General features: G+C 37.3%; 1 protein-coding gene, 1 non-coding gene and 1 pseudogene across 10 annotated transcripts; 1 reads left to right on the forward strand and 2 right to left on the reverse strand.

Annotated features, from left to right (window-relative positions):
* Nucleotides 1-5,658: 5,658 nt before the first annotated feature.
* On the reverse strand, nt 5,659-14,822 carry LOC101025453 (annotated as a pseudogene).
* Nucleotides 14,823-28,935: 14,113 nt separating this feature from the next.
* Nucleotides 28,936-99,203, forward strand: AASS (aminoadipate-semialdehyde synthase). 9 transcript variants are annotated; one of them, XM_003896513.5, is made up of 24 exons: nt 28,955-29,158; nt 39,441-39,665; nt 43,680-43,856; nt 46,824-46,908; nt 53,986-54,053; nt 54,162-54,308; nt 55,639-55,717; nt 55,833-55,960; nt 57,700-57,848; nt 59,229-59,351; nt 59,729-59,840; nt 71,029-71,088; nt 71,270-71,337; nt 73,839-73,957; nt 74,126-74,252; nt 79,561-79,671; nt 79,768-79,876; nt 80,842-80,982; nt 86,500-86,667; nt 91,123-91,218; nt 93,000-93,115; nt 94,101-94,189; nt 95,039-95,215; nt 96,436-99,203. In XM_003896513.5, exons 2-24 carry the CDS (start codon nt 39,456-39,458, stop codon nt 96,552-96,554), a joined length of 2,778 nt encoding a protein of 925 aa, XP_003896562.1. In that variant the 5' UTR covers nt 28,955-29,158; nt 39,441-39,455; the 3' UTR covers nt 96,555-99,203. The 9 variants fall into 9 exon arrangements, 8 of the variants coding, with proteins under 8 accessions (XP_009202039.1, XP_009202038.1, XP_003896562.1 ...); XM_009203774.4 differs by lacking the exon at nt 91,123-91,218 and having other exon boundaries at nt 28,948-29,158; XM_009203777.4 differs by lacking the exons at nt 28,955-29,158; nt 39,441-39,665 and adding an exon at nt 44,670-44,794 and having other exon boundaries at nt 43,743-43,856.
* On the reverse strand, nt 90,934-90,995 carry LOC116274755. Its single transcript, XR_004183532.1, has one exon. It is a non-coding gene; the product is annotated as a U7 small nuclear RNA (small nuclear RNA).
* Nucleotides 99,204-101,017: the final 1,814 nt, after the last annotated feature.

The following is a 101,017-nucleotide window of genomic DNA, read 5'->3' on the forward strand; positions in this document are numbered from 1 at the left end:
ACAGGGATTTGTGTGCACAGAAGAAAGGCCATCTGTAGACACGGTGAGACAGCAGCCTCTGCAAGCCAAGGAAAAAGGCCTCAGATAAAACTAAACTTGCCACCACCTTGATCTTAGGCTTCTAGCTTCCAGAAGTGTGAGAAAACAAATTTCTTTGTTTCACTCAGTCCGTGGTATTTCGTTATGGTAACCCTAGAAAACTAACTCACCATCAATAAAAATGCAATTATGGCACAAACTGTCAACCTGTGTAAATGCTGACAATAAAGTTTAAGTGAAAGAGCAGACCTTGAACAAATTTTGTAACCACAATGAAGTGGGAAAAGCAAGAAAATTCTATTTCTCCAATTTTATCTCTTTTCCCCATTTATTGACCTAATAATACACATAATACTTAGGTCATGCTAATGTCCTTTAAAACATACATACATTGAAATAAAGCTAAGTTTGTATCTTTGTAGCAGCAGCAGCCTCTGAACACAAGCCCCCCCTTTCCTTTTCCCTCTCCTTCATCTAAAATGGACAGTTACAGGGAACAGTAGCAGATGTTGCTGGTGAGATGCTAGGAGAAAGACATGTAGGAGATAAAGCTTAGGCCAGGCGCGGTGGCTCACACCTGTAATCCCAGCACTTTGGGAGGCTGAGGTGGGCGGATCACAAGGTCAGGAGTTCAACACCAGCCTGACCAACATGGTGAAACCCTGTCTTTACTAAAAATACAAAAATTATCCAGGCATGGTGGCGTGTGCCTGTAATCACAGCTACTTGGGAGGCTGAGGCAGGAGAATCGCTTGAACCCGGGAGGCAGAGGTTGCAGTGAGCCGAGATTGTGCCACTGCACTCCTGCCTGGGCCCCAGAGGGAGACTCCACCTCAAAACAAACAAACAAACAAACAGCTTTGTGTTTACTCTTCCTCAAATTTCTCTTTGGCTCTGTGAAGTGGATATAAATGGATAAGAGTAAAGGCATTCCTGGCTGGATAGTGGGAATCCTCTGCAATGTGTCAACATAGTTATTAAACCCTTAAATTCAGCTGCATGAGAAGCTGACAGCCAAGAGCTAAAATGTACCCAGACATTGCTTATTCTATCCTTTATTTCTGAACTATCACAATCAGTCTCTGATTTTTAATCTAGTGATAGTTTCTTAGTTTTTAAAAGTCAAGAACAGCAAATACTCCTGCTGGGGATGGCAGTTTCAGTGAGGGTGAAGGAATAGGGAAGTGGAATATGTTGACAACTTACTTCTATAGCAAAGAGACTATTTCTTATGTTATCTGCTTCCCCTGGCTCCTGGAATCTGGCAAAGATTTTTTTCCTTAAATAGTTTATGAAACTGACTTTCCAAGTGGTGTGGGATTTAGAAATTAGATACTTGAACAAGTTGTATAAAGGAAGTGTATACGAACATTGTTTAAAATGCCAAGTCATGTGAGCATTCAGCTTGGGATCAATTACAATCTTAAAGCAGGTCTGCCATATTGCCAAGTTGCTCCTCATTCTTTAAGTCAGTAACACTGGACAGTTCATAGAGGTAGAAAGTAATGGACATCATATTTGGGGAGATAATTTGAATAGCTTTTTTTAAATAAAATGCCGTATTTGTAGACTCATATATTCTGTTACTTCAGACACCCTGATTCAAAAACAGACACACAATCTTTTAATCATTTGAGAAATGAGAATTTAAGAAAAATTCTTCTTTCTGATTATGAGAGAGTGACTTCTTCCAACTCTATGGAAATCCACTCAAATGATAAGGATATTCCATCCTATAAAAAATGTTGGTCTGGGTGTCAATTATTAATTCATTATTTCAAGAAATATTTATTGAGTACTTCCTCTAGGCACTGGCTGCACACCAAGATAGACAAAGTTTCTACCATATGGAGCTTATGTTCTAGTAGAGAAACACAGGTAGTAAACAAGCAAATAAGTTCAGATACTGTTAAGTGCTAAGAAGAAAATGCAACAGGATGAGAATGGGTCCTCACCGAAGACCTCAGTGAGAAGGTAACATTGAAGCTGAGAGCTCGATGACAAAAGGAAGCCAATCTTGCTCAAATCTTCTAAGGGAAGAGATTTTCTGGAGGAGGGAATGACAAGTGTGAAGGCCCTAACATGAGAAGAACTAGTCTGGCATGTTCCGGACAAAAAGAAGGCAGTGTATCTGGAATAATGTAACAGGAGAGATGTGATCAGAGAAGGTGGTCAGGGACCAGGTCTGGTAGGACTACTAGGTCAAGGTAAGGTCACTGAGTTTTACTCTAAGTAGGAAAGGAAGCCCATGGTTTCAGGCAGAAAAGCAACAGGATCTGATTTATGTTCTTAACACATGATTCTGACCACTATGAGGAAAATCAATGTTACAGAAAAGGAGAGGTCAACCGGGAGGCTGTTGCCATATCCAGATGGGAAATGATGGTGCTTCAGATAGGGTGGGCATAGGGGAGATGAAGAGAACCACACTAATTCTGTGTGTTTTGAAGTTGAGACTTAATAGGACGTGCAGAAAGATTGGATGTCAGAAATTAATTAAAAAGGGAAATCAAAGATGATTCCTGGATTAGGGGGTTTAACTATCGATTGACAATGCTTCCATTTTCAGTGAAATGTGAAGGGTAAACATTAGATAGATGATAGGGTCAGAAAAGGGAAAGAAGACTTATGGGAGGTTTGAGGAGAGAGGAAAGGTGTAAAAGAGTTATGAAGTATAAGAGAGAATATGATAGTAAATAAAAAAGAATTGTTGCAAAGAGTTTCATCTCCCATTTGGGATTAGCTATTAGACAATACAAGATTTCCTAACAGGATCTTTGTCATTGTGACTGTCTTATCTAAGAGAAGGGATGGTGAGAAGACAGAAACACAGATAGAAAATGTCATTTTACACCACTGTGCATCTGACGTGTAGGATGCTCAGTCTGGAAGCCAGATGGCCTTCTGATAGACACAAGAGGAACATTATTTTAGAAAAAAAAATCTGCCTGTAACATAGAAACATGAGTCTTACTAAACCTGAAAGAATTTACAGCAGAGATAAGCCAAACAAGTTTACTAATAGTAGTAAGAACCTTCAGCTTAAATGTACCATTTCCCACATTCCATAATCTTGTTGAATCTCAGAAGTGAACCTAATCCTATTTACCCATCTCTCCATCCATTTTTCTATTGATTCATTGATTTATTTAATGAAATTTACTGAGTGTCTACTATGTGCTGCTATGTGCTAGTAACAAGGTAGATGCAGTCTCTACCTTCATAGAGCTAATATTCCAACAGAAGAAAGAGACAAGAAACAAGTAAAGGAAATGAAATGATGAATGGTTAGCGAAAGTCTCTTTGAGGAGATGAAACTTAAGTTGAGGCATGAAAGATGAGTGTCGGTAAGTTATACAAGAACCTGGGCGGGAGCATTCCAGACAAGTGTTAACAGGAAAGAATCTGGCATGAACAGAGGGATGTAAAACAGAGAAGAGTGACAGGGGATGTGACACCAGTGCCAGGCAGGTGCCAGCTCACTCAGGAGAAATCAGAAAGATCTTGTAAATTTTACTGTTGCTCCTCAATCAAATTTATCCAAAAGTTGCCAGAATAAGTTTCTTCAAAATGTCGATGCCAGCAACCATTTATCTGCTTAAAAACCTTCAGTGGTTTCTGATTGCATTTGAAATTGAATCTAAATTATCCAGCTTAGCCTACAGGACACAGAATGAATCAAGGATACGGCTTAGATTTTTGACCTTCTACAACTGTATCGTGTGCCAATGATAAACTGGAGATGACTAGCAGAAGAAAAGTTTTTTGGGGGAATTGGAGAAATCTCATTATATAATACTTTCAATTCATGTGTAAAAAAATTCCATGAGTACAATTAATTAAGAAAAACTCTGGTGCGCTTCTATTCTGTTGTCTACATTAAAGAATTCAGGGCCAGGCGCAGTGGCTCACACCTGTAAACTCACCACTTTGAGAGGCCGAGGCAGGAGGACCGCTTGAGGTCAGGAGTTTGAAGCTAGCCAACATGGCGAAACCCCATCTCTACTAAAAATACAAAAATTATCTGGGCATGGTGGAGGGCACCTGTAATCCCAGTTACCCAGAAGGATGAGGCAGGAGAATCGCTTGAACCTGGGAGGCGGCGGTTGCAGTGAGCTGAGATCGCGCCACTGCACTCCAGCCTGGGCAACAGAATGAGACTCTGTCTTAAGAAAGAAAAAAAAATCATATTTTTGAGAAGTCCTATAATCAAAAAGTATCTCTATTCATGACTTCTCTTATGCATACTTATTATCCATTGGCTATGTTCGTTTAGCCTATTGGGAAGTATTGTTCCGTTTTTGTTTTTGTTTTTGTTTTTTTACCCAGCTCCTCCAAGTGCTTTGCAGTCCCCAGTCTTCTTTCCAATCATTCCACCTCTCCATAAATTTCATATTTGATATGCCCTAAGTATGACCAAAGCTATTACCACATCTGGGATTTCTCTGTACCCCTTCCCACCTTTTTTTCGTCTCTTAGAACTTTGATTTCACTTTGCTTTGTGCATTTTTTGTGATCTTCAAACTCTTCTACTCTTTCCCCGTATGTTTCTCCAAAGGTCCTTGTTGCTAGCTCGGAATTTCTGTACCTTTTTGTTTATCTATAAAATAAATCCTTCAGAGTATTCTAAGCACATTCTTTTTTCCATCCCTGATCCAGGGCTGCCACTTTCTTTTAGTTTAGAGTATAATGTCTACAACTAAGCCTTGGGAATGAACAGACTATCTTTACACTGAGGGACTGTATTTTCCATTGATTCTGAAAGTGAGAGACACAAGACCCACAATCAAAAGGGTTGCCACCTATATAGGATAAAGTCTTTCCTGTTGCAGGACCATTTGTAGTAGGCAGGTTCTATGAAGGATAAAAATTTTGTAGAAAAACATTTGCCTTACTAAAACAACAACAACAAACAAAAAACAACAAGAAGAAAACCCAATCTATGCTCTATTCCACTAATTATTTTTCCATGAAAGGAATCATAGCATAGTGGTTAAGAGCACGAGCTTTGGAGTCCACCAGAGTTGACCCCAGCTTAGGCTTTAAGCATGGGTGTGAATGCCATCACTAAACCTTTTTAAGCCTCAGTTTCCTTATGTCGGTGGAGACTATTTGTATCTACTTCATGGATTGTTGTATGGACTACATAAAATATTATTGATTTATCACTCAAAACCTAGCATATAGACATTTAAGTGTGGTAAGTTTTCTTATTTTATGCTATGTAATTACCTTATTGTTTATGTGTTTGTCATTTCATCACTGTACTCACATATAATTTTAAACCTCTTCCTTAGAGCTTTCCAGAATATGCACAATATTTTTAGATTCTGACCTATACTTTCTAGCCTTTTATTTCATCACTCTGTTGCTCATACTCTCTTCCCCCTAAGAAACAATTAGGACTATGGTTTTAAAATATTTTCTGATCATTTGAAGCATATTTTTCACAGATGCTCTATGAAAAACTTTTAGGAACTCATTGATTTCCAATAAATTTTTTTGTGCTTATATACATACACACAAATTATATAGATAACTGTATATTTAAACACACATATAATTTATATATTAAAAATAAATATATACCTTCATTTCTATATTTTTTGTGCTTATATACACATATACACACAAATTATACAAATAACTGACATATTTATACATAAATTATATATGTGTTATTATATATATTACATTCCTGCTTTTAGGACCTCAGTACAAAAATCAATCTTCCCCATGGAATGAAAGAAACATAAAACAATCATCAAAATATTGTTAGGAATACTATACCAAGAACTAAAGTAAAATAATTCAAATCCCTAGTTACATTGAGGTATTTCTACATGTCTATGTACTTTCCATCATGTTTGAATTTCCAGAAGCAGACATAAAGTTATCAGTGTCATCTTGTGATGATCTAGATAAACCCTTTCAAATGGGAGTGTTGGCTTTTAGGCCAGGAGGTTGAGCCCCAACGAAATCCTCTCTTGGTGCTCACACTGCTCCTCCAATCACAGTATCCCTTTTTTACCCAAACCCTTCATTCCTTCACTACTTCACTCCATGTTTATGCTTAATATAATCAGTGTTTTAAGCTTAGTTTTCATTCACCAATAGCAAAGCTCTATGAATTATCCAAATGAAACACATTAGCATCCATAAATACTCTTTCGTGTTTATATTACATTGTATTTTTTTTACAAGTCTCTGTGTTATTTACATGAATAGTCCATACTTTTGGTTTGTGGTTTTGCATGCCATCATGACAGATCCCAAAAATTCAACAAAAAGAAGAGTATCAGTTCCAAGGTCTGCTACCAGTTTAAGGATAAGACTTGAGTATCCATCAATGTCAGGAAAGTTTTAAAGTCCACATATGCTCTGGTAATTATGTCTGCTCCAAATGACACTAGCAAACATGTACAATATTATTGAAGAATATTTGTAGTTATAATTATATTAACTATAATTTGTAATAATTTATATTCTAAATCTAATAAATTCCATTTTAACAAAATAACATCTGCAAATTATTCAAACTCATTAAACCCCCAAATGAAAATATAATCAAAGTGAAACAATGATAAGGCATGTTGGCTTTTGCCAAGTAATGTTTCCATTTAGACAGTGAAGTCCCAGTCCTCTGCAACACAGAGTATCACATACTCATGTTCGTAATATATTTTTTTTGAGACAGCGTCTCACTTTGCTACCCAAGCTGGAGAGCGGTGATGCAATCATGGCTCTCTGTAACCTTGACCTGCCAGGGTCCAGTGATCTTCCCCCCTCAGCTTCCTCAGAAGCTGGGACTACAGACACATGCCACCATATTTGTCTAATGTTTTAAGACAATTTTTGTAGAGATGGGGTCTTGCTGTGTTGCCCAAGCTGGTCTCGAACTCCTGGCTTCAGGTGATTCTCTCACCTCAGCCTCCCAAAGTGTTGTGATTATAAGTGTGTGCCACTGCCCTTGCCATATAGTCTATTAAAAAAAAAGAAACTATGCAAAAATATTTAATATTTGAACTAATTATACATATAAAATGGTATTAAAAACATTAACACATATAATCACTTTCAAAGGTTTAGGGTTTTAAATTTAACAGAAAAGGGAACGAAACAATGTTTGATGAAAACGATGCAAGTGTTCATGCAAAGATTTAATTTTCCCTCAAACAGCAGGATACATTGGACCCAGTATAATGGACTCTCATACACCATCATACAATGAAGAAACAATACTTTCAGAGAATTATCTGTAGGTGAATAAATTTAAAATGTCAGAGTAAGAAACATACTGTACATAAACATACACATGAAAAGCCTAAAAATCCAGCTGTGACAAGAGACTTACAACTGAATCAAATGCAATTTGAGAAAAGCTACAAAACATTTGCTTTGTGTAATCTCTGCATATAACTTTAGAAACAGAGATTTTTGCCCTGGACTGGTATAACTAAAACATCCAAAACTTTTACTAACATTTAGCATAAAGGTGCTGATTTCCTTGGCATACAAATTTTTTGTCTTATTTTCTTTTTCTTTCCCAAATCCACCTATCTGATTAAATATACTGAGTAAATTTTATTTTATTTTTTAACGCTGCTTTCTGAGTGTTCTTTGCTATAAGTCCATCTTCTGGAACCTGAGTTTTGATATCCTGCCCATAATTGTTTTCTATTTCATATTTTCCTTGATTTGTATTTGATCAGTATCTTAGCTCACGTCTACCGAAATCACATGATCTAGAATGTTTTTTGTATCTCTCAACTGACTTCCAGTAGTGGTCTGAGTTTGCTGGTGAAATGAAATACCTCATAGAACCTGGCTTTTACCTTCTCTAGAACTCTTTTCTTCCCTCCTACAACCACATCTCCTACAACCGTATCCTGTTCAAATCTACAATCATAAATTTTTATCTTGTTTCTTGAATTCCTATGGAAGGAATCTGAGGAATTTCTTCTACTGGAAAAATATCTTTCCAATTTATATGGCTTTTCTGCTTTGCTACTACTTGTCTCGGTTTTATCGGTATTACAAAAATCTCTTGGCTCTTCAGTCCTGTCTCCAAAATAATACACTATTTCACCTGAAGATGGAGAGAGTATCTATCTTTCTCTTTCACTCGTGTTTTCTGATATTGTAACCTATCCTGCTTTTCCAGTAGTTTTTCCACTTCTTGTTTTTGGTTAAGAAAAGATGCTAAAGTATTAGTTGAAACTGGGTTTCACCTTTCCTCCTCTATCTATCTGGTTTGAGGATACTCTAAGCAAATACCTCTTCGAATTTCAAGCAGACTTCGAACAGTTCCTCTTATGTTTCTTATGCTTTTTGTGACCAGAAGAGAATGAGGATGATGCAGAAACAGATTCATCAGCAGAAGAAACAGGAAGAGGAAGTAGTTGATTTTCTTTTGTTCTTTAGCCTTTCTCTCTCTCTCTTTTTTTCTTTTCTTTTCCTTTTCTTTTTTTTTTTTTTTTTTTTTTTTTTTTTTTTTTTTTTTTTTTTTTTTGAGATTGAGCCTCACTCTTTGCCCAGGCTGGAGTGCAGTAGTGCAATCTTGGCTCACTACAACCTCTGCCTCCCAGGTTCAAGTAATTCTCCTGTCTCAGACGCTCGAGTAGCTGGGATTACAGGTGCACACCACCATGCCCAGCCACTTTTTTGTATTTTCAGTAGAGACAGGCTTTTCACCACTTTGGCCAGGCTGGTCTCAAACTCCTGACCTCAAGTGATCTGCCCGCCTTGGCTTCCCCAAATTCTGGAATTTGGGGAGCCACTGCGCTTTGTCTCTTGTTCTCTTTTAAGAGCTTATGTAACTTTCTTCACATGTTTCTATTTTCTTTGTTTTCTGCTTTTCTTCCTTTTCAGCTTGTTTTTCTCTGTACTTACTTATGAAGTTTCTGCGAGGCAGTTTTTACATCTTTCAAAGTCTCATCCAAAGCTCAAGCTTTCTTCTAGTGACTTTCAGCATTTAAAAACTTTTCTTCTTCTAACTACCTTCTTCTTTCTACAAGTGTCTGTGAGTTGGAGAGTTTTGTAATGCAAGCTCAAAATCTTCTGTTGCTTTGGTCAGACTTCCCTTTGTCACATTTAACCCTCCAAGAAATGCCAGTGTTTTGTTTGTTTCTAGAGTTTTCTTGTATTCATTCACAGCATCCACATGGCATCCAATCTTAAACTGTAATCTTCACCTATTTTAAAGCCCAAGATACATATTGATTCTTTCTTAATGCAGAAAAAAAAATTGTCTTAAGAGAAATTATTGCTCTGCAGGTCTTTCATTAAATGTGGTGGATGGTTGTAGCGACACGAATGGAACTGGAGTACATTATCCTAAGTGAAATAACTCAGAAACAGAAAGTCAAATACCACATGTTCTTACTTCTAAGTGGGAGCTAAATAATGTGTACACATGGACATATGGAGTAGAATAACAGACATTAGGGACTCAGAAGGGTGGGATGGTGGAAGGAGGGTGAGGAATAAAAAAATTACCTATTGGGTACAATGTTCATTATTTTTGAGATGGGTACACTAAAAGCCCAGACTTCACCAGTGTGAAATACATCTATGTAACAAAACTGCACTTGTATCCCCTCAATATGTTTTTTGGTGGTGTTTTTTGTTTTTTTGTTTTTTTTGTTTTTTTGAGATGGAGTCTCGCTCTGTCACCCAGGCTGGAGTGCAGTGGTACACTCTTGGCTCACTGCAAACTCCGTCTCCCAGATTCAAGTGATTCTCCTCCCTCACCCTCCTGAGTAGCTGGGATTATAGGCAGGCACCACCACGCCCAGCTAATTTTTGTATTTTTAGTAGAGACATGGTTTCACCATGTTGGTCAGGCTAGTCTTGAACTGCTGACATTGTGATTCGCCTGCCTCAGCCTCCCAAAGTGCTGGGATTACAGGCATGAGCCACTGTACCTGGCCCTAAATATGTTTTTTTAAGGTGCTGGGTTAGATTAGTCTATTCCTACTTTTTCTAGAAAAAAATTACTCCTGGATTAACAAATCCCACTGAACTCTGCGTGATGTTTTTGTAGGCTCCAAAGAATTGTTATTCAGTTCAACACGCCTCCTGTAGCACAAAGGAAGTTCTTCAGGGCTAATTACGCCTAATTTAATACCAGATAGGTGTGGTGGAAGAGATGCAGTATCGAGAGATAGTGCAAGCTTTGCATGGCATCTATCAATATCCTTGATTCCAGCTTGAATGATGTCCAGTTTGATAGGATGATAAATAACCCCTATGGTTATTATGAGAAGACACATTTTTTTTAAAAAATTATACTTTAAGTTCTAGGGTACATGTGCACAACGTGCAGGTTTGTTACATATGTATACATGTGCCATATTGGTGTGCTGCACCCATTAACTCATCATTTACATTAGGTATATCTCCTAATGCTATCCCTCCCCACTACCTCCACCCCACAACAGGCCCTGGTGTGTGATGTTCCCCTTCCTGTGTCCAAGTGTTCTCATTGTTCAATTCCCACCTATGAGTGAGAACATGCAGTGTTTGGTTTTCTGTCCTTGTGATAGTTTGCTGAGAATGATGGTTTCCAGCTGCATCCATGTGCCAACAAAGGACATGAACTCATCCTTTTTTATGGCTGCATAGTATTCCATGGTGTATATGTGCCACATTTTCTTAATTCAGTCTGTCATGATGGACATTTGGATTGGTTCCAAGTCTTTGCTATTGTGAATAGTGCCACAATAAACATACGTGTGTATGTGTCTTTATAGCTGCATGATTTATAATCCTTTGGGCATATACCCAGTAATGGGATGGCTGGGTCAAATGGTATTTCTAGTTCTAGATCCTTGAGGAATCGCCACACTGTCTTCCACAATGGTTGAACTAGTTTACAGTCCCACCAACAGTGTAAAAGTGTTTCTATTTCTCCACATCCTCTCCAGCACCTGTTGTTTCCTGACTTTTTAATGATTGCCATTCTAACTGGTGTGAGATGGTATCTCATTGTGGGTTTGATTTGCATTTCTCTGATGGCGAGTGATGATGAGCATTTTTTCATGTGTCTGGAGAAGACACATTTCTTAATGGAGAAAGACCTGTGATTTCTAAGCAGAATGTATCTCCTATGATGCCGCTTCATCAACAAATCAACACCATGAAAAATTAAAATTCCTGTATAAAACTAGTTTTTCTAATCACTAAGTCACCATGCTCAATAGTTTGGAAAAACAGCTCTCTCCAATCTACACTAGGTATCTCCATGAATAGTTTTAAAGGTGGCATGGCTGCATAATAATCTTCATTGTCTTCATTAATTTCAGAAGTTGCAGTTGTCTCTGCTTTCCAGGGGTGCAAAAAGCAGATCTGCCTCTTTGAAGAAGAATTTTTGCATTTTATTGTTATCAACTCTCTTATCTTTTCTGCTGTATAGCTGCTGCAGGGGCAGAGGGCTCAGGCAGGCTTGGCAGCTGATCCCAGGACACTACACCAGTGCAGATTGTCCTGCTGTTCACTCTGGAGCAATGATAGCAATAATGGCCCTGTGGCAAATCAGTGACTGCCACAGAAGGTTTCAGCAGATGGCTAGAGATTGCTGGGCCTGACAGCCAGTGGGAAGCTGAGGAGGAAGCCTGGAGACCACTGGAGGCACACAGCACAGTCACTTAGATGATCTTTCACATTGATTTAGAGGGATAAGTATGGCTATTTCTACTCGGTTATAAAGATGTGTCTTCTCAATCTTAAAATTTCTAATTCAGGAGTTACAAGAATTTCTAATTCAGGAGTTATAAGTTAAAAAAAACAAGCATTTAAAAAAATGTCAATGTGGCCAAGTATGCTGATTATTATCTGAGTGCTCTATCACATCCATTCTCCAGGCTGCTCTGCCTTGTTCCCTGCCCTGGAGGCTAACCTCTATTAACGGCATCTGCAGAATTTGCCTTAGAATTTCTTGTTTGAAGTTGAGCTAATGAGATGCTCTGGCCAATGTTTGCAGCTATGGTAACAATGTGGTGGATTGTGGGGGTGGACTGGGCTCTTCTGGCTACTCTAGGGAGTGTACATAAAGAAAAATGATAACCTTAAAGTCTGGAATGCCCAGCTCAAAGCACATCAATGGAAAACGAATAGCTTGAAAATGTCAGAAGCACCTAGGAAACATATTTTGCAGGAAGGAAGGCTTGATGAACTCTACCAGGTGAAGAATTCTGTGCAATCTGCTGGTGAAGGATAGGAGAATGGATGTTGAAAGTGGGAAGCTGTTGTTGTCAGTTTAGGTCTTGTAACCAGCTAGTTTTAAGTTAGTTGTTTTTCCCCTTTTCCATCATACATTTTATAAAGAGAACTAATGGTAGTTAACATTACGATTTAGTTCCATAGGAAGCGTGACAGAACTGACATCACTCAGCAATTACACCGTGGCTGATAAGACTTTATGCTTCTCCTGTGTTGAGGTCAAAAATTTTTATTCAGGCAAAGGTCAAGACTGGATGCTGAGTGGCAGAAGAGGTGAACTGTGCTGGTGATTCTGTTTGCTTCCCCCTACTCATGCCTTGATTCATAGCATGCCCTTTACCCTGGGTATCCCAGGACACTGATCTCTATAAATTCCATGACCAGGGTTCTCTTGCCCTTTTGCTTCCAGCTGGGTTTGACCAAAGGGATGACACAGCAGGTTATTGGATGGCAGGAGGAGAAAGAGGCTGGAGTATTTTCCTATCTCTTCTACCTTTGCTTGCCCACAGTTTTGGCAGCGGCTGCGTTGTATAGTTACAGCTTCTTTCGAGCAATTTCTCTTCTATGGCTCCAAACTTTTTCCAGGCTCTGCAAACACTATTTCCCATTCTTTTCCCTTTAGTTCTGGAATGACAATAATTTCCCACTATTGATTGTCCCTAAGTGTTACATCACACTGTTTCTGTTTCCTTAACCTTGTCCATAACTCTTTAGATAATATTTTTATTAAGCTCACTTGGTTACAGTCTTTGTGTTTGCCTTTTATTTCCTGCTATTCCATTGACTGATATATTATGGAAAGGAGGAGAAATTGGGAGGGACCAGATGAAGGCAACCATTGGCACTGAGATGCAGTTGCAAGTGGTGGAGCAGATGCAGCTAAGAAGGCAAAAACCAGAATTCAGAAAATATGGGCACAGGCTGGGTGCCGTGGCTGATGCCTGTAATCCCAACACTTTGGGAGACTGGGCAGGAGAATCACTTGCGGCCAGGAGTTCGAGACCAGCCTGAGCAACATACCAAGACCTCGACTCTACAAAAATTAAAAAATTAGCCAGGTGTGGTGGTACGTGCCTGGAGTCTCAACTACCTGGGAGGCTGAAGCAAGATTCTGAGCCCAGGAGATCGAGATTATAGTGGGCTATGATCACACTACTGCACTCCAATCTGGGTGACAGAGAGAGTCCCTGTCTCAAAAAATTAAATTAAATTAAATTAAATTAAAATCTTCTTGAGAAGACAATAGGGTCTCCTGATAGAGACCTGGGAAATTTCTTAGTACCTTCAGTGATTCATTTAAAAACAAATTGTAAAGTTGGCCATTCTTCCCTCCATTTTGTTACTCTCCATCTGTTTCATTTGAGCGTGATATCTTTTGACTTTTCCTTACATTTTGGAGGTTTTAGGGCCCAGTGTACCCTGCATAATAATGACAATAATGCTTCAAGATATGTTTTCAAGATAGTGCATACCAACTTTTGGATAAGCTTTTTGTCAGCCTACCTAATGAAGAACCATGATTTGCAGACTTGTCAGGAATCAGGTAATCAAAACCAAGCTTATTCCCAGTACTTTGTTTTCACATATTTATCGTGAGATACTTTTGCTAACTGCGTCTGTAGAAATTTCCAGCTTTGTGTCCCTTTCTGTCTTTAATCAGACATGTTCAGTAGATTTAGAGCCCACCCAAATCCAGTATAATCTCACTTAAAAAACAAACAACAACAACAAAGAAAAACAAAACAGAACAAAACAAAAAAGGTCTTGCTATGTTACTGAGGCTGGAGTGTAGTGGCATGATTATAGCTCACCACAAACCTTGAACTCCTGGGCTTCAGTGATCGTCTTGCCTCAGCCTCCTGAGTAGCTTGAACTATAGGGATTCATCTAGCTAATTTTTTATTTTTTTGTAGAGACAAGTTCTTGTTATGTTTCTCAGGCTGGTGTTGAGCTCCTGGCCTCAAGCAATCCTCCTGCCTTGGCCTCCTAAAGGGCTAGGATTACAAGCATGAACAACTATGCCCGGTTCTATAATCTCATCTTGATTCTTATATCTGCAAAAATCTTATTTCTAAATAAGGTCACATTCTAAGGTTTTGGGTGGGCATGAATTTTGCGGGCATGGGAGGGTGGGGTTCTCTATGAACCATTACAAGGCCATTGAACTTCATGAGGTGCTAGGGACAGGGTTGCCTTCCTGTCGGGGGAGCTGGTGTGGGCTCAGCAGGTAGCACAGACAGGCTTCCACAAGCTACAGAGATGCCAAAGCAGCCACGATGCTGGGGACTTAAGGAGGCAAGGGCAGCCTGTGCGCAAGAGAAGCAGAAGCAGCAGAAGTTGCTTCTAGCTGTGAAGGATTTCCTGAACTGAAAATTAAACAGAGGTATTCTAAGATTTTGGTGGGGTTTTTTGTTGTTGTTGTTGTTCGTTTGTTTTGATTTTTTTTTTTTTCAAAACCTTTGACTTCTTTCCCCTTTTTGAAACACTTTGTTTTCTGTTGTCTATTGAAGCTCATTCTCCTTGCTTCTCTCACATTGGATCTCAGACTTCTTTCCTGGCATGTTTGCCTACACCAGACCCTAATGGCCACTGTCCTGAACCCATCTTCCTCTTCTCATGATTATAAATTGTAGCAGATGATACATTATATGAATATATCATAATTTACTTAGCCAATATCCTATTGAGGGTCATTTATATGTTTTGAATTTGGGGCTATTACATATCATATTCTGGCGGACAAACGTGTATATATACACACACACGGTATAGATGATATATATTGAAAATAAATATATTATTACACATGTAATTATTTTCTTACAGTGAATTCCTAGGAATGTCTACAGACATTCCTATTTGTCACACCTGAGTTGTGATCTAGTAGGTAGAACCTAGGGATGCTTCTTAACATTCTGCAATGCACAGAACATCCCCTCCCCACTACACCCACAATCCAAACGAAGACTATTCAGGCCCAAATGGCAATAGTGATGAGGCTGAGAAATCCTGTCTACATCCCTGCTCTTGACAGTCACCAGGGGAAGCCTAGGAATTTCAGGTCTTTGTTTCTATACTCCAACACACATATGATTTTGTGAATAACATTTTTTGCTGCATCTCCTGTCTCTGCCTATGTCCTAAAACCCTTGCCCTTTGTCCTCTGGAATCCATCAATTATCAGTAAAATACTCCTTTCTTCATGATCTTTTCTGAATGGTGTCTTCAACTTCTTGCTCTCATTAAACCTGGCTTCTGGTAACACTCTTACCCCTGCAACCCTCTTAAGCAGTGGCTGTTTTCTCAGCTACATCCATTATACCACCGGGAATGGAGTAGTGGCATGTTACTTGCTGTTCTCCGAAGCTTCCAAACCTGTATCACTCTATCCCTAAAAACACATAGCTTTTCATCACACATCATTACATCTTAATATTTACTATTTCTTTTTGGGGCTCAGCTGTACCTCAACCCAAGTCATTGCCCTTAGTCTATTAAAGATTCTAGTTCCTGGTTCACCATAATTCCATGCAATAATATTCTTATAACAATTATTGGTTATTTCAGCATCTATGCAGATAATGCTTTGCACAACCTGGCCTCTCATTTCCTTGACCTTTTCTCCTCTCTATCTCAGTTACTCACTCTCTGAACTTTGTCACTGCCGATAACAGCAGCTCCTCCATTATCTTCCTTATAAAGATCCTACTTTCCAACCCAATAGTGTCTTTTCAGCTTTTGTTTTCTGCAGTACTTCAGCTCCAACAATCCTTTGGTCCCACTCCACCAGAAAAAAAGGCCATTCATTCTACCAGTTGTCTCCATCTCTTATCTCTTTCAGGTCCATATTTCCTTCTGTGTCTAGCTTAAATTTCATAGTCAGTCATCAATATATTTCTTTTGCATGTACTCTACACACCCTTGTTCTGCTTAATATTTATCTTCATCTACTCTGTGCCAACATCTGAGAAGCTGAACATGGCTGAAGAAAATCACACTGTTATGACTGGTCTCACCTTAATTTTTTTTTCTTTTACCAATACCTTCAATGGGCCCCATAAAGCTTTCTAGGAATTTCATTATACTTTGCTAATTCATTCATTCCCCTATACTCTTAGGTCAGTGGTTCTTGGCTATGATCGGCCCCATGACTTGTAGCATCGGCTTTATTTGGGAAGAATGTTAGAAATGCAAACTTTTCTCCCACCCCAGACCTATTAAATCAGGGACTCTGGGTGTGAGGCCCACACATATTTGCTGTAACAAGCTGTATTAGTCCCTTTTCACATTGCTATAAAGAACTACCTGAGACTGCACAATTTATGAAGAAAAGAGATTTAATTGACTCATAGTTCTGCAGGCTGTACAGGAGGCATGGCTTGGAAGGCCTCAGGAAACTTACAATCATGGCAGAAGGTAAAGGGGAAGCCAGCATATCTTACATGGTGGGAGCAGTAGGAAGAAAGAGTGAAAGTGCAGGTGCTACACACTTTTAAACAACCAGATCTCATGAGAATTCAATCACGAGACGGCACTAGGGGAATGGTGCTAAACCATTAGAAACCACCCCCATGATCCAATCACGTCCCTTGAACATTGAGAATTACAATTCAACGTGAGATTTGGATGGGGACACAGAGCCAAACCATATCACAAGCCCTCCTGGTCATTCTGAAGCACACTCAGGCTGGAAAACCCAAGTACTAGCTCCTACCAGAGAGTCAAATCTGGCTTATCACCGGTTTTGCTTGTTTTAATTTTTTAAGTAGTTGAATTGAGACATAACTCATATGCCATAGAATTTACCTATTTAAAGTGTACAATTCAATGGCTTCTAGTATATTCAGAGACTTGTGTAAATATCACCACAACCAAGTTTAGAACATTTTCATAACCGAAAAAAAAATTAAAAAAAGAGAAATCCCATGCTCTTGAGCTGTTATCTCTCAATCCCCTCATCTTTCCCATCTTCAGGCAACCACTTATCTCTTTCTCTCTATGTAGATTTGACTATTCTGGACATTTAATATAAATGAAATCATAAGATATATTGCTTTTTTGTGTGTTTGGCTGTTCCATTTAGCACAGTGTTTTCAGGTCCATTCATATTGTAGCATGGGTCAGTACTTCATTCCTTTATATTGCTGAAAAATATTCTATTGTATGAATATACCATATTTTGTTGATCCATTCATTGGTTGATAGACATTTGAGTTGATTTTATTTTTGGACATTGGAAATAATTCTGCCATGAACATTTGTGTACAAGTTTTTGTATAGACATATATTATCATTTCTCTTGGGTATATATGTAAAGATTGAATTGTTGAATCTTACGATAACTCTATGTTTAAGTATTAGCCTGTCTATTTTCCAAAGTGACTGTACCATTTAACATTCCCACCTGCAATATATGAGGTTTTCGAATTCTCCATGTCTACACCAACACATGTTATTATCTGTCTTTCTGATTTTAGCCATTCTAATGGGTGTGAAATGATATCTCATCATGGTGTAGTTTTGATTTGCATTTTTCCTGATAGCTAATTATGTTGTGCTTTTTGGGCATTTGTATTTCTTCCTTGGAGAATAATCAGTTCAGATCTTTTGTTCACTTTATTTTTAAAATTATTGATTTATAAGAGTTCTTTGTATATTATAGATACAAGCCCTTCCCTTATCAGATATATGTTTTGAAAAAACTTTTCTCCCATTCCGTGAGCTGTTTTTTAAATTTCTTAGTGGTGCCCTTTGGAGCATAAGTTCTTAATTTTAATAATACCCAATCTATCTATTTTTAATTTTTTTGGTGTTATATGTAAGAAATCATTATCAAATCCAAACTCATAAGGATTTGTCTCTATGTTTTCTTCTAAAAGCCATAGCTTTAGGTTGAATATTTAGGTCTAAAGTTGATTTTGAATTAATTTTTATATACGGTGCAGGTTGTGGGGTAGGGGTCCAAGTTCATTCTTTTGCTTGTGTTATTCAATTGTTGCTGCCTGTTTTCATAAACAATGTTTTATAGAAACTTAGCCACACCCATTCATTTACACATTATCTATAGATGCTTTAATACTACAACTGCAGAGTGTGTAGTTGAGACAGAGACTGTATGGCTTAGAAAGCCTAAAATGTTTGTTAGCTAGTCTTCTGCAGAAAAAGCTTGCTGACACCTGTCCTAAAGGGTGACTTTGTATTTTCTTGTTTCCTCAAACCTCCAATACTTGCTTTGCACCTGACTCTCAGCTGAAGGCTCTGCTGATGACTTTGTGAAATTTAAAATGATTGTTAAATAGAAGAGCATTTCCAAAAGTTCCCGTCACTAGATGTATCAACTCTGTTACATCTGAGCTCATATTCTTTACCTTCTTCCTTGCTTCTAGTTAAGGCCAACCCTCCACTTGTGTATGAGGTTGCATACCATTGATATTTCACCCTCTTGAATCATCCTCATCAGCATACAGACATGCTATAATATTAATCATCATTAAGAATAACTTTTCCTGATCTCACTTTTCTTCCTCCAGTAACCACTATGTTTATCCCTCTTTACTGTAATACTCAGTGGAAGGGATGTATCTATTTACTATGTAGTTCTCTCTTTATATTTGTTTTTAAAAGTTCTTTAAGTTTGGCTTCCATGCCTGTTGATTGAAACTACTCAAATCCACACCTCAAAGCAATAAGAGTAATTTATGACAAACCCAAAGTCAATCATACTGAATGGGCAAAAGCTGGAAGCATTCTCCTTGAAAACCAGCACAAGACTGATGCCCTCTCTCACTACTCCTATTCAATATAGTATTGAGAGTCCTGGCCAGAGCAATCTGGCAAGAGAGAGAGATAAAGGGCATCCAAATAGGAAGAAAGAAAGTCAAAACATCCCTGTTTGCAGATAACATGATTCTACAGCTAGAAAACCCAACAGTCTTGGCCCAAAAGCTCCTTAAGTTGATAAACAACTTCAGTGAAGTTTCAGGGTACAAAATAACCCTACAAAAATTGCTAGCATTCCTACACTCCAACAACAGTCAAGCTGAGAGCCAAATCAGGAAAGCAATCCCATTTACAATTGCCACACACGAAAACTAAAATACCTAGGAATACAGCTAACTATGAAGGTGAAAGAGCTCTACAATTGGAATTATAAAATGCTGCTCAAAGAAGTCAGAGATGACAGCAACAAATAGGAAAATATTTCATGCTCTTGGATAGGAAGAATCAATATTGTTAAAATGGCCATACTGCTTGATATGGTTTGGCTTTCTGTCCCCACCCAAATCCCATCTCCTACTGTAATCCCCATAATCCTCACATGTCAAGAGAGGAAACCAGTGGGAGGCAATTAGACCATGGGGGCAGTTTCCCCCATGCTGTTCTCATGAGAACGAGTGAATTCTCCTGAGATCTGATGGTTGTGTAAGTGGTAGTTTCCCCTTCTCTCTCTCACCTGCTGCCATGTAAGACATGCCCGCTTCCCCTTGCACCATGATTGTAAGAGTTCCTATCATTTCCCCAGCCATGCAGAACTGTGAGTCAATTAAATCTCTTTCCTTTATAAATCACCCAGTCTCAGGCAGTTATTTATAGCAATGTGAGAATGGGCTAATACACTCCCCAAAGCAATTTATAGATTAAATGCTATTCCTATCCAACTGCCAATGACATTTTTGACAGAATTAGAAAAAACTATTTTAAAATTCATACGTAACCAAAAAAGAGCCCGAATAGCCAAGGCAATCCTAAGAAAAAGAACAAAACTGGAGGCTTCACACTACCTGACTTCCAACTATACTACAGGGCTACAGTAACCAATACAACATAGTACTGGTACAAAAACAGACCCACAGACCAATAAAACAGAATAGAGAGCCCAGAAATAAGGCCACACACCTACAACCATCTGATCTTTGACAAAGCTGACAGAAAGCAATGGGGAAAGGATTTCCTGGTTAATAAATGGTGCTGGGATAATAATTGGTTAGCCCAAGGTAGAAGACAGAAACTGGACCCCTTCTTTATATCATATACAAAAATCAACTCAAGATGGATTAAAGACTTAAATGTAAAACCAAAAACTATAAAATCCCTGGAAGAAAACTTAGGCAATACCATTCTAGACATAGGAACTGGCAAAGATTTTATGATGGAGACATCAAAAGCAATTGCAACAAAAGCAAAAATTAACAAATGGGATTTAATTAAACTAAAGAGATTCTGCACAGCAAAAGAAACTATCAACAATGTAAACAGACAACTACAGAATGGGAGAAAATTTTTGCAAATGATGCATCTGACAAAGTTCTAATATCTAGTGTGTGTAAGGAACTTAAACAAATTTACAAGAAAAAAAACCATTTAAAACCAGGCAAGGCATCAATAATAGACTGGATAAAGAACATGTGGTACATATACACCATGGTATACTATGCAGCCATAAAATCAATGAGATCATGTCCTTTGCAGAGACAAGGATGGAGCTGGAGGTCATTATCCTTAGCAAACTAACACAGGATCAGAATATCAAATACCGCATGTTCTCACTTATAAGTGGAAACTAAATGATGAGAACACATGAACACATAGGGGGAACAAGACACACTGTGGTCTTTTGGAGGGCTGAGGGTGGGAGGAAAAAGAGGATCATGAAAAATAACTAATGGGTACTAGAGTAATACCTACGTGATGAAATAATATTACAACAAACCTCCATTACACAATTTACCTACGTAACAAACCTGCACTTGTACCCCTGAACTTAAGTTAAAAAAAAAAAAATGGACAAAGGTCACGGGCAGCCACTTTTCAGAAGACATACATGCAGCCAACAAGCATGTGAAAAAAGCTCAACATTACTGATCACTTGAGAAATGCAAATCAAATTTTATTTCTTCATTAGACTTCCAGGAAACTACATTTTCCTGGAAAAGTGGTTCTAAATCCTCTTAAAATAAACTTCCACTCTTGTTCTGAAACTTGCCTCAGTCTCTTTTTCTTCCTTACGCCCCTCAGTTGAATTATTTCTTCTGAGGAGGCAAGAATTGAGGTTGCTGCAGACCCGTAAGGATTAGTCACTGGTAACTTGGATATTATTTACTGGTAACATAATGAGAATCTCAAACCTGAGTTGTTCAAAACCAAACTCCTGATCTTTCTCCTACCCTGCCCTTCAAGTGTCTTCCCCATTTTAGTTAAAGGCAACTTATTGTTTCTACATTGTTGATGCCTAAAATCTTAGTGTTACTCTTGACTCATCTTTCTTTCAAATTCCACATCTGAAAGTTGGCTGGGAAAGTTTTACAGAGAAATTGTTCTTTTTTTTTTTTTTTTTAATTTTCTGTCTGGAGGGCAAAGGCCTAGCTGCAGGCATTCTGGAAGGAGGAAGGGGTTTAAGGTTCCCCATGAAGTAAGTAAACTTTGGCTTATTCCTCCTACTGTCAGCCCCTCATCCTCTACTCACTTTATTTTTACCTACCCTCCCTCATTTTGTTCCTTTTTCATTTCTCAGTTTTATCCAAATTGTCCAAATCTACTTCTTCACATAACTGCCCAGATTCCTCAGCCCCCTACTCTGTGTGGGGCAGCTAGTTGATCCTGGTGGATTTCAAAGACACAGAACTCAAGTCTCTGATTTTAGAAGTAAAAACATTAGGGCCTAATGTTTTTAGGGCCTAATGAGCGGTGGCTCAGGCCTGTAATCCCAGCACTTTGGGAGGCTGAGGCAGGTGGATCACCTGAGGTCAGGAGTTTGAGACTAACCTGGCCAACATGATGAAACCCCTGTCTCTACTAAAAATACAAAAACCTAGCCAGACGTGGTGGCGGGCACCTGTAATCCCAGCTACTTGGGAGGCTGAGGAAGGCAAATTGTTTGAAGCCGGGAGGCAGGTTGCGGTGATTAGTGTGGTGTTGGTCTTGACACATCATTTTTGGCATACTAGGCATTCAGTTTCTTAGGATAGAAGGAGTATTTATCTTAACTATGTTTACAGAACAACTCACAAACATTTTGGAATTAACCTGTGTATATAGGTGCAGACAACACCCTGTTTATTAAATTCTTGCCTTGTGTGTGTGTGTGTGTGTGTGTGTGTGTGTGTGTGTGTCTTACTGTTGTTTTGTTTTAGAATCTTGGGTTGTTCAATAACAGTAAATAAGAAGACAAAAATGTCTGTTTCTATCATGGGCAGTGTCAACAGTTTATCATCCAATGAAAGCATCCTCCTCTGCTTTTCTTTTTCTGTCCCTTTTAAATTCTATTATGTTTGTTTCTGAGGAGCTACACAGATGGCAATTAGCATGAGAGTCAGTTGAATGTCAGGGATACTTTCTCCATTTTACTTCACATTTTTTTGCTGTGGCCTTGCCTATACTTTGATTATTTTTCGTAGCTGCTACTTCTTACACGGCTATACACACACACACACACACACACACACACATACACACAGACACACATATGTATACATATATATATATTCTTTTTATTTCCTTCTCATCTCAATAGTGAAATGACTACTTTAAAAGATTGCTTTCATTCAGTTGATCCAGATTGAGACTAGAAGGAAAAATCTTGACTCCTCTTTTATTTCCTGAGAAAAGGAAAATAGTTCAGAGTAGTCTGAGGAATGTGAGTTGTGCAAAATTTATCAGACCCAGAGAGACATGAGTATAGGACTTGCCCATAGTGGTGGTGGTGGAGGAGGACAATTATTTAAAGCAATTTTGTTCCTAACTAGCTGCCTTATCCATTATCTCCATGTTCCTGGGATTTGTGATACAAAGAACAATGTATGGCCAGTCGATAGCAATAATGTAAATTATTGGTAAATAATTTAGGAACTGCCTTTTCCTTTCCTTTAAAAATTTACTTGTACCCGCTGATAATGGGAGTGTATATTCAGGGCAAGTTGAATATATCCTCTCTAGTTCTGGTCCTCAAATCTCAACCAAATAGACTCTTCACTTATATTAAGTTTGCCTCAGTTTTTTCCTTTAGGTCGACACTCCTAAACCTGGTCTGTTAGCTGGCTCTAGCTCAACCCCCAGAAAGATTACCTGTGTGTTTTATTTGTGCTTTAACTTTTTCCCGTCTTCTTCCTCAATCTTTTCTTAGTTCTTTAAAACATCTTTTCTTTTGAGACTTTTGCTCAAAAGAGGATGGGGAAGGGAACACTGGATTTTCTTCCTTGCGTTGAATACATTAGATCCATTATGTCAGCAAGATGCATCCTGAAATTTGCATTCCCCAAATTTGCTTACATTATTACAAAATATAACTTTCATGCATTCATTACAGTGATGTGTAACTGAAAATTCAAAAGTCCTGATAGACTTGTGGTAACAGTTACTATGCGGGCAGCAATGAGCAGCAAATCTGCCCAGTGAGGTGTACCACTCGTGTAACTCTCAAAAGAAGCCACAGACCATTGGGAATTTTTTTTAAAAACATTAGAAACCAATACAAGTTGACCCTAAAAATGCCAAGAGGCTTGGAATTTTCTTGAATTTTTTTTCAAGAAGGATTCCCTAAATATGACTAATGGCAGAGGAGGTAAACTAGGAATTAGCTTTCTTTCCTTCTTTCATCTAAGGGTGGTGGTTGTAGGGGAGAACAGTCTTGGTTGCACGAAGTGAGATTTAGATTTACCTGTGGGTGGTTCCTGCTCTTGTTTTACTTGAATTGATTTTTAAATTCTTTGCAGGTAAAAAAGGTGTGTGTTATTTCCAAGATAATATGGGAGTTAGGCAACAATAGTAATTTTCATTTAAAAACTTTTCTTTTCGAAATTACTTCTTATTTTGAATTTGCAATTTCTGCCTATAAGAACGTTCTGTTTACAATAAGTAGAATATTTTATTAGGGTGAGTGTATCATAGATGATATTGTAAAAATTGCTGTTCATTTAAGAAATACAATTAGTCTTGACTATGTCATCCATAGGTTCTTGGAAACTATTACTTTAAGCAAAATGGCATACATATGCTTGTAACAAAGTCATTTTTCTTATCAATGTTATAACAAAACTATGTTGAATAAAATTATGTTATTCAAAGAACTGCTGCATGTTGTTTTGCTTAAAGTCACTGTTTCCAAGAACCTGTTGATGATGTTAAGTGAGGACTTACTGTATAAAATTTTGAGAAATAAATGGAACACATTTAGGAGCTTGCTGGATTTCTTCCTCCTTCTCCTCTCAAATACCTACTTGTTTTCTCTTTATAGAAAAACTTATTTAAAAGTGAGACTGGGTTCCAAATGCGATGAAAGGTGAGGGGGTGATAAAACAGGGCAAACTAGTAAGCTTTAACATTAGCTCACATATATTAAGAACATGGCTCATTTAATCTTGACAACCCTATGATGTTCTCCACTGTCCTGATGGGAGAAAGCGAGATTTAAAGAGACAAAGTGACTTGCTAGTGAGTGGCAAAGAAGGGATTAAATCTAGGTCCCATTCACTCCAGTTCTCAAGTGCCAAACCACTACCTTTCAGGACCTCACAGGAAGAACCAGACTAAAGTAGAGAATGACCATGGAAGAGAGAAAGCCAACGTAGGTGAGAGAAAGAGGCAGCCTGAGTGGCCTAGACTCAACTTTCCAATTTCAGGAGCATGGACTCGGCACCCAATGTGGATGGAAGGGGTCTCCCTTATTAAAAATGTTTGAGGGGTTGATTGCAGGAGCTGACTTGAGGGGTATCCAAGGTTTGTTTTTGTCTCTCATCTGTTATCCCTTTCATTATAAAGAAATTTCTGAGATCTGTCGCACTCATTACAACAAATGTCACCACACCAAAAAACATTCAAAATTCCTCATTTCAAGAACCAGTATTTCTCATGTGTATATTTTGCAAAATTTCTAAAGTAAAGCAAGAGAGAAGCACACTGAGCCTCAGGTCCTCATTGGATTCATGATGGTCCAGGGCCCTCTCCCAGCTTTTCCTATTTAGGAATTAAATTTCAGCAGTTTTTCCATGAGTGTTCAGCCATTTGCAGTGGGACTCACAGTGACCAGTCATACAATTCATTCATTTCAACAAGCAGTTGCTGAAAACATTTTGTGTTGAATATTCTCCTTTGAACCCTCTAGAATTTCTGTCCCTTTCTGCACCTGCTCTGCCCCCACAATGGGAGGGGACCTTTTTGGGCTGCACTAACAATCTGGCTCTATTTATGTTCAATTAGTAGAAGCCACCAGCAGGAGATAAAGGGGCAGGAGCAGAGTGAAGTAAGATTATTCCTTCCCTATGGAAGAACAGGGGTCTGCAAACTATAGCCCAGATGCCCTATCTGACCTGCAGCCTACTTTTGTAAATTAAGTTTTATCGAAACACAGCCACACATATCCATTTAAATATGGCCTATAGCTGCCTTTTACACTCCAGCCAGCAGAGTTGAGTAGTCATGACATGACAGAGATGGTATGATCTGTGAAGCCTAAAATATTTATTTCCTGGCCCTTCACAGAAAAAAAGGTTGTTGACCCCTGCCTTAGTAGGTTCCTCTTCAGGTAGGATAAATCTTTTTTTGTTTGTTTTTGAGATGGAGTCTCACTCTTGTCACCCAGGCTGGAGTGCAGTGGTGCAGTCTCGGCTCACTGCAACCTCCGCCTCACAGGTTCAAGCGATTCTCCTGCCTCAGCCTCCCAGATAGCTGGGATTACAGGCGCATGCCAATGCGCCTGGCTAATTGTTGTATTTTTAGTAGAGACAGGGTTTCAGCATGTTGGCCAGGCTGGTCTCGAACTCCTGAACTCAGGTAATCTGCCCACCTTGGCTTCCCAAAGTGCTGGGATTACAGGCATGAGCCACTGTGCCCAGCAGGCAGGATTAATCTTTAGGCAGCTTTTTTCCCGCCAGAAACACTACTGTTGGTTGAATGACACTCCCTAAAGTTACAGCTACAGCTACCGTTACACTACAGATAGAACTATTCCTGAGTTCTGGTAACTATTTCTTTCCCTGGCCCTGTTTAGGCCTACGAGTGATTGTCAATGTTGCTAGCCCCAGGAACTACATGACACATATACTGCCACTTTCCTTTATCCCTGCACACACTCAGTCCTTTTGTGTCTCCTAATTTACCCAGTTGGATTGTGCCACCTATTTCCTGCTGAGACCCCGACTGACTTATTATATGCATAGCATCGTACTAGAAGCAATGAAAAAAAAAAAAAAGAAAGAAAATAAAAGAAAAGAGGAAGTGCAGCACTTTGGGAGGCCGAGACGGGCGGATCACAAGGTTAGGAGATGGAGACCAGCCTGGCTAACATGGTGAAATCCCGTCTCTACTAAAAAAATACAAAAAACTAGCCGGGCGAGGTGGCGGGCGCCTATAGTCCCAGCTACTCGGAGGCTGAGGCAGGAGAATGGCGTAAACCCGGGAGGCGGAGCTTGCAGTGAGCTGAGATCCGGCCACTGCACTCCAGCCTGGGCGACACAGCGAGACTCCGTTTCAAAAAAAAAAAAAAAAAAAAAGAGGAAGTCCATGTACATAATCTTATTTTATGGTGGTAATGACAGGTGAGCTGAGCAATGTGGATAAGATAAGTATGAATAACTATGATAAAAGGAAGACTGTGGTAAGTACAATAAGAGAGGCCAATACACAAGGGAGAAGGGGAACAATCACATCTGGCTGAAATATTCAGGAAAGTTTTCGTTATTTAAGTGGCATTGAGCTGAACCCCAAAGGGCTGGTTAGTTTTAGAAAGGTGCATATTTTTGTAAATTAGAATTACAGATAAAGGTATAACATGAGGTATTTGGAGGAAAATAAATAATGATTTCCAGTTTCTTTAGCGAGACACTTGACAGAGCACTTTGGCCATTATCTCATTTTGTTCTCATGACTCCAGGAAGTAGTTGCTATTATTAACCCATTAACAGATAGTGGAGCACAGGTTTTTTTTTTTTTTTAATTGAGTAACTTGCCCATGATTTACAACTCGAAGGAGAAAAGTAACGATTCTTACATTCTTACCCACATGCTTAATCCTTAGGAAGATAGCAAGGCATACATTGTGTTTCAGTGGTGGTTTCAGGCTGGTTCTGCTGCAGAAATAAAGCTAAGGTCATTGATTTTGGCCACATCTGAAGCAACTAACATTATGCAAAGAACTTTGGGCTAATGTTCCACAAGTACTGGGTAGTCTCTGAGACTTTTTGCTTAGGCCAATGAGACAATTAGAGTTGTATGCTTAAAAAAATATGGACTATGTTGTATATAAAAAGGGGTTTGAAGTAGGGTGATAGTAGTGGGGTTTTTAAAGGACACTGTCAACACCACGGGTAAGCCCGAGAGACCAGAGGAAGAACTGAAGTGACCGTGGCTTTTTAAGTCTGGACAGGTGGTGAGTAGGAATGCAGTGATATTAATAACAGAGCAGGTGAACACAAAAGGGAAGGCTTTATTTTATTTATTTTATTTTATTTTATTTTATTTTATTTTATTTTTTGAGACACGGTCTTACTCTATCACCCAGACTAGAGTGCAGTGGCATGATCATGGCTCACTGCAGCCACAACATCCCCGGGTTCAAATGATCTTTCCACCTCAGCCTCCTGAGTAGTTGGGACCACAGGTATGTGCCATTACACCTGGCTTTTTAAAATTTTATTTATTTTTTATTATTTTTATTTTTAGTCGACACAGGTCTTGCTATGTTGCCAAGGTTAGTCTTAAACTCCTGGGCTCACTTGAGCCCAGGTCTCCAGCCTCAGTCTCCCAGAGTGCTGAGATTACAGGTGTGAACCACTACACAGCCTTTGGAAGACTTTCCAAGAATGATAAGGGATCGGATTTTGTAAATGTGAAGCTAAAGATACGAAGAAAATTCTAACTCTACTTACAGATAGAATTCTAATTTGGGGCTGGGCACAGTGGCTAACACCTGTAATCCCAGTGCTTTGGGAGGACGAGGTAGGAGGATAGCTTGAGGCTAGGAGTTCCATACCAGTGGCCTGGTCAACACAGTGAGACCCTATCTCTACCATAAATAAATAAATAAATAATTTTATCTGCAATTCGAGATATGAGTGGAGTCTCAAGAATGTTCTGGCTATTGTTGACTTAAGAGTTCAGTAGCTAAATACATCTATGGCAGGTATAAGAAGAGTAAGTGGTGGAGAAAGTTGTAAAAACAGGAGGGAAGATTAACTTCTGACCATTGACTCCTTGGGGGAATCACAGCGGGGCTTCAGACGATTTTTCAGTTCCTAGTGCTGGGGATAGTTTTCCTCCTCCCTCCAGGCCTCCTACGTAGTTAGGACCTTTCAAGAACACTGGACATTGCCATATGCACATGAACACACTCAGATTTAATTTCTCAGATTCTCTGCTTGCTGGCTTCTAAAACTGTTGTAAGAACTGTTATCTGGCTTCATATGCTTGTGACAAGGCGGTGAAATGCTTTGAAAAGTGCCTATAGCTAAACAAACGTGAGGTACCGGCACTCGCAACTTTTCCCCAGGAGATGTGCACCTATATTTAGCGCGTAATGCCCCGACTATTTTCGTTGTTTTCTGTCCTCGCCGGCCTTCTGCCACGGACAGTTACAAACCTGGTCGATAATTATCCTGGGAGAACTCGAAGTCCCAGCTGAGAACGCAGGTCGGAGATCAGAGAGGCAGAAGGACCTTGGGGAGGAGCAGGGGCCGGGCATGACGTAGCACCTGCCAGGCCGCCGATTGGTGGAGGAGAAGGTTGTTCCCGCAGGACGGCTGCTGATTGGCTACGGGAGGCAGAGGCGTGACGTCCTTAGAAGTTGAGCAAACACCTCCTACTTCCCGGGCTTCCATCCCAATTTCTGCTAGGAATTCGGAGCCTCCCCTGCAGCGACTCAGAAGATCCGAGGCGGCGGGGGACAAGTCGGCGCCCCAGAGCGGACGAGGTGAGGAGAGGTCCCGGAGGAGAGCTGAGCAGACGGGCGGGTGGGCTTAGCCTATGAGATGCGCTGGAGATCGCGGGCCAGACTCGGGCTGTCGCTGGGAGGGGCCCGGGAGCCTGGCCTTCGGGTCCTGGTGCGGCGAGGCGACCCGGGCCGGGCCGAGAGAAGGGAGAGGGCTGCGACCATTCGGGCCTCCCTGCGAGGAATGGAGGGAGAGCGCAAACGCAGAGCGTTTCACTGCGAGGAAGGGAGGGAGAGCGGTCAGTGCAGCTCCAGCATTTCTAAGTAGAAAGGCGAGAGATTGCAATTCGGATTTCTTTTCTTTCTTTTTTGGCGGATAGTGGTGGTGCTGTGGCTGGGGAATAAATAACTGCTTAAGCTGTGGAAACAACGCCTTGTTACTTTTTGGACCGCGTGCTTAGAGGGGACTTCTGGCTGAGGGGCGGTGGATGGAAATTTCGGGGAGGTTCCTTTCCCCTTCCCTCCCCACGCCCGGCGTAGCCAAACTCTGATCACAAACTTCTCTCCTTGTCCATCTCGGGCTGCCCACTCTCCGAGACAGAGACCCATTCTCCAGCAAGGATCGGAGAGACGGGTGGAAGTGGGCGCCTTGCAGGTCTGGGTTTCCTGAACTCCTAAGCGCCTGCGGGGCTGTGCGGACCGTTGTGAGCGCTCGCGCGGGAGGGGGCGCGGGGAGAAGCAGTTTACCCACCGTTGAGTGGGGCTGAATGTCTGTCTATCCTGACAGCTTCAGAAGAAGAAATGTGCTTTTCAGATACTGATTTCAGGGGAATGGGGGTGGGGGGAGAGGGAGAGAGAGAGAAAGAGCGCGCGCGCGAGAGGAAGAATGAGTTCAGTAACTTGAACAAGGATTAACATTTTTTGATGTTGTGGGTCATCAGTGGGGAAGGTGCAGCTGTGAGATGTAGTTATACACAGGACGAAAAGGTTCTTGACTGAAGGACTGCGGCTTTTCAATACTTTATTTTAAAAACCCCAAAACACTGATGGCACTTTGGTGTTTCTAGGTTTGTGTATTTTGTCCCTTGCACTCCCCTCTTCTTTTTTTCCCACGAAGGTGAGTGAATCTAGGGCTACATGACTTGGCTGTGTAACCTGGTGGCCATTCTGCAAAGTGAGTTAGGTGGACAAAAATTGAAGCCAATTTACCAGAATCATTTTCCTACTCTCCAGATAATCAAAAAAACAGTCTCACTTGTTTTTTATTTATTTATTTATTTATTATTATTATACTTTAAGTTGTAGGGTACATGTGCATAACGTGCAGGTTTGTTACATATGTATACTTGTGCCATGTTGGTGTGCTGCACCCATCAACTCGTCATTTACATCAGGTATAACTCCCAATGCAATCCCTCCCCCCTCCCCCCTCCCCATGATAGGCCCCGGTGGCGTGATCAGAACTTTGGTTTATTTGTCACTGAATTTTTTTCTCACTACTCCTTTAACAGACCTTGGTTCAGAATTTTGGAAATGATCTTTGTGTAAGAAACCACCATTTAACAAAACATTTTCACTATTTTCATTTATACTTTTATTAATTTTCTCATAGAAATAACATTACAAACAGTGGTAAATTTTTTAGGTAAGGCCACAAAAGATTCTATGCAATTCATGAAATGATGGAAACAAACATTTGGAATGGGAAATAACCCCCAAACATTATTACCACATTCACTTGATCTAAGGTGCCATTAATTGTAAGATGCATCCCTATATCATAGATGCTAAAATGTGTAAAAAAAATTGTCTTAAATTTGATGAAATACAACATTAAAATAGTAATTTATTTATCTTGAACATCCATGCCTAAAGTTTGCAGTTGAAGAGAGGGCTTATTACCTCTAATTATTTTTTTTCGAAAATAATGTAAGGGTGGGGGATTAATATGGAGCCATCATGAAGGCCTTACTATGGTGTGACAGAGGAAAGAAATGTTAGCAGCGGTTGTGCTTGCTTTCGAGGAGTAGGCAAGACTGGAGGCTTTTTCTTTTCTTAAAATTTATTGTTTATGACACACAGCAATGCTCAGCACTTTATGCATACTAGCTCAATTAAACGTCACAAGAGCCCTAAGAGGTAGAGGTTCAGATGACTCTCATTTTGCACTTGATGCACAGACAGGTTAAGTTGCCAGTTAAGGTCACAGAGTAAGTTTGGCCACCAAAGAACCCAGGAGAGAAACCAGTATTCCTTTGAGGTATCCATCTTCTGTTGCAGGCTCTTGGCTCCTGTTCCATGCTATTAATGCAGGTAGCGCAAGTGAATGTCCACTCTTTCTTGATTGTGTTTTTGGTATTTTCTTTCCCTGTTTGGTGTACTTTAGCTAGAAATTAATAAGTCAGAGTGCCTATTTATGTTCTACATTTCTAATGTTTTTGTCATTCACAGTGTCCAGTCACTACTATGCTTAATAGAATCGGAATATCGGAGCCCGAAAGGGACTTTAGTATTATATTTTAGTCTGGGCAAGGAAACTGAAGTTGAGAGGAGGAACCCTACATCTAGTTATGTGTTCCAGCTCCCATGTCTAAGTTTTCCCGCTACACTGTACTATATTTCATAACATTCGCTGATCTATGAGATCTTGGAAGAGAATAGAGATTTTTTTTTAATTTTTTTTTTTTTACAGGGTTGGGGGATGTGAGTCTCTTCTTATTCATGTGTCTATTTTGTTTGTTTGTTTTCTTGCTGCATAGGTCTTTATAATGTTTATTGAATTTGCTCATTCACTTGTTCATTCTTTCTTAAAACACTTGCTGTTTTCCCATGTGCCTGTCATTGGGAATACAGAGATGAGTAAAACACAATTCATACACATTTACAGTTTAGCAAAGAGACAGACAAGTAAGCAGATAAGCATTTTGGACTAGACTCCAATTTAGAACTAACTTTGTATTCCATTTCAGTGAAGCTAAAATTATGAGCTACAGACCAGGAGAAATATGTGTCATGCTTATGGATAACTTTGAGTAGGTGATGGGCTGGGGAAAATATGAAAATTCTCAAACCACATTAATTAACACTAATAGACCTCCTCCCCCAAAGTCTACTATTTTCTTCTTAATCCGGTAAAGTATTTTATAAAAGGTTTAACATGGAAGCATTAAAAGAATGTACCCACGCACAGGAAGTGAAAGTATAGAGAGCAGTGTTAATGCAAGCCCAAGCTTAGTTCTAGCAAGCCTTGAAATGGAGAGGGATTTGGATTCCTTCTAGGCCATCAGCCGGTGTTCTGTTAATTCTGGAACTCTTTTTAACCTTTCCAAAATATATTATGGTTTTGATACCTAGTGTGGACCAAGACTCATAGCCATAGAGCTGCCACACTTATTTACAGACACCAAGGCTTCTTGAGAAACCATGGGTTTTAATATATACTTGTTTTTTTTTTTTTTTAAGTTACTTGGAAGGGTGAATATAAATAATTAGTGCTGTTGATCCATGAACTTATTTTCTTCATCTAAAGACTACATTACTCCATTCTTAGTCTCAATATTTAATCACAATGTATGCCTGATTATTGCAAATAATTTGTCATTGAGAAATCCCCCGTGTGATTTGATAGTTTTGGTTTGAGTCACTGAATTATGCCGTAGTGAAGTTATTTTAAAGATCTAAAATAGATGGACAAAGAGCACGTTCCTAACTGTGGTGATTGAAGTTGAAACATTTGGCCTTAATTTCTTCAGAAATGAATGTGTGATCCTTGATACATATACCAATAGAAGTGACAGGAATTAAGAGGAGCAATGAATGCTTAGTTCATTCTTTTTTTTTTTTTTTGAAACAGAGTCTCGCTCTGTCGCCCAGGCTGGAGTGCAGTGGTGCAATCTCACTGCAAGCTATGCCTTCCGGTTCACGCCATTCTCCTGCCTCAGCCCTCCGAGTAGCTGGGACTACAGGCGCCCGCCACCGCACCCAGCTAATTTTTTGTATTTTTAATAGAGACGGGGTTTCACCGTGGTCTCGATCTCTGACCTCGTGGTCCGTCCCCCTCGGCCCCCCAAAGTGCGGGAATTACAGGCATGAGCCACCGCGCCCAGCCGCTTAGTTCATTCTTAAGTTCTTGTAATGCTTGTGCATTGTTTTGCTTAGGTAGGTGAACTGTAAGCTTAAAAAGTATTCTGAGTGGGTTGGTGCTATGGGAAGGGTTGAAGAGACTTAAAGAATTTTTGCTATTTGATGGAAGACTAAAAAGCTCTATGAGAATCTCAGCTCTCTTCATCTACCCACTTCTCTTATAAAAACTGCAAAAATTAAATACATCATTTGGTTTTTTCTTTGTTTGTTTGTTTGTCTTTGAGAAAGTCTCACTTTGTTTTCCAGGCTAGAGTGTAGTGGCATGATCTTCACTTACTGCAAACTTCGCCTTCAGGATTCAAGTGATTTTCATGCTTCAGCCTCCCGAGTAGCTGGGACTGCCAGCATGTGCCACCACGCCCAGCTAATTTTTGTATTTTTAGTAGAGATGGGGTTTTGCATATTGCCCATGCTGGTCTCGAACTCCTGAGGTGATCTGCCCATCCTGGCCTCCCAAAGTGCTGGCATTGTAGGCATAAGCCACTGTGCCTGGCCAAATACATCATTTTAAGGCATAAATACTGCCTGAAACGTAGCAGAGAGAAAAATCTTGATTGAGTTACATTTAAAAAGTTACACCAATGAGAACAACAGAGTGTCTTATTGTGACATCCATTATGATAAGTCATTATAAAAATACATAATAGAGGCTTGGAAAATGCTTTCTATAAAACAGAAAAAAAATCCCCTATTTCTATGGGCTTCACTATTCTTATTTGTTTTTTGTTTTGTTTTGTTTTGTTTTTTTGTTTTGTTTTGTTTTTTGTTGAGATGGAGTCTCGCTCTGTCGCCCAGGCTGGAGTGCAGTGGCCAGATCTCAGCTCACTGCAAGCTCCTCCTCCCGGGTTTACGCCATTCTCTTGCCTCAGCCTCCCAAGTAGCTGGGACTACAGGCGCCCGCCACCTCGCCCGGCTAGTTTTTTGTATTTTTTTTAGTAGAGACGGGGTTTCACTGTGTTCGCCAGGATGGTCTCGATCTCCTGACCTTGTGATCCGCCCGCCTCGGCCTCCCAAAGTGCTGGGATTACAGGCTTGAGCCACCGCGCCCAGCCCACTATTCTTGTTTGTAATACAAGATTTTAGATTACATTCTATCAGGCCCACTTTGACTCTAATATTTGGATAAAATCAATAATTAATAATTCACCATCAGATATTGACCAGTACCATTTAATTAGATAAAACTAATCCTGAACATGGGCAGGGACTGGATTACTGCTTCTTTATATCTTTACCAAGTGCATCATGCTGTGCATATCTTAGGTAGGCCCCAGATATTTTTTGAATTAAAGAGAATCAAAAGCATTTGTCCCATATTCCATGTACAATTTTGATAACTCTATCAAGAAACTTTCTGGATTTCATTATAATTTAAATATTAGAAAATATTCATGCTATAAGCAAATGAGTAGCTGTTTTTATATTAATATATGTAATTGTACAAAAGACAAGTCTGCTCACACTCTGAAAGGACCTTTCTAACCACACATGAGATTCTCTGTCCTGAGAGTGGCTTTTCTTAAATATAATCTTTTATAAATAGATTTTATAGAATCTGCTTTGCTTTGGTTACTCCATGTGATTTAGAATGATGGTGTACTCAGTGACCATAGCACAGCTCATGGTCATTGACAGAAAATGGTGGGATAAGTATGGAGTGCTGAGCTCTGTCTTTGTCTCTCTCTCTCTCTCTCTCTCTCTCTCTCTCTCTCTCTCTCTCTTTTTCCTTTCCCTTCTCTGGAAAATAATAAAAAATACAAAGAACATTCAAGCATGATCTTTCCTCTGATTCTCATGTTTTTGTTGCAAAGTTGGTAATTAGTAAATTAAAAGATTAAGTCTTGCTCCCTTGAGAGATGGAAAGATAAGACAGTATCATAGAGTATGTTCTCCTATTGCTACTGGGCAACTTTCACGATTATCTTCCTGTCTCAGTACATAGAAGTTCCTTCTTATCCAAGTTTTCACTTTCCATGGTTTCAGTTACCCACTGTCAATCTGGTCTGAAAATAGGTGTATAAAGTACACTAAGATATTCTGAGAGAGAAAAAGAGAGAGAGAGAGAGAGATACCACATTTACATAACTTTTATTACAATATATTGTCATAATTATTCCATTTATTAGTTATTGTTGCTAATCTCTTTCAGTGCCTAATTTATAAATTAAACTATATCATAGGTATGTATGTATAGGAAAACACATAGTATATATAGGGTTTGGTACTATCAGAGAATTCAAGCATCCACTGGGGGTCTTGGAATGTATTGCCACAGATAAGCAGGGGCTACTGTATCTGGCTGCAATTCACTATAATACTCCCATGACTTTTAGAGACATTTCAAATTCCTGATCAGTTTTAGGTAAGTAAATAAAAGTGTATACCTTAGTGGTGTTCTGTTTTACAAAAACAGAGAAGAAATCTTTTGAGTTTCATTTTTATATTTGAAATGTTAACCTCATGTAACAAAGGGAAGACTGTTACAATTTGTCAGAGGAAAAGTCTTGTACCCTACCCTTGACTGTGTGACACTTCTCTTTCTCTATTTTCCTCCTCTTTGTTCTTTCTAACTCTTTCTTTCCCCTCTCTGCCTCCTGCTTTTCTACATCCTCCTTGCTTGTGTTACAAGCTGTTATCAGCAACCAACACTATCGGGTAACCTCACTAGAGCTGGTGGTGAGTAAACCCCGATCTTCCCTCCTTCCTTCATTGAAGGCATTCCAGAAATATACATTGAATTTACTTCCTGTATTCTTTAAAAATACCACAAAATCCAGGACAGAAAAAGCTAAAGCAGCCTCCGTTGGCATTGCCATGAAATACTAGACAGCTGCAGTGCAATTCAGAAATTCTCACTGTTTCCTGTTTCTTGAAGACCTCAGAAGCAAATGAAGTGTAAATCTTGAAAGTTCTATTCTGAGCCAAGTTTTAAGGTTCAGGCAGTAATTAGCAGTTATACTAGAATCAAACTTTTTTTTTCTAAGCACCCAGAAATCTAGAATTTGTCTTGGCAGGTACTCAGGAATGATTTTCAGTATAAAGCAGGAAAAGCAGTCAAGAGAGGCACCGCATGCTGTGGGAAGAACGCTAATTCACTGTAACTGTTGAAGGCAAAGCCATATATACGGATCTGATTTCTTTCTGAAACAAGAGTTGGCTGGAGTTAACAGCATGTGTTGGATCTATATGGTGTGAATCTGTAGCCCTTGGCAAAGAAGAGAAAATTCCAGGTGTTAAACATTAAACTAGGAATCCTGCTTCTGCTTAAAAGCAACAGATCCGATATGACTCCAGTTCAGTTTCTTCATCTACAAAATGGGGATATGCATCTACTTAATAAGATTTTTGCAAGGAGGAAATAAGATGATGTCCATAAAGTGCTCAGCATACAGCTTGGCATGTAAGGCTTAATCAATGGTAACTACTGTTACATTTATTGAAATTATGAAAGTTACAGAAATTATGATTTAAGCCTTCCATGCAAAAAGTGAAAGTGAAAGTAGCATCCCAAATAAACTGAAGCTCGGTCCCAGGCACTTCTGTCTTTTTCCCTAGTCTTCCAAGGTAGTTGGCCTTTGCAAGTATATATGTGTATGTTACTTGTCTGTCTGTGTTTGTGTCTGTGTCTGTATCTGTGTCTGTGTCTCCTGCTTTCCCGCCCTATCCCAGACAAAGGAGGTGGTGGGAGAAGGAGCAGGGATTGTTACTGAGTGATGGATGAGTGAGGTTAAAATTCAAGCTTGGGCTAGAGGGGAGGGATTAAATTATCTGCACATGTTCCTCCTGTTGGAGTCAAGAATTTCGATTCATAACAAAAGTTACAGGGTTATGTAGTCATCTGTGAATTCATGAAACACAGCCCCTGCTGGGAAGATGGGACCATTTCTGGACAGATGTGTGTGTTCCAAGGAATCACTATCTTTGGAATTGGTCTTGTTAGGAACTAAGGGATTCAGGTTCTACGGGACATTGCAGTTTTTCTTTTGGCTGCAAGAAGACTGAATGTTATGGGTTTGGGATTGAGTTTAATGCAGTCTATTTTAAAAACAAAAGCACATGAATAAACAAAAAATTAGATGCAGTATATAACAATGGTTTACTGAAATGTTGATAATCTATTTTGCATGCATATTTTGCCCGGAGTAAATGCCTGAATTCCTAATCATCAGCAGTTTCTCTTGCTATGTGCAGCTTTCTTTCTTCTTGGCCATCTTCCTAAAGCCTTCTTAGCCGGACTCTTCGCTGTTTGGTCTGTTCTCTGATTCTGTTGTAAAGTGTCCTATAAATTTACTGTCTAGGTAGCAAGTAGTTGTTTGCCCCCGGGAAATGTACTTGTGTGCTTAATTGTTTGGTCAAGTCCTCCCCATCCATCAGGTTGGTGCTCTTCCAAGATTGCAGTCTGACGTAAAAGAAATATGTTTCACGCAGACTTTTCTATATATGTTAGCAGTGATGGGTAGGAAATTCTAGAAGGTATAAAAATCATTCAATCCTTATATTTTGCTGCCAACTTTACATGGAAAACTAAGTTTTAGCATTCAAATGATCCAGCAAATCATCATCTGAAATGACATTTGGCTACAAAATGTAGGTAACCATTTGAAGATGGATAGAATACTGTTAAACCTGGATATTTATGCTTTAAATATTTATATAAGATTTATTCTGCATAGGAATAAGTGAACCTGCATAGAAAAATTAAGGAGCATCTGGGTGAAAATAAAATGTTTGCTAGTGTCACTTTAATTTCTTTAATTTGGTTGAAAGTATTATTTCCAATGTATTCTATGCTTTCTCCAGCTGAGGGATAAAAGAATTGCTTTTAGTAGATTATATTTTTCAATCATTCTCTCCTTCATGTGCAGTCCTGGTTCTGAGACTAGGGGGACAAGACACTTTTTGTACCCAGAGAATGCTGCTTTGAGTAGAGTTTATTCATGAGAATGCACCTTGCCTGCCACTTTGAGAGGAGCCCATTACATTCATCATAGTAAGCCTTTTGTAACTATTTCTTGATGAATTACACAATCTTCTCACTTGAATAGGAGTCGGAAAACTGGTTGAGGCAGGTCAGGGTTTAATACAACAGTAGGAGGCCATGGTATGGAGAGGAAACTCAGGAAGAGGAACTGGCATGTTTAGAGCAACAAAGGGTAACAGAGAAGGTGAGGCTGGACTCTGTGGTGGAAGCAGAGTGATTTAACACTGCTTCTTAAGCTTCTAACACCTATGGTGAAAGAATAGGTTTGTTTGGTTGATGGGTTTTCTTATATTTTGAATCTGTTGAGGACCAATACTTTTGTAAAATTCAGTAACAATAAATTACTAGAAAAAATTATCTTGTGGCCTGACATGGTGGATCACCCCTGTAATCCCAGTAATTTGTCGTAAAATTTAAAAAGAAATTAGCCAGGTGGGTGATGTGCACCTGTAGTCCTAGCTACTCAGGAGGCCGAGGCTGGAGGATCACTTGGGCCCAGGCTGCAGTGAGCAATTATCTCACCACTGCATTTTTAGCATTGACAGAGTGAGGCTTCATCTCTAAAAATAAATAAGTAAATAAATAAAAATGATCATGTGGTATTAAGGCTTCTAAATGCTTACTTTCTATTTATGTACACGTCTCTCTGTGAACCAGTTTAAAAAAAAAAAAAACAAAAAAACAGTTCACTGACACTGGGCTGCGGGGCACACTGAGAAACACTTGTTTTGAGAATGGTCAGAGCTGAACTGGAAAGAGATTGGCACTAAATTGTGAAGAGCCTTGTATACCATTATAAGGATTTCAAACTTTATGCCATCAAAATTTGGACCAACCTGAAAGTTTTGCTCTTTATTATCTTCCTGGATTTGCACTGTAAATTAATTTATCTAAAACTTTTGTGTGAATAGATGTTAGCTTAAATGTGTATTTAAAAAGCTATTTTAGCTTAGCAGTTAGTGTCACATATGTTGCTCTATACTTTTTAAAATTTTGTAGTTAAATAATCTTGCTTTTGAAAACTCAGCTTTATTTGGGTAAAGGAACACTTGACATCCCAGTTTTCCCTTCCTCCTTCTCTACCTTGTGTCTGTTTTCAAAAGAGCGGGTTGTATTTTACTGCAGATTTCTCAGGAGACCAGAACTGATCTGCCAGCCCTGCTGCCTTTTGTTGCTCTGCTCTTTACATTGCCTTTACAGTCACCAGGTGTCAAGATGCTGCGAGTCCATAGGACTGGACTGGGCAGGCTGGAGGTCAGCCTCTCCAAGGGTCTTCACCACAAAGCTGTGTTGGCCGTCCGGAGGGAGGATGTGAATGCCTGGGAGAGAAGGGCCCCTCTAGCTCCCAAGCACATCAAAGGCATCACCAATCTGGGATACAAGGTCTTGATACAGCCTTCGAATCGACGGGCCATTCATGATAAGGTAAGCATTTCCAATGTTTAAAATATGTGAGAATAAAGTGAACCTGCATATGAAAATTAAGGAGCATCTGAGTGAAAATAAAATGTTTGCTAGTGTCATTTTGATTTCTTTACTTTGGTTAAAAGTATTATTTTCACCCTATTCTATGCTTACTCCAGCTGAGGAATAAAAGAACTTACTTTTAGGAGATGATATTTTTCAATCATTCTCTCCTTCATGTACAGCCCTAGTTCTGGGACTAGGGGGACAAGATTCCATTCTTGCACCTAGAGAACGCTGCTTTGAGAATGCACCTTGCCTGCCACTCTGAGGGAGGCCCATCATGTTCATCATTCCACTTGCTCTTCAAAATAATGTTATGGTATAAGTTTGACTCTCATTCCCATTTTAGCAATATACATATATACGTATACTTTTCCTTTCCTGAACCATTTTAAAGTAAATCACAGACATCGTAACTCATTACTACTAAATACTTCAATATGCATCTCCTCAGAATAAACCGTTTTTTCTACATAACTACAATATTATTTTCATACCTAAGAAATTAATAATTCATAATATCATCTTACATAGTTCAAATGTTCAGATAGTTCAAATAGTTCTATGTTCAAATTTCCCATTGGCTCAAATGCCTTTTATTTTAATTGAGGCTTAATGAAGCTTTATTGCATTTTATCATTGTGTGTCTTTAGTTCTTTCAATCTAGAACAATACATCCCTTTCTGATTTTGTTTCAATGATATTGATATCGACATGGACTCTTTTTAAAAGAGCCCAGGACTTACAGAGTGTCCTCTACTGGGCACGAATAATCTGGTTGTTTTCTTGTGATTAGATTATATTCTAGTTATATTCTATATATTGAACATAAGTGATATATGTTCTTCCCATGGCATCACATCAAAGGCACAAAACATCAGGTCGTCCCATGGTTAGCAACGTGTGGTCACTTGGTTGAGGTAGTTACAGTGAGAGCTCTTCATTGTTAAAGTCTGTTTCATCCTTTGTAATTACTGAGTCATCTGTGGTATGGTATTTTAAGTTCTGTGATGTTCCTATTCCTCAATAACTTTACAACTAATTATGTTAGCCTCCATTGATAATCTTTGCCTGAATCAGTTTTTACATGGAGACTTGTGAAGTGATGCTTTTCTAATTTTTTATCACTCCCTTAAGTTTGTTTGCTGACATTCTTCTTTAGAAAAGAGGTTTTCTTTTCTTTCTCTTCCACTTCTCCATTTTTTGAGTTGTGAACTGTTTTATTACAGTGCATTGAACTGTTTACCAAACTGAATTGTGTAATTCAGTGTTTAAACATACTTCTTTAAAAAAAACTTTCTTACCATTGCATTTAAAGCCTTGTTGTGAGGAGTTTATATATACATCTTCATGTTGACAAGATGAATCTTAGGATGTTGCTTAAAAGATGAGTTGTGTACTGTTTTATTAAAGTGAACTGAATTGTTTATCAAAGTGTGAACTCTAATTTACTGTTGCATTATGCTCCTTTAATTTTTGCTTTTTTGAGTGCATTTTGGAAGCATGGATCTTTTTCATTCAATCCATTTACCATTATTCTTTTTTAATATCTGAATTACCCCAAAATTGGTTAGTGTGAGTCCTTCCAAGGGGGATTCTCTGTCCTTTGGACATGAATCCATTTATCTTTGAGCTTTCTTGTTTCTTAGAATAACAAATTGTCCTAGTCTCACCTTGTACCTTTCCTGCCCCACATCAGGAAATTAATAATTTCACCAAGAAGACTAAATTTCTTTTAGTATATAGAAACCGAGATCTGGTATCTGGTGTTAAGCATGTTTATTATTACTGAGATACTGCTGCTCTTAGGCTTTATTAGTGTACAGAGTTTAGAAATAAACACAAACAGATGCCCCCCCCCACACACACATATATATATATTATTTAATCATTAGTTAATACTGATACTAAAAGACTTCCAGAGGAAAAATTAATGTCCAGGAAAATTAAAATTTAACATTGCACAACTTTTTACCTTTAAAATTTTATATTTGCATTTGTTTTCTCCAACAGTAAAAATCTTAATTCTTTAACATTAATGCATATTGTTTGCTTTATCCTATAATATGTATTAAATAGTGTCAGAATCACAATACTATTATTACAACTAACAGTAAACCCACTAAATGAAGTTTACCATTTCTTTGATTTTTTTTTTGCCTTTAGAATATATTTGACAATGAATATTCAGAGTGTTGTATTAAAAAACTTATTTGAATTATTTTTTCGGTGTGGTTTCATCATCAATCTAATATCCATCTAGATTTATATATTATTGCTTCTATTCAGTTTTAATGTTTGCTTTCCCTTTTTTAATTTAATTTTGTTTTTCAAAGTAGAACATTTACAAATTCCAGAAATGAAGTCATATTTTCATTTTACTCCCATACATCCAATTCTCACCCACCCCAAAGGTTACTTTTGTTTCTGATCTATCATTCTTTTTTCTTTTTTTGCAAAAATGAACACCTGTGTGTGTATTTATTTCCCTTTTGTTCTTATACGGAAGGCTGTCTACTATATTAACTCTTTTTACCTTGCTTTCTTTCTTTAGTAACAACGTATCTTGAACATTGCTCTATGTAAGTTCTTAGAGATATTTCATTTCGTTTCATTTCATTTCATGGCTGTGTGAAAAGTACTCCATTGTACAGATTTACTATGGTTTATTTACCAATCTACTACAAATGAGAAAATGGACTGTTTTTGAAGAAACTAGGGAGAAATTGCATGTTCATTCTTTAACTATCACTGTTATTCATCTCTACTTTCCTTCAAAGTAGATTCCTAACTAAACTTATCTTTTGTTCAACTGCTATCATAGATGCTCTTTTAATTCTGCTTGGGTAATATCTCTTTATTTAAAAATCAGATATGTCTGTCTGTTGCTTCCATGTACTAGCTATGTAATCTCAATTAAGTTTGTAAGTCTCAGGTTTCCCATTGATTGAATGAGGATTATAATTGTACTTACCTCATGAGAGTTCTATGAAATTTAAATGAGATAATTCATGCAAAGAGCTTAGCAAAGTACATAGTAATTTATTAATACATATCAATGATCGTTGCTTATCACCCAATAAAGCTCATATTAGCCATAATGACATTCAACCTGCATTTCCAAATTGATTTACTCGTATGCTGTAAATGTCTCTTTACTTCTCTCCCTTTGTATTTTTATACATGCCTTCAGTGCCTCTTACTGATATCACCATCTGGTGTTTCCCATCTTCATTTCTCTAAATTTCAGGTAACCTTTCAGATTAATTTAAATTTTCATATTTCTTTAGTATCCTACCTTTCAGATTAATTTTCATATTTTTTGATCATCCTACCTAGGAATTATCTCAATATCAGTTAAAGTAGCATATCACTTAGGTGCTGCTGATCATAATATTTTGAATTTTTCATTTACTCCAATCCAGAGTACCTTTTACTATATTTTGTGAGCTCCTTTATAGAACAAATTTTGACAATCTTTCCTTGTATTTTAGCATCTCATCTCTAGCACAGACTAATGTACAGTAAGGACAGTAATAAATACTAACTGAGCCAACACTGAAAAATAAATGTTATAATTATGTCTTATCTTTTAAAAATACAACTAATAAATCACAATTTGGCATTTAATATTTCAGTGTACTGTTGGTACAAAATATACATTTCACAAATATGCTTAAGTCACATGTGCTAGTGGGATATGACCAAATTATAAACTCTTCTTAAACATATGTGTATATATATATGCTGAGTTTTCTAATTGTTTAATGCTCTAAGAGTTGACCATGATAGATTTATCTTTAGCCAATAAGTACAAACATTACAAGTAGTTGTTCTATTATTTGTTCTAATTCATACAGATTTTATTCCTTCAAAAGATTTGTTGTGCCTTTGTTTGCTACACATTTTATTCAAGAAAACATGGATATTACAAATCAGGATAATAACCTTTAATCATAATTACAATTTCAGGACTATGTCAAAGCTGGTGGCATTCTTCAGGAGGATATTTCCGAAGCTTGTCTAATTTTGGGAGTTAAAAGACCTCCAGAGGAAAAATTAATGTCCAGGAAGACTTACGCATTTTTCTCCCACACAATAAAAGCTCAGGAGGCCAATATGGGCTTGTTGGATGAGATTCTAAAACAGGTAATTAGTGATTAATATTCTTGAATATACTGCCAAGAAGTATGGCATATAAGTTAGTTTTCCTTTCTTCTTTAGTTTAAGAGGAACATTGCATTCCTTTTATATTCTGAAATGGAAAGAATGTTAAAAGCTTTTTCCCTAAACAATTTACCAGTTTATAAGGTCAATTGGCCAGATACTACCAAATAGAATTTTAGAGCTGAAAATAACCTCAGGGATCATATAATCTACTACCTTATTTTTCAGATGGTACCCAGAGAGGTAAAGTGACTTGACTGGATTGCACACTATGTATTATGCTGGAACTGAACTAGAGGCAATTTTTTTTTTTTTTTTTTTTTTTTGAGATGGAGTCTTGCTCTGTCATCCAGGCTAGAGTGCAGTGGTGTGATCTCGGCTCACTGCAACCTCCGTCTCCCAGGTTCAGGCGATTCTCCTGCCTCAGTTTCCTGAGGAGCTGGGACTACAGGTGCCAGCCCACATGCCCAGCTAATTTTTTGTATTTTTAGGAGAGATGGGGTTTCACCGTGTTAGCCAGGATGGTCTCAATCTCCTGACCTCGTGATCCACCCACCTCGGCCTCCCAAAGTGCTGGGATTACAGGTGTGAGCCACCGTGCCTGGCTGAGACAATTTTTACATTTATTCATATTCATAAGGGAAAATGTATTTTGAGATATAAATACTATGATAAAAACTAGCAGCTGTTTAAAACACAGGATATTCATTTAACAAATATTTACTCAGTGCTGATGCTATGTCTGACACTGTTCCAATGCAAGAGCAAAAGAGTAAAGTATCTTTATCTTCACAGAACTTACATTCTAGTGGGAGGAGACAGATAATCAATGACTAAGACATCTAATATGCCACTTGGGAATATGTGTGATGAAGATAAATATAATATTGAAGGAGAAAAGGAGTCCTGGGCACTGGCAGGTGATGATGCTATTTTAAGTAGGATCGTCAGGGAGGATCCCACTGTGAAAGTGGCATTGAGCAACAATCTGAAGGAGGTGAAGGACCAAGCCATGTACATCTGAGATGAGTCTTTTAAGCAGACAGAATAGTAATGCAAAGGCCCGAAGGTCTGTTTGAATGTGGGGTTAGAGTAGACCATGTTCAAAAATGCTTATTCTGTCTCTTGTGTCAATAATGGTTGGAGGTGGGAGGAGGAGAGCAACATTACTAAGAAGGCTGCTAATCTAGGCTGGTCTAGACTGCAAGTCACAAGTGATGGTGGCCTGCACCTGGAAGAAATGGTGGAAGTGGAAGTTGTGAAATGTGGACAAATCTTGGATATGTTTTACAGGTGGACCCTACAGGATTCACTGATGACATAAAGGTAGAATATGGAAAAAGGAGAGGAGTCAGGAACGACTCCAGGTTTTGGTCTGAGCTACTCGAAGCAATTGCCATGGAATGACGTGATGTTACTACAAGAGAAAAAGCCTTGGGTGGGCAAATCAAGAGTTGAGTTTAGGGTCTGCTGAGTTTAATATTCTATTAGACATTTAAAGGGATAATCTAAGAGGGCTGTTGGATATGAGTCTGAAGTTCAGAGCGGCAGCTTCTTCTGACGTACATTTTGTAGTTGTCAGAGACTAGGTGGTGTCTAGAGCCACGAGACTGGATGAGCCTAGGAAGGGAGTATAGAAAAAGAAGTCTAAGGTTCACATCTTCAAGATGTTACAGCTAGAATCTGAGATTAGGGCAGATGATTGGAGAGTTCATAAACAGTAAAAGCAATGGAAAATACCTATTATACAGAAGTATAAAATACTTTCCAATTAACTCCAAATACAGTAGACCAGGGTGACAGTTAATTTGTAGTGTTTCTAAAGAATAAGTTCAAAAGTAATTAATGGAAATAATACTATAGGGAAAATGTTCCACTTTAAGCAAATAAAGTCTTTATAAAGTACTTTAGGAACTTTTTTTGTTATTTTAACTTTTGTTCATTATAATAAAATTAACAAAAACTGACCTAACAGGACTGCTTTTGGGCAGCATTTTGTAACCAATTACTTGGAGTTGGAAGAATGATAAACATTCTTAAATTCACGAACATGATAAAAATTATATGATCTTTGAGGAAATAAAATTACTGTTTAAAATAGTGTATAATTACAATACACTAATATATTTTAAGCATGAATTACTAATACTTTCCTGAGAGAGGAAAGGTTTTCAAGGAAAGAGGAAGAATATGTTTTTAGTGAAGGCAAGGAAGAGAAATGGCATAAAGGTGGACTATGAGAAAAGGAGAGGACTCAGGAATGACTCCAGGTTTTGGCCTGAGTTACTCAAAGGAATCATGTACTGCTTTTAAGAGGAAGGTCACCTGTAAAAGGAAGGAGAGGGAAAAAGAAAAAAAGAGGAGAAGGAGGAGGAGGAGGAGAGAGAAAAATATCTGTGCTTGGACTTGAGAGAGAGTGTTATTATTTTCCAGGTAGAAGAGACCTGAGTGTACTTAGAATGGTTGAGGAACAATGTAAAGAGGGATGATGCAAGAAAGAGGTAATAGTTCAAGAAGAGTGGTCTTGGAGGACATGAGAGAAGCTGGGATCTAGGTTAGAGAGATTTGTCTCAAAAGAGATCTGTTTTCTTCGACCAGAAGGAAGGATGTAAGGATGAGTGGGGCTATAGATATGTTCGTAGATGGTGCTGGGTGGGTGGGGCCAAAATGGTAAAGGAAATTCTACCTTTATTATTTCATTGTCTACCATCAAGGGGGGTATAGCACCTGCTACGAACATTTTTTTCATTTCTAATTACAAGCCTACCATTGGTTTGCTACCTGGCATTTTCTAAATATTTCACGGTATACCTGATGGTAACTTCTGTTAGCAAGGCAAGATGTATTTCAGAGGAAAAAATGTGAAATATTTACTTGCTCATATATGTCTTTACTTGTTAAAATTAAGCCTAATGGGTCCAGTTGAAAAATTTTTAATCCCCCTTTCAGGAAATTCGCCTTATTGATTATGAGAAAATGGTGGATCATAGAGGAGTACGGGTAGTGGCATTTGGACAGTGGGCCGGTGTGGCAGGTAAGTATGCCAGGGCTTACATCACCCAGTTTCTAAATTGGCTTGGGGAATAACTGTGAGTTTTTTCTGTGGCAAGGGGATAGGAGTGTTTATTTCCATGGAAAAAATTAAAATGAAGGTATGCTGAAGGATGATGAATACAAGTGGAATAAAGTATAAAGATACATGGTTAAAAATATTTTACTGCAAAAATTCAAAAGAAAAAGAAGGGAGAAGGATAACAACTACAAATAGGCTCTGGTTTTTAGGCAGTTCCTTTCAAAATGCTAGAAGGAGATATCAGTTTGGTAATGAGATATAGGGAAGGAGAAGATAGGGAAAAACAGAAAGGGAAAAGAGGTCCAGGGACAGGAATTTTGTCAAGTTAATTCTTTGAACTTTGTTTGGTTAAGAAACACCACAATATGTTATAGCTCTGTTTCAGATCAGACTTCTTGCAGGTCTAATAAGGAAGATCATGACTTTGGCATTATTTGTTTGACCTTGTTATATAAAAGTAGAAGATTCCTTATTATGGCTTATGTCATTCTGCTTATTATTAATATTATACTCAAATCCACCTGCTTCTTAAATAATAAAGAAATCTAAGCCAAAATTTGAAATTCAAAAAATTTTTTCACTTAAACCCATTCAGGCAGGGGACAGTAGCTCATGCCTGTAATCCCAGCACTTTGGGAGGATGAGGCGGGCGGATCATTTGCGGTCAGGAGTTTGAGACCAGCCTGGCCAACATGGTGAAACCCCGTCTCTACTAAAAATACGAAAATTAGCCATTGGTGGTGCATGTCTATAATCTCAGCTACTCGGGAGGTTGAGGCAAGAGAATTGCTTGAATCCAGGAGGCAGAGTTTGCAGTGAGCCAAGATCACGCCACTGCACTCCAGTTTGGACGACAGAGCAAAACTCTGTCTTTAAAAACAAACAAACAAACAACAACAACAACAACAACAAACAATTCATTGCTTTGTTCTCTCACCTCATACCTTTCCTCACCCAACACACAAATCAACTCTATTAAACTAAAAGAAAATTAAATTTCTTAGTATAAAAGCAGTAGTAGAGAGACCTCTGATGACTATGATTCCTAGGGCCTTTCAGGACTCATCCAGGTGAGGGTTTTATTTACCTAGACAGAATTAATACATCAGAATTAGGTGATTTATTTAGAAGTCACCATATTCAGAAGTAGGACCACATCTGTGAACAGGATGTAGTTCATGTTCTTAAAGAAGCGTTCAGGCTAGTAAACACGAATACAATGCTAGTGTTAATTGCTATAAGAAAGATGTTTGAGGCTGGTTGCAGTGATTCACACCTGTAATCCCAGCACTTCAGGAGGCTGAGGAGGGTGGATCACCTGAGGTCCAGAGTTCAAGACCAGCCTGGCCAACAAGGTGAAACCCCGTCTCTACCAAAAATACAAAAATTAGCCAGGTGTGGTGGTGGGTGCCTGTAATCCCAGCTACTCAGGAGGCTGAGGCAGGAGAATCGCTTGAACCTGGAAGGCTGAGGTTGCAGTAAGCTGAGATCACACCATTGTACTCCAGCCTGGGAGACAGAGTAAGACTCCATCTCAAAAAAAAAGAAAAAGAAAAAGAAAAGAAAGGTATTTGAACTTGGCTGTTGCAAAAACATTCTTTTAAAAAGTGCCTTTGAAGATGAGATCTGAAGAATGATTAAAAACTATTCAAGGAAGTAAAGGAGGACAGTACAAGTGTGCAAAGCTTAAAGTGAAGAGGGGAAAAATAATAGTTTTGAGGAATAGAAATAAGTTCAGTATGATTATATGTATATGGAGAGAACTATATATGGTTCTTATAAGTATTTAGAAGGTGGAATTCACAGGATGTGGTGACTGATTGGATGTAGGTGTGAGGGCAGTGAGGGAGACACTTTAATGATGACATACAGGTCACCAACTTGGACAGTGATTCAGTTCTTTCAGTACCCACAGGAATGGAGGAAGAATTTGGGGGAAGACAGTAAATGAGTTCTGTATAGGACAATATATTAGTAGATTACAAACTACATTGCTATAATGGAGACTCCACAAAACAGAGCTTACATAAGCTGGAAGTCCAGGAGTGAGAAATCAAGGGATGGTGGAATGAGAAGAAAGTGTTGCTGTTTTCAACACTTGACTTTCATTTCTAAGGTGACCCTTCAGGTTGCTATTTTCCATTCAGTAGAAAGGGGAGAAAGGAAGTAGAGGCAATTAGCTTCCTTTCTAAGGATGCGACCCAGAATCTGAACATATTATTTCTGCTTATACCCATTGGTCAAAATTGACTGAGAAATGTAATCTATAGCTGGGCAACTATGTCTGCTGTGAAAACCATGTGCTCTCCATCCATGAAGGATTAACTGAGTTCAGACTTACTATCCTGTCACTAACCAACTAGAAAAATTGGATGAGATATAGAAAACAATGTTATTAGACATTGGACAACAGGCAGTACAGACTTGTGATCCTTGATAGATGGAAAATAGATGAGGTGAGTTCTGTGTTTACCCTGGCTTTCTGTCTGGAGAAATTTTCAGATGGTATGAATATAAAAAAGTGACACAAAGCCTGGTGAACTCACTGAACTGAGGAGATAGGAGTTGTAGAGCCTGAGTTGGCTGGAATTGACAACACATGGTACCAAAGAGTAGGGAGCTATGCAGATATAGTATTCCAGAAATATGCTTAGGGGTCTTGCTGAGTGGAGGATGAAAATTCGTGAGACTAGCTTAGGAACAATTTGTGGAAAAGAACAATTGCCAGGGAACTGTATGGAAAACTGTTCTCAGAGTTTGTCCCATCAGCCAGAGTGGAGAGACTTCACTGAATATATAAGGCTTTCAGGGAAGCCCTGAAGTGTGTAGCTAAACCAGCTCTTAAGAAAGCCTACTCTAAATTCATTCCTATAAAAGCTTAAAAATGAGACTAATGTCTATTTTGAGAGAGATGCAATTAGCAGACAAGTAGATTAAAACAGGTATAATAAATATTCAGTATATTCACATTTTAAATGAAAACATAAACAAAATGAGGAGAGAAATAGAGGAAATCAGTCCATCTATCTATCAATCAATAGTCACCACAAAGGAAAATCTATACATAAGCAGAGGATTCAAGAGCATATATAGATTTTCTTCTGTAGTGTCTATTGATTGATAGATACATGGTAGATAGATTGATTTCCTCTACTCCTCATTTTGTTTGTGTGTTCATTTAATCCTTGAGCACATTGACCAGCATCTCTGTCATTTCTTGTTTCTGAGTTTGTTTCTATTGTTGGTTATCTCCAGGTTAATGTTCCATTGCAAAATTCATAATTTTTTACTGAATGCCAGACATTGTTCATTTTACATTGTTGATTGTCAGATTTTGTTGTTTTCCTTTCAGGAGCATTGGGCTTTGTTCTAATAGGCAAATGTTTGTGGATTACATTGATTCTCTTAAGGCTTGTTTTCCTTTCACCTTCCTCTCTTCCTTCTGGGACTCCAAATACACACATATTAGACCATTTGATCACCACCTGTCACTTAAATTCTGCTTTTTCCCCCAGTCTTTTTCTCTTTTTATGCTTCATTTTATTTAATTTCTACTGCAATGAGGAAGGAAGAAAGGAAAGAAATAATGACTAGAACATTCCCATATCTTGATAAAAATTATAAATACACAGATAAGTGAAGTTCAGTAAACCCCAAGTCAAAAACAGAAATAAAAAATTACAAAGAAAATGACAGTAGAACCATCATAATTGTCTTGCTAAAAAACAATGATAAAAACATTAAAAATAATGGGAAAAAGGAACCATATACATAGAAAAACTAAGATAAACATCAAACTTCTAATCAGTAACAGTTTAAGCTAGCAGAAAATGGAGCAACATCTTTAAAGTGCTAAAAGAAAAGAAACCAAATTATAATTTTATGCATAGTACAATATCTTTCCAAAGACAAGATCTTTTCAGTATCTTTCTGGACATCTTTCTAGAAAATGAAGATTAAACACAGATTTTCTGATCAAATGAAAGCTGATAAAATTCACTGGCATAGAAGTATTTTAAAAATTTCTCAAGCAGAAGGAAAATGAAGTCAGTTGAAAACATGGATTGAATTAAAGGAATAAAGAACGCTACAAATGATAGAATATAAACAAACATAAAAAACATCATATCTTATTTAAAAACTTTTCTTTAGGTATGGACACAGTTGCTCATGCCTGTAATCTCAGCACTTTGGGAGTCCAGGGCAGGCTGATTGCTTGAACTCAGGAGTTTGAGACCAGCCTGGGCAACATGGTGAAGTCCCATCTCTACAAAAAAATGCAAGAGTAGCTGGGCTTGGTGGTGCGTGCCTGTCGTCCCAGCTGCTTGGAGGCTGAGGTGGGAGGATTGCTTGAGTCTGGGAGGTTGAGGTTGCAGTGAACTGTGTTCATGCTATTTAGGTCAATAAATAGATGATGGGAGCCTTAGGGTTAACGGTGACTGTTTTTGTTTGTTCATTTGCTTTTGGTATGGGAGGCATAGATGCATACCTAGAAAAATCACTAAAAATAAAACAAGGCTCTAAAGCTAATAAGCCAATAATGGAAGTAAAATTTCATACTCAGAAATCACAGTTCAAGCAAAAATACAAGAAAAATGGCATTAAAAAAAGTACAAATGAAACAAGAACACAAACAGCAACATGGTAGCTTTAAATTTAGCTATATCAATAGTTACATTAATAACCTAAAAACTCCTAGATAGCCTATACAATGAGTCACAAAATAATTTTTGATACATTTAAAAGTTTGAAATCATACAGTATATATTCTGACTGTAATAGAATTGACCTAGAAGTTTTTATAGAAAGATATTTGGAAAATTTCCAAATATTTGGGAGATATTCAATGTAATTTTGAATACCTGATTGATTAAGAAGAAATCACAGGAAAATTAGAAGACATTTTTAATAGAATAAAAATTTAAAGTATAGCTTATCAAAATGTGTGGGGTATAAAGTAGTAATTAGAAAGAAATTTACAGCATTTAATTCTTTTATTACAGAAGACAGTTTTTAAATTAATAATTTGTGCTTCCATTCTAAGAAGCTAGAAAATCAGAGAAATTAAATCAAAAGCAAGTAGAAAAAAATAATAATAAACATACAGGGAAAATAAATGAAACTAAAATAGGAAAAGAATAGAGAAAATCAATGAAACCAAAACCTTGTTCTCTGAAAAATATCAATAAAATTGATTAACGTTTAGGTAGACTGATAGGAAAACAGAGAAGACTATTTACTAAGAAGGAATACAAGGGGGTCATCACTATATCTTACAAATATTAAAATGATAAAGGAATATTATGAATAGGTCAATGAATTTGGCAACCCTGATGAACTAGATAAATTTTCAAAAAGTACAAATTACCAAAATCAGCTCAAGAAGAAATTGAAAACTTAAATATCAAGGTACAAAATAAATTCCACTAATAGGCATTTATTAAAAGAAATATAATATTTTATACAAAGAATTTTTTTATAGCAACTCCATTTATAATAGCCTGGAAACAACCCAAATGATGAGCAGAGAAATCAGCTGAAATGGAAATGGGCAATTCTTCAGCAATAAAAAACTATATTGATACACACCAAATATGTATGAATCTCAAAAACATGGTGCTGAGTGAAAGCCGACACATTGTAAAAGAGTACAATTGACCCTTGAACAACATGAGTTTTGAACTTCATGAGTCCGCTTATATTTACTGGATGCAAAATCCACCTTTACGGGGGGCCACCTTTTCATACAGGCAGGTGTCACAAGACTGACTGTGGGACTTGATTATGCCCAGATTTTGACATGTACAGGGATCTTAGAACCAACCGCCTGCATACACTGAGAGGCTACTGCTTAAAATTTCATTTATATGTAAGTTTAGAAGTACCTAATCTATACAGAGAGAAAGATCAGTAGTTGTGGAGACCAGGAGTTGGTGAAATACTCAGTATCTTGATCATGGTGGTAATAACACAGATGTGTATGTTTGTTAATAGTTACCAAACTATACATTTTAAATGGGTGCATTATGTTGTATATAAACTATTTCTTTATATGTTGACTTTTGAAAAATGATAAAAGAAAATTTGGTAGGGATGTGTGTCCGGGGTGAGGATGGGGAATGGAGGAGCATGGAAAGTTCTTTCCTAAAAAGAATAAGGAAAAAATCGATGCTGAGGTTTTTGCTGCAGGCATGCTGAATTTTAGCTTTCTGAAGAACATCCAAATTGAGACAGACATAAGAAGGTGGCTGGCTAAGTTTTGAAATCAAAAGAAAGATCTGTTTTGGAGAGACAGACTTGAAGTCATCTGTATATAGATAGTACTTGAAATTTAGGACTGGATGAGATTTCCTAAGGGACAAATGTAGATGTGGAAGAGAATAGAGCCCAGGACATAATCCTGAGGGTGAATAACATAAAAGGAGTTGCCACAGGAAGAGGATCCTACAGAAAGGTAGGATTAAAAATTTCAAGTTGGGGTGCTGAGGGGCACTCTTTGTTTCAACAAAGAAGAGGTCTGCATTGCCAAGTACTTCCGACCTGATCTACAATGTGTCCACTGCATTTAGCTATTTAGGTCAATAAATAGATGATGGGAGCCTTAGGGTTAACGGTGACTGTTTTTGTTTGTTCATTTGCTTTTGGTATGGGAGGCATAGGAGCATGTTTAAATGCTGATAAGAATGAAGCAATAGGGAAGCATAGTGAAGAGAGTAACTCAGTAATAAATTCCTTGGGAGGCAGGAAGGGGTGGGATCTGGAGCCAATGTGGAGAGATTAGCCTTAGATAAGAAGAGGAACATTCATCCTATTTTATCAGGATTGAAGGTGGAAGGAATAGGTGGGGATGCATTTGGGTTAGTGCATTTGATGGCAGGAAGTTGAGAGGATGGATAAGATCTACTGAGGCCTCTTCTAAATCTGAGATGCTGTGATCTGTGCTTCTGCAGGGCACCACACAGGTTGGAGAATGGGCAGAGAGAACAGCTTAAATTCTTCCCAACTAATAGTCTTTCTATTGGTCTGATTCTGTAACAGGGATGATCAACATTTTACATGGAATGGGTTTAAGGCTCCTTGCTTTGGGACATCACACACCTTTTATGGTGAGAGATGTTTATTTTGCTTATTTTTTTGAAAACACAGCTCACACCTTAAGAATAAAAAAATGCTGAGCTGGTGGACTAACTTGAGTTGTGTATGTTTGTTTTCAGCACATTGGCATGGCTCATAACTACAGGAATAGCAGTCAGGCTGTGCAAGCTGTTCGTGATGCTGGCTATGAAATATCTTTGGGTTTGATGCCTAAGTCAATAGGGCCCTTAACATTTGTGTTCACAGGAACTGGTAATGTTTCTAAGGTAAGTTTTACCTGACTTCCTTTTGGAAAACAATCCAAAACTGTGAAACTAACCCAAATGATGTGGGCAGGCATTTTGTGGGTATTTCAAATGGACTGAATGAAGATTCTTTTTTTGGCACTTTTCTTACCAACGTATTTTTCTCATAGTGAAAAGTAGTAATGATCCAAATATGTGTGTGTGTGTGTATGTATATGTGTGTGTGTATATATGTGTGTGCGTGTGTGTGTGTATGTGTAACTGTATATGTGTGTATATCTATACACACATACATGCACACATACTGTTTTTAGTTTATTGCTAGCTATCTGAGTCTTGGAATACTTTTTCTTCCTTTCTTTTTCCTTTTTTAAAAGAGATAATTTGGCCAGGCACGGTAGCTCACGCCTATAATCCCCGTACTTTGGGAGGCTGAGGCAGGCGGATCACCTGAGGTCAGGAGTTTGAGGCCAACCTGGCCAATATGGTAAAACACCATCTACACCAAAAATACAAAAATTAGCCAGGCCTGGTGGTGCACACCCATAATCCCAGCTACTAAAGAGGCTGAGGCAGGAGAATCGCTTGAACCTGGGAGGCAAAGGTTGCAGTGAGCCGAGATCGCACCACTGCACTCCAGCCTGGGTGACAGAGCGAGACTCCATCTCAAAATAAAATAAAATAAATAAGATAATTCATTGTTAATAGTGTAAAGGTCTGTTCTGAGGGTGATCTGTTTTACCTCTATCACCAAAATGTCCATGAGTTTGAAAGTGACCTCACGATGTCCATTTTTTAAGACTACTTGGAGTTTTGCAAAAAAGATGTTAGGAAAATTCATTTAAGACTGGAATTCATAATTTCTTCCTTCTCTGGTGGTTTTAAGAATGTGTTTGTAGTCTCCTATAGAAACTTGTAATTGTAAAATAATTCCTTCTTCAAAGAAAATATTTTACAAATAGGATATCATTCATATTATATTGTGAGGTAAGCATCCGATTATTTCTTTTGTAGGGAATATAGTTTCCCCATTTGGAATAATTTCTGCAATGGATCTAAAATAAATGGAAATATTTTTGCCCTCATTTCTAAACACTCTTATTGATACTGAGTAGCTTAATAAAAAAGAAAAAAATTAAAGCCCCTTCTAAGTGTGCTGTTCAAACAGGAATAAAAACTAGCTAGCAGACTTGTTGTAAGCAGCTCATCTATATTTCTGTGTTGCAGTCCTGGTTGTAGGGAAGGCAAGTGGAGCTGTATAATTGTTGGGAAAATGATTAGATCTTTGCAGGAAACCATGTTGGTTCTTTTTCTATTGATGTTTGGATTTTTACTCGTGTGTTATTTGTAGGGAGCCCAAGCAATCTTTAATGAGCTACCTTGTGAATATGTGGAGCCCCATGAATTAAAAGAAGTTTCCCAAACTGGAGGTAAGGGACGGGGGATGACTAACTTTTAATGTTTTTAATAGTCTGTGTTATATTTTATCACCATAAATTTTCATTATTTGTCACCCACTTTACTAATTTCTTTCTCCTTTGCAAGACCTCAGAAAAGTGTATGGGACGGTGTTAAGTCGTCATCATCATCTTGTCAGGAAAACAGATGGTGTGTATGATCCTGCAGAGTATGACAAACATCCTGAGCGCTACATAAGTCGTTTTAATACTGATGTGAGTATCATGTTCAGCTTTTAAGTTGGTTGCTTATGATACAGTGTAGGTAGGCAATTTTCAAGGAGAGAAATTATAAATTATACATTGGCTTTCAGTTTTCCCGTTGTGAGTCCTTTGGGTACCATGAGTTGGCCTTTGGAGCTATCATCTTTTAGGGGTATTTGGAGTAGTCTTGCTTTGTGCTTTTGGTGGTTTCTGTGGATATACTCTTTGTTTCACTGTCTCCATTTCTGCTTCAGGTCTGCATGTGACCAATAGCTCTAAGCCATTTCCTGTGGGTTACTGTTTTCTATGTTTATCCTGGACTAGTTAGCACTGTGGGCAGAGCACAATGCCTATGACGTTTGGTCTCAACATGGCCACAAATTACAACCATAATCTCAACCAGCAATCCTGAAATGCATGCCATTGTTTACGGGGAGTGAGGGTGAAATAGTGTGCCTACATAAGTGCAGACCACCCCCACTGTATGAAAAAGCTATTATACTTACAAATCAAATCCTTCGATGGGACACACTGGCTTTATCTTTTAAGAAATAAAATATATTTGTGTGTTCTATAGTCATTGGCCATGCGACAATCTTCCCCCAGATAAACTAACAAACCAAAAAATAGATAAAACAAAAAAGGCATGCATTTATTGTGAAAAAGAATGCTTTAAATAATTTTAAATATGTTTGACCAACATAGCATTTTCAGATTCTGGTATGAAGTTTAGTCCTTATATCATGCAGGGCATGTTAGAGAGAGCTCTTACCTTCTGCTTGAGATGTTTGAAGAAGAAAAATTATGAACGTAGTTTCCAACTGAAAAATTTTGAATCTAAGAAATCTTTATTCCTTTTCATTTCCCCAGTCACCGAAGTATTGGTGATTGGACACATCCTAAAACTGATACTGACCTAGTTGCCATGTATGCATGTATGTAGCATATTGCTCCATAGAGCTTACAGATGTTATCCGATTTAATCTTCACAGCATTCCTTTGAGGAATGGGGTGTGTATTATCCCCATCTGGTAGGTAAGAAAAATAGAGCCCAGGGAAGTTGAGGTAGCATGATTTAGGTCATACCCTACTGCTAGTAGAGCTGGAAATATAATTTTAGGTCCACTGTTTTTTGTTTGTTTTGTTTTGTTTTGTTTTTGTCCTTTCATTTTTCTTTGGCATGCAATACATTATAGAAAGAACATAATAATGATTTTTTTTTTTTTTTTTTTTTTTTTGAGACGAAGTCTCTCTGTCTCCCAGGCTGGAGTTCAGTGGCGCAATCTCAGCTCACTGCAAGCTCCGCCTCCCGGGTTCACACCATTCTCCTGCCTCAGCCTCCTGAGTAACTAGGACTACAGGCGCCCGCCACCACACCTGGCTAATTTTTTGTATTTTTAGTAGAGACGGGATTTCACCATGTTAACCAGGATGGTCTCGATCTCCTGACCTCGTGATCCACCCGCCTCGGCCTCCCAAAGTGCTGGGATTATAGGCGTGAGTCACTGGGCTCAGCCAATAATGTATTTATAGTCATATATTGCTCTGTCATGGGGTAATTCTACACTGAAATCTGGGTGGCTATTTATTATCTTTGCCTCAAAAGATGGACACTGACATGGACAATAAGAAAATCAATTAGAAGTTACATTTAATTATTTCTCATAGACTTTCCTGATAGCTCTCTTTCACTATACTATATTAAAATAGGTTATTTTTCTATTTTCTTGAACCTGGAACTTGCATTACAGATTGCACCCTATACAACTTGCTTAATTAATGGAATCTACTGGGAACAAAACACTCCTCGCCTCCTAACCCGCCAAGATGCTCAGAGTCTCCTGGCTCCAGGCAAGTTCTCAGCTGCTGGTGTGGAAGGCTGCCCTTCATTACCACACAAGTAAGGACTCTACTTCAGGAACAATGGTAGTTTTGACCAGCTGCTTCCATTATTAGAGGATCAAAGAATGTAATGTCCCCACATATCACAGGACTTGATTTCTAATGACTACTTCTCTGCCTTATCTTTCTTGACCTCTTGGCAGTAGTCGACACTGTTAACCATCCTTCCTTCTTTTTAAAAAAATTGTATTGTATATATTTATTTTCAGAGATGGGGTTGTTATGTTTCCCAGGCTGGTCTAAATCTCTGGGTCCCAAGCAGACCTCCTGCCTTGGCCTCCCAAGGTGCTGGGATTATAGGCATGAGCCACCATGCTCAGCCCATCCCCAGTTGTTGAAACACTCTTCTTTTGCCTTCTGTGATGCCCCATGCCGCTCTGAAACTATTTCCTCAGAGAAGTCTTCTCTTACTCCTCCATTCTCATCTCTATCTCTAGTCTGGTACTCTGTTTTTTGTTTTGAAATTCCTCATTTATTTTCTCGTGTTTATTATTTTTCTCCCTCTTCCTAGAACTTAATCTCCTTAAGGATAGGGGGTCTGTTTCTCTTGGCAGTAAGCACCTAGTATGTTGCCTGATATATAATAGGCATTGAAAAAATTATTAAATATTGAATGAATTAATGACTAAATATTTGTGGAAGAGTAAAAGATACGTTTGCTTTTCTAGGCATGTAACTGGCATCAAGTAAATGCCAAAGGAATGCTAGGAGCAACAACATCACTGGGGTTTAGAAGAAAGCAGAAGCATTGAGCTCAGCAAACCTTAAAGGGAGGAATGAGGAGAACAAGAATTCCAAGTGAAAGAATTGGTGCTTAATAAATATGGAGCTACCAAAGCATATTTAGGGTGCTGAATGTGTCAGTCTAGCTCTGCATTGGTTCATGTATGCAAGTGGTAATTGGAGATTGGGCAGAAAAATTAGAGTCAACCTTTTGAATACTGGACTGAGACTTTTGTTCATAATTCTAGAGATTTCTGTGTAACCACATGTAAAACTATACAGTACTAAGCAGGGTGGAGGTAGCATAATTGAACCTTTCTGAGTTATTTAGGGATAGCTAACTATGTTAACTTTAGTCTCTTAATGATTTTTCTAGGAAAGCAATGTTCTGCTTTTATTTCCTTCTTTCTTTTCTTTTCTTTCTTTCTTTCTTTTTTTTTTTTTTTTTTTTGTGGAGAGTAAAACTCATACTGGGAAGATTCTCTGTATCACAGAACAGTGCAGAGTCCTGAAGAATGAGCTATAGGAAAAAGACCCCAAAAGCCTGGGAAATATTTAGGATCCGTGTTGAAAATTGTTCTGAACTCCTTTTTTTTAGTCTTGTTGGAGACTTCAGAATTTCATCCTCTCATCTAAGTATTGATGTTATTTTCAGACTTGTGGCAATATGTGACATTTCAGCTGACACAGGAGGGTCTATAGAGTTTATGACTGAGTGTACAACAATAGAGCGTCCCTTTTGCATGTATGATGCAGACCAGCATATTATTCATGACAGGTGAGTTTGCTAAAGTTGTTAGATGATATTCATCACTTAGTTACATAGATATACTACTCTAAAATGCTTAATATTTTACATCTTTATGAAGCTATGAAAATTTGGAGAGATATACTCAAATATACTAAAATTAGGTTAAAAAACATGCAAATTTGAACACACACACACACACAAAGACACACACACACATATATTTAAATGGGAGACGGGTTGCTGAAGAAGGAAAATGGTTTGAAAAGTTTTGTTTATTTTTGCATGTACTTTTATACAAAATTACAAATGATAATGAAGCAAATATAACGAAGTAGACATCTGGAAAAGTCAGAACTTACAAATAATGTTTTGTGCTTCTGAATAAACCACATTGCTTCTCTTAGTGTTGAAGGCTCGGGGATCCTGATGTGTTCCATTGACAATTTGCCAGCACAGCTCCCAATTGAAGCCACAGAATGCTTTGGAGACATGCTTTACCCTTATGTTGAAGAAATGGTAAGCAGACTAGTAATATCGGTAACAACTCTGTGGCTTTAAATAGAATAATGGGGTAATTCTGTGAATGTTCTGGTCTTCTGTATCTAAGAAATCTGTTGTAAAATGAAATGCCCACCTTTCCCTGAAATACTTACTGATACTATTTTATTTGACATGTTCTGCTTACTTGTCTCTTGGGGCATATGATGATATCACTGCCTTCATGCTTAATTGCAATTACATCTCTTTCCCATTATAGGTATTTTATTAAGAATGTTAACCATGTGTGAGATAAAACATGCCTTATTTTTAATTATTTGCCATCTATGTCAGTTCATATTGGGGCACTCTTATTGTGCCATAATAACTAGATCTGAAAAATTAGAAATATAGAACGTTTTATTGGGTTCTGGTCACTAATGGTTAAGTGACAGCTTATGTTGAGGTCATGTATTTTTCTTCTGTGATCAGTGAATAGCTAATGAAATACCATGTTATCTAAATTCCATTTTGTTTATCAAAGAAGATTTTTCTTATTTCAGTTTTTATCCTAAGCATTCATAGCCTTCCTGCTTTATTTTTATTTCAGAATGTCTGCCTCTGCCAATGATTTCAATATAAAGAATGGCTCTTGCTCTTTTCATCTATATCTTCCCTCATAAGCTCTCACATTAAAATAGAACAATAGTTAGTGGGGCAAGAGTAAATGAAATTTCCAGTCTGTGATCTTCTTTTCTTTCAAACGGTATTCCATTTTGACCCTTTCTTTTTCCTATTGGAATATGTCAACAGGGAGATGTAGCAGGCCTGACAAAATGCGGGCAGCAGACACTCTCATGGTTAGACATATGGCACCTACTATGTGCAGGAAGTGTTCAAAGTACTAAATATATTTTAATTTTAAGTACTCATGAGAACCATGTTAGGTAAGTACCATCATTATATCCGTTTTACACATTATAAAACAAATACAGAGAAGTTAAGGACGTGTTGCTAATGCAGTCAGTACTGGATCTGCAATGTGTCTGGAGTTGGTGCTGAGGGATTAAAGAAGCAGGAGAAGGAGAGTACAAATGCCAGGCTTTACTGGAGACATCAACTTGCTTTATGGCCTTGAGCAGGGCACTCACTTCCTTTCTGAGCCTCAGATATTTCATCTGTAACGTGAGGTGGTTGTAATGAACATATAATCTTATTTTATTTTATTTTATTTATTTATTTTTTGAGACAGAGTCTCACCCTGTTGCCCAGGCTGGAGTGCAGTGACGCAATTGTGGCTCACTGCAACCTCCACCTCCCAGGTTCAAGCGATTCTTCCTGCCTCAGCCTCCCGAGTAGCCGGGACCACAGGTGCGTGTCACCACGCCTGGCTAATTTTTTGTAGTTTTTAGTAGAGATGGGGTTTCACCATGTTGACCAGGCTAGTCTTGAACTCCTGACCTCGTGATCTACCTGCCTTGGCCTCCCAAATGCTGGGATTACAGGCGTGAGCCACCGTGCCCAGCCATGAATACATAATCTTAACAGTTTTTCCACTTTTAAAATTTTGTAACGGTAAATGTTTAAGTGGCCAAACTGTATGTGTATAAAAAATGCAATAATATATTTACCAAGATGTTTACCATTTTTGATGTTCTTCATTCATTTCCCTTTGGCATCATTTCCCTGCCAACTGAATAACTTAATTTATCACTTCTTATAGTACAGGTTTGCTGGTGACAGATTCTCTGAGTTGTCCTTTATCCGAAAATGTCTTCATATTCTCTATTCTGCTAATCAGACTTTTCTGTGCATTTTTAATTTCCAATGTTCTATTTCCAGTTCTAGAATTTCCGTTGGGTTCCTTTTTAAAAATTTCATTTTGGTATTTTGTCTTTCTCTGCAGAGAGTTTCTATCTTTTCATTAATTATGAGTGTATTTTTCGTTATTGCATGGAACATAGTTATAAAAACCACTTTACAATCTTTATCTCATACTTCCAACTTTCTGGGTCAATTTGCGGTTGGACTTTATTGATTGTCTTTTCCCTTGAGAATTGATCATAGTCTTCTGGTTTTCATAGATTGAATAATTCTGGATTATGGCCTGGATGATGTGGATATTATGTACGTTTATCAAATGCATTTTCTGTATTCATTGAGAAGATCATTTTTTCCTTTTCTCTGTTAATATGTGAATTTTGTCAGTTGGTTTTCCAATATCAAACTAACTTCACATTCTTAGGATAAATCCAACTTGGTTGTATGTTAGCCATTTATTTATGACTAAGTTCAGGTTGCTAAGGAATATACCAAAATTTCTTAATCTATTTTACCATTGATAGACATTTGGGGTTGTTTTCTTTTTGGGACTTTTACTAATAATTCTACTATAAAGATTTTTGACATGTGTTTTGAGATATATATATATGTATCTCCCCATTATTTTGTTGAGTTTGTACATAAATTTATCTTGTTTAGGATTATTAACATCTATGTTCATTAGAGAGTTTTATCTATAACTTTATTTTATTATCAGGTCTTTGTCAGGTTTGGATATTAAGGTTATGTTGGCCTTAAAACAAGTTAGAGAGTATTTCCTTATTTTTGGTCTCAGGAACATTTTACATGAGATTACTGTTAGTTCTACTTGATACAATTCATTAGCAAAACGATTTGGGTTGGTAGCATTTTTGTTTGTTTCTTTTTTGTTTGGTTTTAAGGGTGAGTTTTAAAATTATAGGTTACATTTTATTTAAAAACTTAAGAATGTTCAGACTTTTATTTTTCTTCTGTCAATTTTGGTATGCTTATTTTCTAGGAATTTATATTTCATCTAAGTTGTAAACTTTATTGTCACAATATTTTTTTAGTAATAATCTTATTAACTCTTTAACAGATTCTGTAGGGATTTCTCTTTTTCCTATGTTGTTCGGGTATGCCTTCTGTTTTTACTTAATCTTTTTTACCTGGAATTGATCAATTTTATTAGTCATCTCAAAAAATCAGTTCAACTTTGGTTATCATCTCTATTTTATATCATTTTCTATTTTCTTAATTTATAATCTTACCTTTACTATATTCTTTATTTTACTTTATTGAGAGCTTAGTTAACCTTTCTTTTCATAACTTCTTACAATAGTGCTTAGGTAATTATTTTTCTGTGTTTCTCTTTAGCAATATATGCATTTTAAAGCTATTAGATTTGATTTGAGTATGGCCCATTTTTGATTGTATTATTTGTTGTTTTGTTATTGAGTTCTTTGACTTTCTTGTATATTCTGGGTATTACTTCCTTGTGAGATGTATGGTTTGCAAATACTTTCTCCCATTCTGTTGTTTCTTTACTCAATTGATTTTTTGTTTGCTTGTTTGTTTTGCTGTGCAGAAGCTTTTTAGTTTGATGTAATTCCATTTGTCTATTTTTGGGTTTTGTGCTTGTGCTTTTGAGTTCTTATCCAAAAAATTCTTACCCAGGTCAATGTCATGAAGCATTTCCCCTATGTTCTGTTTTTTTTTTTTTTCTAGGAGTTTCATAGTTTTAGGTCTTCCATTAAAGTGTTTAATCCATTTTGAGTTTTTTTAATATGATGAGAAATAGGGCATCTAGTTTTATTCTTCTGAATGTAGATATCCAATTTTCCTAGCACCATTTATTGAAGAGACTCTTCTTCCCAAAGTGTTTGTTCTTGACACTTTTCTCCAAAACTGGTTGGATATAGATGTATGGATTTCTTTCTGGGCTTGCTTTTCTGTTCAATTGGTTTATATGTCTGCTGTTATGCCAGTACCATGCTGTTTTAGTTACTATAGCTTTGTGGTATATTTTGAAGTCAGGTAGTGTGATGCTTCCAGTTTCGTTGTTTTTGCTAAAGATTGTGTGATGATTTGAGGTCTTTTGTGATTTCATAGTAGTTTTAGGATTTTCTTTTCTATTTCTGTGAAGATTGTCTTTTTTTTTTTTTTTTTTTTTGATAAGGATTGCCCTGAATTCGTAGATTGCTTTGGGTAGTATGGGCATTTTAAAATATAAATTCTTCCAATCCATGAACATGGGAATATCTTTACATTTGTTTTTGTTTTCTTCAATGTCTTTCATCAATGTTTTACAGTTTTTAGTGTAGAGATCTTTCGTTTCCTTGGTTAAATTTATTGTTACGCATCTTATTTTTATTGTGGCTATTGGAAATGGGATTTTTTTTTCAGATTGTTTACTGTTGGCATATATAAATGCTACTAATTTTTGTTAGTTGGTTTTGTATTCTGCAACTTTACTAAATTTGTTTATCAATTCTAACAGTGTTTTGATGGAGCCTTTAGGGTTTTCTATATATAAGATTTTGTCATCTGCAAACAAGGACAATTTGACTTCCTGCTTTCCAATTTGGATGCCTTTGTTTTCTTTTTTTTTTGCCTAGTTACACTGACTAGAACATCCAGTACTACGTTGAATAGTAGCATCCTTTTCTTGTTCTACATCTTAGAGAAAAAGCTTTCAATTTTCCGTGATTAGTATGATGTTAGCTGTGGGTTTGTCATATATCTTTTATTATGTTGACATATGTACCCTCTATGCCTAATTTGATGAAAGTTTTTATCATAAAGTGATGTTGAATTTGTCAAATACTTTTTTTCAGTTTCCGTTGGAATAATCACATGGTTTTTGTCCCTCATTCTGTTAATGTGATAAATTATGTTTATTAATTTGCATATGTTGAACCATTCTTGCACCCCTGGAATGAATCCCATTTATTATGGTGAATGCTCTTTTAAATATGCTGTTAAATTTGATTTTCTAGTATTTTGTTGAAAATTTTTGCATCTATATTCTTTAGGGATATTGGCCTGAAGCTTACATTTTTTGTTATGTCCTTGTCTGATTTTGTATCACATTAACACTGGCCTCATATAATTAGTTTGGAAGAATTTCTTCCTCCTTGATATTCTGGAATAGTTTGAGAAGAATTGGTGTTAATTCTTCTTTAAATGTTTGGTAGAGTTCAGTAGTGAAACCATCAGGTCCTGGGCTTTTCTTTGATGGGAGACTTTTTATTACTGATTCAATCTCACTGCCTGTTATTGATTCGTCTATTCAGATTGTTTATTTTTTTCTGGTTCAATCTTGGTAGGTTGTAATTGTCCAGGAATTTGTCCATTTCTTCTAGGTTTTCCAATTTGTTTGCATATCATTGTTCATAATGCTCTCTTATGATCCTTTGTATTTCTGTGGTATCAGTTGTAATGTCTCCTTTTTCATCTGTGTGTGTGTGTGTTTGTTTTTTTGAGTTGTGGGTGATATATTATGCAATATTGTTGCAGAAGCTAATACGTACTTAAAAAAAACCGTTTAGGTTCAGGGGTACATGTGCAGGTTTGTTCTTAGGTAAACTTGTGTCACAAGGGGTGGATGTACAGATTATTTCATCACCAGGGTATTAAGCCTAGTACCCAATAGTTATTTTTTTCTGCTCCTCTCCCTTCACCCTCAGGAAGGCCCCGATGTGTGTTGTTCCCCTCTATGTGTCCGTATGTCCTCATCATTTAGCTCCTGCTTATAAGGGAGAGCATTCAGTATTTGGTTTTCTGTTCCTGCATTAATTTGCTAAGGATAATGTCTTCTAGCTCTATCCATGTTCCTGCAAAAGACATGATGTCATTCTTTTTTATGGCTTCGTAGTATTCCATGGTGTACCACATGTTCTTTATCCAGTCTATCATTTATAGGCATTTAGGTTGTGTCCATGTCTCTGCTATTTACAATAGTGCTCCAATGAGCACTCTTTACAACACTATGTGCGTGTGCATGTGTCCTTTTGATAGAATATTTTATATTCCTTTAGCTATATACCCAGTAATGGGATTGCTGGGTTGAAAAGTAGTTCTGTTTTCATCTCTCTGAGGAATTGCCACACTGCTTTCCACAAGGGTTGAACTGATTTATACTCCCACCAGCAGTGTATAAGCATTCCTTTTTCTCCACAACCTCACCAACATCTGTTATTTTTTGACTTTTTAGTAATATCCATTCTGACTGGTGTGAGACGGTGTCTCATTGTGGTTTTGATTTGCATTTCTCTAATGATCAGTGATGTTGAATTTGTTTTCATATGCTTGTTGACTGCATGTATGTCTTCATTTGAAAAGTGTCTGTTCATGTCCTTTGCCCAGTTTTTAAGGGGGTTGTTTTTTCTTATAAATTTAAGTTTTTACAGAAGCCAGATATTAGACTTTTGTCAGATGCATAGTTTGCAAATATTTTCTCCCATTCTGTAGATTGTTTACTCTGTTGATAGTTTCTTTTGCTGTGCAGAAGCTCTTTACTTTAATTGGATCCCATTTGTTGCAATTGTTTTTGGTTCTTCATCATGAAATCTTTGCCAGTTCCCATGTCCAGAATGGTTTTGCCTAGATCATCTTCCAGGGTTTTTAATTTTGAGTTTTACATTTCATTCTTTAATGCACTTTGAGTTTATTTACACCATTTTATATAGTGTAAGGAAGCGATCCAGTTTTAATCTTCCGTATAGCTAGCCAGTTATCCCAGCACCATTTATTAAACAGGGAGTCCTTTCCTCATTGTTTGTTTTTGTCAGCTTTGTTGAAGATCAGATGGTTGTAGATGTGTCGCCTTATTTTTGAGCTCTCTATTCTGTTTTATTGGTCGTTGTTTCTGGTTTTGTACCAGTCTTATGCTGTTTTGGTTACTGTAGCCCTGTAATATACTTTGAAGTCAGGTAGCGTGATACCTCCAGCTCTGTTCTTTTTGCTTAGGATTGCCTTGGCTATTCAGCTTCTTTTTGGTTCCATGTGAATTTTAAAATAGTTTCTTTCTAGTTCTATGAAGAATGTCATGGGTAATTTGATAAGAATAGTATTGAATCTGTAAATTGCTTTGGGCACTATGGCCATTTTAATGACATTGATTACCCTTGAAAACTGGCAACAAGGATGCCCTCTCTCACCACTTGTATCCAGCATAGTATTGGAAGTCCTGGCCAGAGCAATCATGTAAGAGAAAGAAATAAAGAGCATTCAAATAGGAAGAGAGGAAGTCAAATTATCCCTTTTTGCAGATGACATGATTCTATATGTAGACAACCCATAGTCTTAGCCCAAAAATTAAGCTGATAAGCAATTTCAGCAAAGTTTCAGGATACAAAATCAACATACAAAAATCACTAGCATTCCAATACACCAACAGCAGTCATCTGAAATTTTATTTATTTGAGTCTTTTCTCTTTTCTCCTTATGCAGACTCGGGGCTTGTTGATTTTGTTTACCTTTTCAAACAAACTGTTTCATTGATCTTTTGTATTTTTTACGTCTCTATTTTGTTTATGTCTTCTCTAACCATCACTATTTCTTTGTGTCTACTAATTTTGGTTTCAGTTTGTTCCTGTTTTTCTTGTTTCTTGAGGTGCAACATTCGTTTATCTGAGATCTTTGTTCTTTTTTGAAATAGGCATTTCAACATTGCTATAAACTTCCTTCTAAGTACTACTTTTGCTCTATCGCATAGCTTTTGGTAGGTTGTGTTTTCATTTTCATTTGTCTCTAGAAATTTTTAAATTTCCTTTTTAATTTCTCTATTGACTCCTTGATTGATGAGGAATATGTTGTTTAATTTGCATGTGTTTGTAGTTTCCAAAGTCTCTCTTGTTATTGATTTCTAGTGTCATACCATTGTGATCAGAAACAATACTTGATATGATTTCAGTTTTTCAAAAATTTGTTAAGATGTATTTTGTGGCCTACCATATGATCTATTCTGGAGAATGATCTATAAGTAGTAGAGAAGAATGCGTACACTGGTGCTACTGGATAAAACGTTCTATATTTATCTATTAGGTTCATTTTGTCTAAAGCACAGATCAATTCCAGTATTTTCTAATTAATTTCTTCCTGATTGGTCTTTCCATTTTTGAAGGAGGGGTATTGAAGTCTCCTACTATTATTGCTTTGGTATTTATTTTTTACCTTCATGTTGATTAATTAATATTTGCTTTATATGTTTAGGTGTTCCAATATTGAGAGAACATATATTTACAATTGCTATGTCTTCTTAATGACTTGAGCTCCTTAATAATGACTTTCTCTGTCTCTTGTGAAAATTCTTGAGTTAAGTTTTTTCTGTCTGGAATAAGTATTGTCCCTGTCCTCTGTTGGCTATTATTTGCATGGAATATCTTCTTTCATCCCCTTTGAGGGATGAAAGCCTATGTGCATTCTTAAGGTGAAAGTATGTCTCTTGTGGGCAGCATATAGTAAGAGTCTTTTTTTTTTTTTTTTTCCTTGCAACTTTTATTTTAGCTTCAGGGGGTACATGTGCAGTTTTATTACATGGGTAAATTGCATGTCACTGGGGTTTGGAGCACAAATGAATTCATCACTCAAGTAGTGAGCGTAGTACCTGATAGGTAGTTTTTCAATTTTCACCCTCCTTCCATCCTCCACTCTCAAGTATACCCTGGTTTCTATTGTTCCCTTCTTTATGCCCATGTATACTCAGTGTTTAGTTCCCACTTATAACTAAGAACATGTGGCACTTGGTTTTCTGTTCCTACATTAATTTGCTTAGGATAATGGCCTTCAACTGATTCCAGATTGCTGCAAAGGTCATAGTTGCATTGTTTGTTTGTTTTTGAGGCAGTCTTACTCTGTCACCCAGGCTTCTGTAGTGGCACCATGTCATCTCACAAACCTCCACCTCCTGGGTTCAAGCAATTCTCCTGCCTCAGCTTCCCCAGTAGGTGGAATTACAGGTACCCACGACCAAGCCTGGCTAATGTTTGTATTTTTAGTAGACACAGCGTTTCACCATGTTGGCCAGGCTAGTTTTGAAATTCTGACCTCAGGTGATCTGCCCACCTTGGCCTCTCAAAGTGCTGGGATTACAGGTGTGAGTCACTGTGCCTGGCCAATTTCATTCATTTTTATGGCTGCATAGTATTCTATGATGTATATATACCACATTTTCTTTATCCAATTCACCACTGATAGGTATCAAGATTGATTCCCTATCTTTACTATTGTGACTAGTAGAGCTTTGTTTTTTTTAATCCGTTCAACCACATATATATATGTATGTATACTATATATACACACACACACACAATATATATTTGTGTGTGTGTGTATATATAGTATACATACATACTACATATATTTCTTTTTTACCTTTCTGAGTTGGGTGCAACCAGTTAATATTTTTTGATGTCACAATTTACATCTTTTTAGTTTACGTATTTCTTGATACTTTATTGTAGCCATCATTATTTTGACTGTTGTGAATTTTAACTTTCATCTTAGAGTTATAAATACCTATCTTTTGCAGAGTGCCATAGTAGTATTGGGGTATTCTGGATTTGATTGTATATCTACCTTTACCAGTGAATTTTGTACTTTTATATGTTTGCATGTTAGTAATGTTATTTTTTTCTACTTGAAAAACTCCCTTAAGCATTTCTTATAGAGCAGCTCTAGTGGTGAAGAATTCCCTAAAGTTTTGCTTGTCTGGGAAAGGCTTTATTTCTTCTTTTTTTCTGAAGGACAGCTTTGCTGTGTATAGCATTTTTGGCTGGCAGTTTTCTGTGCATCAGCACTTTGAATATATCATTCCATTCTCTCCTGGCCTGCAGGATTTCTACTGAGAAATCTGCTGATAGTTTAATGGATATTCCCTTATATGTAGCATGATATTTTTATCTTGCTGCTTTTAACATCATTTTTCTTTGGTTTTTGACAGTAATTATAAAGGGACCTCTTTGGGTTGACTCTGGAGATTGTTGAGCTTCTTCATATATCTGGAGGTTCATCTGTCTTCCAAGGCTTGAAACGTGTTATTTTTCATTTATCAAAAATTTATATTCATTAATTTTAAAGTTTTACATCTTTTTAAAAAGTTATCTATATTGTACTTTTATTTTTTGAACATATTAATCACAATTTAGAATCATTTTTTGTTAATTCCATTACACTTCTTGGTTCTATTTATGTTCCCTGTTTTTTTCCTTGGTTTTTATGGTTTTCAGTAAATTCTTACCTTTCAATATATTTATTTATTTTTGGTTGAATGCTAGACATTGTGTATTCAAAACTTTAGGGATGACTCGAGGCTCCGGATATTGTGTGATTTTCCTCCAGATAATATATTCTTTGTTTTGGGCAGTGGGATAGACAAGGATAAAGGTTAGGAGAAATTCACCTAAATTCAGTTAGGATGAAGTAATTTAAATCTAGGTTTCAGTCCTTTGGAGAACTGACGTTTTTCAAATTACCATTTATTTTAGATACATGAAAACAATTTTCTATTTATTTTAATACACTAAATAAATTCTCTGTTACCAGCACCTTCTAGGTACATTTTTCTTGTTTTTAGTTGGGTGAGTGAGCTAGATCTTAACCCCTAGTTAGGGAGGAAAGACTGTCTCATTGGCCCTTCTCTGTCCACCAGAAGCAGCAATGCTAACTTATATGCCATTACTTCTTGGCAGTATGTTCAAGAATTGGGTTCTCTGAGAGGGACTAACTTATATACCCATTGCTTCTTGGCAGCATATTCAAGAGTTGGGTTCCTTGGGAGAAAAGAGGAGGACTAGAAGGTTGCTGAAATGTTAATATGAGACATCTTACTTTGTTGTCTCTGACTCAATTCTGCAAGATAACATGAAGAGGATGTGCATGACTTTCAAGGTTCTACTCGGTCAAGTCACTTTTGCTACCACCTTTGAAATGCTGATGTATCTATACATATAACTACTAATACTGATCTGAGGGAGACCCCTTACTGCTGAGGTGGTGGCCTTGCTGAGTGGAAAACCTCATTCTCTACTCCTAATAGAACAACTTGAACTTTTGGAATGGAGTAGAGGCCCTTGAAGAGGGGGCTATAGCTATAAAGCTTGTGAAGATATTTGGCAACGTGCTTAATACGATACATTTAACTGGTTGGAAAAGATAAGCTTTTTTGTGTTCACAGCAAGCAAAGATGATTATAATCCAATTTTAGTTTTAAAATTGGGACTTGTGCTGAAACACCATAGTCTTGTGCGTAGCGTTGATTGCTTGTAGAAGACTTCTATTAGCAATCCCTTATACTCGGTGATCCTCAGAAAACTGTTTCTTAAATTCTTTTTTTCCCTTGATTAATATTTTAATATGGATACAAACACCAAGAGGCCTTCTTTGCAGTGTCATTTATCTCTTACAAATCTCATTTTCCTTTCAGATATTATCAGATGCGACACAGCCTCTTGAAAGTCAGAATTTTTCTCCTGTGGTGAGAGATGTAAGTTATGAGAAGAATATTTTTTCATAAATGCGTTTTTTCTATTACCATTTTTGCTCTCTTCTCTCTCTCTCTCTCTCTCCATCTTTGCCATTCTGTCTCTTCTCTATCAGTCATGAGACCATGTTTGTAGGACTAAACTGTGGATACTAAAGAAATGTCTTGTGTCATATACATTTAGGCAGTGATTACATCCAACGGTACCTTACCTGATAAATATAAATATATCCAGACACTCCGGGAGAGCAGGTAAGTATTGTTCAAATCCTCTTGTTTTATACATTTATTCTTATCTTGGAATTAATGAGCATTTTTTAGTGCTTCAATGGGAGTTCTTAATATTAGGTTTGTACAATATATAAATTTTGATGATGTTTGAAAATGTAGGAAATCCAAACTAAGTGGCTGGCTGAAACCACTGTGACTGTTTCCCACTTAACAGTAGTATAGCATCATTTTGGCTTTCTAATAGCCTGTGTAGATGTATGGGTAAGCAAGCAAAAATCCAAAAGGATTGTCCTTCAGGTAGCTTCTTATTTTTCTCAGACTTTTTACACATGGTCATGCCTCAGTTATTTTTTCAAAGGAAAATGAGCACACTAGACTTTCTGTGGTGCTTTCAGTTTGGGTTTTAGTTGAGGATTTGGACTCTCTTTTGTTTAGTGTAGTGTTCAGGAAAGTGAATTCGTGATTACAAATTAAGAGAGTTCTGAATAAACAATTGATGGAAATAAGAGGTAGTTTTCTCCAGGGATTCTTATTAGGGGGAAGATGCCAAAAAGTAATGTAGCGAATCTACTCAAGAAGATCATTACTTTAGAAAGGTCTTTAGCTAAGGCCCTTGTTTCCTTAATTGATTTTACTACTTAAAGTTTGAAAACATTAATTTTATTTTTTTGGAGTGTTCTGGTCTCCTCCAGCCAGTTGCCTTTGATCTGTGTTTATATCTATTCTGCTGGTCTTTTCACATTAAAAAAGGAACCCATGTACTGAAGTCTCAGGAGAAACCAGAGCTGGGAAACAACACAACACAACACAATTGTCTTATCTTCTTTTTCAGTGGTTCTACCTACAAGCAGTAAACAAAGAGATCTGCCCAGATCAAGCGTGCTATAGTTAGGCCTTTTCCATATGTGCTGGTTTGATTATAGTTACTTTTTGATGTGTCAGTGAAATATTCTGGTGTAAGACACTAAGTATTTAATTTTTTTTCTTTGTGAATAAGAGAAGCTAGCTCTATAACCCTATAGGAGAATTTCTTACAGGTAAAACTTCACATCTGTTTGTTTTTCATAGCTCTATGTTTTGATTCTCATCATCCGATGGTCTTTTACACTACTGATACTAGTGACAAGTCTAACATGACTGGTCATGATGATACCTTCTCTCTTACTTGTCGTATTTCATGTAGCAGCAGGTTTACTTGGCTCTGATTGCTAGAACTTGCTGCCCTCTTTCCTGATGGAAACTTGTGCCAAGATACTAATAACAAAGTTTGCATTTTGAAAGGAAATTTACTTTGTATTGAATCCTGCCTTATTCTTCTGTTCTTTTCATCACTTAGCACAGTGATTATTAACCTGGAATCTGGGGTTTGCGGGTACTGATGGGCTAGACAGTATTAGAATCTAGGAGTGAGTTTCTATTTTGAGCATTTGATATTTGGAATGTTTTAATTATACAAACTATAGAAAATATTGTTAGACAGAATGTATAATAACCAAATAATAGTGGTTCTCTCTGGAAGGTGAAATGGGAGACGGTAGTAGTTAAATGAGACCTCTTCACATCAGTAATAATGTGTGTTGGGGTACAGAGGGACAGGAATGTTTTATACTTATACTTATTTTTATTTATTTAAAATTAATGAAAAGGTTTTTGGGTTAATGTTCAAGAGACATTCTGACCTAAAGATTCTAAATAACAGAGCCTACTTCAGTCCCTGGCACCAGGCCATTTCTTTGGTTTCATGTTGATAACAGGGAATTTGATTCAAAAAATATTTAATGAGTAAATTCCATATTTAAGACAAAACATGCTGAGCATTAATGGGTTTGTAAAGATGGGTAAGTCTTAGATGCTGCCTTGGAGGCCATAGTTTGTGGGAAAGACAGAAAATCATCTGCCTGGAAGGTATAATTCCAGCAGAATAAACTGTTCAAGAATTAAAATAATGCCTAACACTAGTCTTCGTTTTCTACATTTAACCCGTGACATTTGTGACTCAAAGTCATGGTTTTGACTATTTTCAAGTGACCCTAAAGATATATGACAAAACAATTTCTAATATGGGTAATAATATTCTCTTCCTCAAATTGTTGCCTTCTGGGATTGTTGTGAGTAATAAATAAAGTTTCCAAGGTAAAGCCCCTTGCATGATTTTGAATTACATCTTCTGGAAGGATAAAATGTGAGACCAAGTTACTCAATCACAAGCAAACCAAGAAAAGGTCCAGCACCTGCACCTCACTAGTAATACTGGAAATTCATGAAATACATCTATACATCTACAGATATATATCTCAGAGACATCACGTCTATTGTTCTTCATTGTACAAAATGTAAAATAATTGAAGAAATATGTTGGTATAGGGAACTCACTCATGTTGAAATTCTTATTTTAAGTAATGTGAAGAGAAAATGTTGCTTCATTATTTAGGTTTTAGTATGATTTGTGGACAGTAAGATTCTGTTATTTTAAAAAAAAATAAAATTTTAATTAGCCCCTTCCCCTCTTTTTTTTTAAATAGGGAATGTGCTCAGTCACTTTCAATGGGCACCAGAAAGGTTTTGGTTCTTGGATCTGGCTATGTATCTGAGCCTGTATTGGAATATTTATCAAGAGATGGCAATATAGAAATAACAGTAGGTAAATAAGCCCTGATTTTTGAAGAAGAAAAATATATTTTAAAGCATGTTGACTTCTACATTTTAGAAGACTACTTTGTTTCTGAAATTTGAACATTTATTTTTGGAGATATTAAAATATATTTTACTCTGACATATCTAAAAATGTGACTTTTAATTCTTGAAATAGGCTCTGACATGAAGAATCAAATTGAACAGTTAAGCAAGAAATATAATATTAACCCTGTTAGCATGGACATTTGTAAACAAGAAGAGAAGCTGGGCTTCTTGGTGGCAAAACAGGATCTTGTCATCAGGTCAGTATCTGACAAGAAATGAGTTTCATATTTTTGTTGTTATTTCTTTTCTCTTATTTTTCTCTTTCTCTTTCACTTCTCTCTTCATACTCTTTTGGAGTAAACTTTTTAATTGAAGTATGGGTCCAGAAGGTGCACAAATCATAAGTATATAGCTCAATGAATTTTCACAAAGTGAGCACACTCTGTGACGATTATCTATGTCAGGAAACAGAGTATCAATAATTCCCCAGAAGCCCTCTTGTTGCCTCTTTCTATTCACTTACCCTGTCCTCTAAGAGTAAACACTATCCTGGCTTCTGACATTCAGTTTTTGCCTGCTTTCAAACTTCATATAATTGGAATCATTCAATATATGCTCGTTTGTGGCTGCCTTCTTCCATTCAGTGTTGTGATTATGAGAGTCATCTGTGCTATTGTCTGAAATAATAGTTTATTCATTCTCATTGCTGTGTAGTATTTCATTATGTGAATATACCATTATTATTTATTTGACTACTATAGATATTTAGGTTGTTTCTGGATTTTGGCTATTATAAGTCACACTGTTATACACATTTCAGTATTTGTCTTTTTGTGACCATTTCACCAAAACAGTAATTACACATTTCTGTTGGGTATATACTTAGAAGTGCAATTGCAGGTCATAAGGTATTAATGTTTTATATACTTTAGTATCCATTTTATTCTTTGGAGTTATAAAACTTAAATGAAATAAGTAGATTACTTAGCCTTATGACCATTTTAAGTCTCTCATAGCAACAGATCTTGAAATAGAGTATTACTAACAAAAATGCAGATCTAACATCTAGATACAGCGTTACATGAGATTTAATCTATAACTAAATTTGGTTTTGATATTTGAGTACATGTGTACACAAAGAAAGGAACAACAGACATCAGGGCCTACTTGAGGGTAAAGGGTGGGAGGAGGGTGAGGATTGAAAAACTACCTATTGGGTACTATGCTTATTACCTAGATAACGAAATAATCTGTACACCATACCCCCATGACATACAATTTACCTGTATAACAAACCTGCACATGTACCCCTGAACCTAAAATCAAAGTAATAAATAAATAAATAATAAATACATTTGGTTTTGAAATGTCAAAGTGATGAGAATAGTTATTCATTCTTAGAATTTTCCCAAGATGAGAGGAAGACAGTTATCTGTTCCCTCACAGTGATTACCTAATCACTTGCACAGATCAGTTTCAAATTGTATCTTTGGAGGAAGTTCTGTGATATTCTGCTTAAAAAAAAAAAAAAAAAGCAGGCTTGGAAATCATATAATGAAAGGTAGTTCTGTAAGCTGGCATTTTTACATTTCTCTTGATATCTTTAAATGTAGGCTAACTTCATGCACTTAAAATGTCACTCAACTTATAAAAATTTTATGAGCATTAATTTTTATTTAGAAAAAATTGACTAATGACCAACTAAACCTCTCTGATATTTACCATTAGAATGATCTAGCCTTCCAAGTAGAACAGTAATTTATTTTGACACACATAGGTACCTAAATATATCATTTTTAATTAAAAGTAAATAACACGATAAAATCCATTTGAAACAAAATCTGAAATAAAATGTGACAAGATAATGGACAAAGACATCAATCTATTAATATATCCAAATTTTAAAATTTAGCAAACAGGTGGCCTTCAATAAGATTTAGCATTAGCAAAATCTGTTTTATATTTAATCTTTTCTCATTTGGTATATTTTCTATGCTGAATAGTGGTAATGCCATTAAACAGTGTTATCCTATAGCATTCCTTACATTTTTTTTTTCTTTTTTGGAGACAGAGTCTCATTTTGTCATCCAGGCTGGAATGCAGAGGCACAATCTTGGCTCACTGCAACTTCCGCCTCCCAGACTCAAGTGATCCTCCCACCTCAACCACCCAAGTAGCTGGGACTACAGGCATATGCCACTATGCCTAGCTACATTTTGTATTTTTAGTAGAGATGGGGTACCACCATATTGCTCAGGCTAGTCTTGAACTCCTCAAGCAATCTACTTGTCTCAACCTCTCAAAGTGCCAGGATTACCACATAAGCCACCATGCCTGGCCAACTGTTTTATTTTTTAAGTTGAGGAAATAATGTTTTGATATAAACACAGTGATAGGGACTACAAAAAAATGAGTAAAGAATATGTTTCAAAAAAAATTTTAGTAATATGTACAATTCTCATAGTTTTAATTTTTCAAATTTAGTTTTTAATAATTTAATACAAAGTAGTAATTGATTTCAATGTTTCTTTGAAAATTCCACATGTATTTTGTATGTATTTTTCACAAGTGACATTTTCGACCTTTTGGAGTAATTGGGCTGGAGTCAACTTAAATAATTTGAGTATGTCCCATTGAGTGCTTCCTATATCATATTCGAGACGAATTATGAACTCTAATCGGTTTGTCTAAAAAGTGCCACCAGGCACAATCCTAATATTGTACTTCTCGGCCTATTATAAGGACAAGTTTTAAAATATTATTAGATCTTAGTAAAATTTTGATTGGGCAAGTTTAATATGGAGAATGTGATTTAAAAATTTCTGCTTAACTTTTAAGATGATGACATTGCACCTTTTCTATTAATATTTGCTTCTAATAGTTTTGCAAGTATTTTACTCAGTGGCTTCTAAAAGTCTACCAAATTTGTTAGCACTAATTCTTTTTGATTTAAAGAAACAAAAACACAGAGACCAGGAGCTTTTGATACTGATAAAAGACATACACAATTTTATTCTGCATTATAATAAATTTAAATAGCAATACTCTATTCCATTGGCCTGCTGAGGAGTAAATGCCTGAAAAGTGGTTTTATTTTTTTTTTATGAAGTAGAGAAAATCTGAAGTATGCAGAATGAATTTCACAAGTACAACGATATAGTGTGATATTGTTTACATTGGTTTTTATTTTTTTGTTGGTACTGTAGACAGCTTTACCAAACAGGTATTAAAAACAACTTAAATATTGTCATGTAATTAATAGGGTATTTTATTATTCCTAGAATAGAATATGGATATACTCATGTATATAACACTCATATTTATGAAAATTTAATTTCTTATGATTATGCAGTCCCAGAACCAAATTATTATACCACAGCCAAATTTGTTGAAATCTCAATCAAAGTTGAGCTTTGAGTACAACATTATCTGTTGTTCACCGTGTGGATTTTTAGCCATTTTGATAGCCTTTACACTGATCAATACCATTAAAGCCTATCTCCTCCTTGGGCCCTTTCTGGAGTCTACTCAATAATGTAATACATGAGCTGTAGAAATACAGGGACGAATGGATCAAATTCCATTAAATGTTAAAAAGATATAACTGGTTGCATGCAGAGGAAGGATATCTGGCTTTGGGGGAATCTGGGAAAGTTTTGTGGAGGAAAACAACTTTTTGGAAATTTCTTAAAGGGGCAGATATAATTTGGATTGGGGTTTTCTGTCTTGGGTTTTCCACTAAAATAGGGCTGCCTTTCTTTTTATCTCCACATCTTCCAAATGGCTATCAGGAAGTGGCAAACTAGGTCAAGATGGCCCATGTATTACGTTATTGAGTAGACTCCAGGAAGGGCTCAAGGAGGAGATAGGCTTTAATGGTGTTGATCAGTGTAAAGGTTATCAAAATGGCTAAAAATCCACATGGTGAACAACAGATGATGCTGTACTCAAAGCTCAACTTTGACTGGGTTTTCAACAATTTTGGCTTTGGGATTATAATTTGGTGCTGGGACTGCATAATCACGAGAAATCAAATTTTCATAAATACGAGTATTATATAAATGAGTGTATCTATTGTACAATAGCGTCTATTGTAGGAATAGTACAATATATTATATATAGTAGGAATAATAAAATACCCTGTCAATTACATGACAATATTTAAGTTGTTTTTTATTGACTATTTGGTAAAACTGTCTACAGCACCAACAAAAAAATGAAAACCAACATAAACAATATCATACTACACCATTGTACTTGTCAAATTCATTCTGCGTACTTCAGATTTTCTCTAGTTCATAAAAAAACACAAAAACAAAATAAACAATAAAACTACTTCTCAGGCATTTATTCCTCCTCAGGTCAATAGAACAGTGTTGCTATTTAAATGTGATAAAAAGGTGATTTTATTCTGTGGCCCACAGGGAGTCATTGATCATGTCCAAGGGAATATTTATTTATTTTACTTTCAACTTTTGTTTTACAATCAGGGGTTACATGTGCAGGTTTATTACAAAAGTATATTGTGTGATTCTGAGGTTTGGAGTATCAATGAATCTGTCACCGAGTAACAAGCATAGTACCCAGTAGATCGTTTTTCAGCCCTTCCTTCACTTCTTACCTCTTCCCTCTGGTAGTGCTCAGTGTCTATTGTTTCCATCTTTAATTCCATGTGTACCCAATGTTCAGCTCCCACTTACTTGTAAGTGAGAGCCTGTAGTATTTGGTTTTCGGTTTCTGTGTTAGGTTGCATAGGATAATAGTTTCCAGCTGCATCCATGTTGCTGCAAAGAACACGATTTCATTCTTTTTTATGGCTATGTAGTATTCAGTGGTGTGTATGTATTACAGTTTTTAATCCAATTCACTGTTTTTGGTGTGTTTTTTATTTTTGTTTCATTTTGTTTTGTTTTGTTGAGACAGGATGTCACCCTACTGCCCAGGCTGGTGTGCAGTGGTGTGATCTCAACTCACTGCAGCCTTGACCTCCTGAGCTCAAGTGATCCTCTCACTTCAGTCTCTGGAGTAGCTGGGACTACAGGCATGCACCAACATGCTGGAATAATTTTTGTATTTTTTGTAGAGATGATATTTCACCATGTTGTCCAAGCTGGTCTTGATTCCTGGACCCAAGCGACCCACCTGTCTTTGGCCTCCTAAAGTGCTGGGATTACAGGCATGAGCCACAGCTCCTGGCCCCAATCCACTATTGATGAGCATGTCAATTGATTCCATTCTTTGTTATTGAGAATAGTGCTGTGATGAATATGTGAGTGCATGTGTCTTTTTGGTAGAATAATCTATTTTCCTTTGGATAGATACCCAGTAATGCGATTGCTAGGTCGAATGGTAGTTCAACCTTTAGCTCTTTGAGAAATCTCTGAACTGCCCTCTGTAGCAGCTGAACTAATTTACATTCCCACCAACAGTGTATAAGTGTTGCCTTTTCTGAGAGAATAATTTAATCAGAACAGTAACTTAAGATGCAGCTTTAATACAGTTCAAGTACCTCGGAAGGTAGGGCTGAAAAAGGGAGTTTCTGATTAGTTTCTTCCTGTTTTTAAGCTTGTTGCCTTATGTATTGCACCCTCTTGTGGCCAAGGCCTGCATCACAAACAAAGTTAACATGGTCACTGCAAGCTACATCACACCAGCACTAAAAGAATTGGAAAAGAGGTAAGTTTTAATCATTTTAAACAAACTGAGTGAATCCATGGCATTGTTTTTATTTTATATTCAAGTTTTCCTTTTTCCTCTTTCCACCTGCTGCAGTGTGGAAGATGCCGGCATCACAATCATTGGTGAATTGGGATTGGACCCTGGTCTTGATCACATGTTAGCAATGGAAACAATAGATAAAGCCAAGGAAGTGGGAGCCACGGTGAGCCCAATTTGTGCCCAAAGGAGAACATGAAAATGTCTAACTTCTTGTGTACAGAATCAAAGTATGAGTTATAATATAGCAACACCTTTAATCAAAGTTAAAGAATTTTTTTGCTGGAGTACAATGGCATGATCTCGGCTCACTGCAACCTCCACCCCCCAGGTTCAAACAATTCTCCTGCCTCAGCCTCCTGAGTAGCTGGGATTATAGGCACATACCACCGTGCCTGGCTAATTTTGTATTTTTAGTAGAGATGGGGTTTCTCTATGTTGGTCAGGCCAGTCTCGAACTCCTGACCTCAGGTGATCCATCCCCCTTGGCCTCCCAGAAATTTTAAATAAAATCTTATAACTGCAAAAATATCTATATGGGAAAGCAATGTCCAGGTCTTAGGTAGCAACCAAATTTTGGAGAAACAGATGCTACTGTAAAATTTTGGCTTAATACAAATTTTAGACTACCTTGAAGATTCTGTAATAAGGTTTGACTTTTAAAAATGAGAAGAATCTTTGGGTATCAGAATATGTTGATATGAAATATCATTTATGAAATAGTACCTTTGACAAGGTACTATTGGGTGTAAATGGGATGATTCAGATTGTTTTAGGTTTTTTGAATGTGTGTATATATATGTATTCAAATTATATATATGTAAATATATAATTTGAATTCAAAAGTTAGTAGGAACTGACCAAGTAGAATTGAACTAAGAGTTGGATTTTTAACTGAACAAAATGTTAGTCACTATTTTTACAGTTTTTTTAAAAAACATATATATAAAATCATCTGTTATTTAATCGAATGGTACATGGCTTCGAAGATGTATTTTCGAACGCCTTAGTAACTTTAAGAATGAAAAACTGTAGCAAGTTTACTCCATTCACATCATTGTCCTCAACTGATTACTTTGACATTCTCTAACTTGTGAATTCTTCCTTATATATTGATTCTTTAATTTATAGATTGAATCATATATTTCCTACTGTGGTGGGCTTCCAGCCCCCGAACATTCGAACAATCCATTGAGATATAAATTTAGCTGGAGTCCAGTGGGAGTTTTGATGAACGTAATGCAGTCTGCCACCTATCTGCTTGATGGAAAGGTGAGGAATCTCATCCAAGCATAGTGATACCAACCTGCAATAACTGCCTGGGACAGTCTAAATACTCCCTGATCCCAAACCCTTTAATAATGCTGTCTCCATTATCTCCTCCTGTGGTATTTCACAGTGTATATTTTCTGCTCTGTTTAGCATGGTCTCCTTGTGGGTCCAAGCAAAGCCTGTGCCTATTCTTCCCTATGCCTTCTCACAAGTTGTTTCTGCCATTCAAAAATTCACTTCTCTATATATGTAAACACTGGTTATCTCTTGGTTTATTTCAGCATGACAGACATTTTCTGAGTATCTACTATGTGCTGGACTTTGGGCAAGTTACCCAAGACTGGCACGGAGAATGAAATTCATGACCTCAGGAAACTCACAGCTGGATTGGGGATGGGGTTTAGCTCTTAGAATGGAGAGTTTGTTGGGCTGGGGAAAGAAACTGCAATTTCTTCCCCAGCTGCCATGTAATAGAACATAAGAACTCTCTGAGTTTGGTATTATTTTCATTATTTTACAATAAGAAAGCTGTGGCTCAGAGATTATGTCTGAGGTCATTTGACTGAGAGTCAAACCCAGGTCTAACTAACTCTTAAAGATGTTTTTTTCTCCTTTTGCCAGATTACCTAATGGCTGGAAGGACAGACACGAGAATAAATAATTATAATTGAATAGGGAAATTTCCAAAGCATGTTAAAGTGGCTCAGAGGTACAGACAGGAGAACAGTTTAATTGGCCTTGGTGAAGGGGTTGAGGGAAGGAGGATGGGGAGAAGGAAAACTAGTGGAGAAGAGGATGTGCTTGGCCTTGAAGGATATGAAGGTGCCAGCTAGGCAGGGATGTTAGCACTCATGGTATGACAGTTTTACAAGGGGAAAAATCAGGTTTAGGGATTTAAGATAACAGCTACATTTAAAGAAATGGCAAGTGGCAGAGCCAGTACCCAAATCACATCTATCTGACTTCATAGTTTATGCTCATAGTTTGGAGAAAAATGTAATGAGACTCAGAGTGCCTCTTTGAATTGTGTTGTAGGCACTCACCCACCTTGCCCTAGAACTGGTCCTGCAGGGAATGATGAGTAATATGATCAGATAGATGTGTCTTAAAAAGATTATTATAGCATCAGTATTTTACATTGTCAATGTATCTGTGAATCGAAATGTATTGCAGGAGTTGACAGAAAGAATTTCTTAAGCAACAAGGTGAATGCCGTTATTAGCCATGGTCTTCCGTGCCTGTGATATAGAGAATAACTCATAGTTGGCTGTACCTTGGAATTACAAGGGGAGTTTAAAAAGTGCTTGGGCCTCATCCCTAAAGATTCTGATTTGCCTGGGTTTGGGGATTTTTAAAATCTCCCTAGTGATTCTAATATGCAGCCGAATTTGAGAACAACTGATTTAATGATCAGAGAACCACAGCTACACTTAAAATAGTACTAAACAAGCAGGACACTTAAACTTGGTGCCGGAATGTATGACATGTTTCAGGATAATAAACAGGATCGATGAGTTCTGGTCTAATTCCTGGCATCCCTCATAACATAGCCAAAGACCTGGCAGTTGAAAAGATCCACCGGATGTCAGTTTCCTGATGTGGAATGTGAGCACTGATGTTCCATCCAATTCTTCAGTTCTATGAATCATGAAGGTTTGGACCAGAATCTTAGTGTGATGTTTTACAAAGCACACATCCTTTTACATGCTACAGCCTGTCTCCTATTGCATTCCAACTGCTCCTTTTACCTTCTGCGATCTTAAGAGACTGGCCTATGTTTAGTATAAATTAACATGTGAAAGCAAGACAAATTCTTGTCTCAGTTGAGTAAAACACTTATTTTCAGGAGGCCTTATAAATGCTAAAGTTGGTAACAATGAAAGGGTCAGCAGAGTACAATCATCTAAAAGAAAGAGCAAGAAACTTGCTATCTGTGGGCCTGGCTCTGCCATTACTGGTTGTGAGCTTTGGGTTCCTTGTCGGAAGATGAGGACAATCACGCCAGCCTTCTGGGGTTCTTAGTCAGTGAGGTCACATAGATTGCAATCTGCCTAACAGCAGATTGTCAGGCATGTAATCAATCTAGCAAATATTAGCTACTTAAGGAAATTAGTAGTTGTGAGGGTTTAAGAAAAGAAAAAGGTTATTTTCAGGTAGCAGAAGTTGTATTTGTTAGATTTGAAGTTCTCTTCTTTCATCCTAAACTTCTTTTGTAAAAATGAGTACTTTTTGCATCTCTCTGACACTGTGGAGGATACCAAGAGAAAACATGACACTTTTCTTTTCTTTGCTAAAATAATACTCTTTTCAAGGTCCCACTTGCATTTCCTCTTGTGGATGAAGCTTTTTGTGACCACTCCAGCCTCTGTTCACTATTATTTTGTCTGAACTGAATCAAAGAATCAGACACTTCGTTTTTCCGTGTCTAAGAATTTTCTAGGTGCTGCATTATTCAGTCAGTAATTCAAGTGTATCAGTGTGTTTCCCAAGCCAGATTGTTAAACAACTTAAAACCTCTCTTGTATTCTTGCCCTTCACTCCCTCTGCCATCATCACCCTGCACCATGGAACGGGTCTTAAATAATTCACAGAATCATAATGGGGAACCAAGTCACTTCTCTGACTTCTACTTAAAATTGAAGCCTTAAACTTTTCCAGAAATTGGGCAGTGGCCTATGAATTTGAATATATCTCATTGTCTTATATCTTTGCAGTAATTTCTAGCCACTTGTACTATTTCTAACTTCTAATTTGATTCCTAACAATTGTGATTTTCTTCCACATATTCGGAGACAGTGATTTCATCTTCTCTTGGTTTCATTCCCCTCACAGGGGTGGTATACTTTTTTTACACTGGTGGCATTTGGGAGTGACACGGCAGAGCTTTGCCATCACCTTCTGCAGTGTTTCCCAGTCTAACCTGGCAAAACATGTAATCTGAGTGAGAAGTGTGCTTGCTCCAAAACATCGCTTTAAGAGAAGTTTTCTAGCCCTCTATCCATTGCCTGCCACCACCTTGACTGCAGCACCCAGCCCCTTGGAAATCAAGAGCTACCACTGTCTTCCTTTGCCTGTATCCATTCTTTATGCAGCTTTCAGGTGCATCCCAGGTGGCATAATCTGGAATGCTGACTTTGTCAATATCCCCTTAAAAATACTGATCCAGAAATAAGCACGATTAAGGGGACAGTGTAGTAGAAGGAACACAGACATTGCAGTCAAATAGAACTGAGTTCAATTTGCCTTTGGGTGACTCAGCCTCAGTTTTTACCTCTGAAAAATGGGTTATTTCATGGATTAAAGATAATGCCCAGTACAAGGCACGGGGCACATAGTGGGCCCTGAAAAAATGATTGTATATTTCCTTATTAATTTGGTGATCAAGCTCATTGTGATTATTTAAATATATATGATACATTATTCAAATATAACAGTGATTCTCTCTAGTTGGGAGATACGTATTTGTGTTTGTCTGTGTGTGTGTGTGAAAGAGCTGGACCTAGAGAAACTTGCAACAGCAGTGAATAATGAGCCTGAGCATTGTCAGAGCAGAAAGAAACGTATATTCTCCGCAAAACAGATAAATATGTTTCTGTTGTCATTCAAATTATTAATAAAATAATAACCAAGAAAGAACTTATTGTTGAACTACATTATATGCCACTAGAAATACAACTATGAATTAACTATGAATTAATATCAAATGACAATGATTACCCAGTAATTTTTGGGTCAGGTTGCTTAGCCAACTGCCATTCTCACTAAATGAACCATTGCCATTCAGCTTACATTTCTCCATCTTCTTTGTAAGGATTTCATGATAGACTTATGAACTTGCTGTTTTATTTCTGATTGGTAAGCTAGAATATTATTGTCTTTATTGAATTTTTCTTTCAGAAATTTCCCTGACCTTCAAACAAGCAAACAAAACTTAAGAACTGTCATAGATTATAGAAATGAGATGGGTGTGAAGACCCTAACGGTCAACATTTGCTTTTTTTGTTTTTTAAGAGATGGTGTCTTGCTGTGTCCCTCAGGCTATTCTCAAACTCCTGGGCTCAAGCCATCCTCCTGCCTCAGCCTCCTGAGCCAAGTAGCTGGGATTACAGGTGGGCACCACAATGCCCAACATTTGCTTTCTTACATTTTTTCAAAAATTTAGAATTCTTTTAAATATATTGATTTTAAAGATGTAGTACAGAAATCATCCCTTTGGAAATGTTTACTCTGCAGTCTAGAAGATTTCACAAGAAAATTAAATGAAAGGCATTCCTTACATCCTTCATTCAGATTTTCACTTTTGAAATTTGAAATTGTGCTTGGCACTCTCCAAAGTGAGCCTCTGAACTGAAAAGACTCCAGTGGTCCTGACATTGCAGCCAGCATAGTCCTTTTCTTTCTGGGGCTTCATCCACATATAAATGAGGTTCCATTTTCTCTCTCATACAAAGGCACGTTCAGAACCCATCTACAAATAAGGCATGAGAATCATTAAGTTTAGCCAAAGGCCTCTTCAGGCAAATCCTGTGAATCCACCTTAAAGTACATTGGCAGCTCCCTGGTACAGTATTGCTTTGTGCAGCTTAGAGAAATTGGTCAGAAATTGTTTCCAGTGGTACAATAAGGATAAAATTCAGTTCCACCAGCAGCACCAACCAGAATTCTCACACCTAATTTTATCACTCCAGAATACTTTCCATTATCTCAATGATAATAATAAGCCTTATAAACTAAAAGAAAATTTGTCTTTTAATTAAAATTAGAGACAAAGAAATCCTTCATTGCATTTTGAGTATGTGTGATGGGGGTAGAGGTATGGGAAATAGAAGTACTGAGATATCAAAAGATTTTTATTTCATCACTCATGTTATTCCCTTCACAATTTGTGTGATCCCCGACACATAGATAGTAACTGCTTAATAAATTTAGCTGTCTGAATGAAATGTATGTGACTGATGCCTAATGTGGCATTTAGAAGGGTCATGAAAGTAAAAGAAAAGAATGAGAATATTGATTGTTGTTTGAGCATAGAAGCCATTTAAATAATTATCTGTTGCTTTAACTTATTTTTTTAAGTTTATTTTTTAAACATTTTTATATAAAATAATTTTAGATGTTTATTTTTTAAACATTTTTTATTTTTAAATAAATGTTTAAAAAATAAAATTAAAATGTTAATTTTAAAACTTTTTTCTAAATATTTATATTTTTAAAAAAGGCAAATTCTAGTGGGAAATAATTTAGTGCCATTTTATCCAGGGGAAGGAAAAAACTTGAAAATAAGACCTTATGTTTAGAAAAACTAAATGTTTTAGAGTCAAATTTTAAAGCTTGAGAGAAGAATTGCTTTGTGAATTATGATATTAGTAGAACAGCTTAAGTATGGGATAATGATTATGGTAGTTTCATTATTTTTTTTTTCAAAGTTCTGTTGCTTTCTTTGTCCATATAATGCAGGGAAGCCCTAAAAGAAAGGAACAACTGTAACCCCATCTGTGCCTTCTCAATGTTCCTCAGGTTGTGAATGTTGCAGGGGGCATCTCCTTTCTTGATGCCGTTACGTCCATGGATTTTTTCCCAGGATTAAATTTGGAAGGCTATCCTAACAGAGACAGTACAAAATATGCTGAGATTTATGGCATTTCTTCTGCTCACACTTTGTTGCGGGGGACACTGAGATATAAGGTAAGCAGCTGGACTTTAGATTCAACATGTTGCCAGTTTTGATGTAAGTGATGTGTGCACTTAACTTTTCTTAGTAGTCAAAATAATTAAGATGATAAACCAAGTTGGAGTCTATATTTTTTTTTCAGAAATCTTATGATTGAATATTTTAGGAGACTCACCTCAAAATAAAAAGATAATTAATTGACTCATTAGGATTGAGGACAGGCAGGGCTTCAGGCTTAGTGAGAGTTAGAGGTCAAGTGACTTCCCCAGGACCTGATTTCTCGTAACCTCTTGGCTCTTCTTTCCAGTATTCACTGGAGTCTCAAGTGCTATGCGATGGCAGAGTTGTGGCAGCATCCCCAGGCTTTCAGGATCAAATTCAGTGGGAATAAAAAATGATACCGTTCTAATAGCCAAAAATACGATTTTTGTCTCATTAGCTCCCTAAGGTCAGTGGGATAAAATGTGCTCATCTACTTTGACCTATGTTATATGTCCCTAGAAATGGAGATGGATTCAATGTCATTAAAAAATGGGGACTGGGGTGGAGGAAACAGACAAGATTAAAGGGGCCTCCCCAGAGCAAATCCAAAATGTTTTTAAACCACAAAATGGGGAGTACATTCTAGGAGCATAAATGCAAATGTCCACTACACATTTGTTGATCACAAAAAAAGCAGTTACAAGTGTAACCAAATCAAGACAACTGGTTTAATAGTTTTCTAGCATAATATCACAAATTGGGTAGCTTGAAACAATAGAGATTTATTCTGTCACCATTCAGGAGGCCAGAAGTCTGAAATCAAGGTGTGTGTGAGTAAGGCTGGTGCCTTTTGGAGGCTTGACTTTGAGACACATCCATCCAATTTGTGCCTCAGTTTCATATCACCTTCTTCTGTATGTCTCACTGTGTTGCCTCCCTTCTTATTAGGGCACTAGTCATGGGACTTAGGGTTCACCCTAAATCCAGGTTGACTTCATATTGAGATCCTTAATTAATTCTATCTGCAAACATTCAAGTGAAGCCATATTCTGAGGCTCTGGATGCCCATGAATTTGGCGACAGGGCACTCAACTCAACCTAATGTAACCAGCATACCTAAAATACATGCGTCTCTCAAGATCAGAGACCTGGCTGCAAATCTGTCTGTCTTGTGAGATTTCCTGGCTAAGGCCAGAGAGGGGATTTGTCTCATGTGTGTTATCTAGTATTCTCTAATTATCTTTTTAACTGGAAGATGTAAGGCACATGGACCTGTCAGTGATAACTCTTCAATCTTGTGCCTGCTTTTCTGTCGCTCTCTTATCTTTTTTTGCTGGCTGTTTCTTTTGCCTGGAAATTTTCCTCCAAGTATTTGTATCGTACTCCTTCAGGCCTTGTTCTTTTCTTCTTTGCAACCCTGCCCCTGGTAACCCGGTTTTATTCTCTATCTCTGCATATTTTACTTTCTTAAAAAAAAAAGCATTCTGCATGTAAGTGAGATCATGCAATATTTTACTTTTTGTGTCTCACTTATTCCACTTAGCAAAATATCTTTCAGGTTCACCCACCTATCTGTTCTTAAAAAGAAAACAACCACTGTATTTCTTACTCTTGAGAGCTTCTGTTACATTTATGGGCACTTAGCGTTTACTTGTCAGCATTTTAAATTATAATTTTATGTATATTTTTCTTGTCTCCCCAAAGAGATTGTAAGCTCCTAGAGAGTAGGTGCTTGTACTCCATGAATATGACTTTTTCATTGTCCAGGAATCAAATGAGACATCAATGACAATGTCCTCCTGAGATCTAGGAGCTGTGGCTCTTCTACCAACCTTTAGGCACAGTAGAAATTCTAGTCTGAACTCATGCATACTATCCCCAGCTCTGGCAGATTTCTTCATCTCTTTTCTTCAATTTGTTCAAAGAATATGAGTAGTAACTTTTTTTTTTTTTTTTTTTTTTTTTTTGGCCAGTAGTTAGGATATATGGCTTTCAGTATAGTCTTTTGACAAACATATAGATCCTGGAATGAAGGATTTGAATAGATTTAAACATTGAATAAAGGTCTCAACAAGGTGTGCAAGTGGGAGACATCCCCACAGATTCTGAAGATGGAAGATGTCACAGTGTTCATAATCGTAAGGGCCACCATCCTGGGCAATGCCAGCAACCCTTTGGTAACCCTAACATTCTTTCCAGTATTGGAGATGAGATACCATCATTCAAATATGACAAAGAGGCCTTGGCTACTCTCCTTCTCTGCCTGCCTGTCACCTGCTTGTCCTTCTAGATGCAGCTTAATAGCACCTTCCTATGGTATCCTCCCTAACTCCTTCCCCTTGAACCACCCACCCCCATCTATGTGAGTTCCCCTTCTTTTGTGCTCCCACAGTTATGTTTTCCTGTAACCTAGCACATATTAATATAATACTCTGCTACAGTTTAGTCATCAGTGGTGATGCATTTTTGTGCTCCATGGACTAGGAATTATTTACTTGACTTAACTGACCCTTCTGTTGACTGCAGTTTCTGCATAGATGGGACTGCATTTTTTTTCGTCTCTGTGGCCTCATTCCCTAGCACAAGTCTGACATATGGCAGCAGTTTGCTAAATGCTTGTTGATGAATGAATACCTAAAATAAATTCATTTCTAGGGGTCAGCATAAAAATATATTTCTGAGATTAATAAATAGCTCAGAAATCAGCATTTTAGATGTTGGATAAAGGGATCTCTAGCACCTAACAGGTCCCAGAAGCAAGCTAAACAAGCTAGTGATATTACTTTTCTGTTTCTCCTCTTTGAAGTCTATTTGCATTTGGATTAGAGCAAATGAGAATTCTTTTTTTAGTAACCTTTAAACAGTTTGAACAATATAACCTTTAGAAATGTGAAAATTGCTAGTTGACCAGACATTCAGTAGTGAAGTATCTGATGGTTACAGGAACTATTTTATATTTTAAAAACTCTGTTGCTCCCTAGAATTACTTCCCTCTCTCTCTTTTCTTCTCTCTTTCTCTGCTTGAGCAGTAATTACAGTAGCTGCAAAATTTCTTATCTTAGCCCTCTCACCCTGCTTTCCATTTGCACACTGGAGAATAAACCATTATGGTCTTTCTTCACTTCATCTATTATTCAGAATCTATTTTTCCAGCCATTTGTTCTGTTTTAGGGGATTGGAATGCTGAATAATGGATTGGAATGTTGAATAATGTTGAATACCTTCCTATGGTATCCTCCCTAACTCCTTCCCCTTGAACCACCCAGCCCCATCTATGTGAGTTCCCCTTCTTTTGTGCTCCCACAGCTATGTTTTCCTCTAACCTAGCACCTATTAATATACTACTCTTCTACAGTTTAGTCATCAGTGGTGATGCATTTTTGCTCACCATGGACTAGGCATTATTTGCTTGACTTATCTGCCCCGAAGTGGGTATTGGGATGAAGAATATGCACACAAATAAAATATAATATAACATAATATAATATAATAAAGATATTATTTCCCTCCTTTCAATACCTACAGTACAGCAGCTGAATAGACAATTAATTACAAGCTGTATTAATTGCCATGATAAAGGTATATACAAAATGCTACAAGAAGGGAGTCTCCACTCACCTAGGGGACTCAGAAGAGGTGCTAAACTAGGTCTGAAGGGAGGAGAAAACATTTCGTAAATGAGGAATTATGGCCAACACATTCCAGTTACAGGAGCAGCATATACAGAGGCCCTGGTTTCTGGAGGAACACAGCGCATTTGGGGAATAGTAAAAGTGGAGATCTGTGAGTTAGGTTAGATGAGCATATTGTGATGGGTTTTATATACTATACCAAGGACCTCAGGTTTGCTTTGTAGACAATGAAAGACATACGAGGAATTTTTATCAGAGTGGTGATGTCATCATTATCTTAGAAAAATCTCTCTGATTCCTACCTCTTTTTCATCTCTCCATATATCTTGGGGGTAGTGGCTCTAATCAGTAAATTGGATTATCTGCTTTTGGGGAGGATATTCTTACAAGTTCCTCCTTCCATTATAAGAAAGAGCTCAACTGACTGTTCTATTACATAATATTCTGCTGAGCTGACAGCATATAACACATAAGAAAATTTGCCCTTATGCTGCCAGAAAATTTCATTCACATGTTACCCAGAAACAGAAGTAAAGACCTAAGTTTTGCAAGGTCTTTTATGTAAACCAGTGGAATTGTTATGACACTATTGATCTCAGTTTGAGTTTGAAATTAGTTGTAACTATATCCTCAATACATTTTTTTTTTTTTTTGGTGGGTTGTGGAGAGGGGTTTCTAGTAAAGATGAGAAAACCTGCTTGGCAAATTCTAAAAGAGCTGTAGCATTCATATCATCAATATAAACAATTATTTTCTAAATTAGTTATGAAGATAGATCCCTCTTTTCAAAAATATTTTATATTTTTTCATTGGAAGAGAAACATTTTATATACTGCTTATTAATTCTTGTTTCAGGGATATATGAAAGCTTTGAATGGATTTGTAAAATTAGGTCTTATAAACAGAGAAGCACTTCCTGCCTTCAGACCTGAGGCCAAGTTTCTCACCTGGGTGAGTGACTCCGGAATTACGTTCTATCTGCTCCTCTTCAGAAATACCTTCTGAAATGGTCGGGGGTGAACTCTGCTTTGGATCAACAAAAGAACCCATTTATTAGCTTATGAGCAGGAAGATAAATCGTAATTCTGAAGTCCCCTTTCCCCTCACTGTTGTGGAAGAATGGACAGGGTGTGGGGCTGACACATATCAGGCCTATTTCCTGCAGCAACTTACATCATTTGACTGCTCCTTGAGCTATGGTAAGAGATGGATTTGCTCTCTGCATTAAGCTCTGAGCTCTTCCAGTTGTCTAAGTGGTGACCCAGTGATGGGAGTCACTTGGGCTTCCTGAAAGTAAGAATCCAGGAGAGTTACTAGTGTATTACAGAACTGGATTCCCAACCTCCAAATCTTGTCAATACTCTCATGTGGTTACTTAGAACTATGAGTGTTTTGATTTTCAGTTACCAGGCTTATGTGTCCATCTTTTGTTCTACCAAAATCTTAAGGCCTCAGAGTTGGAATGAACTTTGGAGGCTTGGAACTGAATGTGAAGTAGAGCTTCCACTAACTGCTCAGAATTAACTCATTACCAGCTGGTCATTCAACTTAAACTAGTGTGCCCATATTCCAATAGAAATGCCAGAAATGTATCACAAGGAGAAAAGGACCAATGTTGCTAATTCTATTAAATCTCAAAAAAAAGTTTTGGTATTCTTACTAGCTAGTTTCATTAAAAAAATTATTTTTTAATTTTTTATGGGTACATACTAGGTGTGTGTATTTATGGAGGACATGATATATTTTGAAATAGGCATGCAATGTGTAATAACCTCATCAGGGTAAATGGAGTATCTACCACCTTAAGCATTCATCACTTCTTTGTGATGCTTTTACACTCATTTTTTTGTGTGTGCATTTGTGAACCTTTCCAATCTTAAGTTTTACCTTTCATAAATTTACTTGTTGGGTAGGAGTGAATAAATATCTGCAGAGAGAACCTGGGGTTCAGGCAGCTGGCTTGAGAAGGTTGGTGCAGACATTCTTAGGGATGGTCTTTTTTGTAAAAAACCAGGTTATAAATGTTTTAGACTTTATGGGCCACATGGTCTCTGTCAGTACCACTCACTTCTCCCATAGACGATACATAAACCAATGAGCATGACTATGTTTCAATAAACCTTTTTATTTAATGAAACACAGTGAGCCAAATTTGGTCTGTGAACCAATTGGTTCACTCCTGATCTAGAGCATAGCATTTCCTTTGGGAGCCTAGAGAAAGTCTTGTTTCGAAAGTAGAAAAAACTATGGCTACTGTTTACATGTTCTTCCTTTGAGATTTTATTAACTGCAACGTCTTTCTTATCTCTTGAACCTACAAAAGAACCTGGGTTGCTACTGGCAACCACTGCAATAAGCCTTTTCCACTTCATCCTGGTCAAAATGGACTGCTGGAGGGTAGGGGGAGAATGGGTAAAAAAATAGTGATAGAGAGGATATACAAAGACAGGGAATGTGCTAGTAAGAAGCACACCATCTGTTTTGTATTGAGTTGATCTTAGAACCCATTTTTATTGGTGAAGTATCATTTTGGAATAGCTGCTATTTATTGATGTGTAGGTATGCAGATGCGTATATGTATGTGTATGTGTTACAATTTCCTGTTTCCAATTATTTTTAATTTTAAAATTTGAGGTGTATTTGAAGTTCAGTGTTTTAGTAGGATAATTTTTCAGTTAATTTAAAAAAAATTATTAGGGACTTAGAAATTTTGTCTTTATTTTTCTAACCAGAAACAACTCCTCTGTGACCTAGTTGGGATTTCACCCTCCTCTGAGCATGATGTGTTGAAGGAAGCTGTTCTTAAGAAACTAGGAGGAGACAATACCCAGTTGGAGGCTGCTGAATGGTAGGCACCCACCACTTAACTTAGAGCAAAATATACTGGATCGCGCCGGGCGCAGTGGCTCAAGCCTGTAATCCCAGCACTTTGGGAGGCCGAGACGGGCGGATCACGAGGTCAGGAGATCGAGACCATCCTGGCTAACACAGTGAAACCCCGTCTCTACTAAAAAAATACAAAAAAAACTTAGCCGGACGAGGTGGCAGGCGCCTGTAGTCCCAGCTACTCGGGAGGCTGAGGCAGGAGAATGGCGTGAACCCGGGAGGCGGAGCTTGCAGTGAGCTGAGATCCGGCCACTGCACTCCAGCGTGGGTGACAGAGCGAGACTCCGTCTCAAAAAAAAAAAAAAAAATATATATATATATATATATATATATATACTGGATCAATGATTGCTAATTTCTACTAAAAAAAAGTTAAATATTTTACATTTGTCTTTGATTAATTTGTTGCTCTAATGTGGGTAGAGAGATTATCATGTGCCATGTTCATGTGGTCATAGAGAGTAGATAAAAAAAGGAGCTCTGTGGCAATTATAATTTGAGAAATGCTTATCTGGAAACACTTTATCACTCAGTTCCCAAGCATAGTGGGGTATTTTTGCTTTCCTGTAGGAGATTCTGAGTAGTCAGAGAATATTACATTAAAACATTCTTTCATATGACTGCTGTGGCATCCTGCTGGTATACTTAATGTTGGAGAACTAACCTCTAAGTTAATCTCATAAAGAGCTTTGTAAGAACATGGGATTACAATGCATCATCATCTCTGCCCTGCTCCGGGGAGTAGTGCCTGGGTGAGTCTGGAGATGATTCTGAAGGTTAAAACATTGATATTGTTATTATTTTACACTTTAGGAAAATCCTACAACTTGAGTGACCATCTTGTAATTCTGCCCTTTCAAGATTAAATTCAAGGAGCTCCCTTTTGCTTCCCAAATGAGAACATGCATAGGACTTGAACTAATGCAGCCATCTCCTGTGCTTTTCAGGTTGGGCTTACTTGGGGATGAAGAAGTCCCTCAGGCAGAGTCCATTGTGGATGCCCTCTCCAAGCATTTGGTCATGAAGCTTTCCTATGGTAGGCTATGAAGTGTTAGCTAAATATACCTGAAGAAGAATCATAAGATAGAGTCAGTGCAGATAATCATATTGGAAGGTTGGCGCCAAGCAGCTGGAATGGGAAGATGTGGTGTGACGAAAAGGCAATTGGACTATTTTTCCAGGGAGAAGAATTTGAGAATTATTGAGTAAAAATAAAGATAGTTATTATAGAAAAGGAAAAACATAGTTTTACTGTTTGTTTATTTATTTATTTGAGATGGAGTCTTGCACTGTCACCAGGCTGAAGTGCAGTAGTGTGATCTCAGCTCACTGCACCTCTGCCTCCCAGGTTCAAGAGATTCTTCTGCCTCAGTCTCCTGAGTAGCTGGGACTACAGGTGTGCGCCACCATGTCCAGCTAATTTTTGTATTTTTAGTAGAGACAAGGTTTCACCATGTTGGCCAGGATGGTCTTCATCTCTTGACCTGGTGATCCGCCCACCTCAGCCTCCCAAAGTGCTGGGATTACAGGCATGAGCCACTGTGCCTGGCATTATCTTTTTTTTTTTTTTTTTTTTTTAATGCATTAGGCAAATGCCTAAGAAGCATTTTTGGAGCACACTAACACAGGCCTCTAAAGCAGTGCCTTTGTGTCTGTAAACAGGATACGGTGATACCATCCCAGATAAAGGAATGCAATCAGAGTTCTAATTTCCTTGAGGTTTTCACTTTGACTTTGGGCTAAAAAGCTGTGTAATTAATTGTCTAGTGATCATATATAAAAGGAGGGAAAACTTTTAAAACCAGAAGGGCAGGAGGAGGAGATGGTAGACGATATTTGAGTTGTAATGATAGTGGCATTTTTACTTATCTTTATTTGTTTTAAGGTCCTGAAGAAAAAGATATGATTGTGATGAGAGACAGCTTTGGAATCAGACATCCTTCTGGACATTTAGAAAATAAAACGATTGATCTTGTGGCTTATGGGGACATCAATGGCTTTTCAGCCATGGCTAAAACCGTGGGGTTACCCACCGCCATGGCAGCCAAAATGTTGCTTGACGGTAAGTCTGCTCATTTGAGGCATGAGCCTGTTTCCATATCACCTCCAAGTCATTTGGTGCCTGGACATCAAGTAATTGCTTTTGAGTGTAACACAGGCATTCACTAAAAGTGAGCCATCTTAGAAGATCCAAGCGCGGACTGCCAGGGAGGGCCCCTGTTGGTGAGTAAAGCATGGGGGCTTTGGAGATAGACTTGATTTTCGCTCCAGCTCAATTACAAGGTGGCTGAGTGATGAGCTGCAAGTTACTCAGCAGCTCTGAGCAAGAGTTTCCTCATATTTAAAGTAGGTATTGTCATCCCTATTTCATAGAGTTGTTGTGACACTAACTGATATAATACATAAATCTGCTGCCACATAGAGGGGTCCCCAGGGAATGGTCACTTCCTTCCTTCCTTTCTTTGGTTTTTGCCATGTTGGGAGTGATAACTCTAAAATAGAAAAAAATATTCACTCCAGATTCTCAAGAATATAGGTTAAGTTTTATTAATCTTCATATCTCAGCATATTATTAGTACTCAATATATATTTTAGACTAAATGAATACAAATTTCAATTCTCCACTCTCCCTAGAAGATCACATAGACATTCAATAAGCATTGCCTCTGTTTGACTCTCAAGAAAGAATGAGGGGAGTAGAAAATATCAAAGCATATAAATGTGAAATAATGAAAAAAATATATAGTAGCATATCAGCTAATATCAAATTAAATGACCAACTTAGTTATTGAGGAATCAGTGAAGAAATAAGTGACAGAAGTTGGGGTCATTGTGGCCTCTAGTGAGAGTGCCCAGGTTCTATGTTTCAGTCATGCTGACAGGTGCCTGTGCCCATATAATCAAACTTGTTACAACTCATTCTGTTGGTGTCTTGCCTTTTTAAAAATATGATATTAGCAAGTTAAGCTGACCAGTCAGATTGACTTCTTACTTTACTTTATTCTCTGATTGTCCTGGCAGTAATTAATGCAGTTAAGTGTACAAATTCTGACAATATCCTTAGGTCCGGCTATGCTTTCAATCTAAAATTAACTCCTTTTGCTTTCAAAGTGTTGACTAAGTAATAATTTACTAAGGGACATTTTTAAGTAGCTACTTAAAAAATGCCTAGGCCTCCAAGAATTCATTGACTCTGAGTTTGCTTTTGTGGAGACTCTTGATGGGGAAATTAACCTCTGACACCACCTTTAAAATGGTAATTACACATTTATTTTCTTCCAGGTGAAATTGGAGCCAAAGGCCTAATGGGGCCCTTTTCAAAGGAGATCTATGGACCAATATTGGAGCGAATTAAAGCAGAAGGCATTATATATACTACACAGAGTACAATTAAACCATAATTGGGAATTATATTTTGTTCTTTTCTTCCCAGGCAATACAGCTCTGAACGTGTGTGATAAATGGGTTTGCTAATGTGCTGTTTTAAAGTATAAAGCATAATATGTTTTGGTTAACACAATGTAGTTTTTGAACTATAAATCTGTATTTTAATATGGAAATGTTTGGAACAGGAGATGTCAGCTACTAATAGAGAATTTTAATAATTCTATCCTGTATTTTATAAATATGTATGTGAAAGTGATGATTGTGCTATTTGTTAATTTATTATGCCACTGTTTTCTTACAAGAACATATTTTCCTATAACCAGCAGATGAAGTTTTACTTTTTCAGTCAGAAAAAATTTCCTCATAAAGTTATATTTTTGTATTTTTAAAATTGATACAGTTAGATACCTTTAGATTACCTATCTGTAAGTTTTTGCCAAAATGCTATTTTATGCCCTTTTTGTAAAGTTATGGTTTATTTTGTAAATGTAGTTCCTTACAGTTTTCTCTTGAGTGTTTGGAAATGAGAATAGATAAGATCAAATTACAATTTACAAGATCACTTCATTAGGCACAGGAAAAGTATTTAACATAATTCAACACCCTTTCACAGTAAAAAATGTAAAATAAAAAACCCTCAATAAACTAGGAACAGAAGGAAACTTCCTCAAACTGATAAAAGGCATCTATGAAAAACCCATGGTTAGCATCATACTTAAGGGTGAAAGACTGGATTATCTCCCCCGAGATCAGAAACAAGACAAGGATGTCTGCTTTGGCCATTTCTATTCAACTTGTACTGGACAGTCAAGAAAGGGCAATTAGGCAAGAAAATAAAATAAAAGGCATCTAGATTGGAAAGGAAGAAATGTAACTAAATAGAGATGGGAGACAACATGATCTACAAAAACAAAACATTAGAACTAATAAATAAATTCAGCAAAGTTACAGGTACAGGATCAAATATACAGAAATTGGTTATCTTTTGATATAGTGTCAATGAATAAATAAAAAATGATATTAAGAAAACAGTTTAATTTTCAACATTGGTCAAGCTTGGTGGCTCATGACTGTAATCCCAACACTTTGGGAGTCTGAGGCAGAAAGATTGCTAGAGGCCAGGAGAGGACCCTGGGAAACAGTGAGATCCCATCTCTACAAACAACAACAACAACAACAACAAGCAAACAAACAAAAATCAGCTGGATGTGATGACATGCATCTGTGGTCTCAACTATTCAGAGGCAAGGATGGCTTGAGCCCTGAAGTTCGATGCTTCAATGAGCTATAACTGGGTCACTGCAATCCAGCCTGGATGACAGAGTTAGACCCTGACTCAAAAAAAAAAAAAAAAAAAAAAAAATTGACAGCATCAGACAGAATCAAATACTAATATAATTGAGGGTCCAGAAATATTGATCACATTTATGGTCAACTGACTTTTGAAAATGGTGCTAAGACAATTCAACGGGGGCAAAATAGTCTTTTTCATTAAATGGTGCTTGGAAACATGGATATCCACATGCAAAATAATGAAAGTGGACTCCTACCTCATTGTATATAAAAATTAACTGAAAGTGGACTTAAGATCTAAACATAAGAGCTAATACTATAAGCATCTTCAAAGAAAACATGGTGCAAATTTTTCTGACTTTGAATTAGGCAATGATTTCTTAAATAAATGACACTAAAAACACAAGCAACAAAAGAAGAAAATAGGTAAATTAAAATTAAAAACATTTGTGTTTCCAAGGACAATATCAAGAAGGCAAAAATATAACCCACAGAATGAGAGAATTTTTTTTTAAATCATGTATTAGTTAAGGGAGGAATTTGTATTTAGAATATATAAAGAATTGTTATAACAATAATTAAAGGGCATATAATTCAGTTTTTAAAAATCAACAAGAGATCTGAATTAACAGTTCTCCAAAGAAGATACGCAAAAGGCCAATAAGCACATGAAGAGATTCTCAACATCATTAGCCATCAGGGAAATGCAAATGAGATCTACAATGAGATATCACTTTACACTCACTGGAATAGATATATCATCAAAGTGATCATATCAAGTGTTGGTGAGGATGCAGAGAAACTGGAACCCTCATCCACTGTTGGTGGATACCCACGAGATATAAAAACAAGTGTCTACACAAAAACTTGTGCACAGATGTTCTTTGCAGCACTATTTATAATAGCCCCAAATTGAAACAGCCGTAATTTCCATCAACTAACAAGTGAATAAACAAAACATGGCATATCCATACAAGGAATATTATTCAGCAATAAAAAAGAGATGAAGTACTGATATGCACCACAACATGGAAAAACCTTGAAAACATGCCAAGTGAAGAATGCCAGACATGAAAGGCCACATATTATATGATTTCATTTATATGAAATGTCCAGAACAGGCAAATACATATAAAGAGAAGGTAGATTAGTGGTTGCTTAGACTGAGGGGTTGGGGAGGAAAATGGAGTGACTGCTAATTAGTATAGAGTTTCTTTTTTGGGGTGATGTAAACGTTGTAGAGTTGATTGTGGTAATGGTGGCACAACTCTGAATATACTAAAAACCACTGAATTGTATACTTTAAATGTTTGAACTGTGTGGTATGTGGATTTTATCTCAAGTTGTTATAAAAAATTAAATTACAAATACAATTTGTTTATTTGCTTCTTGGGGAAAAAATCTCTTGCCTTTAGAGATACAAAGTAAGCACCTGTTTAAACTTCACAAATTGTGCTCATATCCTGGCACGTGAAACTAATTCTGCCCTTGAAAGAAGCAGGTAATGGCCGGGCGCGGTGGCTCAAGCCTGTAATCCCAGCACTTTGGGAGGCCAAGGCGGGTGGATCACGAGGTCAGGAGATCGAGACTATCCTGGCTAACATGGTGAAACCCCGTCTCTACTAAAAAATACAAAAAACTAGCCGGGCGAGGTGGCGGTCGCCTGTAGTCCCAGCTACTCGGAGGCTGAGGCGGGAGAATGGCGTGAACCCGGGAGGCGGAGCTTGCAGTGAGCCGAATTGCGCCACCGCACTCCAGCCTGGGCGACACAGCGAGACTCCGTCTCAAAAAAAAAAAAAAAAAAAAAAAAGAAAGAAGCAGGTACTACGTGTGAGGTATGTGACAGTTGAGAAAACATCTCCTGCTGTTTGAAAACAATCAAAATTGATTAAGGCCTGGTCCCACCTGTCACAGATAATATATGGAGATCAATAATCTATTAATAAGTAAAGACATTTTGTTGTGGAATTTTTTTTCTTACCATGACATTCAGTTCGACTCAATTGATTAGGAAATACAACTGGTGTCATGTTGATTTCACTCTCTATCTAAAATGGTGCCCAGATGAATTGGGAACTGAAAAACTAGCACTCTGTGTAAGAACTGGGATCCAGTTGAGCTCTCAGTATAGTTAACTGGTTTGTGCTTCATGATGACAATGAGAATTAAAGGGGATCTGATTGAAGAGCTGATCTAAGGTTAGTGTTGAATGTGGTAATAGAAAAGGCAATGTCAGTAAGCGTGAACACAGCTATATGTAATTAAACACTACATTATCCCTCAATAACAAATTTTCCTGCAGTACCTTTAATAATAAAAGTGGTGGTAATAGGATTTGGGAATTAATGAGCAGGTTATGGTTATAAACATATCAACATACAGCTTTACCAGGAGTCCATAATTTTTTTCTGTGAAAGTCACATATAAACATTTTAGGCTTTGCTGACCAAAAATATCACAACTGTTTATTTCTGCCTATATATTGTGAAAGCAGCCATAAACCATACATAAATGAATAGGCATAGCTGTGTTTCAATAAAACCTTATTTGCAAGAACAAATGATAGGCAGACGTGACCCTCGAGCCAGTTTGTGGACCCTTGGTCTAACCATTCTGGTAGACTTAATACTCACATCTTTTCAGATCTTTCTGCCTCTTTTGTTCTTTTTCAGATAATACCGATATTTGTATTATCAATTTTTCCTTGTTCTAGATTAACGAGACACAGATCATACTACACAATGTGAATGGCTCTACAACATACTAGCTGTTCTCTTCTTTATGAAACGAGGATAACAGTAACTGCCACGATGATTATAAAAATTAATGAGATAATGAGAGAGAAATGCTTGCCACTTAGTAGATGTCAAAAAACACAAGTGGGTTGTTCTTCTCTCTTTTACGATACAGTTTTTACCTGAAGTTTCTGTTTAGTTAATAAGATTTTAACTTTGATGTATATATTTTTTCAATTTCTTGGATACCTTTGGAAGACTCCTCAAAGATCCATGCTGCTTAAACAAGCCATAGATTTATCTGCTACATAAAGTGGTTGAAGAGATGAAAAAGACTACAACAATCATTTGGCCAAGCCTCTGATTTTACAGAAGAGAAAATATGCCTCATAAAGTTAAATGACTTGCCTCAGGTGATAAGACTTAACACTGAAATTTGATCATCATTT

This window comes from Papio anubis, chromosome 4 (assembly GCF_008728515.1).
Source record: "Papio anubis isolate 15944 chromosome 4, Panubis1.0, whole genome shotgun sequence".
Taxonomy (NCBI): Eukaryota; Metazoa; Chordata; class Mammalia; order Primates; family Cercopithecidae; genus Papio; species Papio anubis.

Bases quoted from the DNA above. Each gene is read 5' to 3' on its own strand.
- AASS (XM_003896513.5), top strand. From the start codon at position 39,456: ATGCTGCGAGTCCATAGGACTGGACTGGGCAGGCTGGAGGTCAGCCTC. The intron at 39,666-43,679 runs GTAAGCATTTCC...TTACAATTTCAG, and splicing joins GACGGGCCATTCATGATAAG to GACTATGTCAAAGCTGGTGG. The intron at 79,877-80,841 runs GTGAGCCCAATT...TTTAATTTATAG, and splicing joins CCAAGGAAGTGGGAGCCACG to ATTGAATCATATATTTCCTA.